The 144,179-nt window shown below is 44.0% G+C and overlaps 1 protein-coding gene across 2 annotated transcripts; it reads left to right on the top strand.

Moving 5' to 3' along the window:
* Positions 1-51,397: 51,397 nt before the first annotated feature.
* Positions 51,398-101,808, top strand: NGF (nerve growth factor). 2 transcript variants are annotated; one of them, XM_067030617.1, is made up of 3 exons: positions 51,398-51,773; positions 94,117-94,240; positions 100,912-101,808. In XM_067030617.1, exon 3 carries the CDS (start codon positions 100,924-100,926, stop codon positions 101,647-101,649), a length of 726 nt encoding a protein of 241 aa, XP_066886718.1. In that variant the 5' UTR covers positions 51,398-51,773; positions 94,117-94,240; positions 100,912-100,923; the 3' UTR covers positions 101,650-101,808. The 2 variants fall into 2 exon arrangements, with proteins under 2 accessions (XP_066886718.1, XP_058902514.1); XM_059046531.2 differs by lacking the exon at positions 51,398-51,773 and adding an exon at positions 51,895-51,934.
* The last annotated feature ends 42,371 nt before the right edge of the window (positions 101,809-144,179 follow it).

Genomic DNA, 144,179 nt, shown 5'->3' with positions numbered 1-144,179 from the left:
CCACAACAGTGAGAGGCCCGCATACCGCAAAAAAAAAAAAAAAAAAAAAAAAAAAAAAAAAAAAAATCTATTTAAAAGATAATAGATGATTTGAAGCAAAATTAATGCTCTATTGTATTGCTTATAACATATGAAGAAATAAAATAGATGACAACAGTAGCATAAAGGAAAGAGGTAGAAGGGAAGTATATGATGGCAAGATTTTTATAATATCAATGAAGAGATACAGTACTATCTAAAGGTAGACTGTGAAAAGTAAAAGATGTTTACTGTAAATGTTAGATCAACCACTAAAATAATGAAACAAAGAAGCATAGATAATAAGCCAATAGTGGAAGTAAACTTGAATCATTAAAAATACTTGATTAATTTTTTAAAAGAATTGGTAAGAAAAATAGAAAACAAATATCAAGGTGGTAGATTTAAACCCAATTAAGTAAGTAATTAAGTTACGTGTATGGTCCAAGCACTCCAATTAAAATGCAGAGATTGTCAGATTTGACTAAAAAAAACAAACCCCCCAAACAAACAAAAACAACAAAAAAACCCACAGCAGAATCCAGATATATGTTACCTACAGAATACTCATTTGGCATAAAAAGATGCTGACAGGAAAAAGTATACTATGCAAACAACAAACAAAAGAAAGTTGAAGTGGATTTAATACTATCAGAAATTTGATTCAGGAAAAGAAATAATACCAGGTATAAAGATGGACTTTAAAAAAAAATTTTCAGTACATTAAATTTACTCATAAAAACATTCTAAAAATGTACAATTTTTCCTTTTTAGCAAAGTATAATAACACATGAAAACCCCCAAAACAGAATACTTGACATTTACAATTCAAAATCAAATTAGCGGAATATTGAATATTTACAAAACAATATCTCTTAACAATATTTATAAAGTTACATGCAATTTTGTAGAATTGACTATAGTGATAATTGTATCAATTTATCAAGAAGACATACTGACTATAGTAATCATTTCACTATATACAGTTAACTTTTTTTTAAACATCTTTATTGTAGTATAATTGCTTTACAATGGTGTGCTAGTTCCTGCTTTATAACAAAGTGAATCAGTTATACATATACATATGTTCCCATATCTCTTCCCTCTTGCATCTCCCTCTCTCCCACCCTCCCTATCCCACCCCTCTAGTTGGTCACAAAGCATGAGCTGATCTCCCTGTGCTATGCAGCTGCTTCCCACTAGCTATCTATTTTACATTTGGTAGTGTATATATGTCCACGTCACTCTCTCACTTTGTCACAGCTTACCCTTCCCTCTCCCCATATCCTCAAGTCCATTCTCTAGTAGGTCTGTGTCTTTATTCCCATAAGTTTGAACTGTGCAGTCCTCTTACACACAGATTTTTTTCAATAAATATAGTACCTAGATTTTCATTTTATAGATTTTTAAATTAATTAGGTGTGGGGAAAAGTTTGTGTTCAATTAGAGATCACACTATTGTGGAATCCAAAGAACTAGGATTTGAGTCCTGATTCTATCCAAACTGTTTCATCTTCCTGCCCTTGGATGAGTCATTTATCAGTTCCTTTGTTTTTGAAGCAAGATATGCAATACTTGGATTTCTGACTGCCTTGGGTTGGTGCTCCCAACCCCCAAACTGTTCAAGGGTCACCTGTATATGTTTATCAAATCATCATGTTGTACACCTTGAACATATACAATTTTTATTTAAAAATTAATCTAGAAAAAAAGAAGACAAACAATACTAAATATATGCACACCTAATAACAAGGGTGTAAAAATAACGAAATAAAAACGAATAAAACTGAAAATAGAAATAGATTATAATCTATGAATACAGTTAGAAATCTTAATATTCCTCAGTAATTGATAGAATAAGTAGACACACCAGTTTAATTGATGTTTATAGAACACACCACCCAACTAGAGCAGAATAAACATTTTCAAGTGCACATAAAACATTCATCTAGATCATATTCTGGGCCATAACATAGGTCTCAATAAATTCAAGAGGATTGAAACCATGCAAAGTATATTCTTTGACCGTAGCAGAATCAAACCAGAATTAATAACAGAAAGTTAGCTGGGAAATCCCCAAGTATTGGGAAATTAAAACCACACAGTTAAAAATATACCATGGGTCAAAAAAGAAATCACAAGGGAAATTAGAAAATATTTTGAACTGAAATGAAAATGAAAATACAACATAACAAAATTTGTGGAATGCTGCTAAAACAATGCTTAGAGGGAAATTTATAGCATTAAATGATTATGAGTAAAAAGTTCTAAAATCAATTATCTAAACTTCCACCTGCAAGAAAAATAAAAGCAAATTAAACTTGAGGTAAACTGAAGAAAGAAATAATAAAAATGTGTGGAAACCAATAAAATTTAAGTTGGACAAAGAATTAGAGGAAAGGTTATGAAACCAATAGCTCGTTCTCTGAACACATCAAGAAAATTGATAAGCCTGACGTTTATTTAGGTTGACCAACTCATCCTTGGTTTGCCTGGGACTTTCCCAGTGTTAACGCTGAACATTCCACATTTCAGGATCCCATCAGCCTTGGGTACAACTGGCACAGCTGATCACTTTATTGTACCCAGACTGATCAGGAAGTAGAAAAAATACACAAATTAATATATCAAGAATGAGAGATATTTTGAGCTGTATAATTGTTGGGAGACTTACCTGGCCTTTTCAGAATGATCAGCAGCAGCCCTAGTCGCTACCCACTAGATGCCAGCAGTATCCTACATTTGTGACCAACAATGATGTCTCCGGTCATTCCTACATGTCCCCTGGGTAAGCCAAATGGCCCTCATTTGACACCCACTGGTCTGATACATATGGGTTAACTGATTAGCAACAGCAGTATCAAGGTAATTCAATGGGAAAAAAATACACTATTGAATAAATGGTGCTAGACAATCATATACTTATAGAAAGAAATGAACCTTCCACTGTATAAAAACTTGACTTTAAATGGGTCATCTACCTAAACATAAGAGCTAAAACTGTAAATCCATCTGTAAGAAAACATAGGAGAAAATCTTTGTGACCCTGGGTGAGCCAAAGCTTTTTTGGACAAAGCACAGACAATGCAAAAATAATAATAAATTGAGCATCAAAAAAAAAAAAGTCTGCTCTTCAAAGAAAGTGCTAAGAAAATGAAAAACGAGCTACAGCCTGAGAGAAAATATCTGCAAAACATAAGTCTAATAAATAACTTATTTGGAATATATAAAGAATTCTTAAAACCCAATAAAAGAAAAACAACCCAGTGAAATTTGGAAAAAAGATGTCAATAATCACCTTACCAAAGTAGATAGGTAAATGGCAAATGAAAGCCCATATAAAGATTCTCAACAACATTAGTCATCAGGGAAATTCAAATTAAAACCAAAATGAAGTACAGCTATATAGATACACATCAAAATGGCTAATTCTTTTAGACAAAATAAACTAAAAATATCTGACAATACCAAGTGTTAACAGGTTTGTAGAGTGGCTGGAACTCTCATAAAATGCTGGTAAGTATACAAAATGGTACAGCCTCTTTGGAAAACATTTGGCAGTTTCCTGTGAAGTTAAATACCACTTACCATACAACCCAGCACTTCCACTCCTAGGTATCTTTTCAAGAGAAATGAAAACATGTTCACACAAAGACTTATATGTAAGTATTTATGACAGCTTTATCATAACTGCCAGCAAATGGAAACAACCTAAATGTCCACCACTGGTGAGTAATGTCCACCACTGGGGAGTGAATAAACAGATTGTGGTAGATCCAAACAATGGAATACTACTTAGTAATAGAAAGAAACAAGCTACTGATACCTACAGTGGCACAGATGAATCTCAAAAGCATTTTGTTGAATATAAAAGTCTAACGCAGAAGACTACATCCGATGTAGTCATCCATATGAATGCTAGACTTACATGAATTCTAGATTTCTGTCATTATGGTGACAGAAATCAGGTCAGTGTTGCCAGGGGCTAAGGGTGGAGGCGAGAGTTGATTGCAAAGGGGTATGGGGTAACTTTGGGGGATGATGGAACCGTTGGGGATGATGTGATTGTATGCAGCTAGGTACAACTAGGCTCTACAAGGTGACTACAGGAATCAAGGTCCTTGTGCTTAGAGGGGCAGAACAGGTGGCAGCTGTGGCAGTGGCAGCAACAGCGGCTGTAACGACCCGTCACTAAGGGCTTGCACTGTGCCTGGAACAGTGATAAGCCCTTTAGATGCATTATCCCATTCAATCTTCAGAATAACCATTTGGGGTGAATACTATTACTTCCCATTTTTACACATGAGGGAACTGAGCCCCAGAGTGTTTAAGTGGCACGTCCAAAGTCACTCCACTGGTCAGCAGGTGTGGCTGATCCCCAAGTGTGAGCTCTAAATTATGGATTTATCTTGCCTAAAACAGCATGGAATGCTGTTTTAACGCTTAATGCTATGTGATTGAGTTGCACAATGATATAATACCAATAATTTTTATCCCAACATGACCTTTTGCGATATAAGCTTGTATGGTTATGACAAACAAATTGTTAGAGTATTTCAGCCTAAATTGAGATTTGAATTATTCCTCCCCTGGCCAACAAGGAAAAGACACTTCCGGTCTTCCTATGTGTTGCAGGCTGTATTCTCTGGAAGCAGCTGCTAAGACAGAAATTCAGGTGCAAATTCTGTGATACTTGTAAAAGGAAGGGAGAGAAAGCAGGATTGGGTGAAGGGACCAGTCAAACCACAGTGCCCAACAAAGTCCTGGCAAACCCAGTGGGGCGCCCTGGGGTGAGCGATGTCCAGCAGAGTGGCCCACATTGGACAAGAATGGTCATGCCTTTCTCTCCCCACCTCACTCAGTCACTGGCTGAGGATTGCCCCAGGGAGCATGTGACCTTGAGCAAGGCCACTCTCTTCAGCAGAAGCAGACCCAAGCTGCAGACCACTCAAGGTTTCCTGCTGACTGTATCCTGAGGCGGGGGAGCGGCCTTGGAGTGGGCACCTGGGCATGCGCCTCTTAGTCCGTGGCCTGGTGCTGCCCTCAGAATGCTTCCCCATGGCACCACAATGTCACTGAGTTAACCCAAGTCCTCCCCAAAGTTTCTCTTTTTAAAAGCATTTAACATTATTTCAATGGATATATGGATACTTGAAAAGAGTAAAGTCCAGGAAGTGTTGCCTTAACAAGCTTGATTGAATGATTTAAAACCAAAGCCTATCTAACGTAATATCAATGTTTTACTTGTAACTACGTGCTTCTTTTAGCAGTATCATTCATTTATTCATTTAAAGTGTATGGTACGCTTTTATGCACCAGGCACTCTCCTGACTATTGAAGACATGAAAACATAAACAATAGGGTAAGAGTAAATAAATAATGGAAAAGATGAGCTTCTTATCCTCCAGGAGCCTAAAATTTACCAGGTGAGGACAACGGGGAATCAAGTAACCATAGAACAGTGGGCTGCCTGCTTTATGGAGAGCCGGTAGAGAGGGGTTTTCAACATCCGAGCTCGGCCCTGAAGATGAACCATTGGAGTTGGATGGGCGGGTGGAAGGACATCCCTGGTGAAACCGGGAACATAAGCAGAGTCAGAAGTGTGAGTAGTCCAGTGAGGATTGTGTAGCATAGGATTGGCAGAAGAAGGGGAAGGGAGCCTCAAAGTCTGATTGGGACGGACTGTGAGCAGCCCTGAACACCATGCCAAGGAGGCCGGAGGCACCACATGAAAGCTCAGGACAGACCAAGGCAAATCCATCCTTACGACCGGATAACTTAGTGAATGTATCTTTCCAGATGGACAGGGTCCTTCCTTGTCTTTTCTTAGGGCCTTGTGTCCACACAGGTTTCAGGATTCTTGATTTGCTTTCTTTGCCAAGTCATCATATTCTTATTCTCCCATGACACTTCCAACGATAGCTTCTAAAAACATGCTCTCCCATCCCTTAGGCAAGCAAGTTGGGGAGATCAGGCCACGTCAGTAACAGCAAGACCTTGAGTTGATGTCAGTACCACAACGGAAACATCTTACCCTATGGACAGCAGATGAGTGCGCCCATACCATGGGCAATTCCTCCTCTTTTGACAAGTGCCAAAAAGAAGGGAAAGCATTATTGTTTTATGTCTTTGATTTCTCTTGCAGTTTCTGCTCCATCTATGTGGCTACTTTCAATAGGACTAGATACAGATACTTTATTTTGACATGATCCCTTAGAAATCAAAGAGAAATCTAACAGATTCACTTAACTCAATCAATTGCTAGAAAAATCCTCTGAATCACACAGCTGATTTACATATGGTAAGTGAAACAGGAATTAGCAAATATTTTCTGAACTTGTAAAATGTTTTTAAGACACTCTGATGAGTCAGTGTTTAATCCCTTCTCCCATAAATAGGACAAAAGATCTTTACCATGTTTTCTCTTAAGTAAATATATTTTAAAACTATGCCTCCACAGTGTTTTAATTTTCTTTTCAGCTGTCACTATGATGGACATAGCAGCTGGAATGAAGGATAACATATCACACCTCAACTTTGAATTTCCTGCCTTTTGTTTTCTTGAATCATAGCCTTGATGTTGTTTAAATAGTGCTGTGTATATTTAATTTCTTTTTTCTCTTCGCAAAAACCAAACAATTTTTAAAAATCACCCTATCTTTCATGGTGGGTTATAAAAATGTTCTTCAGCTGAAATTGAACTGGTCTCTTATTTAAACATATAAATATATATTTAGGCATCTTCATCCACTGTAATTTATTTTATTAACTGACTGCTTGGGCAGAAATGTATTTGTGCACATTTTATCCATGTCATGTGCTTTGCATTTAAAGATAACACCGCTGATAGTGACTGCTAATTGTGTGCACAAATGGTTGGGCAAAGGACATGTATCTTCCAAGGTACATGTACACAAAGTCTGTTCTTTGCTGTTTGCAGACTGTGTCATTTGTGACTCTCCCTCTTCATCTCAGATCCTCCCAAAAGAGACAAAGGTATATGGAGTTAGAAGATACTTAGATATTATTTAGCTCAACTACACAAATGAAGCAGGCACCCACCATTCTCTGGCCTCTGCTTATAACTTTCAGTGATAAGACATTCAGTTCTTCAGAAAGGTAGCCCATTTCATTGTCATTTATCTCTAAGTATTAAAAAATTATTCCTTTTATTGAGCCAAAGTTTCCCTTCCTCTAACTTCTACCTATTTATAGTGCCCTTTAGACCTACACAGAATATGTACAGGGAAGTCTTCAGGAGACAATTCTTACATCTCCTCTTTTGTCCTCTCCAAATGAAAATTTTTCATGTTTGTTCTCTACATCTACATCTCTATTCCTGTGAGAACCTAGATAGGGGGCAGGGGAGGGAGGTCCAAGAGGGAGGGAATATAGGTATACACATAGCTGATTCACTTCATTGTACAGCAGAAACTAACACAATATTGTAAAGCAATTATACTCCAATAAAAAACAAAAATAAAGAAAGGAAAAAAAAAAAAAAAAAAGAAAATTTCTCATTTCCTCCAGCAGTTCCTCACTATCTTGACAACTGCCTCTCAACCCACATCAATTTGTCAACTTTTCTCTTTTGATAAGTTCTTTTTTAATGAAGTATAGTTGATTTACTATATCATATTAGTACCTGAATGTATACAGCATAGTGATTCAATATTTTATAGATCAGGAAAACTAGACAGCTACATGTAAAACAATGAAATTAGACTATTTCCTCACACCATACACAAAAATAAACTCAAAATGAATTAAAGACCTAAACGTGAGACCTGAAACCATAAAACTCTTAGAAAAGAACATAGGCAGAACACTCTTTGACATAAATCATAGCAATATATTTTGCTGTCTCCTAAGGCAAAGGAAACAAAAGCAAAAGTAATCAAACAGGACCTGATTAAACTTAAAAGCTTTTGCACAGCAAAGGAAACCATCAACAAAACAAAAAGACAACCTACTAAATGGGAGAATATATTTGCAAATGATATGACCAGTAAGGGGTTAATATCCAACATATATAAATAGCTCACATAACTCAACATCAAAAAAACAAACAAACCAATTAAAAAATGAATAGAAGAATTGAACAGACATTTTTCCAAAGAAGACATATAAATGGCCAATAAATGGCACATGAGAAGATACTCAACATCACTAATTATTAGAGAAATGCTGATCAAGCCACAATGAGATATCACTTCACATCTGTCAGAATGGCTATCAATAAAAGTCTACAAATAACAAATGCAAGGATGTGGAGAAAAGTGAACACTTGTACACCGTTGGTGGGAATGTACATTGGTGCAGCCACTATGGAAAACAGTATGGAGGCTCCTCAAAAAACTAAAAATTGAACTTGCATATGATCCAGCAATTCCACTCCTGGGTATATATCTGAAAAAAATGAAAACACTGGGGACTTCCCTGGTGGCTCAGTGGTTAAGAATCGACCTTCCAATGCAGGGGACACAGGTTCGCGCTCTGGTCCAGGAAGATCCCATATACCATGGAGCAACTAAGCCCGTGCATCACAACTACTGAGCTCGTATGCCACAACTACTGAAGCTCGCATGCCTAGAGCCCGTGCTCCGCAACAAGAGAAACCACCACAATAAGAAGCCATGCACTACAATGAAGAGTAGCCCCTGCTCGCTGCAATGAAAAACCAACACAGCCAAAAATAAGTAAATAAAATTTTTAAAAAAAGAAAACACTAATTTGAAAAGATACATACATCCCAATGTTCATAGCAGCATTATTTATAATAGGCAAGATACAGAAGGAACCCAAGTGTCCATCAACAGATGAATGGATAAAGAAGATTTTATACATATATATAAAATATATATTATATATTCTTATATATTGTATTTTATACACACACACACACACACACACACACACACACATAATGGAATATTACTCAGCCATAAAAAATAATTAAATTCTGCCATTTGCAACAACATAGATGGACCTGGAGAATATTGGGTCTAGTGAATGAAATAAGTCAGACAGAGAAAGACAGATATTGTATGTATGTTATCACTTATACGTCTCTTGAGTAATTCTTAAAACTCCTCATGTGTCATGAGGAGTTATACAGATACAGAGGAACATACACGTTCCCCTTTCTTCTTCCTGCCTCTAATACGGCCTTACTAGTGACTTGCCAATTTTGGCAACCAAGTTGCATTCTTGCCTTATAACTAACGTGTACTTCAAAGTATTTTTTCTTTTCAGAAAAAGCTAAGTCATATCTATTTATCTATTTCATTTAGTATTTGTCCACTATTGGAACTAAAACATAGGACTTTACATTTAAATACCATCTTGTTTCTTTCTTCCTTTTCATTGTTTCAGAGTTTTTTGTTTTGTTTTGCTTTCTAAGGATTTTTATTTATTTATTTTTTAGCCGCACTGCATGGCTTGCGGGATCTTAGTTCCCTGGCCAGGGACCAAAGTCGTACCTGGGGTGCCCTACCCCTGGCCCCCACTACCCCGCAGTGGAAGCACAGAGTCCCAACCACTGGACTGCCAGGGAATTCCCATTCCGGAGGGTTTTTGTTTGTTTGTTTGTTTGCCATTTCTATCAATAAACATATTAGTTCTCTCTTCAAGCTTATTTTCAGCTGAAAATCTACCAAATATATCCATCATTTAAGCCATTGATTAAGACATTTCATAGGATGAGCCTCAATATGGGGCTCCTTGACAAGCCATTAAAAACTCCTTCCCACCCCCAAGTTTGTTTCGGTTCATTAATCAACAGCACCCACTTACTGATCCTTCAACCAGCTATCTCTGGCCTAATTTCTGTCTTGTTCAAAAAGATACAATGAAAAATTTTGTTAAATGCCTTACTCAAACTATGCTATGTTTAAACAGTACCTTCTTGACATACAATTTAATAACCCAATCAAGAGTGGATTAGATGCCCTTCTAAGGCTTCACTAGCAAACTATACTTATGCTTATAATAACAATTCACGCGTTGCATTGCAACCACTTATTTGTGTATTTTTTTGGTCCCAATTAGATTGTACGTTCTTTGCTGGCAAGGACTAACTCTTTTTATTCACCATTATATCCCTAATACTTACTGGTGGAGCCTGGAAGGTAATAGGTATTCGATAGGTACTGGTTAAATTAATGAATAAATGAAGAGTGGCATAATAGAATACAACAAAAGAATCTATTTGGAGGATATGTTGTTGGAGGTGTCTGTGGGTGAGTGGGGTAGATTTGCACGAAAGTAGGTTTTATGCACAGGTTTGGAATTTGGGAGAAAGTGTTGGCCTGACAATATAGATTTTAGAGTAACAGGGACAGCAAGGAAAATTAAAACCAAGACCATGAGTGAGGTTGCTTGGGAGAGAGAGTTGGATGAGAAGAAAAGGGAAGCAATATGGCATACTGATTAAGAACCTGGGTCTCTGAAGTCAAGCTGCCTGACTACTGGACTGAATGTCAATATTATGACATAGTATGAGTGTGTTTCGTGTTTGGAAATTGCAATCATTGTTGCTTTTGTTGTGGTCATCCATTTACAATGCTTGGTGTCAGTGTATTTATCTCTTGTAAAAATAAAATACAGTGTGTGTGTGTGTGTGTGTGTGTGTGTGTGTGTGTGTGTGTGTGAGAAAAAAAAAAGTCAAGCTGCCTGAATATAAGTTCTGCCACTTACTTGGGCAAGAAATAACCTCATGGGCTTCATTGTCCTCATCTGTAAGATAGGGATGCAATAATAGGTCTTAATTCATATTCTCAATAAGCGGTAAAAGAATTATCAGAGTGGTGGAAGAGGAACTAAGGAACAAACCAAAGAAGAAAGAGTTTCTAGAGGAAAGGGCTCATCAGCAATATCAGGAACAGGGTGACCTAGGTATTGGAAGAAGCTTCTTTCAAGTGGTAGCAGAAGAAGCCAGATTTTAGTGGCCGGAGGAAAGGCTGGGAGGTAAGCAAGTGGAAACAGCAAGTACTGGTATTTCTCACAAAGGTTGACTGTGGAGGGAAGGAGAGAGGACAGAGGCTAGACAGGGCAGGAAGTCAAGGAATTTTTTTTTACTTGTTTTGTAGAATAGGCTTGACTTGCACATGGTCACAGGCTGGGGAGAAGGCAGCCAGCTGAAAGAAAAAGAATCTGGAATTACAGAAGAGAAAGAGGATAACTAAGCAAGAATAGGACCCAAGCATAGACAGGAAGTAGGAGGGGGCTCAAAAGAAAAAAAGAAGGGCCTCTGCTCCTCCCCAGTCTGACCTATTCTTTTTTTTTTTTTGGCGGTACGCGGGCCTCTCACTGTTGTGGCCTCTCCTGTTGCGGAGCACAGGCTCCGGACGCTCAGGCTCAGCGACCATGGCTCACGGGCCCAGCTGCTCCACGACATGTGGGATCCTCCCGGACCGGGGCACGAACCCGCGTCCCCTGCGACGGCAGGCGGACTCTCAACCACTGCGCCACCAGGGAAGCCCTGACCTATTCTTGATGACAAGGGAAGTATGGAACCTACCTTTGCCCAGTAGATGGTTAATAAATGTTGAGACCATTTCCTAGAGTAGGAAGAAAGGAAGAAAATAGTGTGAACAGATGTTGGTAGATGAGGGGCAGCAAATGATGAGCTCCATATTTTCTGTGACATAGGCAATGATGACATCTTCTGAGAAGGTTAAGTAAGGAGCTTGAGGGGAGCAGTTGAGGGGGAATCCAGAGGGAGCAGACCAGGATCAATGTGAAGATAATTGGTGGAAGCAAGACAGGAGCTTATTATTCAAAATTCAACATGTATTCACTGAGCACCTACTATGTGCCAGGTGCTGTTCTAGGTGCTAAAGATAGAGCAGAGAACAAAACAGACATTTTCTCTGCCTTCCCAAAGCTTACATTTTCGTGGAAGAGCAACTTTGATAGGTTAAGTGTTATGAAAGAAGTTAGCAGGGTAATATGCTGAATATCAACTAGGAGGTGGAAGAGAACACTATTTGGATATAAAGTGGTCAGAAAACCATCACTTAAAAAGTAACATTTGAGTTAAATCCTGGAGCTGAGGAAAGGGCAGTGATGTTCTGATTAATTGGCTCTCAAAAAAAGAAAAAAGAAAAGAAAGCTCTGATTTGTAGTTTTGCTGATTTTCATAGTGTACATACATCACAGCCAGTTTCCAGATACCAACATGACATCACTGAATGCAGAGCTGGGAAGAAAGGCACATATTTGGCTCTGGCAAGCCTGTAGGAGCCCTTTCCAGTACACCACTAGAAGAATGTTGCAGATGAAAGAACATTTGAAAAGGAACTTCAGCAGGAAGGACTTCAGGATGACTGGGGACAGGAATCGGGGAGAGAGGCATGTGGAAAGCAGGAGAGGTTGGCAAATGCAAGATTTTCCATGTAATGAGTTGGATCTTATTCTAAATGGAATGGAACAAGATCTGATTTACATTTTAAAAGGATCATTCTCATTGTTATGTGGAGAATGAGTTAGAATAGGGACAAGAATAGAAGCAGGGAGCCAGTTAAGAGTTATTGAAGTTGTCCAAGCAAGAATTAGGATGAGAGCAGTGGAAATAAAAGAAGTGGATATATTTGGAAACATATTTTGGAGGCAGAGGGTAGGAGGACTTACTGGTAGATTAGATGTGACAGTTCAGAGAAGGGAACACTCAAAATGATTCCTAGGTTATCATCTTGACCAACTGGGAGGTTTCTGATGCCATTTATTTAGATGTGGAAGAAAGGAGGAAAATACAGATTTGATTTTGGGAAATTAGTTTGAGATACATAGTAGGTATCCAGGTGAAAATGTCAAGTAAGCATGTGGATATAGAAATCTGGAACTAAGGAGAAAGACTGGGGATAGAGATATAAATTTGCATGTCACCTGCATCAGGTGGTAGTTGAACGATGTGACTGGTTGGGATTATGTAGAAAGAGTGTTTTGACAAAGATTAACCCGTGAGGAACTTAAGCATTTAGTGGTCAGCTAGAAAGGAGAATTCAGCAAAGAAGATCAGACAAAGTGACCAAGAGATCACTGTGCTCTCAGAGAAGCCTGGAGGAGAAAGTATTTCAAGAAGGAGGAAGGAGTCAACTGTGTTGAATGCTGTTGAAAAGTCAAGTAAGATGAAGACAGAGAAGTGTCCACAGGATGAAGCAACATGGAGGTATGGGTGGCCTTGACTAGAGACATTTCAGGGCCTGATGCTGCAGAATGAATCAGGGCAACACCACTAACTCTGACATGGCAAAGCAGAAGACCAACTCTGCTCAGCCTGATCCATGCCAGAGTCAGTCTCTCCCCTGGACAAGTTGGTGCAGCTGTTTGGGGAAGAAAGCAGGAGGCTGACAGTCAGTCTCAGTATCACCCACTAAATAGCTGCACGATTCTAATAAGCCAAGTAACCTCTCTAGACCCTCATGTTCTCATCAGTAAAATTAGATGCTCTGAAATTCTATTTATTCATTTACTCATTCAGCAAATATGTATCAAGCAGCTCTTCTATGCCAGATCCTGAAAAAGAAAAAGACCATGTCCCTGCCCTTGAATAATTGTCTCTAATTTACTGACTTGCATTATAAACTTCTTATATCTGTATATGTGGCTTACCTCCCCAACAAGATGGTAGCATCCTTGAAGCTATATATTTCTCATCTTGGTGTCCTCCACAGGGCCTAATACAATGTCTGGCACATGCTGTGCACTTAATTTCAAGGCCATGAATAAGTTACACTATTAAAAATAACATTTATTATTTTCTGATTCGTGTACAAATCCTGACTCTGCCATTTATTATTTGGGCAAATTACTTAACCTGTTTCCTTAACTGTAAAATGAGATAATAATAGTATCTATATCATAATGTATGATAAAAATTAAAATGAGTGCCTGGAATGGAATAAGCTATTATCATTAATAATATGTGCTCATGGTAGAAAATTCAGAAAAATCAGGATTTATTAAAAAGTAAACTAAATTACTCATGGCTTCACAACTAGAGATAATTAATGCTAATATTTTGATGTATGTCCTCTCACTCTTCTCTTTGCATGATGCAAAGAATTATATGCTGAACTCAAGTGGTTCAAATAGCAGTTATGCATGATTGTGCTTTTATTGGAAATATCTTGTAGAACTCTTGATATTATGCCTTTTACCTTCCCTTCATGCAAAATAGAGTGAAATTATGTTCATTCTACTGTGTTTTCAAAAATGTATATATTAAAAGCTACCAGTTATTGAGTCTTTGAATCCTAAGCATTCTGTATACATTATCCTACTGAGGTATCACTACAGTACATTGTAGTAGGTATTATTCCCATTTTATTGAGGAGGAAAATGAGAGTCAGAGAACATGGTACTACTGTCGTTTATCAGTATTCACTTCTCCTCTCTTTCTGGGCACATGTGAGTAGTTATCTTCTGCCATGTTGATATTAGTTGTAGCCATATCAATTGTGGTCAATGAAGTGTGAGCAGAAGTGATGTGGGTTACTTCTGGATAGGAACATTTAATTCCTTTTTTAAAAGCTTTTTATTTGTTAAAAAAAATTTTTTTTTTTGGCATACCATGTGGCATGCAGGATCTTAGTTCCCTGACCAGGGATTGAACCCTGCAGTGGAAGCACAGAGTCTTAACTACTGGACTGCCAGGGAAGTCCCGGTACATTTAATTCCTCATGCTTAACTCTCCACCAATCTTTCCTCTGCCATGGTGATCACAGAAACCAGCATGGATGTGGAGAGTTAAAGCTGAGCCATTGTGAGGAGAACAGCTGTGCTGGAGGGTTGCCAGACCTGTGTCAGACTTTGCTTGAGCAAGAAATAAAGCTTTTTTGTTTGAAGCCACTGAAATTTTGAGATTGTTTGTTACCACAGCATAGCTTGACCAGTCCTGACTAAGGCAGAGTGCTTAAAAGACTCCCCAAGTTCGCAGAGCTTGTAAGTAGAGCAGCCAGGATTTGGACCCAGATCTGCATAAAGCCCGTGTTCAATAGTTTATCTGAGAAGGGTTAGGCAAAGATTTTGTGAGAGATGGAGAGTGAAACTACTGTAACACTTACTGTCATCAGCTTTCTTATTTCACCTTGAATATGGTAATGAAAGCATCATCTTTGAAGTTGTATGGCATTTCTCCAGATCTGTACATGTTGGGGAAAAAATAAGCAAAACAGGATAACCTTACCAGTTATGGTGGGATATGTGTTTTCAACATTGTGAGACAATAAGGAAAAGTCACATTAAAATTGTGAAGCAAAGAGAGTTGGTGGCAAAGTTTGAAAACAGGAAGCATCTAAATTAAATCGTGTTAATTAAAAACCTTTACACAGCAAGCAGTTTCAACAAGAAATCCTTCAGTGGAACTTCTGGGAGGCCAATCTAACCCTCTTGGGGGGGCAAAGGTGATAAAATTGATAAGTCAAGCAACTGGATAAAAGGTTTTAAAGACAGAAATTGCTGAGTACCCAGCCAGGTTGAATGGGTAAAAGAGGGTGAAACAGGCAGAACACAAAAACAGTCATAGTTTCAGACTACGCCAATTGTTAAAACAGTATAAAGCCCTATATGATATGAAGAACTATGACAGGAGCTCCCTAACTTGTGGAGAGAGTCCTGACTACCAGAATCTGATTGCTGGGGTATCATTTCCAAACACTGCAGCAGAAGCCATGTGGTTAGCTTTTGTCAATTTCATCCTCCATGGTGGAAGAAATTAAATTTGGATATAGCTCCTAATTTATTCGAAGAAATTAAAGACAGCATCTTCTTAGTGTCTCTAACCCATCAGCACAACCCGACCAAATCAGGCACTTTTAAAAGTCAGAACATTATTCAAAAGGAAAAGGCGGGCTTCCCTGGTGGCTCAGTGGCTAAAAATCTGCCTGCCAATGCAGGGGACACGGGTTTGAGCCCTGGTCGGGGAAGATCTCACATGCCGTGGAGCAACTAAGCCCAGTGTGCCATAATCACTGAGTCTGTGCTCTAGAGCCCGTGAGCCACAACTAGTGAGGTCACATGCCACAACTACTGAAGCTCACGCACCTAGAGCCTGTGCTCCGCAACAAGAGAAGCCACCACAATTAGAGGCCCGCGCACCACAATGAAGAGTAGCCCCTCTCGCAGCAACTAGAGAAAGCCCGTGAGCAGCAACAAAGACCCAACACAGCCAAAAATAAATAAATAAATTAATTTTTTTAAAAAAGGTAAAGGGATCTCTTCTTTGGGTCAGTATACAAAGAAGGAAATAGTTCCAACTGCCTATTTCTTTACTCTCTTAGCTCTGATTAGCTCTGATCCCAAGACAGGATGTTATCATGGTCCTTAGGGATGGGTGACAGATGAAGTGCTAATGGATCCCTTGGACTAACTTTCATATGCATGTGGGTCTTTGCCAAAGCTCTTGTCCAGGGATAGCCAAAGGAAAAGGACTGGGTCTTAGTGCATCATCTAAACAGAATGAATGTAGTATCAACTGCTGTAACCCAGGCTGTGACTAGGTTCTGGCAAATTCTAGTGCTCTTCATCAGCTCCACTGATGAGAAACAGGCCTACTTTTCATGAGGTTGTCTCCACCATGGCTATTACATCAGAATCAGGGGCTTCGTCAGCACTGGCTTGATTGCCTTATCAGATAAGACATTTATATTCAAGAATTAAAGCATTTGTGTGGTCAAGTTATGCAACACATTACAAGGCTGCTTGCAATTTCCTGGCATCCTAAACTAACATACTCAAATGCTAAACCTAAACATATTCAAAATAATGTTCACTCCACCTTTTCTCAATGGGAGATATTTCATAAGAAATTCCTCACAATGAAGATGCGTTTTTGTCATCCCCATGGAGTCTCCTTCTGTGCAAGTAAAAATATTTTACTCTCTCATTAGCCCTTCATATGGGTGTAAAGAGAGCTCTATGTATCAGAGTTATCTACAGTTCCCTAGCTTGGGGGCCAAAAGTACAGCTTTGGCTTCCAGGGACACAGAGCATGTCCCTAATTTGTAGCTTGGTGATGTTCAGTCCCCCCCCCCCGAGCAAAAAAATCAGAACTTGTCTGTAGTTGAAGTTCTAATACTTTCCAATCTCAGCACTTCTCTGCTTACTAAAGGAACATCTCAATTTCTGTGCTGGCAGGAATCATATAGAGAGTCCACACTCTTTCAACAAACATTTAGTAAACATCTACTATGGGCTTCCCTGGTGGTGCAATGGTTACGAATCCACCTGACAATGCAGGGGACACGGGTTCGATCCTTGGTCCAGGAGGATCCCACATGCTGCAGAGCAGCTAAGCCCCTGCACCACAACTACTGAAGCCTGCGCGCCTAGAGCCCGTGCTCCACAACAAGAGAAGCCACTGCAATGAGAAGCCCGCACACCGCAACGAAGAGTAGCCCCCAGTCGCTGCAACTAGAGAAAGCCTGTGCAGCAACGAAGACCCAAAGCAGCCAAAAATAAAATAAATTAAATAAAATTTTAAAAATCTACTACGTGCTGGCCTTGTGCTAGACAGTAGGGACCCAAACTCAAGTCATACCTCCTCCCAAATATGTAGTCTGAACTTGGAGTTGGACAGAACCTGGTTGGAATTTTGGCTCTGTTTTTACTAGCATTGTGACTTTGGGCTAGAAACTTAACCTCCTTAAGAGTCCATCATCTCATCTATAAGTGTGGACAATAAATGTATACATTTTACAGGGTCTTGTAAATACTGAATGATTGACATAGTGAATTAGAACAGTGCCTGGCTCATAAGACCTTCTATTATTATTCTCATCTTATGGGGAAACTGAGGATGAAAGAGTGAAGAAATTGGCTAGTAAGAGCCAGAGGTAGGGCTTCCCTGGTGGCGCAGTGGTTGAGAATCCGCCTGCCGATGCAGGAGACACGGGTTCGTGCCCTGGTCCGGGAAGATCCCACATGCCGCGGAGCAACTAAGCCCGTGAGCCATGGCCGCTGAGCCTGTGCGTCCGGAGCCTGTGCTCCGCAACGGGAGAGGCCACAACAGTGAGAGGCCCGTGTACCGAAAAAAAAAAAAAAAAAAAAAAAAAAAAAAAAAAAGAGCCAGAGGTAGAAGTTAAACTAGGTTTTCCTGAAACCATGCAATGTCCTGCTTTTTCCTGAGAAGCATCATCATCTTACAAGGCATAGATGTCTCTCTATTTTGCTGTCCACAATGGCTGTTTCATCTTAAGCCTAACTCATAACACATCACCATTGTAGGATGGCTCTTATAGAAGTCAGGGCTACATGCGTCCTTGTATCCACCCTCTTGGGAAAGAAGATTGACCTTAGATGTCTTTCACTTAAGAGCAAGAAAAAAATGTCTCCTGATATCACTTTGGTCAGAACTGGGTCACATGGCCATTGAGCCAGTCACTTGGAGATGTCCTTGGAGCTTTGGGGCCCTTGGGATTTTCAGGGCATTTCTTTCCTTCATGACTTACTCACTTAACTTACCTTATTATATTCTCAAAACCTTTAAGATTGGAGAGACTTAAACATGTTTAACTCTCGATGGTTTAAGCTGCGATGATGGATAATTGACTATAACAGAGAAAGATAGTAAAATTGATAGTATAATGTTCCCAAGAAAGCAGGAGGGGACAGGAGCCAAAGCAGAGCTGGAGGGGGGACTGGCCTTAGGTAGGGGGCACTCCTCCTCTATTATAACAGGAGACAAGGAGGGGCAGATAGATCCCAGGTTAGGCAGGTGACTGATCATTGTTCCCTTCAGCACCCTGAGTGGGGCCACAGTTTCAGCCTCATTTACTTCCACAGAGACAAGTTCTCTGCCATCCAGGATGCTGCCGAGCCCTGCCTGAAAACATTACCAAAAAGTGTGCCCTTACCCAGTGTGCCAGCATTCCTAGTTGGGCTTTTCCTGTCCGGGTTTGCCATTGGAGAGCATGCTTAAGAAGCGTATTTGGTTTCCTTTTTGGATAATGCCTTCTTCTCCAGTCACTGCCACCTCATGACAAGCTCTGGCTCTCCTTTGGGCCAGGTGTCCAAGAGGTTTAGGCACAGGCTTGCAGGGTAAGGTAAACAAAGAAAGCTAGGAATACACCCTCCATACTTACTAAAGTTCTTTTAAGGAAAGCTATCTCTCCCAAGATATGTATTAATTACAAAGGGAAAAACAATAACTTCGCAGTAGAAAAATGTGGTAGACGCCTCTTAACCCATTGATCAAGGTTGACAATCAATCACCAGAAATAAGATAAATTGAATTCATGTACTTCCTGATACAATGAACTCAAAAGGGTACATCATTTCTGTGATATTCATGCCAAAAATGCCTACCACAATCTAATCATGAGAAGATATCAGACCAACTCAAATCAAGAGACATTCTACAAAAAACTGACCAGGAGGGCTTCCCTGGTGGCACAGTGGTTGAGAGTCTGCCTGCCGATGCAGGGGACGCTGGTTCGTGCCCTGGTCTGGGAGGATCTCACATGCCGCGGAGCGGCTGGGCCTGTGAGCCATGGCCGCTGGGCCTGCGCGTCCGGAGCCTGTGCTCCGCAGTGGGAGAGGCCACAGCAGTGAGAGGCCCTGCGTACCGCAAAAACCAAAATAACAAAAAAACAAAACAAACAAAAAACTGACCAGTAGTCTTCAAAATAGTTGAGATTGTTCAAATGTCCTTCAACAGATTAATGCTTAAATAAACTGGGGTACATCGTACCATGGAAAACTCAGCAAGAAGAATGAACAAACAATTGATAAATGCAACAACTTGGATGGTTCTCAAGGGATTTTGCTGAGTGAAAAAGAAAAGCCATTTTGAGAGGTCACATACTATGAGTCTATTTATATGGCATTCTTGAAATGACAAAACTATAGAGATAGAGCACTGATTCATGGTTGCCAGGGTTTAGGGGGTGGGAGAGGAAGGGAGGTAACGGCGGCTCCCTCCTTGGGTACCACAAGGGATCCTTGTGATGGAACTGTCTTTTGGTGGTAGCCACACAAAACCACATGTGATAAAATTGCACAGAACTAAGCATACACACACACACACACACACACACACAGATATACACAAGTCCATATAAAAATGGTAAAATCTGAATAAAGTCCATGGATTGTACAATGTTGATTTCCTGGTGTGATTTTGTGCTCTAGTCATGCAAGATGCTAATATTGAGGGAAACCAGGTGAAGTGTACAGGGATCTCTCTGTATTACTTCTTACAACTGCACGTGAATCTACCATTATCTCAAAATAAGAAGTTTAAAAAGGTTGTAAAAGTCAAGGAAAGATGTAGGAGCAGTTCCAGATTCGAGGAACATAAGGAGTCACGATAACTAAATGCAATATGGGAGCCTGGATTGGATGCTGAGCCAGAAAAAGGACTAGAGTGGGATAAAGTCTGTAGTTTGGTTCATAGTACTGCATCAATGTTCATTTCTTAGTTTATATCAATGTATGATTATTATATAAGACAGTAACATTAGGGGAAGCCAGGTGAAAAAAACTCTACAGTATTTTTGCAACTTTTTCTATAAATTTAAAATAATTTCAAAATTTAAAAAACAACTTTAAAACTTTTGTAAGGAAAAGTTTCTTTTATCCTAACTAATCAGAAATCTGATAACTAACTGTCTTTTAAATATAAGTTGGAAACCTAGCAAATTAGAGTAAGCAAAATAATGGAAAAAGGGAAAACAAAAGGCACATGTATTTCCTTAATATTTTTCCCCATAGGTTTCTGTGAGTTTAAGACCATTTACAGCAGCTGTAATATAAAATCCTAGAGTCTAAATATCACATCGATGCTACTTTTCTATTATAGGAGCCTCTACAATCCACTATTAAATTTGCCTGATCTAATACTTGTTTCTTAGAGCAATTTTCTCCATTGATGATTGTCCTGTGAGCAAGCCATCTCCTGCTCCCCTCACCTGCCATTTATGGTGGAGACCAGAGCTGGCCTTAGGGCCACTCTGACTGGTTCCAAAGAACCCATCCAGGCTGTCTCTAACATACAGGAATGATCCGTGACTCAACACGTTTTTCAACACGATTGGTTGGAATGAGATAGATTTCCTCACACCCATGGTCTCAGTGCCATACTTTCAGGGTCGGGGAACTCAAAAAAGACAACAGCCCACTCAGAAGTGTGCACTCAGCAGGCTTATTCTCCGGGCTCAGCTTCTGCCATGTTCTTAGGTCGAGCCATCTAAAGAGCCAGGTTTTGCTATGTGTAGATTTTTTTTTGTCTTCCTCTAAATAAGTATTTTTCCAAGCATGGAATTCAGAGGAGAGGTCACTTTTTCTGCATGGGAATCTGTCTGGTTTCTTTTTATGGTCATTTCTATATCCAGAAGGTCCCAGGTCCAGTATGCCATGGGACATTCTAGTGAAGTTCCTCTGAGCATGCATCCGTGTGTTCACTTGTTGTCTTGTCACCTCAAGTCTCATGCAGAGGCCACTCCCTTCCAGTTCCTACAGTCCCTGGTTTTTCTGCTCAAGTGGAAAAAGTACACTCCTTTAGTTTCTTCTTTGAGTCCTTATCTATATAGCTCTGGTCCAAGCCTGGACTGGTCTGGTTTTCATCCATCTGACAGCAGAGGTTATAGCAGGATGGACAGAAGTTTGGACATAGCAGTCTGGGAAAACTTCTCCTATAAACCTGACTTGATACATCTGTCCTGCTGGCAACTAAAGGCCCATCAGGCGTCCAGCTGGCTCCTTGCCTCTTCCAAGAGGCTCAATCCAATGAGGAGTTCCCTAATATTCTTCACTCTGGCGGAAGCAAGTGTTCTGCCCAAGACAGCCCAGTGGGCTGGGCGTACCATGAGCCCTGGGATACCCTGAGCAGTGTCCTATCCCGACAGGAGCACAAAGAGAGTAAGACTGGAGGACCAGACTGTGCCAGCCTTTGCTGCTTTCACAACAACAGCCTCACAAAAGCACAAAAAATAAAGCCCCTACTTTCATCTGTCTGGTTCCGTTAGATGAATCAACAAAGCATAGCATAAAGCTAAGTTCCCGATGTTCAGGCCCCAAAGTCAAAGTTTATTATTATACAAGAGGTCCAGCCTAGAACTTCAGGTACTTCACTTTCAAGCCAAAGTTGTCTGGCACAAACAACTTTAAAGAAAATCTGCCGCTCCACCCAAACCTCACTGGTCTGAAACCCTCTCCCTCTAGATCATTAAGGAAACCCTCTGCACTGATACCTCAGGGTATGTGGCTGGCCTGGGCTTCAACCGTGGGGGGAAACGGGAAATACTTCAGGCTGGGGAAGGAACTGGGTGCTATTTCAGGCCTCCATCAAGGGTCTCTGTCACTTTGGCACTGCTGCTCAGCTGAGCAGGTTCCTCAGCTACCCACAGCGAGTGAGAAGGCTGAACTCACCCCACTGGCAGCCTGTGAGTGCTTCTTGGGGGTCGGCTGATGGCTGTCACATGGATGGACTTAGATCTCCCTCTAAGGGAAGTGTGCTCACAGCACACTTCAGCCACAGCCTCAGATGCATGGCAGCCAGGTGCCAGCCACTGCAGTTCTTGCCCAGCTTCTCACTGTACCTTCTGGACCCTCCAGAAGGTCCTGGAAGGAGGGGCTCCAGCGGCTACAGGCAATGTCAGCAGGGGCAATCATCTGTGGAACTCTGTGGCATTTTCTTTCTGTTTACTCTTTATGTTTTAGAGGAATTCTGTGGTCCAGACTTGGTTTCAGACTCTGTGCTCTCAGAGTCAGCTCAAGTACAAAGGGGAAAAAAAAGAGAAAGTAGTGGGAAAAATTAGATTCTTGATTTGTGTCCAGATGGTTCTGGACGAAAATAGACTCAGAGATTCTCACTGCAAACTTGCCTCTGGTATGAAGCTTCCCTCCCCTCTTCATTTAAGGTCTTCTTGGTAGAAGAGGGAATGGGGATGGGAAAATACTGGGAACGTTCATTTTTCTTTTTCCCAGCCATATATTAAAAGGCTGCACAGGTTCTAGTTGAGGACTTTTGTGGAACACCAGGAGTTGCCCTGCACTTGGGGGCCTGGGATGATGGGATTTTTCACCAACTTGGAAGAGCCCCTTGGAGGCTGGCCTGAAGGCAGAATGGGGCTGGTGTGCTCTGCAGGTGGCAACAGTGTGTGCTGGACGTGAGGAAGGGCCACACAGCCCTCCCCAGGCTCAGCGTTCAAGGAGCTCAAGTGAAAGGAGAAAGGCGGCACACAGGCCCTGGGCCCTGGGTCCCCCGCCTGCAGGGAGCAGCAAAGGTCTCACACCCGCCCTTCCCTTCAGGGAGATGCTCACGGGAGGGTGATGTACCTGCTGGAGGCTCAGCAGAAAGTAGAGGGCGTGCAGTCCTCTTTGAGGAGAGCATGTGAGGCTTGAGGCGTCCACCTGTCAGCAACAGGAGACCCGACAGATGTAACGGCTCATCTCAGGACCCATAGGGCATGAGCTTGGCAACAAAGCCAAAGGGACCCCAGGGCCCCACCCTGACCAGATAGAGGTCATGCCCTGTGGTTCTTTCATCCCCTAAATTATTCCCAACCATCCTTTGATGCTCACTGGGAGCCCAGAGTCCATAACCTGCCACACCGGGCATGTGGCCTAAGGTCCAGGACCTCCTCCATTGAGGCAGCCCAGTGGCAGTCAGTCAGATGCCAATGAAATGAGTACTGGAAGGTGGTAGGTACTTTTTTTTTTAATGTAATTTTTTACAGTTGGGTTTTCTTCCTAAGATTTTAACTGCCTTACAGGACAAGCAGAGTACCAGTGAGTCGGTCTTTGGTTCTGGGTACCAGGGATGGGCAAGAGAAGAGAGCCAAAGAGATGTCAGATTCAGGGACCAGGCAGATGCCAGAAGCAAGAAGCAGCAGATAGTCCAAAGAAAGCATCCATGTGAAGGTCAGTTGGCAAGGTGAGAGTCAGATCCCGGGCACTGCTGCTGCCAGGCCCCAAGGCAGACACTGTAGGAGAAGCACAACCCAGAACATCTCCTCAGCCACTGGGACTCAGATGCAGGGACCTCTTTATAGTTTGCCTGGGTCCACATCTGGTTTCAGCCCTGAGGTGTTTTTTTCAGAGCTTTAGGGTTTGAACTAAGATCTTTCAACTTTCGCAAACCCCTTCACCTGTATTTTAGGTATTTTCTCAGCTTCAAATCAGCATTTGGGGAAACTTTATTGTATAGACAATATGTTTGAACAAAGAATAATAATATTTTTCATTTTACTGTGCTTTATATTTAACAAATAATTTTCATATCTCTTCTCTCATGTGGGTTTCAGAATTACCTTGTGAAGCAGAAAGGAAACGACTGGACTCCACAGACCATTAGGTTCCTTGAAGGCAGGGACTATTTTATTCGTTATTGTAACCTAAGTACTTGCTACGCTGGCTGGTACAGGGTAGATACTTAACTAAATATTTCGTCTATAAATGGATGGATGGATGAGAGGGTAGATGGATGGATGGATGGAATTCGCCTTGACTTTCGAGCTGGATTCAATTCCCAATTCCATTTCCTAACTTGTGGCTTTGTCCAAGTCTCTAAACTTTATTTTCCTCACCTGTAAAATAGCAATAATGATATCATTTCTGCTACCACAGTGTCATAGTGATTGGGAATAGAGTCAGGGCTTGAACTAGGATCTCCTGATTCTTGGTCCATTGTTTGCTCCATTGCATTATGGTGGAGGGATGGAGGAAACTATTGCATGTTTATCTGTCAGGCTGTGTTTTAGGAACTTTAAAATCCTCATAGCAGCTCTATGGGGTAAGTACTATTATTATTCCCAATTTACAGATGAAGAAACTAAGACTTAGGGAAATTAAGTGACTTGAGGGTTCCACAGTGGAGTTGGGATTCGAACCTAGGTCTGTGTGACTTCAAAACCCAACTTTTCCACCACCTGCCATATTTTCTTTTTAGCTCACACCAAATCCATTGTTAGAGACCTCCCAGCTTCCTCATCCATCCTGCAAACAAGATTGACAATGGCTGCTAAAGACTCCAGTACTGCGGTGGAAGCAGTCATTTATGCATTTGCCACAGTTTTAACTATTGACCAATCTATACAAACAACCCTGCAAAGTTGGAATGTTTTGGTCCAAAACATGGTTGTTCACTACTACTTTCTAGATCATCAAACTGCTCTCTGGTTGCCCAGATTTTTTATTCCAGTCACTCTGAAAAACAGCAGGTAATGTAGCCTTTATGAGACTAGTTCTATGGAACCATTTATGGCCCAAAACAAACTCAAAGTATATGAAGATTTATTGTGGAAGTCACAGAGGAGGAAAATGAAAACAGAGCTTAGACTAAATCTTTTTATAGCCTTTAAATCAGAGTAATTGGTTGAGTTAACTTCCAGCCAGAAAGCAGGTATATGAAGCAACTTAGGATACAAATCTCTGATACAGAATGTTCCAATATGGGGCACACCTGTGCTTGACAGGAGGGGCAGGAAAGTGGGGTTGGAGGAGAAAGAAATAGCTTCAATCCTGGAGCAAATGGAAACTCTTAATGGGTGGGACTTGAATATGTTTATCTCTAAGATGTATTTCTTTATCAGTTAAGGCTCAGCTACAAGTGACTAAGAGCCCAGCCTAAATTAGTTAGTCTAAAGCAAAACGTTAATTTATAGGTCCACACAACTTACAAGTCTAGAGGCTGGTTGTTATAGACTTAATGTTTGTTTTCTCCCCAGATTCATATGTTGAAACCCTAGCCCTCATTGTAATGGTATTTGGAGGTAGGGCCTTTGGGGCTAATTAGGTTTAGATGAGATTATGAGGGTGGGGTCCTCATGATGAGAACAGTGCCTTTATAAGAGATCAGAGAGCTCTCTCTCTCTCTCTCTCTCTCTCTCTCTCTCTCTCTCTCTCTCTCTCTCTCTCTCTCTCTCTCTCTCTCTCTCTCTCTCTCTCTCTCTCTCTCTCTCTCTCTCTCTCTCTCTCTCTCTCTCTCTCTCTCTCTCTCTCTCTCTCTCTCTCTCTCTCTCTCTCTCTCTCTCTCTCTCTCTCTCTCTCTCTCTCTCTCTCTCTCTCTCTCTCTCTCTCTCTCTCTCTCTCTCTCTCTCTCTCTCTCTCTCTCTCTCCCATGTGAAGATACAGCAAGAGGCAGCCATATGCAAGCCAGGAGGAGAGCTCCCACCAGAACCTGACCATGCTGGCACCCTGACCTTGGACTTCTAACCTCCAGAACTGTGAGAAATAAAATTCTGTTGTTTAAGCCACCCAGTCTATGGTATTTTGTTATAGCAGCCTGAGCTGGCAAAGACACAGATCTAGCTTCAGGTATGGCTGGCTACAGGTGTTCAGAGCTGTCATTATTACCTTGTTTCTCTCTCCCAGTACCTCAGCTCTCCTTACTCTCTCAAGGCTCCATTCTCAGAAAAGCTCATGCCCCAGTGAAACTAAATTGGCTGCAGGTTCAAGTTGGAAGGGCAGCCTAGAGGGAGGCATCTCCTTCTATTCCAGAAATCCCAGCAAGATCCCATTACATCTCACTGGCTCTGATAGGGCCACACGCCTATTCCTGAACCGGTCTCTATGGCCAGAGGATGTGACATGCTGATTGCCTTTGGCTTTGGCCACATGCTTCACACTGATTTTGTGGGCTTAGCCCCACCCAAAGAACAGAGAATGAGGTGGGGGTGTGGGTGCTGAAGACACAAAGGGCACATGCCTAACAACAGGTTAATGGAGCCTGGGTGGGGGCCAGGTTAGACCTCTAAAACAGACCCCCAGGACCAAGAAAAGAGTGATCTAGCAAGGGAGCAGATAAGTGCCAGCAAATAAAAGGCTGCAACTTGTCTCAATAACCTTGTACACTGAGTTTACTATTAAGCTGTGAAATGTTTTATCCCAAATAATAAGTTAAAAGGTAGAGCTTGTTAGGATGAAAATTCATACCTTATGTGTTTTAAGCTCTGAAACTCAGTTTGTGGGGCTCTGCAAGAGGGTTAGTTTATCCTATAGAAATGTTATCTAACAATATCCTTACAGATGTGCATCACTTTTCACTGTTCATTTGTTCCTGAGAGTGTGGATTATATCTTCAAATGTCGGACACTTAAGGAGCATTGCAAAATGCATCTATGATGTGAAAAATCTCCCTTATTTTCTCTATACGTTTGGGTTGTGGCCTATTGGCTTTTTGTAAAGTGAGGCCTCGGTAGTATTCTTAAATGCACACACACACACACACACACACACACACACACACACACACACACACATACACGCATGCGCACACACCTCCAAAATCTGTAGACCATATAGGAGTATCTGCAGAAGAATCCTAAAAATTTTTACCAACAATCTTTTTCCATATGAGTCCATCCTTGTAGGACTAAATCTCTTTAAATTCACTTCCCCAAACTGTGTTCCACCCTGGACAACAAATTCCATAAACAAATGGCCCTGCAGTGATTTGACAGCAGAAAGACTCTAGGAGCCAAAGGTCTTGGAGCCAAAACACAAAATTCTGTTTCTATATGGTTTCCATTGGATCAAAAGTCAGGCCTCTGTGCATCTCCAGGCTACTAATTAGCATAACATTCCAGCTAAGTTAAACAGATCTCACTGGCAGCTTCCACCTCACTGGGGGGGCGACAAGGACAGATGCCAAAGTAGGCATATATTGTGCATGGATTGTTCTGATTTGCTGATTTGGAAATTTTATTTGAGCTGTTGATAAAAGCTGATAGTTAATTAGTACTAGAACTAAAGTTGTGCTTAATAGGAATTTTCTCTTGAACGGGCTGGGAAGTCAGAGGTTTACTTCATCCAGGGGCACACATGGCAATCTTTTAGAATGCTGTCTTCCAGCTGAAAACTCTAGGACTTATAAATATGACCATGATATAAACATCTGAAAGTAGGGCAACAAGGGCAAGGAGGACATATTTTCTGCCTTTATATAATAAGAGACTCTTTTTCCAGAGAAAAGGGTGGGGGAGGGGCAGATTGCAAAGGACTTACAAGTGCTTGTTGGTCCTATTTCACCCTCTCAGGAAGGAAGCAGAGAGCATCTTTTCTGGAAGGAGCAGGTAACTCTCTCCCTAGTGTGTTTCAAGGGGCACTTGAGCCTCACCCCCAGAAGCATCTCACCCAGGTACTCTCTGGATGCCAAAGCTCTTTCCACAGAAGTCACATTGCTCAGTTCTTCAAGTTCAAAGGCAACCATTCTGGGAAATGCTAGCTTAAATCTTCAAACATGCACCTTAGTGATGCCAGAGCCTTTTCTGAGAGGAGGTATCGATAATATCAGACTTTCATTATGGGAACAATCACACCAAATCCTCCAGCAACTATATGGACAAGCATACTATTATTAACACCATTTTACAGGTGAGGAAACTAACATTTAAAAACAAAATAAGGGGACTGAGAACAAGATGGCAGAGTAGAAGGATGTGGGCTCACTCCCTCTTGCAAGAGAACCAGAATCACAATTAACTGCTGAAGAATCATCACCAGGAAGACACTGGAACTCACCGGAAAAGATACCCCACATCCAAAGACAAAGGAGAAGCCACAGTGAGATGGTAGGAGGGGTGCAATCACAATAAAATCACATCCCATAACTGCTGGGTGGGTGACTCACAAACTGGAGAATACTTATGCCACAGAAGTCCACCCACTGGTGTGAAGGTTCGGAGCCCCACGTCAGGCTTCCCAACATGGGGATCCAGCAACGGGAGGAGGAATTCCTAGAGAATCAGACTTTGAAGGCTAGTGGGATTTCATTGCAGGACTTCAACAGGACTGGGGGAAACAGAGACTCCACTCCTGGAGGGTACACACAAAGTAGTGTGCACATCAGGACCCAGGGGAAAGAGGAGTGACCCCATAGGAGACTGAACCAGACCTACCTGCTAGTATTGAAGGGTCTCCTGTGGAGGCGAGGGGTGGCTGTGGCTCAACGCAAGGACAAGGACACTGGCAGCAGAAGTTCTGGGAAGTACTCCTTGGCGTGAGCCCTCCTGGAGTCCTCCATTAACCACACCAAAGAGCCAGGTAGGCTCCAGTGCTGGGTCGCCTCAGGCCAAACAACCAACAGGGAGGGAACCCAGCCCCACCCAATAGCAGACAAGTGGATTAAAGTTTTACTAAGCTCTGCCCACCAGAGCAACACCCAACTCTACCCACTACCAGTCCCTCCCATCAGGAAACTTGCACAAGCTTCTTAGATAGCCTCATCCACCAGAGGGCAGAGAGCAGAAGCAAGAAGAACTACAATCCTGCAGCCTGTGGAACAAAAAACACATTCACAGAAAGATAGACAAAATGAAAAGGCAGAGGACTATGTACCAGATGAAGGAACAAGATAAAACCCCAGAAAAACAACTAAATGAAGTGGAGATAGGCATCCTTCCAGAAAAAGAATTCAGATTAATGATAGTGCAGATGATCCAGGACCTCAGAAAAAGAATGGAGGCAAAGATCAAGAAGATGCAAGAAATGTTTAACAAAGACCTAGAAGAATTAAATAACAAACAGAGATGAACAATACAATACTGAAATGAAAAATACACTAGAAGGAATCAAGAGCAGAATAACTGACACAGAAGAACGGATAAGTGACCTGGAAGACAGAATGGTGGAATTCACTGCTGCAGAACAGAATAAAGAAAAAAGAATGAAAAGAAATGAAGACAGCCTAAGAGACCTCCGGGACAACATTAAATACACCAACATTCACATTATAGGGGTTCCAGAAGGAGAAGAGAGAAGGAAGGGACTTTTAGAAAATATTTGAAGAGATTATAGTAAAAAACTTCCTTAACATGGGAAAGGAAATAGCCACCCAAGTCCAGGAAGCACAGAGAGTGCCATACAGGATAAACCCTAGAAGAAACAAGCTGAGACGCATAGTAATCAAACTGACAAAAATTAAAGGCAAAGAAAAATTATTAAAAGCAGCAAGGGAAAAACAACAAGTAACATACAAGGGAACTCCCATAAGGTTAACAGCTGATTTCTCAGCAGAAACTCTACAAGCCAGAAGGGAGTGGCACAATATATTTAAAGTGATGAAAGGGAAGAATCTATAACCAAGATTACTCTATCCAGCAAGGATCTCATTCAGATTCGACAGAGAAATCAAAAGCTTTACAGACAAGTAAAAGATAAGCGAATTCAGCACCACCAAACCAGCTCTACAACAAATGCTAAAGGAACGTCTCTAAGTGGGAAATACAGGAGAAGAAAACAACCTACAAAAACAAACCCGAAACGATTAAGAAAATGGTAATAGGAACACACATATTGAAAATTACCTTAAATGTGAATGGATTAAATGCTCCAACCAAAAGACACAGGCTTGCTGAATGGATACAAAAACAAGACTCATATATATGCTGCCCACAAGAGACCCACTTCAGATATAGGGACACATACAGACTGAAAGTGAGGTTATAGAAAAAGATATTCCAGGCAAATGGAAATCAAAAGGAATCTGGAGTAGCAATAGTCATATCACATAAAATAGACTTTAAAATAAAGACTGTTATAAGAGACAAGGACGGTCACTAAGTAATGATCAAGGGGTCAATCCAAGAAGAAGATATAACAATTATAAATATATATGCACCCAACATAGGAGCACCTCAATACCTAAGGCAAATGCTAACAGCTATAAAAGAGGAAATCGACAGTAACACAATAATAGTGGGGGATTTTAACACCTCACTTACACCAATGGACAGATCATTCAGACAGAGAATTAATAAGGAAAAACAAGCTTTAAATGACACGATAGACCAGATAGAGTTTATTGATATTTATAGGACATTCCACCTGAAAACAGCAGATTACACTTTCTTCTCAAGTGTGCACGGAACATTCTCCAGGATAGATCACATCTTGGGTCAAAAATCAAGCCTCAGTAAATTTAAGAAAATTGAAATCATATCAAGCATGTTTGCTGACCACAATACTATGAGATTAGAAATAAATTACAGGGAAAAAACATAAAAAACACAAACACATGGAGGCTAAACAAGACATTACTAAATACCCAAGAGATCACTGAAGAAATCAAAGAGGAAATCAAAAAATACTTAGAGACAAATGACATCCATAAGCTATGGGGTGCCGCAAAAGCAGTTCTAAGAGGGAAGTTTATAGCTATATAAGGCTACCTCAAGAAACAAGAAAAATCTCAAATAAACAATCTAATTTTACACCTAAAGGAACTAGAGAAAGAAGAACAAACAAAACCCAAGTTTAGTAGGAGGAAATAAATCATAAAGATCAGAGCAGAAATAAATGAAATAGAAACAAAGAAAACAATAGCAAAGATCAATAAAACTAAAAGCTGGTTCCTTGAGAAGATAAACAAAACTGATAAACCATTAGCCAGACTCATCAAGAAAAAGAGGGAGAGGATTCAAATCAATAAAATTAGAAATGAAAAAGGAGAGGTTACAACAAACACCACAGAAACACAAAGCATCCTAAGAGACTACTACAAGCAACTCTATGCCAATAAAATGGACAGCCTGGAATAAATGGACAAATTCTTACAAAGGTATAAACTTCCAAGACTGAACCAGGAAGAAACAGAAAATATGAACAGACCAATCACAAGTAATGAAATTGAAACTGTGATTAAAAATCTTCCAACAAACAAAAGTCCAGGACCAGATGCCTTCATAGGTGAATTCTATCAAACATTTAGAGAAGAGCTAACATCCATCCTCTCAAACCTTTCCAAAAAATTTCAGAGAAAGGAACACTTCCAAACTTATTCTACAAGGCCACCATCACCCTGTACCAAAACCAGACACAGACACTAAAAAAAAGAAAATTACAGACCAATATCACTGATGAATATAGGTGCAAAAATCCTCAACAAAATACTGGCCAACAAAATCAAACAACACATTGAAAGGATCAAGTGGGATTTATCCCAGGGATGCAAGGATTCTTCAATATATGCAAATCAATGAATGTGAGATACCATATTAACAAATTGAAGAATAAAAACCATATGATCATCTCAATAGATGCAGAAAAAGCTTCTGTCAATGGTGAAAAACAGAAAGCATTTCCTCTAAGATCAGAAACAAGACAAGGATGTCCACCTCGCCACTATTATTCAATATAATTTTGGAAGCCCTAGCCATGGCAATCAGAGAAGAAAAAGCAATGAAAGGAATACAAATTGGAAAAGAAGAAGTAAAACTGTCACTATTTGCAGATGACAGGATACCATGCATAGAAAATCCTAAAGATGTCACCAGAAAACTACTAGAGCTAATCAATGAATCTGGTAAAGTTGCAGGATACAAAATAAATGCACAGAAATCTCTTGCATTCATATACACTAACAATGAAAGATCAGAAATAGAAATTAAGGAAACAATCCAATTCACCATTGTAGCCAAAAGAATAAAATACCTAGGAATAAACCTACCTAAGGAGGTAAAAGACCTGTACTCAAAAAACTATAAGATACTGATGAAAGAAATCAAAGATGATACCAACAGATGGAGAGATATACCATGTTCTAGGATTGGAAGAATCAATATTGTGAAAATGACTATACTGCCCAAAGCAATCTACAGATTCAATGCAATCCCTATCAAATTACCAACGGCAGTTTTTACAGAACCTGAACAAAAATTCTTAAAATTTGTATGGAAACACAAAAGGCCCCAAATAGCCAAAGCAATATTGAGGGAAATAAACGGAGCTGGAGGAATCAGACTCCCTGACTTCAGACTATACTACAAAGCTACAGTAATCAAGACAATATGGTAGTGGCACAAAAACAGAAATTTAGATCAACAGAACAGCATAAAAAGCCCAGAGATAAACCCCCACACATATGGTCAACTAATCAATGACAAATGAGGCAAGGATATATGATGGAGAAAAGACAGTCTCTTCAATAAGTGGTGCTGGGAAAACTGGACAGCTACATGTAAAAGAATGAAATTAGAACACTACCTAACACCATACACAAAAATAAACTCAAAATGGATTAAAGACCTAAATGTAAGACCGGACACTATAAAACTTTTAGAGGAAAGCATAGGAAGAACACTCTTTGACATAAATCACAGCAAGATCTTTTTTGACCCACGTCCTACAGTAATGGAAATAAAAAACAGAAATAAACAAATGGAACCTAATGAAACTTCAAAGCTTTTGCACAGCAAAGGAAACTATAAACAAGACGAAAAGACAACCCTCAGACTGTGAGAAAATATTTACAAACCAATCAACGGATGAAGGATTAATCCCCAAAATATATAAACAGTTCATGCAGCTCAATATTAAAAAAACAAACAATCCAATCCAAAAATGGGCAGAAGACCTAAATAGACATCTCTCCAAAGAAGACATACAGATGGCCAAAAGGCACATGAAAAGCTGCTCGACATCACTAATTATTAGAGAAATGCAAATCAAAACTACAATGAGGTATCACCTCACACCAGTTACAATGGGCTTCATCAGAAAATCTACAAACAACAAATGCTGGAGAGTGTGTGGAGAAAAGGGAACCCTCTCGCACTGTTTGTGGGAATGTAAACTGATACAGCCACTATGGAGAACAGTATGTAGGTCCCTTAAAAAACTAAAAATAGAATTACCATATGACCCAGCAATCCCTCTTCAGGGCATATAACCAGAGAAAACCATAATTCAAAAAGACACATGCACCCCAATGTTCATTGCAGCACTACTTACAATAGCCAGGTCATGGAAGCAACCTAAATGCCAATCGACAGATGGATGGATAAAGAAGATGTGGTACATATATACAGTGGAATATTACTCAGCTATAAAAAGGAACGAAACTGTGTCACTTGTAGAGACGTGTATGGACCTAGAGACTGTCACACAGAGTGAAGTTAAGTCAGAAAGAGAAAAACAAATATTGTATATTAGCGCATATATGTGGAATCTAGAAAAATAGTACAGATGAACCAGTTTGCAGGGCGGAAATAGAGACACAGATGTAGAGAACAAACATATGGACACCAAGTGGGGAAAGCGGCTGGGGAAGGGGTGGTGGTGTTGTGATGAATTGGGAGACTGGGATTGACATGTGTACACTAATGTGTATAAAATAGATAGCTAATGAGAACCTGCTGTATAAAAAATAATAAATTAAATAAAAATTTTAAAAGTAAGTAAATTTTAAAAAATAAATCAGGAACTTGCCTTGGTCCTTCAAGGTTTTGAGAAGCAAAGGGGTTGGGAAGCAAATAGAAAAGTATGAGGACAGGTAAGCTTTACCTGCTTCACAATTGTTGCCAGGGCCAAGTCCCCAGACAAGTCACAGCACAGCTCTCTCTGTTTTCCCAGTAAGAGAATGGGGGCCAGAAGAGGCATGGGGTAGGGTAAGGGGGGTACCCGGTAAGTAAAGTACAGCCATGTACCCATCTGAGCAAACATGTTCACCATCATTTTCCTGCCATTATTTTCCTGTAGCAGGTTCCAAGGTGGAAAAGAAAGGAACCATGAGACTCCCCCTCCTTATCTCCTGTCAACCATGGACATGCTCCCATCTGACTGACTTTTTACCCTTAGGGCCTGGAGGTTGAGAGTAGCAGCACACAGGAAAGAGACTCCCCACCAACTTCACACAGAATCAGATGTTGGCAAACAGAATTGAGTCCAGAATTAAGAATTATGGTACCTGATAATCCCCTTGGGTCTCCCCTCACCTCTACACTCCTCAAAGACCGTCGTATGTAATATATTTAAGAACACGAACCACCCTCACGTATCCTCACTGCCAGGAATTTTTTCTCTCAGTATCTACACTTTGCTTTGTAATCCTAAGCCAGTCTCACCACAGAAAGCTCTGGTGCACCCTAGATGGGACAGATCAGGAAATTGCTGATTTTGCCCTGAGTTCTCTCAGGCAGCTGATCCACCTGGAAAGGTCTGATATGTCGGACTGCAAAGCACTACAGCGTCCCAGGAATCCAGACGCTCCTTATTAAGACATTTCGAGTTTGTGCTGCTAAATTAATTTGTCCAATTGTAAGGGGAGAATGAGGCTCTGATAGCTCTGTTTGTAATTTCCCACACTTTGGGAGATTGAAATTCCCTGCCACAAACTGGAGAGGATCTGAACAGTTTGACTTCTACTCTGTGGGTTTCTGAATCTGGTGGGTCATTCATTGAACAACACTATATTGAGAGCACCGACTGTGTACCTGGCCCAGGGATAGCTGCTGGGCCTGCAGAGCTCCCCAAGGGGACACACCAGAGACAAAACACAACAGTGGCAAGTGGCCAATTTGCAGTAGGACAGGGATATCCTGCACCACGGGAGGAGAGTGCAGGGTTCAAGGCCACAGTCGCAGCTGACTGTCAATGAAGTGTTTACCACTATAGAGCAGCTCAGTTTTCTTCTGCATTCTGAGATCCATTTTTAGACTCCGATTCAAATAGCAGTAGGATACTTCCCCATAAATTGAATCCAGCCACCCATCACTCATCAATGCGTCAGGGGAGTCCTGAGCAGGGGTGGAGGCAGGTGTTTTGGGGACCCTGAGTCTGTGCACTCTGGCCTGGTGGCAGAAGCTGTCTCCTCTGCAGGCCTCCCCATGCCAAGGCCTGTGGACTTTGGGGCCAGAGTGCTGGCCAGGTGGCCCAATGCTCCATTTGTTCAAGTAGTCACTCACTCACTCACATAACAAATATTCATGCTGTGCCTCCTGTTAACCCGATGCTGCTCTGGGGCCCAGGCTGAAAAAGGACAAAAATCACTGCCCAATGGAGCCGACAGCCTAGGGCAGCAAATCAGACACCAAATAAAAATAACAAATGCTACTGCTGTGTGCCAGTCCCTGTTCTAAGTGCTTTCATATTTCATCTTCACCACCACCCTGTCTGGTAGGCACTATTGTTAACCACAATTTACAGACAAGGAAAGTGAGGCACAGAGAGGTCAAGTAACCTCCCCAAGGTCACCAGCTAGGAAGTGGAGGAGTCATAGACTTGAACCTAAGTGATACAGAGCCCATGCTTTCAATGATCACACTCTGTCAAAATAAATGTCAGTTATATGTTATATTAGGAGGTGATAAGTTCAGTAGGAAAAAAAACCAGGGAAGCAGGATAGGAATGCTGGGGTGTATGTGTGGCAGAGGGTGGTTTGTATTTTTAATTACAGTGGTCAGGAGAATCCTCAATATTAAGGGGCCACTTGAGCGAAGACTTGCAGGAAGTGAGGAAGTGTGTTATACAAACATCTGGTGGTGTGGAGAGCATTCCGAGGAGCAGATAGCAAGTGCAAAGGCCCTGGTGGGGGAATAAAGCCTCTGCACCCAATTTCAACATGGGAGGCTGGGGGCTTTCCATACCACCAAGCAATTCTCTGACACCAGCTCAGGGTCCTACAATTCAACTCAATTCTGACACCGTCTAGGCAAAGATAGCCACAGAATCCACAGGTTAAGGTTTCAGTTCTACAAAACTACCCCCCCCCCACTTCAGACACCAATCACAAATCCAGTTTGTCACCTATGCTTCCTCTGACCAACCACCTATAGACTGGAGATTCCAACGACCCCCTCTTTGGGTTGAATTAATTTGCTAGAGCAGTTCACAAAACTCTGAGAAACATTTTACCTATGGATTACTGGTTTATTATAAAAGCATATAACTCAGGAACAGCCAGTTAGAAGAGATGCACAGGGCAAGGTATAAAGAAAGGGCATCGAGCTTCCATGCCCTCTCCTAGGGCACCACTCTCCCCCATCTCCCCATGTTCACATCTGGAAGCTCTCTGAGCCCATTCTTTGGGGTTTCCATGGAGGCTTCATTATATAGACATGACATTAAGTCCCTGGCCATTGGAAATTGATTCCTATAGCTTCTCTCCCCTCTTTGGGACTGAAAGTCCCAACCCTCCAATCATGAGATGGATTCTCCTGGCAACCAGCTTCCATCCTTAGGTGTGATCCAAAAGTCATCTTATTAACAAAACAGGAGACACCTTTATGGCTTTCATCACAGGCCATTCTAACGGTTTGAGGGGTTCTGTGCCACAAATGGGTCAAGGATCAAATATACATTTCTTATTATAAGTCACAGTGTCACAGGGAGCCTGCCTGGAGTGTGAAGCAGCTGAAGTGGAAGGAGAGAGAAAGTAGAAGGAGCTGAGACAGAGGTAAAGGGGTTGGAAAGTCATACCACACAGGGCCCTAGAGGGCATGACGAGGACTTGGGATATTTTCTGAGTGAGATGGGAGTTGTGGCAGCCATTATGCTTTCTGCCAAATATTTCCTGTCTTTTCCCTCTGACCTCAGGATAGGATTGCTCTTCTATGTCCCTTTGAAGCTATGTGTAGCCATGTGCCTTGCTCAGTCAACAGAATGGGAACAGAGGTGATGTGGTCACTTTGAATGAGAAGTATGCCTGGGCTTCCCTGGTGGCGCAGTGGTTGAGAGTCCGCCTGCCGATGCAGGGGACACGGGTTCGTGCCCCAGGTTCCGGAAGATCCCACATGCCGGGCCCGTGAGCCATGGCCGCTGAGCCTGCGCGTCCGGAGCCTGTGCTCTGCAACGGGAGAGGCCACTACAGTGAGAGGCCTGCGTAACGCAAAAAACGCTTTATTAGGTTAAGCCACTTAGATTTTGGTGTTGTCTGTTACCTCAGCATAATCTGGCCCAAACTGACTAATATAGATTCCAAGAGGGGCTTTTGGGAAGAGGCGTTTTGGCAGGGTCATTCTGGCAGCAGCTGGTATTCAGAGACAAAGTTGGAGGCAGAGAAAGCAGTTAAGAGAGTATTGCTATCACCTAGGTGAGAGATGCAGTTGTTGGTCTATTGATCATCAGTAATATTGGAAATAATGCAAAGTGATCATATTCTAAATACATTAAACTGAACCACTAGGATTTGCTAATGAATTGGATATTGGGCAGGGCGTGGTGGGGAAGAAAGCAGTCGATGACGCCAAGGTGTATGGTGTTGGCAACTAGAAAGACAACAAAGCTCTCAATCCTCTAAACCACACCCTTCATGCAACACACACCCAACCCCCGCCCCCTCACCACGTTTCAAAAACAGAACTCTATTTTTCATTTGGCAGGCAAAATGCCTGAAATTTCACCATTTTAAAGAGCCATTCTTCTTGGATAAGCATTGCCCTTTCCAGGCAGCTTATTTCAAAATGAAAATACCCACTAGAGAGGTTCTTTTTTTTTTTTTGGCATACAGAGGAGTATGTTATTCTTTTTTTTTTTTTTTACATCTTTATTGGAGTATAATTGCTTTACAATGGTGCGTTAGTTTCTGCTTTACAACAAAGTGAATCAGTTATACATATACATATGTTCCCATATCTCTTCCCTCTTGCGTCTCCCTCCCTCCCACCCTCCCTATCCCACCCCTCTAGGTGGTCACAAACCACCTGTGCTATGCGGCTGCTTCCCACTAGCTATCCACCCTACGTTTGGTAGTGTATATATGTCCATGCCACTCTCTCACTTCGTCACAGCTTACCCTTCCCCCTCCCCATATCCTCAAGTCCATTCTCTAGTAGGTCTGTGTCTTTATTCCTGTCTTACCCCTAGGTTCTTCATGACTTTTTTTTTTCTTAGATTCCATACATATGTGTTAGCATACGGTATTTGTTTTTCTCTTTCTGACTTACTTCACTCTGTATGACAGACTCTATGTCTATCCACCTCACTACAGAAAACCATAATTCAAAAAGAGTCATGTACCAAAATGTTCATTGCAGCTCTATTTACAATATCCAGGACATGGAAGCAACCTAAGTGTCCATCAACGGATGAATGGATAAAGAAAACGTGGCACATATATACAATGGAATATTACTCAGAAATAAAAAGAAATGAAATTGAGTTATTTGTAGAGAGGTTCTTTAATGTGGATTATTTATTTTAGCAACTCAGAGACACCCTTGAAATCATCTAGTCCAAGCCTCTTATTTCATTTGAAGAAACTGAGGTCCAGAGAGATAAATGATCTTGCCCAAGGTCATGTAGAAAATTAGAATCGAGATGAGATCCAAAGAGAAGGACTCCTGACTCCTAGGGCATTGCTTTCCCCCCTCCCTCTTGTCCAGCCTGAGTAGGGGGCTCCCGGCTGTGCATGGGCCTTGGAAGGGATGCAGGGAGGAGAGGCGGGGAGCCATGTAAAAGAGGCAGTGCCTCCTTCACTATTCTGTGGGGATCAGTCCTAAGCGGGACTCAGGAGCATCTTCCTTCAAAGTTGCAAATCCTTCCATCACACTAACCTTGACTTCACTGGTCCTAAGCCAAAGACCAAACCTGAGAAGAAAAATTATTAAAAGGAACTGAAAAGAATACATCCTGTTCAACTTTGTGTGTGAGCGTCTGACACTTGGCAAGCATGGAGCACGTTCAAGTCCCTTCTTCCCTCTGTCTTGTTTGGTGTTTTCCTGCCCTGCCAGCTTTGTGCCACATTTCTTGCAAAGCATTCTTTGCACTGCTCTCCATGGGTCAGGCACAGCTAAAAACAGACAGCGCCAACACTCCTCTCCTCTTCATATCCTGGCACATTGCATCCTGGCACACTAACTAGAATCATTTGATGCTGCATTTTTATGTCAGGCTTTAAATTTGCAAAGTGCCTGACTATAATTTTTATTAGATTTTTATTATTTGTTGTACCTTTTAAGATAGCTATTTGAAACCGTTACCACTGAAATTCTTCTCTGACTTTTGCAAATCTTGGACAATGGCCATTTTTAGTGACTTTTGTCTTAGACTTACTCTGGTGTCTAGGGAAGCCAAACCACCTTTTTAGGTAGTTAGTGATCAGCAATTTCCTACGCGTGGCAGAGTGGTGGGAGGCAACAAGGAGGTATGGACCAGAATCTCCTAAGAAGAAAGTAAAGAATAACCTGAAGAGAAAAACATTGCAGAAGAGATTCACAGCTTTAGATGCCAATAGCAACTCTCAGAGCCATTGGCAGCTGAGGGACAGTTTGTAATGTTTATCAGACCCAGTATTGAAAAAACTGTGTAGAATAAACTGAAATCGTGTTAACTTTTCCTTCTGAAGTTTAAATGAATATCTGTATTATATAAAAGTGCTGAAAAGTACATGAAAGCCTATAAAAATAAGGCTAAGACATTGTTTCCAATGATTTTGCTTTCTTTGGAAAAGAAATATCCCCATAAAAAGGCATAATCTGTGCCTCATTCCTCTGTTGAGCGCTCTACAAATACTGCACTTGGTGTCCTGGGTAAACTTCCCTTTCTTCCAATGCAAACCAATTTTGTCTTTCCCGGCACGTGTGCAAGGATTTTGGAAAGATCGCTAAAGCCACACATGGAACGATGTGACTTCGTGTGCTGCTTCTGGACACACGGCCTGTTTCATATATTAACTGCATTCTAAATCCCACTAATGACAATGCTGTATGTGCTGTCTTCAGTTCCTACCCCATTTATACCTTTATTCCCCCCCAACAGACCCCAGCTGTTATTAAAGAACAGTATTTAAGTCCCATTACAACACAGATTTTTCAATAGCAAATGACCCCAAACAATGGCCCATTTCTTGGAATAATTTTACTGAATTCAATTTCTGCCAGGTACTGTGAATACTCAGATCTGCCAATGACGCAGAGATGAAAAACGCTGAATACCTGATCTCAGAGGGCTCAATATTTGAAATGACAAGATTCTAACAGAGCAAAAGAAGTGTGGTTGCCCCTTGAACTTTATTCCAATGGGACCTAATATAGAATTCCACGTGGGAAAAGAAAGATGGTTTTATCCTGTAGAGATTTTAGGGTTTTTTTTTTTCTTTTTTTTCATTTCTGTAGCTTTTTGGTCCAGGCCCTGATGGCTCCTAGGTTCTATCACGGGGATAAGAGTCCTTCAGCAACTGCCGTTCCTCTGTGACAATGTAGACTCATTTCCAAGGGGGCTAAGAAGGCCTCCTCATCACCTTAATCACACCAATCATGTCTGACAGTACGATATGGGCATTGACACTGCATGACTTAACGAGGATTTAGCTTCACCAAAGCACACATCAGATGCAGAGTTTAAACCAGCTCTTTGTTCCATCCTAAGACCTTGGTAGCAAAATAGCTCTTTATTTCATCTCAGTCTAGAGGGACAACTTCACACATCAGAGCTTTTCTTCTCGGGCCTCTTGTGCGAGCATTTTTCCCCTCACCACAAAATGCTTTCCTTTTTGAAAAAAATGAACTTGCTGCTCCAACCCGCTTGGTATCTGGCTCTAGGTCCAGAACTTGAGGGTAAATGTGAGGTTGAAATGTGTTTCTGGATTCTGTGGTTTCAAAGTGGCTACTCTTTCCAAACCGGGGGTGGGGGGGGGGGGCTCTGAAAAACTGTCAAGTTGACGAAGTCTGCGTCTCCCCCCCTCTCTCATCCCAGCTTCATCTGAGAAGAAGGAAATGTATCTGTGGAATCAAATAATGATTGCTTCACCGAGTACTCACTCTGTGCCAAGGAACATCCCAAAGTGCCTTCCCTCCATTGTCTTGTTTAAACCTCCCAGTGTTCCCATGTGCCCTCCTTCTCTTCCTCCTCTGAGGAATCTGATGCTCAGAGAGGTTAAGAAACTCGCCCAAGGTCACAGAGGTAGTAAGTGGCTGAGGCAGGCTGGACTCCGTCCTAGGATAAAGGAACTTTGAAGGCCACAGGCCCAACCCTTATGCCAATACAGTCTTCTATTAAACGTCAATCACATTTTTTATTTTATATAACACAAAGGCAAACTAACCAAAAAAGACAAAGAAGAAAATTTCTCAGAAAAATATCTAACCAAGATCTTCCCAGTCCTCCCCTGACATCTTATAAGCCCAGGACTGACTTCCTCCCTGGGGCTGGGACCTGAAGTCCTTGCTGGAGACATGCATTGCAGGCATACACCTGCTCTGTGGGGTCACAGAAGCCTGTCTGTCAGGACAATGCCTTCCCCTCATGTACTTTCTTCTTAATTAAAATAACATTTTGAAAGTAAAATTATCCAGTGTGTAGAATAAACAGTACAACAATAGCTGTGATTAATCTGTCAGAGATTGCATAATGTGATGCTAATAGGAAGAAATAAACTCCTGCTGAAGATCAAAGTCAGCTCTGCACATGGGGAACTTTTAAAATTAGAATGCCGATAAATGAATCTCCACCCTGGGAAAAAAAAAAAAGCTCTGCAGGTTTGTGGAATGAGGGAGGAAAGACAGCTTGAGGACATTCCACCGCCCAGAGGAGCAGGGAGCCTGGAGAAGAAGAGTTCCGGTCTGCATCCTGGCCCCTCGCTGTCCTGTAGCATCTGGCAGCCCCTCCTTCTCTAACCCTGTGGTGGTCACTCAAACCTCCCTTGGTCTCTTGCACGTACTGCTACGATCCATCCAGCTCAGCCCATGACAGGGCACGTGGGGTGTGCACGCGTGTGACACGTCTGCACGGGGAGTGTGTGCATGCGGGTGCAGTGGAGGGGGCGATGCACTCAAGTCTGTGTTGAGCACCTGCTAAACAGAGCCCCTCCTAGGCCTTAGAGGCGGGCCTCATTTTAGTTTACATGTGTGGATCTTGATAAGTGAAGGAACTGGAATTGTGAACCCAGATCTTTTGGGTTCTAAAGCCCAGGCTTTTTTTGCTTCTCTTGGGGAAAGGTATAAGCTAAGAAAGAAACTGGTTATGCGTGTTTCACTTACATCTACAGAAAGGCAAATGAAGAACTGAGAAGCATGTGTGTAAACATGCAGTTAAGTAATAATGAAAAATGGGGCATCTACTGTGTGCAGGCACTGTGGTAGGTGCTGGGGATGGCATGGCCCCTGCCACCGCCAAGAGAAGCTTGTTGAGGGAGAGAGAAGGGAGACCAACAGGCAGGCAGGCCTTTGTAATCCAGTGCAGACACTGCACAGGCACAATCAAAGGGAATGATGGGGCCACGGGGGAGGACCCTACCTCACACTTAGGGAGTCAGGCTGCCTCCAAAGTCATATCTGTGCTGAGGCCTCAGACACAAGGCAGGGTCAGCCTAGTGAAGGGGACAGAGAGCAGGGAAAATGTCCCAGGAAGAGGAAAGACCATGTGCAAAGGCCCAGATACCAGAGAAAGCATGATCCATGGATGTCAATACATCTGTCCATGAACAAATAAGAAATTATTTCAGTGCCCCACACCCTCCAGATCCCGTGTTCCTTCAAATGTCCCCTTCACCCAATTTACAAGTTAGCTCTGCCATGTCTTGAGCCAGTTCTGTTGCCCACTGAAATGCAGATACCCCTGAGAGAACCAATGGATTTCAGTCCCTTTCAGCTCAGGGCCAGTGACTATCCCAGGCCATTTCCTGAGAGCAGAATGGAAACCTAAGGGTGATCACTGGGCCCTCAGATGGAGGCAAGTTTTGCCAGGTTCACAGTCTGGCAGAAGTGAAATCCTGCTGGCACCAAGACCCTTGTCAAAAAGGTGCTACCTGGACTTCCCTCGTGGCGCAGTGGTCAAGAATCCACCTGCCAATGCAGGGGGCATGGGTTTGAGCCCTGGTCCGGGAAGATCCCACATGCCGCGGAGCAACTAAACCCGTGCGCCACAACTACTGAGCCTGTGCTCTAGAGCCAGGGAGCCACAACTACTGAGCCCGCATGCCACAACTACTGAAGCCCGCATGCCTAGAGCCTATGCTCCGCAACAAGAGAAGCCACTGCAATGCGAAGCCCGCGCACCGCAACAAAGAGTAGCCCCCGCTCGCCACAACTAGAGAAAGCCCGCGCACAGTAACGAAGACCCAAAGCAGCCAAAAATAAATAAATAAAGTAATTAATTATTTTTTTTTTAAAAAAGGTGCTACCTACAGGGGTGATGCGTGTCCCCTATCTGCTGCCTCTCAGCATCTCAGCAGGCACACCATACTGGAAACGAATCCCAGGAACTACCTGCTGCTCCCAAACTGCTGCTTACTTAACAGTAATACAGCCTGGGACTGAGTGGGGCTAAGGGAGCATGGCCAGGGTCATGGTGGGATTAAACTGTTAAGTGAGCCAGCACACCTGAATGGTCTACAGTCTTCTTAGCTTCTACCATGCTGACAAAACATGATTTTAAATACCTAAGTCTTGGTTCTTTAAGAATTTTTCCAAATATTAGTCAGTAAACTGCAATGCTGAGGGCATGGGTCTTGGAGCCCACAGACTAGGTTAGTTACTTGCTAGCTGTGTGACCTCTGTCTGGTATTCAAACTCTGAGTTTCAATTGATTCATTCAATAATATGCATTTGTTGAGGACCTACTATACTCCAGGTGTTATGGGTACTAGGAATTGACAGTTCCTGGGATTTTATAGTTTAGTGGGGATGGTAGACTCTTGCCTATTGTATGAATGTAACAAGGATGTGTATATCTACTCTCTTTTGCATTCCCAGTATTCAACCTCCCCCTATTCTTCCAGAGGCCTGTGGTTTTCATAGGACACTTTTGGGATTGTTCAGCTGGGATGCAAAGAGAAAGAAAGAGTCAATGTTCAGCTTTCCACATCCAGAATAGGATTTTGAGTTCATAGCAAGACAATGGCTTTGAAAGCCAAGCATTCTCAGAGTCAAAAAAGGGTGGGGGGTGATTTCTGAATTCCTTTAGCTCCCATTAAAATATCAAGAGCCAGACTTGGAGCTCTTGATCACAGAGTTTCACTATAGGCCTAAGGAGGGGAGAGCCCAGAGTGTAACCTAAGAGGAGGTCTGGCTCAGGAAAGGAGGAGGAAATAGCACTTCCCTTCAGCCCAGCAGAGGAGAATGGGCAGGGGAAAGACAGGCCAGGCCAGGTGATCATTGGCCAGGGTCCTCATTTTCCCCCACGCTTGGGCCTGCTCCTAAAGGTGGCGGTGAGTATTCTAGAAACAGGTAGGAAAGAACCAGAGAATATTGGAGCAAGTGGCCTATTTCCCTGGGCTCAGGCCTCTGGGAGATGCCCCAGAGTTGGTTTGGTGCCAGTATGGTAGAGGAATGAGAGTATGGCATTGAGGGAGGGAGTCCTCAGTAGAGACTTTGGGATAATGCCTCTGGCTCTGTTCAGCCTGCATGCAATGGGCAGAGACTGCTAGCCCTGACATCTTTCCTGACTTCCAGAATTTCATGTTGCACAGATGCCCCTCAATGTTCCACAGGTCCCCCCAAATCCTAAACTGAAGATCTCTGCTTCCCAGCCACCCACAGCCTCCATCATTGACACCATCTCCATAGTTGGCACAAACATTTACCTGGTCAGGCAAATAAGGAAGCCAGGGGACATCCAGGACATCCCTTTCTCTCCCTCATACCCTCATCCAACCATTCCCACGTCCTGACAAACTTACCCCTGCATTTATTGTGAACGTGTCTCCTCTCTATGCTTAGCTCCCAGTGGCCCGCTCAGGTGTCATCGTTGTTGTCCACTTGGATATGAACTTTATGTTTCAATCCAAGTAGAGCAGACTGGGAGGAGAGAAATGGAAGACTCTGGAGCATCAGGCTAAGAATGTGTAGCATAAGGTACTGGTGCCGTCAGTGCCTCAGATCTCACTATCGAGGTGCATGCTGATGGCCTTTTTCTGCAAGTACCTGGGGGCTTTCTCTGGCTGCAAGAGTGTGTTCAAATGAGTAAAGGAGGCAAACTACTAGTGGTGGGGGACTATTCGCCCCTCCCCCCAAATAGCCTTCAACCAATTTTGAATGGAAGTTGGAGGTTAAAAACCCCAGCTCCCTCCCTCCTCATGACAGATGACACTGAGGAATGACCATTTTGCCTGGGAATGACTACAGACCCCGGGGGGCCTCCCTGCACTTGGTCTTACCCTCCATAATCCACAACCTCCTTGACCTCACCTGTGACTCCCCTGGCTTCATCTCCTGCCACTTCGTGCCCCATAATTTTGAACCGACTGCAGCTTCCTGCACGCACCATGCTGTTTCACACTTGCACACCTTAGTTCAAGTTTTCCCTGTCTGAAATGATGTGCCTCCCAACATTCTTCCCTGGCTCTGACTCATGCCTCAAAGCTTAGCTCATTTACATACATTTAAGCATTTGCTCTGTGCAATACAGAATGCCTCAGAAGTACCTAGAAAGAGTACCCGGTCTTGATTTGGGGGATCAAGGAAAGCACTTCATTAGAAATGTCATCTAAGATTCTGAGAGATGAGTCTCAAAGGAAGTGAAATGGGCAAGATGGAGCTTGGGGAGTGATAGTTTTTGAAGCACTGAAAAAGGAATATGGGGTCCAGTGGTGCCAGCACAACTTATTAAATGAACTGAAAGAAAGTCACTAAGGCTGGAGTTGTAGAAAAGTAAAGGAAGTTGCAAGAGGGGAAGATGAAGAGGCACAAGGGGCCAGATGACACAGGGCTTTAAGGAATATGGAATTTATGCTACTGCAATGGACAACAATGAGGACTCTCTGAAGCTCCAAGTTGGTCAAATGCTCCATCCCCTGAGCTTCCATATCTTCCCTGGGATGCATCCTTATCAGTTAACATTTTGCTTCCCCACTGGATAGAAAGTTTCTATATGGCAGGAAACACTTCTTGATCTTTGTTTCCTTGTACCTAACACAGATCGTGCCCAGGACTGTAATAAATGCATTGAGTTGGACCACTGAGGTGACCTAGAGCCACCCAGCCCAGACTCCTCTATAGGAGCATTACAAAGAGGTCGTGAGGCTCCTGCCTGTGCCTCAGTATCACAGATCACTAATTATCAACATGGCACCACATGACGGGAAAGAGCAGCCGTGATGCTCTACAGACAGAATTTGATCTTTACGGGGCCCTGCCCCAGGGGCATCTCTGCAACGGCCCCAGTAGGAATGCCTGATGCCAGGGTTGGTGGGGGCTGCGGAATTAGGACCTGGGTGCAGACCCTGGAGCAGCAGCAGTGTTGCGGGGACTCCTGAGTAGCACTGAGGACTCACCCTAGTGGGACAGAAGGGGAGAGCCTCAGAGCTGTCTGAAGACAGCATCCACGAAGACGAGATCTGGGCTGTCCACGTGGTGGCCATAGGGTCACTGGAGGCCCTTGTGCAGACAGAGCTGGACCAGTCTGGGAAGCTGGAGGCTCACAGCTGTTTGCATCAGGAGAGGGGAGGAGAGACTCTGACCCACCAGGAGGCTCGCTAGACTCTGCACCTAAGGAGATCAGTGCCTGTTTCATCCGTCTCACCCTTCTTTCCAAGTCAAGCTCAACTAAATTGCAATTTTATTTTTACAGGACTGGTATATATTGTATATTAAATGACTATTTAAAGGTGGGTGAAGCTGCTTTCTAGAAATTCAGTTCCATGGGACTAGAGGCTGTTTCGTTCACTTGCTGAATCCCCAGCACCTAAAACAGGACTGGCCCATAGAAGGTGCTCAGAAATTACTTTAATATATTTAATTACATAATTATAAGTAATTATACTTATTATGGCTCAAAGAGGATAGATCTTTCTCCCAAGGTCGCACGACCTTCGAGGAGTTAAATCTTCCCAGTTCCAAGCTGGTAGCTTTCCTGGACTGCGGTGCCCCCGCTGGAGAAGAGCCGAACTGCTCTGAGCCCAGCTAGGTTGTTGGACTGGTTCCAAGGATGAGGTCCTCCAGGCTGCTGCAGGTTGAGTTCAGAACAAAGACTTTGGGTGGAGGTGCAGAGGGTGGAGGGGAAATGGCAACAGGGTCCTTGCTAGTGCTTGTGCATGGGGTCTAAAACAAGAACCCAGGCAGCACTTGGCACTTAGGGACACTCAAAATGTCAGTGACTGAGGGGCGTGTGTGAGAGGTCAGAGTTTAAGTAGGGGTGGAATCATAAAATGAGGAGGGAACACCTGGAAGAGGATGCATGGGAAAGAATGTAAGTCCAGGACTGAGCCATGGGAGGCATGTGCATTCTGAGGGCAGACGGAGAAATCAGGGAGGTAGGTGTTAAGCCAGGACGCAGTCACAGAAGCCTAGAAAGGAAAGTGATGATGCCGGAGGTCATCGGAGAGGAAGCCGAGGACTGGCAAAGTCTGCTGAACTTGGCTGAAAGGAGGAAGAGGCACGGGGTCTAACGGCAAGAGCACCGCAGGCTTGGGTCAAATCTCTGCTAAGTCGTTGACTTATGCTGAGCAAGAGACTTACCTCTTAGGTCCTCAGCTCCCTTATTTACAAACAGATGATACATACTGATCCGGCCAGAGGAGGCCTTGTCCAGGACCTGAAACTACGGATGCGCTCAATAAATGCTGCCATTATTATGTTGGTGGCGGTGTTATTATTGTAACTGGTGACCTTGAAGAAGAAAATATCAGTTCAGTAGAGGGAAGGGAAGGGGAAGAAGATGGGAACCAGACTGCAGGAAGTTAAGGGGAACCAAGGAGATGGTGGGTATCTCGCTGACTTTGCTGAGGAATTTGGTAATGAATGAAGTTGAGAAATCCACTGGATCATCAGCAGGAGGGCCAGTGGTTTCTTTAGGAGAGAAAAGGCAAGTGAGTGCTCATAAGCAAAAGGAAAGGGACCTGTAGAGATGGGGCAACTGAAGATATCAGAGAGGGAGAAAGAAGATATCAGAGAGAGGGCCCTTGAGTACGCAGGGATGGTCCCCCAGAAGAGAAGGGGGACCCCCCCCCGACTGCAGTGTTCTCTGCACCCGGCCTTCCTTCACTCCTTTACCAGCCTCCCCACTTAGGCCAGGGATGAGAGGTCTTTCCCTCAGCCGCTTTCAGAAAGTGTGGTATCAAGACTTGCCTAGAAGTCAAGAGGCCTGAATTCTGGTCCTGACCCTGGCCATTTGTACTTGGCTGCGCCCTTGTGCTTCCTGAACTGAGTCCTCCTGCATAAATGAGTGATCCTCTCTGTGATTTTGTAACCATGTCATCTCACTAAGCATTACAAAACATTTCCTCTTCTGAAGTTTTTCTCCACTCTGATTAGAAGAAAGGGGAAAAAAATTTTTTTTGAACTGAAGCTATCACTTCCTCCAGCAACTGGGACAATATTTCTGCGTCACACGTATTGCGAACAGATCTGGTGATTCCATCAGTACTGGCAGACCGCTGTTGAGCCTCCTGGTGTTTTAAATAGCATGTGCACTTTGTCCTGGCCTTCTGGAATGAAGTAAGGGAGAGGCAGGAGCTTTGTGCTAGGCTGAGAGTTGCTCTTGGTGAGGCACTCAATGGCTGCAGGCTTCTGAATCCTCAGAAATAACAACAATTACTGCGCATGCCAAAATCTGTCCTCCAAGGCAGCAAATGCATATCAGCTGCTGGTTATTTTGATACTCTGGATAAAAAGCTTTCGAGAAAATCTAGTACAGAAAACAGTCTTACGCTCTGCTTGTCTGCACCATTCCTTCGGCCTGCTGCCCTCTCAGCTGTTTTCATTCCTATAAATGTAGCTGGTCCAGGCTTTAAAGTCCTCGTCTCAATGACCCAGGAGGAAGACGTTTCTGTTTGGGCCCTTTGTGAATGTGGAAGACGCAAGAGAAAAGACACCTGGCTATGTGTCTCTGTGCCAAGGCCGGTCTGACCTGGAACCTGCTGGAAACCAATCCAGTGTGGATGGGTTGTCTGATAGCCACAAATGGCTCTGACCATTTTTGGATTCAACAAGCATTCACCGAACACCTACTGTGCACCAGGCCTCATGCTAGGACCGGGAGAGATGGTGATAAACGTTGCCAGGATCTAATAATCCAGCCGCCACGAAAACACAAGCTCTCTGATCAGGTACCATGGCCATGTTACAGGGCCTGGCACATAGTAGGTGCCCAATAATCAATCTCTGGAGTGTGTGTTTGTTATTTACGTGTTATAATTTACTCAAGATCCTAAAAGCTCAGGGACGGAAACGGAGCTATTCAGGGATGGAAAGTAGCACTTATTAAACCAACATGTGACATCAGAATGTGATCAACAATTTGGGGGGGGGTATCCAGGCTTATATCCTGCTTACATCACTTTTAAATTTCCCTCTTACATACTTCATGAAAAAGAACCACAAGTGCCCCCAATCCTTTTATCCTTCCGGGTGATATCACAAGGACACATATAAAAGCTCTGTATTCAACAACTAAATACTCTGTTATTCTAAAATTTTCAACTTCATCCCTAAATTCTTGGACAGCTATTATGTAAGGCTTAGGGCTGGTGCTTTCAAACAAGTTTATAAGTAACATGATTGATGAATGAATTTGTCCTATGGTCTGGAAATTCCTTTGTTTCACTGACGATGATACATTTCCTAATGGATCACTCTGACTCTGACGCTACTTCTATAGAAAGGGCCATTCACGGTGGCTCTGGTCACTTACACTCACCTCCGAAGTGTGTTCCTCTACCAGTTTGTATCTCAGCAACTCAAGCGGATGAGGCTTTGCTGGGAAATAACGAGGTCATATCAAACCTAAAGCTCCCTTCCAAGTCTGGGGCTTTCTCCTACCTCATCCTTCTCAGAGCATACATAAGTGGGTGAACTTAGGTATGGGAGCAAAGATGAAAACAGAAAGAAGCGGAAACCTCAGCCCAATCGGTGTCAAGTGTCTAAGCAGGGCCTCACCTTGCTCAAGTGTCCTCCACTGGGGGACAAGGGCCACCCTTGGACTTAGAGCAGGAACTCCTGTGCCTCACTAAATCCCGGCACCCGAGAGTCACCTTCACCTTAATTGTGCTGGCGTGGCTTCACCCATAAAGGGAGAGTCTGCCTCTCCCTCTCTCTGTCTCTCTCCCTACATGCCTTCTTCCCTTGTTGACTCAGGCACAGTGTAGGGGTTCAGCACGCAATTCGCTCAAGGAAGAAGTGAAGAAAAACATCGACAAGCTCAACACCAGAGGGGATGGTGGTATGAATTTTCAAAGACCCACGAATCCCCCAGAAATTACAATTAATGATTCATATTTGGTGGAAATCTGACTGAAAGTGTATTTCTGCCTTGCTAGTATGGGCCATGGGTCAGACAAGTTCCCCCATCAAGGTCTGTATCCATGGAACCCAAGAAATCTCAGAGGGCAATCTCAGAGGGCAATCTAGGAGATCCCACCTCACTGAAAGTACGGATGGTGGAGGAAAAGCAGGTAGGGCTTGGGGTAAAGCAGAAGGCTCTCTGCCTAGGTCACTTTAGAGTCACAGGACTCTTGCAAAATTGATGAAAGCAGCGGACCCTCTACCCAGAAAAAGTGTGCACATCACACACAGCCAGACAAATGTGCCTACAATTTCAGAAGGATGGGGGACCCCAGGAAGGAAACTTCCAGCCAGGGCCTTAAGTTAATGCTCTGATTCTAGGTGCTGATGCCTAAGTCCTCTGCCTCTCGTCCCTACCCCCAGGGTCCTCTAGCTGGTTCTGGTTCTTGGAGCCACAGTCCTCCCTCGTGTCAGAAAAGCCCCGGCACCTGTATCTCTAGGAGCTCCCCTGGGTGCTCTTTTCTCCCAGGGTGGCGGGAGGTGTCCCGGGAGAAGGGGGTCTCTGGGCTTTTCTCTCTTGGCTGCCAAGAGCGCGAGCACGGAGGGTGACGCCGAGCAGACACTCCCGTCCCCTGCTCCAGTCGCTGGCTGCAGGCAACGCTGGAGGGAAAGGCGGGGAGGCGCGGGGAGGGCCGGGCGATTCAGCCCACCCCCAGCCTGCTGGCCCGTTGGCAAGCGAGACCAGCACCCACTCCTGGTGCCCCAGAAAATCCCCTGGCCAGCCGGGCTTTGCGCGCAGCCCCTCCAACCCCCGTGCGTTTCCTTTCGATCTCTGGACGTTTGAACCCCTTCTTGCCTGGGTCGAGCCGGCCCTCCCGAGAAAGATCGATCTCTCGTCCCCAGGATCCCCTACTGGCGGGCACCTCCGCCTGGCCAGAGCAGGTGCGGGGCTGGGGCCGGGGAGGGTTGGAGTGGGGGAAAGGATTTGGAGTGGGTGACTCAGGAGTCCGGGAGGAGGGGCTAAGAATTCAAGAAGCCTGTGTTAGAGCAGCTCGGCGCTCCGGCACAGCAGAGAGCGCTGGGAACCGGAGGGGAGCGCAGCGGTGAGTCAGGCTGCCCCGAGCCCAGCCCAAGAGGGGCGCAGCGCGGGCACGGGCGCTGGCCGGCGTGGCTGGGCTCCTGGGGAGAGTATGCATGGATCCCGGTCTGGCGAGATCTCCGGGCAGCCCCCGAGGCTTCCGCGGGCTAAAGTGCGGCCATGAGAGGAGCGTCCCCAGTGGGTGCGGGAGCGCGGGAGCCTCGGCGGTCGGGCGAGTCGTGGGGAGCAGCGCTCTCTCAGGTCGTGGAGTTCCCGATCTCCCGATGGCCCGAAGTCCGGGAGGCAACCCTGGCGCCTGCAGTCGCCGCGCGGCGGTACCAGGGACTAGCTAGACGGGGACAGCGCGCAAGTGAGGGAGAGCGAAAGAGCGTGGCGAGAGAGATGCGCGGGCTGCGAGCGCGCTGGGGCCGCAGGAGTGGTGGTCTGCGCCGCGGAGGGCTAGTGCACGGCGCGCGCGGGCTGGGGTGTGCGCCGAGTCCCGCGCGAGCGCTACGCTGTCCCCAGGTAAGGGGACGAGAGGGGCAGGGGGCTCTGGACCTGGTGTAGGGAATGGAGCAAGGGTCTCCGGGATCCTCCGCGGGTCGCTGGAGGGCTGGGAGTCTCGAGTGAGGGCCCCAGGTGTTGACAGGGGAAGCCTGCTCGCCAAGGGACCTCCAGGGAAGTTCCTGCTACGTGGGTCTCACGCCTCACCTCCAGCTATCTGCCGCCAGGTGGGAGAAGCTGGCATGGAGGGGTGGGGCGGACAGAGCCTTGGATCCAAGAGGCAAAGACCCAGGGGAGGGAGAGGACTTGGGGTCAAGGAGCGGCATCTTTGAGCGATCAGAAACAAGCAGCTTCGTTCTGATTACAACTCTCCTTTCTCTTTCCAAGAAACCCCCAAAACCAAAACACCTCTGAGATTCTCATGGAAGGTGTATTCTGCTTGAACTTTCTCTTCTCTTGTGACTTGAGCGATTAAAAAAGAGCCTGCTTGCTAGGCTGGTTTTTACAAGTTGTTCCAGGTTGGAAGTTGTAACAGTTTGTAGGATAATTTATGGGTGTTTCATGCATTCAAATGTATTACTGCAAAGCCTTTGGGTGCTATGGGTATTAAGGAAAACTCAGTGCACGTTCCCAGCTGGAAACCAAAATAGGGCTCTCCTGGGTATCTCTGCCCCCTCTGTCTTCTGAGGCCAATGGAAGTCCTGGAGAAAAGGCACTTGATGAATTGTCTTGGCTCCATCCTCTGGGCGCACCCATTGCCAGCCAGCCCCCTCCTCTCCCGAAACATGCACAGCCAGCTGCATTCTTAAATTCAGAAATGGAAGTGGAGGGCCCACCAGTATCTCCTCTCCAGGGTCTTCAAACTCTGAAGCTGTCAGTTAAGTCTGCTGGAGGGGACTATTTCTCCCTCTCAGAGCATACAGAAAGGCAGCAGCCATTGGGCCCTGCCAGCCCTTCTTGTGCAGTGTTTACAATTTCCTATCGAATGTCTGAAACTTTCCCCTTCTGAAGAGCTACTGAAGAAAGACTACATTAGATGTGGAAGGGTCTCTTCTGTGGAAGAAGTTGTATGTCAGTCTGGGCAACCCAAATGTCAATCCACTGTGGGCCATGTTCCCAGAGGCAACTGAGGACTGGGGGTGAGGGGAGTAAGAGTGGTCTAGGGGCTGAGACTGGCCCTGCTGGTATTGATTCACAGAGGAAATGAACTCTCCTCATACTTGGGTCGTTGAAGGGGTTTGGGGTTAACATCACATGCTGTCAACTCCTCCCCCATATGCTTTTCCCAGTGTTTTTGTGAAGGTGGGAAAAAGGGCAGTCTTGAAGGGAAAAATGTTAGGAGGCACCAGGAATGGGAAACCAAGGTCTCTGGGGCCCAGGGACACATGTTTTGACACAACTGTAGGAGTACCTCAGAGGATTTTACAGCCAGCTGCTGGTGCCACACCATCCCTGGACAGCCATCTTACTCCAAAGCAGCCCACATCCACTAGAGAACTGGAAAACTGGGTCTACTCAGGGCAGCCTGGTGACTCTTTCCATAACCCTTAACCTTTGCCAAGGAGTGAGGTTCCCACCTTCTCCTATCACCCACCACATGTCTCCCCCACCCAGAGGGCCACAGAGGGAGCAAGGGATGAGGCTTCACACTCTCCTCTTCCATGGAGAAATCTGCATGGTGGCTAGGAAGGGGGCCCCAGCTGCCGACATCAGCAGGGAGGGTAGGGCATGGCAGGGCAAGGCTGGAGCCTGAGGGAAGTTTCTCATCATTACTAAGATTAAACTGATGAGAAAATCACACAACTTTACTTTTAAATGAGTGCTGAACACTACTGCTGCACGTTTGTGGAGTGCCTTATTTCAGTGGCAACTGCATTGGAGCCATAGGAAAACCAACTCTCTGCTCTCAGCAGGCAGTGGAAAGCTTGCTGAGGGCTCATATATAGTCTCTATATATCTCTGAGCAAACAACCCATGTCCCCAGAAGGCTTCTCTTTCTTTGACTGGCACCTCTGATCTTGCAAACCGTCAGCTAAACTGACACGTCCCAGGCTCAGCCGGTCCTGAGGAATCAACTCTGTGATGGACCAGTTTCACAGAACAGCATATGGTGGCCTCTAGTAAGTAAATGGAGATGAAAGACCCTTCCCCAACCCTTTACTAGGGATCTTGCTTCCTGGCAGTGGGGAGACCGTTCATATCGTAACTCCAAATAGCAGTAAAATCGGGGTGGCCCTGAGGCAGAAATGTAGCTGGAGAAGCTGAGGCTTTGAGGTCATTGACCTTTTGGTTGGTTGTGCACAAGGATGGAATTGTCACCATTTAAGCTGAGATGACAGACCTTGAGCCACAAAATTTGGCCAAGACGAGAATAATGAAAACATACAATAAAAAAAAAGCGTTGTAGATTTTTTCATTACTCTTCAATGGGTTACTTTCCATGTTTTGGAGGAGTTTCTATAGGTTATTGGCCTCAGTAGGAATCACATTGAAATGATCTCTTGATATTTTTCTCCTGTATTTTGGGGAAACTTCCTGTGGTAGTTTCCTGAATTGTAAGACAGGAGGGAAAGTAGCTTTGTGACCTTGAGCAGGTCACTAAACTTCCCAGCCTTCACTCTCCCAATCTGTAGGACAAGGGTAGTGGGTTAACAGTGTTTCTCAATGAGGCTATTGGCATTTGGGGATGATTCTTGGTTGAGGATGACCTATTTATGTAATGCAGGAAGTTTAGTATCCCTCCCTCACCTACTAAAATGACAGAAATGGTGGCAACCCCAAATCCCCTCCCCCCATATATGGCTAAATGCTTATTTAAAGGATAATACTGCTCCCGGTTGAGAACTCCCTTGGCAATTACCAATAAGGGCTTTTCTTTCAGACCCTATGTTCAGGTCATCTATTATTTAATCATTGAATTGGGGCTTCAGAGGTCCAGGAGCCAGCATATCAGGCTCCAGGAAGCCACTGGCAGGGCTGTGGTCCTGCTGGGCATCATCCTCTGCTTTTGTCAGTGGAGTGTGACTACAAATGACCCACATGAAAAGAAAACCAGAAAGAGTGGGGAGAGGGATGGGTGGTATTAGAGCATGGCAGCTTCCTTCTCTGCCATATGCTATTAAAAACACAGGCAGACTGCCTGCCCCAGGTGTCCACAGCACTGGGAGGAAATCCTTCTCTCCTTTACTAAATGGATCACACTCTGGCACCAGGAGGTCCCTGCTCTGAATGAGAGAACAAGGAAGCAGAACCTTCCCCAGCACTGACAGCACTTCATACAACATGGACACATGTTGATATCAAATTAATACAACAGTGCCCAAGCTGTGAGAATAAATGGGAATCAATAATGTGACATTTGACTGAAAAAGTAGGCTAGCAATGCTATGCTGGAGGGATGGTGCTTGTAGCACTGGGTTTATTCTCACTTATCCCTTCCTCTGCCCCAAGGTCTCACTGGAGGACAAAAAATAGGACCATTCGGTTATTCATACTGCAAACGGCTAAAACGAACAATGACTTTGGAGGATATAATTGCTTTGCTACTCACCCCCAAGCAGTAGAAGAGAGAAAACTACCAAAGCAGTAGAACTGGCAGAGTTTGAATTTGATTCCTAACGAGGCCCCCAAAAATGGACACTGGAGACTTAAGGAGATTCCCAAATGAGGTTGAGACCGGTCTGATGATGCAATCCGTCAAGTGGGACTAGCAACAATGCCTTTTGAATTGCCAGGTTTGGCCAGCCTCTTTCACACACGGAGCGTCTTTTTATTAGTGGTAGTATTAGTCAGTCAGACAGTCAGGGTTTCCCTGAAAATTCCCCACTGGGGTAAGCAGACGGAGATTTTTGGCATTGCCCGTGGGGGCCTCTGCAGGTGGAGAGCTCTGCCAGTGGAACGATCTAGCTCCGAAGTCAGTGGGAATGAACGGCACAAGCTTCCCACAGAAGCTATTCCACATCAAGGGCAGTTACAATCCACTACTACTGGAATCGTCTCCCAATAGCCACAAAGTATTTGTTGTTTGGTACAGATGGGCTGATTTTCCCATTTCCTTTGGTTGTTCCTTCGGTAGCCAGGGTTGGTGGAATATATCATCTGTCTGCAAGCGGCACACTGTTCCCAAGTGAGCCCAGGGAGGGCCATTTGCTGGAAGCCATGGGAGCTCAGCCGGGTTGGGGGAGGGAGGTCCTGTCTCTACCCCGCCCCGCCCCCCCCCCCCCATCACTGTGGATCTGATGTGTGGTTAAAGTGACTTGCGTTCCTCACTCGTCCAGTCTGGAGAAGTGCCATCCCATGTCTGGACCTGACCAGGCCTGGCTTGGAGGTCAATCACCTCATCCTTGTCAGTAACCATACGTTGAACTCCCACATTGTATGAGAGACGCCAAGAGAGGCAGGCTCCCTTTGGATTGTGGTTTCCAAGGAAGGAGCAGTCATGCTGGGCTCTAATGGCCTGAAGGCAGCTGGACTAGGCGAGCAGGGAGGAAGGAGATGAGCACCAGGAGACCCGAGATACAGGAGGGTGTCTCTTGTACCCAATGTTCCTCTTCCGTGAAACAGAGAGAAGAGTAGGACCTGCTCTGTTGGGCTGTTGTGCACATCAAGTGGGATGATACTGATGGGACACCAGCACAGGCCTGGCACACAGTTGAGCAGGCACTCAACAAACAACGAGTTCCCTTCCCTCATGTTCTCCCTCCGTGGTAGTGATCTGAGGGAGTCCTCCTTTTATGCTTTTCACTTCAGATTGGACAACATCATCTTTGCATTTTTTATGCCTCTGTATGTGTAAAGCCTTTGCTGCACTAGGAGAAGAAATCTTTCTGGAAGCACTGAACCTTCTCTAGGAATTTACCCACCTATATTTTGACCTTCTGTAATTAACATTCTCATTTTGATAGAATCTGAACCAAACATTTTACCTTCCTAACTACCTTGGCCTCATAATATCTGAGTAAAAGGAAACTCATGGATACTCTCCTGCAATTTTCTTTCAGAGGCAAACTTCTCCTCAGACTTGTATCTCAGAGATGTTATGTAATGCTCTCTAAATAAGGCATTTCTTGCGAATGGCCATTTGTACTGGCAGCTTTAGGAGTGTTTTAGTTCCTTACCCCGCATAACCAACTCCTCCAACAACTTGTTTCCTTAGGATTTTATGTATCTTATCAAGTTTACAAGAGAAGGAAGAGGAGGAGGTGAATTTCTCTATGGCAGCCAGGCGGGCATTTGTGCTCTCCCACCCCAAGGGTCAGTGGCTGGGCAGCTGTTGCTAAATAGTGTATAACCTGTGGTCAAAGGGGGAACAGTCCTCACCTCCGGGGAGGCAGGCTCACTGGGCATCAGGCCACTGGACTGATTTTCCTCCTGTCAATTAGCATCTTGATTAATATGCTAACCAGGGGCCTGGGCACTGTGGAGAATCATAATAAATATAAATCATGATCCTGCCCAAGGAGCTGGCTCTAGAGTGAACATTTAAATGGCTTCAGAGAGGCTCATCAGATAATGTAAATGAGGTAAGGCCATGAGCCGATGGGGACTGCAGTAAACTAGAGAGGTTATGCCCATCAGAAGGGGACAGGCCGTCTGTTGCTTTGCAGGTTTGTAGGTCCAATGTGGCCAGATCTTCCAACTTTTCCAAAAGAGTAAAAACTGAGTTTGAATGTATAGTGTCTTCACTTTTCAAAACACCTGTGCAGACCAAACAAGATCTGTCTGCAGCTTCTTTTGTCTTGTCATCTAGATGAACACACTTGGAGCAATTGAGACCAGTATCAAAATGGAAACTAGCTGAAGAAGTGCGAGCTGTGTGGCTCTCAGAGAGGCCTGAATGGCGCAGTGCTTTCTCGAGAGGCTTCCTGAGGAAGGGGATGTCCTGTGGGCGGGTAGGATTGTATAAAAGCAGCCCTGGCACAAAACAGAACTAGCTTCAGAGGCAAGCTCTGCCTCTTGTTGGCTCTATAACCACATTACTTAATCCCTCTAAGCTTCAGTTTCCTCATCTGTAAAAGGGACTCATAATACTGATCTCGGGGGACGGTTGCAAGGATGACAGGAGGGAGGGCTGGAAAGCCCTTACTTAGCCCAGAGCCTGGAACACTGGCAGTGCCCAGCAAGCCTGAGTCCTGTCTTAATGCTAGGTGGGTGGGGTTTAGCCAGTCCAGAGGGCATTAAAGGGCCAGAGGCACAAAGAAGGGCCCCTCACTAAGCTTTCTGAACAGTTGCTTTTTGAGGACTTGAGCCTCAACTGCTTTTCCTGCCCCAAGAGAAGGACAGAAGGTGTAGGCTATTTTTTCTCCCCTCCTGACCTCTTCCTTCTCCCCACTGCCTGAGACCATGTGCCCACTTGTTCTGTCAGAATCCCACCCTTTAAAAACCTGACCTGGGCCAACAGCAGAAAAACACAACTCGACTCCATAAGAAAGAAAAGTACTCCGGGAGGCTGTATAGACACGCACGGCAAATATTTAAGGAATTCTTAGGAATAAAAAAAAATTCATAAATCTGGATTTTTGCATGAGGCCATCACAGGAACATGTTTTCTCAATTAGCATACACATTGCTTGGAGTGAAGTCACTGAATCCGTGGCTCCTCAGGCTGACTTGTGCTGAAGCCACCTGATCTGGACCTCACTTTCCATGATCTAAATCTGATTCAGCCAACCCTGTCCCTGCCCCTAGCTGCCGAAACAAAATCACCCCCCAAATCCCAAACCAGGGTGGAGACGTACACACCACACTGCAAAGCAGTCTAATTTCAGATCCTGGGTGTACTCACCAAGAACTGAGAAAGACAACACTATTCTTGATGGTGGAGTGATAGAGTCTCAGCAACCCCTTGCATTGTTCTTTTCCTTGGGCATTTATTGTTAGATGGTGACTGCACTGCCCCGTCACAGCAGATGTGTCCTTTAGGTTCTGAAGGCAGAGAAAATAGTTTCTTCTGTGAAAGCATGCATCAACTGCTTAAAATATTACTAGTCGGTGCCTGAGATCAGCGATTATGTTTTCTGGATGGTTTCCTGGACTGACTCTTTTCCAAGTGAACGGCTTTGTCAGATATTTGTAATTTCTGAAATATTTGATTAATGATGTCCCCTCATCAGAGGGATGGTCCAGGGCGCATAATTAGCAGCCTGCCTCCAAAGCAAAGATGCTGCCCAGCATCCAACAAGATCAAGCAGGAAGTTGAAAAACATTTCAAATGTTACTCTGCCATAGAGTAAAGGAAAGGAAAACGGTTTTCAAACTACAGACCCATTAGGGGGATGCGAAATCAAGTAGTATAAGTCTCTCTCTCTTTTCTTTTTCTAAAGAAAGAAGTAGAGTAAATTTTTAAAAAATCAATATGTGTTGCATGGAGAAAGGGAAAGTATTCATGAAACTTTTATTTTAGTTGTATATACATTTACACAATATGTGTGCATACCGGATCATGATGGAAAACGTGTTTTTTTCACTGTGAGTCATGGTTTAAAAAGTTTAAAAGCTACTGGCACAGACAACAGCATTGTACAGCAAAGGGCATCACTCTGAAGCCAGGCAAACTCCGGGTTAAATCCCAGCTCTGTGATTCCTAGTTGTGTGATCTTGGGTAACTTAAGTACTCTAAGGATCAGTGTCCTCATCTGTAAGGTCAGACTGATTGCTTCCTCATAGGGCTGTTGTGTAGATTAACTGACAAAGATGTATAAAGTGCCTGGTACTGTGCCTGCCACCAAGGAGGCCTCAGTAAGCACGAGCCACTGGCATCATCTGTCTTCTCCTTCCCCCACCCCCTCCTCCTCCTCTTCCTTCTTTATTTTCTTCTTTGAGACTAATCAACCTCATCAGAACCATGACTTCCCTAGATGTTTTTATCCCTGAGGTTGGCTGTTTCTCTGGCCAACCCAGCGAAGAAACAACAGCAATCACATCTCATCTTTGTCCCTAACTTTCTCTACCGTCTTTCTCCTATTTCATGTTTGCATAGCCATCTTTCTGTGATTCTGTTCCCCAGACATGATCATGACAGTAATTGTCCAAGGGGCCCAAGACATCCTCCTCTCTGTCACTAAGAACCATCAGAGGAGTATCCCAGTTTTCCCTGGCCTTGTGACCAGGATGAATGCTTTGGTCCTAATGGGGTGGTACAGTGAGTCTGTATGGAGCTTCTGTTCCCACAAATCACATCCTGCCTTCTCAGTATATTTTTGTAAGGGCAACAGGGCTAAGATACCATTAAAATGTTGACATTGTCAAATTCTTAAGAAGTTCCTGCCCAGAGCAGAGAGCCTAACATTTTCTTGTGAGCGAGGCTCCAGGCAGCCCCAATGTGGAGGGTTTCAGTTTCTCTCCTGGTAGAAACAGCCTAGAGGCTCCTGGCGTGGGCCCTGGAGCTGATAGCTTCAGGTAAACCAAACCCTAATCCTGCCTCCAGTCCTCAACCTGGCCCTAATGTGTCACTGACCCCAGACCACCCCTTTCCAGCTGGAAGTGTGGAAGCGTGACCCACACCAGGGGCCACAAAGATGACATGCCCAGTTTTCCTGAGAGCCTGGCTAACGCAGCCCCTGAAGACAGATCAAGGATGACAAACTGCTGCCTCTTTGTTCAGACGGAAGCTTCACCTTTCTCCCTCCTCTGTTTCCCGTGCTCGCCTGGGGCTCATTCCAACTCTTTTCTTGTAAAATGCCCTCCCCCTGGGCCCCATTTTCACCACTCAGATTCAAAGAGGATAATTAGTGACATCTCCTCAAATGCTGAATTCCTATCCAGACCAAAGGTTTAACACTCCTTTCCAGGCAGTTAAGACATCTCTATTTGAGGTTGCAGGCCAGGAGGCCTAAGGGGAGAAGGCAGACGTGGATCTGGTGTAATTTTCATCTCTGTAAGAGTCTCCGTGCTTTTCCACCACTCACCCCACTATTCCCTGTAAAACTAATGTCACCAGGCCAGTTGCACATTTTAAATAACATTTATAGCAGAAGAGAGACATTTGTGACATCATACCCAGCCCCTTTCTCCTTAAGCAGGTGGGTTATATTGAGCCAAGCTCCGGGAGCTTGACTGGACCATAAGCGAAGGAGCTAAGAGGCTGTTTAAATCCATCACTGTTGCACCTGGGTTTTTTGTTTTGTTTTGTTCTGCTTTGAAGAAAAAGTGAATGCTGACTTAACATTTTCTGTGCCCAAAAGTGTGTGTGTGTGGGGGGGGGGAGCATATTTCCACCCTTTTTGAAACTTGCAATGACAAATGGAATCAATTGTCCCAGAACATGACATACCACCAAGAATATTTCTTATGCATGAGACAAATTACCTTTCTTTTCATCTGGGTTCAAGGGTATTGTGTCTGTCCTCTCACAGGGAAAGTGTGAACACTCAGAAGTGTTTTCACAGGGAAAGTGTGAACACTTAGAAGTGTTTTCATTTTCTTTTTCAGGAGGTCAGACACCAAAGCCTGCCTCCAGATTTCATGCCCATGTGTCAGCATCTCTGTATCTTGGAAATGAAAGAAAATATTTAGGGAGTGGGGCTCTTAAGTATTGTTTTGATTTTTTCTAAAAATGAGTGGGACATGTCAGAAAGGAGAAGGCTTAATAAAGCAACAAATATGTTTCAAAGATTATTTTTAAAGTACCTTTATGATTAAGGGGAGAAAAGGAATTTTAAGTTGGCACAGTGTACAGAATGTCCTCCTCTACTCATTTCCACTTCTTAAATGATTATGGACCTATTGCAGAATTCTGACTGGCAATACTTGTGCTTGGGAAAATTTCACAGACCTGTCTGAAGCTTATTTCTTTTACGGATTGGGAAAGTTGTTATGTAAGAAAGAAAAATGGTTAAGTCAGATATAGGTTATTTATTTCAACTCAGTAATACTGAGAGCTAGGAGACTGGGGATGTATTTCTGGCTCAGCTTCTTCCTATAGCTGTGTAACTTGGGCAAATCACAGAACCCCTCTGAGCCTCTGTTTCTTAATCAGTAAAACGAGAATAATCATATTGTCCCTGCGTTCCCAGATGGGGCTGCTGCCTTGAATACGGCTGCCAGCTGGGAAGATACCTTGACTGTAGGTATAAGAGGTAAAGATGTGAGAGCCCTGGACAAGGACCGTAAGACTCCCGGTACCAGTGCTGGCTCTGCCCTTAGTTGGGTGAGGGACCTTGACAGTCGCCTACCCTGCATGAGCCACCCCAGCTCCCACCTGCCCATCTCAAATGCAGCAGCAGATGTGAAAGCACTTCATGTAAGCCCAGGCAGAAACAAGCCGTTCCTGCCATGGTGGGAACGGAGGCCTGTGCCAAGCACTGAGTGGGCCCCTGCGAGACTCAGGCCAAGGGTACCATGGAAAAAGTGTGAACGTGGAATCAGACCTTCCAGGGCTCCAGGCCCAGGAGTGGGGTTGAAAAACACATGTGATCGAGGGCGAATTACTGCAGCTCTCTGATTTCCAGTTTCCTCAGCCGTGATATGGAACTAGTAGCACTTACTTCTTAGAGCAAAGATTAAACAAGGTGACCCCCGCCAAGTCTTTGCATTGTCCAAAACCCAGTTTTATAGTGGTCCTTGGCGTTGATCACAAATGAGCACCCAAGGGGCTCCCCGCTTAGGCAGTGACCTGGCTGAGGACAGTCCAAGGCGGATGAGGTTGCCAGGCCAGGATGCCTTGGGGATGCGAAGCTCTCCAAATGTCCCCTCTCTCTCACTGGCCCTCTTCTCTGTCTCCTTTGCTGGCTTTTCCTTCTTCTGACCTCGAAATATTGGAGTGCCTGGAGCTCAGTCCAGGGTCCTTTCTTTCCCCCAGGCATTAAAGATGAGCTACAACTTCTGGATGTCTATTTCCAATCTGGACTCTCCCCTGGGCTCCATGCTCTTCTGTTCTACTGTCATGGCCACTTGGAGATCTAATGGACATCTCAAGTTGAGAATTTTTGACCCTTGAACTACTTTACTCCAAGTCTTATTTTAGTCTTCCCCATTTTATACAATGACATCATTATTGCCAGTTGCTCAGACCCCAAATCTAGAAATCATCCTTGACTGGACCTTCGTCATCACCTTTTATATTCAATCCACCAGCAAGTCTTGCTGGTTTCCAAATCAGTTCTGAACCCAGTCCCTTCTCAGCATCCCACTACTGCCTCTTAGCCCCAACCACTGTCACCTCTCAGCCAGACGACACCCGGCCCTCCTCCTGGATTCCCTGCCTCCACTCTTGTTTCCCACAGCCTCTTAACCCAACAGCGGTCACAATGCCCTTTTAAAGATGTAAATCATGTCATGTTATTTCTTAGCTCTCAACCCTCCAATTACACAGAGAATAAAATCCATACCCTTCCCATGGCCTCATTTCAATGGTTCTTACCCCAGTGGACATTTGGCAACATCATACATTTTTGATTGTCACACGTGGATGGGGAGGGGAGTGGGGTGATACCAGCATCTAGTTGGTGGAGTCCGGCATGCAGCTAAACATCCTGCAGTACACAGGACAGCCCTCAACAACAAAGAATTATCTGGCTCAAAATGTCAGCAGGGTGAGGCGGAGAATGCCTTTATGTGATCTGGACCCTGACCCTCCTTCTTGTGTCCTGTATCACTCCTCCAATCGCCTGCTATGTGGAAGCCTCTCTGACATTCTTGCTATATGTTCAGCATATCACTCTTGCTACTGTCTTAGGCCTTTGTACTTGCTATTTCCTCTGTTGGGGACACTTCTACCCACAGGTCTTCTTCACATGGTTAGCTTTTGCTCATCGTTTAGGTCTGCTCGGATGACACCTCTTGAACACCGTAATTTAATGTCTATCCCCACTCGAACAAACCCTGCCATGGTATGTTCTGTTCCCTTACCCTACTTTCTTTATTTCACAGTACTTAGTTCTATTATTTGTTTTCTTGTGTATTATCCTTCTCCTCCACAGGAATGTAAGAATGGGGACAGGGACTTTGTTGTGTTCATCAAGGGCTGCATCACATATAGGAGCTCAAGAAGAATTTGGTAAATGAATAAATGGTTGGTAAATATGGCACAGACAGGGATTACTACAGAAGGTTAGGAAAGGAAACCATCAGTGGGATCCAGCATGTAGGGGAAGGTTTTCTGGAGGAGGTGTGACATGGGCTGCTTTGCAAGTTTGTGCAGCCCTCACCCCTTCAGCTAAGGTGGCCCCAAATGGAGCAGGGCCGTGGCCTCCTCTGAAGGCTGAATGTACCTGGGGGCACCTCTGGTAGATGAGAGCCAGCTGTGGACTTTAATATTCAATAGGGTGGAGAGCAGAGCTAGAGGGCTCAGGGGTCTAAGATGTGTGATTGAAGACAGGAGCCAGGAAAGAGAGGCGAGTGGGAGAAAAGCAGGAGCAGGAAGGAGAAATCTAGGCTCCAGTTGGTTCAGATCAGGAGCAGAGCTCAGTATGGAGGGAGGGAGGGGTCTGGGATGGAAGAGAAGCCATCTCCAGGGAAAATCTCTGGGTAGCTCATCCTGAAGGGCTGATAGTAGTTCCTGGGGAAGGAACTGGGGGTTCTTCTAAGTTTTCCAGGAGCCAAGTGAGACGACCGTGAGTTGGGCTTGGGCCACTAGAAAGGCCGGCAAAGGGTAAAATCAGACCTTTCACATAGCCAGGCAGAGACTGTGTCCTGAAAAGACATACTGACCCATATCTAGTTGGTATTACATGAGATAATTATGAAAATGTGGTTCCAGGATAGTCTTGATTTCAAACACTGTGAGCCATTGCCAAACATTGGTCCTGTGCTTCAGTTTACAAAAGCAATTCCCATAATGCCACATGTGACAATGTGTAGCCCACAGGCAGCACATGCCAGATGATGAGTGGGTGCCCGCCCCCCGCCCCAGGTCAGCCTCCCCCATGCCACCTCACAATAGGATGTAAATGTCCAGATCATGGATCCCCCCCATGGGAAGGGAATGCCTCATCCCAGGTACATAGCTCCACTCGTCCCAACATCTCCAAGTGACACGTATGGTCGGGGCCTGTGCCCTCACGGCCACCTCAGAACACTTACTCACAACTCTGGTTCATTTTGCTGCCTGGATACTTCTGAGGATATGACTATAGGGGATGAGCTGACCAACACCCTATTTTATTAGCCTGTTAATATAGGTTTAGAGTAATACACCTCAGATGTAGACAGCTTACTCCAAACTACCAAAAATATCATCATGACCATTTACAAGGTCTAAAGAATGATATAATGGTGGTGAAATTCAGATGCATTACATTACCCCAACGTCTAATTTAGCCCTGACTCAGTCCATAGAAATATGGATTTCCCCACAGACATAGTCTCATAGCTACCTGGGCCCCGGGTGCCTCATAGAGCTAAGGTGATGAGTCTGTCTGTTGCACATCCTTGAAAGCCATAAAACACCCCTGAGCTAACGATCTCTTTGCTGCTTCCTCAGAGAGCCGCTGACACTCACTTTGACTTTTTGGTCACAAAACCTGTCTGCCACTTGTCACTGGATCCCCCTTCCATCATTAGGTCTCCTTGGTATACAGAGATTTGATGCTCTCAAACTTCTGCTCCATCAAAGGCTGACCATTGACCCTTCGTGCACACTAAGAAATACATGGCTGACAAAGGCTCAGACAGATGCTTATCCCAGGGGCAAATGCTCTCAGCAGCCATCAAATTCCCTCGGTCAGAAGGCGGTGAACCACTCAGAGGCAAAAGAGCAAGCAAAAGGCTGGCCCTGCTCCTTCCTTCCTACTGATTGTGTGACTTTACATATATTATAAAAACTCCCTTTGATTCTCAGTTTCCTGAACTGTAAAACTGGAATAATAATAATACCTCCTTTATAAAGCAGTGGTTAAATGAGAGCATATATGTAACAGCACAGTACTTGGCACATAAAAAGCTGTAACGGCAGCTATTCGCTATTCGGTATTAAAATCTTGGAAAGTAAAATTTCAGACATCAGTCAATGACTCATGGAAATATTTTGGAGCTTAAGGTTTTTGTGAAGTGAGAGGGAAAGGGAATGGAGTTTAAAACACTGGGAGGAAATCCCTAGCTGAGGAAGGCAGAAGTTCAACGTCACGGTGTCCCTGCGATTACCGTTCATTTGTGGGGTAAGCCTCAGTTAAGCCATCTGTCAAATGGCAGTAATAATAAGGTTGCTATGATGGTTAAATATAATAATGCCTATGGATGGTTAACATAGCACCATGCACGTAAGCCTTGAAAAGTTTAGGGTTCTTGTTGTCATGGTTGTTATCACAACCTGTCTTCCCCATGCCAGGTCCTCTTGCAACTCTTCACTCAGGTCAAGCTTCCATGTAGAAAGTGCAACCTAGCTTCCTAAGCACTATTCCAGGATTTCGGCTGGAGCACCTCTCCCCCACCTGCAAGGGTCTGTCCCTGTCGCAGAGCATTTACAGCCAGCTAAGAATTACTCCCACAGATTTCTGAGATCCACTCCTTGCTGCCTCCATGTGGCTTTGTCACGTGGAAAGGCAATGTCATGCTATGCACAGACAGGGGACAGCTCCTTTCCTTTCTTACAAGGGGTTTGGTGGTGGTCTCACCTCGTTCTCACCTCTCATTCCTGGGATGGTCACAAAAGCAAGGAACCCATGGCCCTTGAAATGAATTTATGCAGCAATAGGTAAAAGGAAAAGGGGCCCAGCACTTAGCCTTTGCCATTGGTCTTGCCAGAAGGTGCTGGACTGGGACAGAAAAGCAATCCCAGAGAGAAGGGTCCTCTAGCTTCCTTGGACTCAAGGAGAAGTAAATTGTAGGTTGCCTGATTTGTGATCAAAGCTACCAAAATTTATAAGATGTTCTGAGGATGTTTCTGCCCATGTGTTCCTAAGTAAACCTATAAAAACGGAGGAATATTTTGGTTCCAACAAAACTGGTGATTAGGACTAACTCCTACTGCCAAGGTGAGGTCTGTCTTAAAGCTAACTATACAGCAGGTGTCACTGGCTTCTCACTGCACTGTTCTGGGCTTTAGCAGGATATAAGGACGTTTAAGACTTAGATCTGCCCACAAGGGACTTAGGAACTGACTGGCAGTTCTTACTTCATTTTAATTCCAGTGAAGCCTTTAGACTTTTGGGAAAAAGAATCACTGGGATGAATCTAATACCACAGGGCTGGCTGTCAGATGGATTCTTCTATGACCCGGTGGCCTTGGACATGAAAAGGAAATGAAAACATTTCATTACGAGATTTTCTTCCCCCCTTCCTCATGTTTCCGCCGTCTGCCCCGTCTACCCTCCACCCCACACATACACATGCACATACACACACACGCACACACACACACAGGCACTTACAACTACACGCACACATACACACATACATACACCCACACACCCCACGTGAAAAAGTGAAGACATTGTTGAAGCAGCTGCAAACATTCAAAAATTGCATTACCTTCCTGACTCAAATATCCATAGAATCTTAGCATTGAAAGGATCATGGGAAATCATTCAGTCTTTATATAGAGATATAGATATAAATTTTGAAAAAGAAGGAAAAAAAGCCAAAGAGTAGCAGGTGAAGTGCCTTGTCTAAAATCAGTCATCAACCAAGCCCAGCTCAGGTCTCAGGTCATTTCTTTTTTTCACTCTTTCATCAGCTATTTCACAAGCACCAATTTTGTGCCAGAAGCCGTGCCAGGCACCCTTGATACAAGGTGGACAAAAACTGTACAAAGTTCCTCCCTCACAGGGCTTACAGACTAGCTGGGAAGACGGTGGCAAGAATCACACAAAGGAATGGGCGGTTTCCACCCTGAGAAGTGCTCCATGTGAGAGATCCACATGCCATTGGAGAGGGGATCCTCGGGGGGCAGGGATGGTTCCTGGAGGAAGGCATGATTCATTTGAGAGCGGAACGGTAGGCAGGAGGAGAAGGAGAGATGCTCCCCAGATAAAGGGAAGTCTCCCTTCCTCACCCAGGAAGATAGTTCCGACCGGTGTGCTGGAGCGGGCTCGGACAGGCTCTCACCTGCTCCTACCGTGAGCTTCTCTTCCCAACTCCACACTCAGTGAGGTCACACTGGTAGCTTGAAATTAGCCACGGTGGGAGTATTTATACCCCAGAAAGCAGCAGATGCTACAAATCAAGGTCCCTCCCACTTTGGAGAACCTTCTTTACCAACACACCATGGGCTCCAACTATGTTCCACCTGCTTCCTGCTGTGGACAGCAGAGACCCTGACCTTTAAGCCAAACGCCTGTCCCCTTCCTGCAGAGACTCTTCCAAGAGCCTATTCCCAGAAAGGCACTGTCAACAAGTGACTGGGGCCTTGGGGCTGTTTATGTCACACCCTGGGCCATCTGGCTTCTAAGAAAGAGCCCTTTCTTGTGGTCTTTGTCACCCCCTTGCCATCTAATGATATTTATCAACCACCTCTATGAGACACTTGGTCAGGCAGATCTCCAGTCAGGCTTTGACCCCTCAGGAATTCAGGGCCTGGCTGAGGCTGCTAGGCTGACATCGTTCTTCCTTAATATAACTCAGGCTGCTCGAGGCACAAGAACCAGGGGCTGAAAGCCCAGCCGAGGGCAAGAGATCAGGAGATGGCACCACTACTGTTTTTCCCAGTCTGTTTCTAGGCACAGGAAACAACAGGTGAGCACAGGTCAGAGTTCACAATATATATGATTTGGTCAAGTTTTAAAAACAACTGATTCTACTATCCTTGCACCCTCACTGTCCTCCCAGTTTTCTAAAGGGATTTGCCAAAAGAAAGAGTCAGTTTTGAGTTCTTAACAAAGGCTGACAGGAAGCAAAGCAGGTGGACATCGCAGAGGTGGTGCTTTACAGTGGAAGTACCTTTGTTTCCAGGGCGTGTGTGCACCTGTGTGCGTGTGTGTGTGTGTGTGTGTGTTTCTGTGTGTCTGTGTGGTGTCTGCTGTGCACACAGAATATGGGCTCTGGATGATGGTGCAGGTGCAGATGAGGCAGGCAGCAGGGCTGTGAGATGGAGAATCTTGGAGGAAAAGACCAGCCATGGGGTCTGGTTGGGAAAAGAAGCTGGACGCTCTAGATGACTCCCTCTCATCAGCTCCCAGCTCCTGGATGGGAGCCCGTGATGCTCACACTTGGCTCACCTTGGGGAAGGCACCCGCTGTGCTATGGAAACTCAACCATTTACTAGCTTAACCTCTAATCAGATTTAAAAGCCGGGTGACAGCAGCCAGCAAGTCTCCCAGCCAGGATTTTCAGTTAGAGCCAGGCGTGAGCATGCAGGGAATCATTTCAGGGGGTCCTGTGAAGCTGCCCGACGTTATCTGCCCGCAGCGCACTCTGGACACCACCCCTTAGGTGGGCTGTGAGTCTCCAGATGGCTTCCCTTAAAAGCAAAACCCAAAGTGATCAGGGCGGCATTACTAACACCTACTCTTGAATTAGATCCTCAGATTATCAAACTGCACTTGCAGGGTGGCAGTGGATGCACTGAGGGACAGAGGCTGCCCAAAGGGGATGTGGGCGGGGGGGAGACCAGCAGGTGGGCCGCCAGGGTGGTAGGACATGGTGATGCCGCAGCGGCTGCTGTTTGTAGGTGCTCTGTGTTTAGAGCACAGAGGAGATGATGAAAGAGAGAGGGTGGCTGGAGGTCACAGAGGATGTGCCAAAGGAGGTTGGCACAGGTGAGCTGCCCACAGTAATGCAGACGAGAGGCGGGTGGATGTGAAGACAGCCCCCAGCTGCTGTGCAGAGAAGCTACATCCCCTCCCTGTTCCTCTGCTGACACTGCCTTGGAGTCCAAGGGTACCTACTGACCCTTCCGGCAATGCGCCGTAATTCCAGGGTCCTGGCCCAGATCCCGTGAGTCAGTGAGGCAGTCCAGAGGGCAGCCCTGTCCAGCCATCTGTAGAGGGACTGTGGGCGGTCCCCATTCTCCACGGCAGTTGTGCAGGTTGTGTACTGTATCAGGTATCCGGCCGAGGGGGTGAGTGGGAGCTCTGCTGATGGAAGGGCACCTTCCACTAATTCACACAAAGGCACCACAGGATCTGGCTGCAGCCTGCCCCTGGGAAGCCCCCGTGGGTCCTGGAAGAGAGGCCACGAGAGAGGATGGGAAGCCCAGAGAAGAGGGAAGTTGTGTACCGTGGGGCCAGGGGAGGGGCAGCCTCTGTGGGAGGGAAAGGTGAAGACTGATGCTGCCTGCTTACCATCTAGAGCAGCACAGTGTTATCTGTTTACTCCACCAAAAGCCACACGGTCTGAAGATCAAGGGGTGTTTTCTTTATTAACGTTGAAATAACTAACGAGTTTATGTTATCATGTGCGTTGTCTAAATATTGTTAAATAAAACATCTTATTGCCAATAATTACCCAAACATTTCAGTGACACGGGACTCCTGCCAGTGGCAGGGATGGGATTCCAGTTCGACAGTGAGAGCCAAGCGTTTATTTGGTTGCACATAGTCACTTGACTGGGGTCTCCTGACTGCGGCTCTGCTCAGTGGAAGCTCTTTATCAGTCCCAGGTGAAGAGAGCTCGGATAAAGTGCAAATTATTCTCTGTGGTCAGATCCCAAAGTATGTGGGTGACAAACACAGTGGCATTGTTTCCTTGAGTGAGTCTTGTTTTCTACTGTGGGAGGAATTCCAGACTTGAGAAGTCTGCATCCAGACTTCATAGATTTTTTTGTTTCTAATTGAGACAACACGACTAACGATAAAGAACAATACCAGCCTGGCTTCTAAGCTCCGAAAGACTCTGGGTCAAAACTTGACCTCCACAGGGATTGGACAGGCTCCAATAGCAACTGCTCTCTTCGGTTGTCAAGCCGGACCACAGGCTCCACAAGAGCAACTTTCTGTTGGCTTGTGGAGTGTGGAGACAGAGCAGATGTGTCTGCCTGCTAATGCACTGTGGGATGGAGTTGCTCTCTGGGTTTATTGAAATCAGATGCCCAGCCCTCAGAGCTGCCCTGCAAACACATGGTGGCTCCAGGCAAGCGCCATCACATTGGAAAATTACAAGAGCCATGACTCCACCTCCTCACCCCTGTGCAAGACTCCATTTTTACCAACTGGGCAAGAGAAAACCCTTCCCTACTCCATTACACACTCCGAGGGGCCAGGCCCATGTCAAAATAAAGTACTTCTAGATAGCTAAAGTGGTATGAAAATTTGAGTACCAAAGACAATGCTGCAGGATGTGACCAAAATGTTAACATTGGTTATCTCTGAGTAGTGGAAATAAAAAGCATGGTGGCATATCGGGAATTGTGCATACTTGTTCAAGAAAATTACACTTAATCCCCAAATAATATTCCACTTATTACAAACAAATCCTGAGGTTATGGGGAAATCTTTTCTCTTAATATGCAATATCATTTGAGAAGAATACATCTTAAAATGCTAGTTCGTTAATAAACTATTTCAGTTGCTCTAAGATTTAAAAGTTTAATCAAAATTGTATTGACTCTCTTTGAGATTTTCTAGGTTAAAATCATGTAATCGGAGTAAAACATTGTTAGAGTGAGTTTGTTTGTTGGTTGTTTGATTTTTGAGATTTACCTAAGCATATATATATACTCTGGTTTCCTCCTCTGTACGAAAAACAAACAACTCTACTCATAGAGCTATTATGAGCATTAAGTGAGATAATCTATTTAAAGTATTTACCACAATAGCTGGCACATGTAAGATATTTGATAAATTTTAGCTATCATTAGCCATATATATATATATATATGTAATTTGCTTTTAAAGATGACACCAAGATTTGCAAAAAAAAAAGGTAGGCAATGAGCAGATATCAACTGTTTTCTTTTTTGAATTTATCTGAGATGCATGAGTGTGAACCAAATATCCAGGGCCCAACTCAAATCTTCCAGCCTCCATCAGGTCTTAGATCTCGTCCCAGTTACTCCTATAAATAACGCATAATTTGGTGAGGCAGAAATTTAGGACTGAAAGAAGTCTTAGAGATAATTGGTCCAGACCATTTTACAGATGAGGAGATGGAGCCCAGATGTGTGATGACTTACCAGATGTCACTGAGTAACAAAGACCAGACCAGACCCTAGGCCCCTGACTGTTTCCTAACTGTTTGTGCATCTCCTTTCACTCTGACAGATGGCTTCTTGTTTTCTCTAGTGGTTGATGTGTAAGGATACTGACTCCCCACTGGTGCCCTATACTACTCACAATATCACCCAGCACGTAGCATAGCCCTGGATATATAGCAGGTATTTGATAAATGGTTTGCTCAATGCAACTCCACAGCAAGTTTGCAGCCTCTGATATGCCAGGTGTATGCTGGACAGTATAAAGGATAGGAAGCTCAATAAGACAGAGTGACTGCTTTTGAGAAGCTTCCAGAGACTGAGCAGGGAAGGCACAGAAGGGAATGAGGGGGGAGGGGGGTCTCAGAGCAGGAAGACTTGTTTAATTTCATCTACAGAAAAATGAAGGTCAGAAATTGAATCACGTAATAAACCTCAGTGAGTTAGTTCTCCGGGCTCCTTATCCCAGACAAACTCCAAATCTCAGTATTTCCAAAATTTACGTTTACAACTCTTGACCTCTCTCCTTTAACTCCAGATTTCCATATTAACTGCTTACTTGCACTCTTGTCCAATAGGGATCTCAAATTTACCATGTCCATACCAAACTCCTGCTTCTGCCCTTGAAATCTGCTCCTTCCCTGGTTTTCTCTATCACAGGAAATCACAGCTCCATCCTGCTGGATGCTAAAACCTTGGAGTCATTCTTGATTCTCCTCTTCCTTACTCCTCCATACCACAATCCGTTAGGGAATCCTGTTCACTCTATTCCTTCAGTAGAGTCCCCTCACAGTGTCTTCCCACTGCCATGCTAGCCCTGACCATCACCACCTCTCGCCGGATTATTACAGGGGCTGCCTCACTGATCTTCCTGCTTCTACTCCTGGTCCCCATTGTGCACGCTCAGCCAGAGTGCTCCTTTTAGAATATATCAAATCAGGTCACTTTCCTGCCCAAAGCCTTCTAATAATGGCTTCTTCTCTCCTTCAGAGTAAAGTCCGGGGCTTCCCTGGTGGCGCAGTGGTTGAGAGTCCACCTGCCGATGCAGGGGACACGGGTTCGTGCCCCGGTCCGGGAAGATCCCACATGCCGCGGAGCGGCTGGGCCCGTGAGCCATGGCCGCTGAGCCTGCGCGTCCGGAGCCTGTGCTCCGCAACGGGAGAGGCCACAACAGGGAGAGGCCCGCGTATCGCAAAAAAAAAAAAAAAAAAAAAAAAAAGAATAAAGTCCGAAGCCCTCACCAAGGTCCATAATGCCCTAAAAGAGCTGTCCCAGTTGCCTCTCAGATCTCATCTTCTGCCACCCTCCCCAGGGATCACTCTGCACCAGCCGCAGGGGAAAGTTTCCTCTCCAGCCGAATACGTTCCTGCCTCAGTACCTTTACACTGGCCATCCTCTCTGCCTAGAATGTTTCTCCCACATTTCTGCATAGCTCTCTGCCACACTTAATTCAAATCTTTGTAAACATCTCCTCGTCAGAAAGACCTTCCTGTCACAAACTAGCACATCCCCAAATTTGTACTTCCCAAACCCTTATGCTTTGTTTTTTTCTAGCAGTTATCACCAACTGACATTTTGTCGGTTATTTGTCCTTTATTTTCTGTCCATATCCATGAGAATTTAAAGTCCTTTAAAGCAGGCAACTTTTTCACCTTGTCCACTACTGTATCCCCATATCTAAAATAGGGCCTTGGCAGGTAGTAAGTTCTCTATGTATTTGCTAAACAAGTGAATGAACAATATGCTGTCATTCTGTGTTTCAGTTTAGCCGTTTGTGTACTTATCTCATTACTCCAACTAGACCAGTCCTATTCCCCTCTGTAATTCCTGCAATCCCTAGCATGGTGTACCTGCATGGAACAGGTGCTCATCACATGTGTGTTGAATTAAACTGAACAATTGCTAAGCACTAGCCACAAATTATGTGACTTAAATCCAGTTCATAGCATCTATGAGGGGCGCTGTGCCCAGAGGGTTTGTTAATTTTTCTGAGAGATGGTCCCAGTGTTTCTTTAGAACTTAGGCAATGGGCTTCCCTGGTGGCACAGTGGTTGAGAGTCCGCCTGCCGATGCAGGGGACACGGGTTCGTGCCCCGGTCCGGGAGGATCCCACATGCCGCGGAGCGGCTGGGCCCGTGAGCCATGGCCGCTGAGCCTGCGCGTCCGGAGCCTGTGCTCCGCAACGGGAGAGGCCACAACAGTGAGAGGCCCGCGTACCACAAAAAAAAAAAAAAAAAAAAAAAAAAAAAAAAAGAAGAAGAAGTTAGGCAGCAACTCTAGGGAGAAGGAGCAGCACAAATGGAGCTTTGTGTGCTGGAGAAAACAGAGGTGCAGTCACAGCGGAGCGAGTATCCCAAGCCAAGCTCTGGGAAAAGTAACAGAAGCAAATGTGACCAGAGGGCTGACTGGCCCAGAGCCACCAAGGTCAAGGGTCTGTCTTAGGGGGGAAGGGTATACCATACATCCTCCATAGGACCATGTAGGCAAACCTTGGTGAGTCAGACACACCAGGATATTTGCTCCTGTCTGATTCTGCTACACTTCTACAGGACTTGACCACTTTGTCCCTCAACTTGGGAATTGCATCCATTTGTGGTCTTACCCAGGGTCTTTCTGCAGTGTCATCCTCTGGACCCATGCCCCCAAGCCCTGATACAGATGAGGATGTACTATAATGAGACCCATTCCTAACAACCCGCTCCTTTGGAAGGAATCCAGGTACAAAATTCAAGGCTATACGTTGGGCTAGAACATGACACACTGTACTAGGAATCATCTTACAAATTTATCTTAGAAGCAAAGCTCCTTGCAGAAAGGGTTTTAACTCTGCCTTCAACTGTAACCTCAGGCTCAGATGTTTAAATAGAAATAATACACAAAATGTGTCACTGTCTGCTTGTATTTTCTCCCAATGGCAACAGAATATTACTCAACTCCCCAATTCACCATCGATTATTTTTAAACTGCTTTGTCTTTTAATAAAAACCCTTTGGTATCTGGAAGACTTGTTTCAAAAGTTGATTAGAAAAGGGAAAACAACTGTAAATTTGAAAGATATATTAAAGTTTTAAAAAAAGAAACAACATAATAGGCATTTTTGCTTTTACCTTTTTAGTGGATTGGTGCCCATAAGTGATCCTTATAATTGGAAACTATGTAAGGAAACCCACCAAAATCAAAGCAAGTGCAGATTTACAAAAAACAAACAGCAGCTGTCCCAGATCATCTAGGGCTCTGGGGCCAGCAGTCTGATGAGAATTTATCAAGCCCAGTTGAGCAGTTCAGGGCAAAAGACATTTAAAAAAATAAAAGTACAAGCCCACTGGGAATATTAAGAAAAGACTCATCCAAAATTTTAAAAAACGTCTATCCAAGGCTCAAGCCATTACATCAGGCCAAAGCAGGACACTCTAAACCAGAGAGGCAAAGAGGCCACTTATGAGAACTACACAAGGACAGCATAAAATGTATTCTGGTCTTTCCTTCACACAGTTTGGCTTAGAGGGACAGGACTTCTCTTTTCCTCTCTCTTGAAAATCCCCAAATCACAGTTTTATGGGCCCCACTATACTGTGTTCGAAGCACTGATCAATCCAAGAAACGATTTTCTTTGGATAATTTAAATTAACTAGTCTCAAAGTGAATTTCTTGGTGTATTGATTCAAATTTATGTCACCAAATCTTCAGTAAAAAATGTTTCCATGATCAAATAAGTTTGACCTCAGTTAAGTGAATCCTTCTAGAGATTCACAATGCATACTAGCATATGGAAAGCTCTGATTAAAGAAAGCTGTTTCTAACCCAACAATTCCCAAATGCATTTGACCATGGAACCCTTGTTTTATCAAATCTCTTTTGACATCCCAGGGGTGGGAAACACTGATTTAGACATTCCTGTGATCTCAAGGCCAAGATCAAGGTCCACTTCCTCTTGAGATCATTCATTCACTTATTAAATGGATATTAATTTGTTGGCTTCTACAGACCAGGCTCTGTCTAGACACCAAGACAGACACAAAGAAGAAAGTGTCAAGGTCCCTGCACTCTTGGTAGCTGTCAGTGTAATGGGAGAGGTAAACACGTGAACAAATATCAACAGTTCCATGTGATTGAGACTTCTCTGAACTCTTTCATTGCTAACAGTCCGTACAACACAATTTAGAACCCAAGTTATTCACTAAATATTTCCTGTGCTCTTGTCTCATCTCCTCCCCTATACTGTTTATTACTTGAGGGCTAAGCTCGTGCTTTATGCTTGTCTAGTATTCTCTCTGATACTAAGCATGGAATTGGACACATAGTAGGTCATCCAGGGAATACTACTTGATTGATTAAAGACTAAACTAGATGATCTCTGAGTCCTTTTTAGTTTTGCAGAGTTTCTAAGAGTCTTTCTCAAATATCGGTACAATCCTATGCCTGCAAAATTATGGTGAACCACAAAAGTATTGAATAATTCATTAGCTCTAGTTATCCAGGGGCTGTCTTGATGCCATAGAAGTAACAAAATTAATGGCCCTCCTGGAGCTGGCCCTCCAAATAGGCAATGCACAGCAAACCAAAGCAATTTACTCTGCTTATAGACATAGCTTAAGTGTTAAATCTTAGTGATTGACCTTGTTATCAGAGAACAGCCAAGTTTCTGATTTTACATGTGGGAATCCTGAGACTCAGAAGAATGTTTAGCTATTCATTGTAGAATGTAATACAGATTAGGGTTAGCCACAATTGGTAACACTAGGGGAGTTGTTAATTTCTTGCTGGCAATTTCACTGTAAACTCCCTTCATAAATTTCAGATTTGAACTTGGCATTGTCATCTAGATGCACATTTATTTGATTTACGTATGCTGAGTGGTTCCTCATCACATGATCAGTTAGCAGACAGCACCTCAGATGCTTTATATATTTGAGAATTGTTCAGAAGCACAGAAACTTAATTTCATAAGTGAATAAGAAAGTGAATGTAGTGGGGATAAGTTACATTGGGTTCTATTATGATACAGCAAGGTTTCTCAACCTCAACACTATTAACGTTTCAGCCCAGATGATTCTTTATTGTGGCAGGTGGTGGTCCCAAACACTATGGGATGTTTAGCAACATCCATGGCCTTTACCTGTGAGATGCCAGTAGCAATTCCCCACTCCACTATGAGACCAAAAATGTCTCCAGATGTTGCCAAATATCTCCTGGGGTGGGGTTGGGGGTCACAATCACCCTTGCTTGAGAACCACTGACTACAAAAGAACCCCTGGTGATTAAAGTCAGTTCCAGACTTTTTTTTTTTTTTTCATTTTGTAGATTATCTGTTAGTATGTGCCCAGAGCATGGAAATCAATGCTTACTGTGCTTTAGAACTAGATAATTCCTTTTTTCTAGCCTGTGTGGCCTGGGACAAGTTACCTAACCTCTCAGAGTCTCAGTTCTCTTGTCTGTCTGGGACGTGCAAGTGAGTCACACACTAATAAGCCTCTAGTGTTATTCCTGGAGAGGGGCAGGCATGTGTTAAATGTTAGTGCTACCCTCCTCCCAATCCTCCTACCCCTCTTCCCCCCAGCCCCCTTCCCCCAAGCCTGGGGTGAACACAACCAAATGATATGCCCCACAAATAGCTTGGTGGTTTGTTTACAATGTTTTCCTTCCATAGAACAGGTAATCAGGTGCTGCCATTATATTCAAACCTTATGTGAGCTTTGGGGGAACAGAACCGCCTAAGTCAACAATAGATGAAGGAGAATCCGAGTTCCCAACCATCTGCATACGTGTCCAAGAACTTCCAAGCATAGAGAGCGTGTCCACAGACATAGAAACCATTCATCAGTTTCTTATTCTGTGTTCACTGCAATAAAACTGTAGCTTGAGTACACAAAGAGGCTGCTCACAGACTGAGCATGTCTCCCACCTGCAGCCACCCAAAGTCGAAAAATAAACCTCGTGGCTTAGTCAGCAACACCGACTGCTCCACTGCAGAATGCAGAAGCCCAGGTTCGGTACCCTTGAGGGGAACACGAACACAGAAACAAATCTGGTATCACCTGAAACCTGAAGGGTTTACAGAAAGAACATATGGAAAGGTTTATGGATCTTATTTTCATTATAAAGGCATTATAATGACATTATGAACCATTTGGAAAATGGGGGTGAAGGGAAGGAGATATCCAAAGTTTTAACACTCAATACAACTGTTTTCATTTTAGATATTTACTTCCAGGCCTGGTTCCTGTGCATGTGTGGCTTCCCTTGGCTGCAATGATCTCATACATGGTCTTCCTTAACCCGTCCCCCCACCGCCATTCCACACTAGATTACAAGCATTTCTCCTTGTTCTTACTGCCTTCACAGTTTTCATATTTAATGACTACACAGAAGTTCTAGAAAAAGATTTTCTGCCAGGTAACTAATGAACTATCCCACTGTTGAAGAACCCTGGCTTCTGATTTTGCAATTATAAATAATTTAGGGAAAAAAAGTCATGAGTATAGCTTTTCCCTTCTTAGGATTATTTTTGTGGGATAAAATCTCAAAAGTGGGATTAATAGGTGAAATCTATGGACATTTCTACAGTTTTAAATATACAATTGTCAAATTGTTTTAAAATATGTTATTCTGATTGTAAAAGCTCTTTGTGGCTTGTTGCAAAATATTTAGAAAATACAGAAAAGTATAAAGAATAAAACGTGGGACTTCCCTGGCGGTCCAGTGGTTACAACACCATGCTTCCATTGCAGGGGGGCATGGGTTCGATCCCTGGTCTGGGAACTAAGATCCCCCATGCCACAAAAAAGAATAAAACACACTCACCCATAATCCTTTAACTTGACTACTGCTAACATTTGCTGTATTTCCCTTCAGTCTTTTCTCCCTGTGTCCATCTTTAATATCTGCATCTACCTAAAATTTATTTTATTTTAATATTATCCACCTTCTGTTAAAGACCATCTACCTGCCCTCCAGCAGGGCTGTGTTCTAAAGTCAATGTATAAGAGAGCAGTGAGGTGTAGCCAAATTTACCTTCAAAACCCCCTTAGGAAGTCTCCATGCTGAATTATAACAATGCCTCTCAATAAGTTTAACCAGCTGGTTTTTCCTCCAGTATGGGAACAGACTGCTCTTTCTTCAGTGGAGCACCGGATGTAGCTGGCTTGCAAAGAGGCCATATTGTTTAAAACAGACGAATCTTTGAGACCAAATCTGCCCAGGCTCACAGAAGGAGAGGTGGATGGGAACTGACGCTGATGGAAGAATTGTATCTCCAGCTCCTGTGCTGGTTTGGTGGAACTACAGAAAGTCTCACTCTCACTATTTACATTGTTATTCATTTTCTCTCTTTCTCTCCTTTCCTTCCTTCCTTCTTCCCTCCTTTTCTCCCTCCCTCCTTTTATTTGTTCTAATTGTGGATAATTTACATGAGCCTAATACTCTTACAATGAGAGGCTATTACATTTATTCAGCCTGAATGGAACATGGCTCGTGACAGGGAATTCTACCTCAGCAGGCAGCCGTTTCCCTTTGCTGGATATCGCTGGCCACCTAGTGTTGAGGTAGGACCCGCTCCTCTTCCATGTCTGTGCTTTCGTCCCAGTTGTGTCTCCTGGAACGATGGAGGGCAGCTCTTCTCCCCTCCCTGTGGAAGCTTTCCTGAATTTGTGACATCCCTACTTCATCCATTTTTTATTATGGGGTGGTTTCCAATGCCCCACCCTCCTGGTTTGCCTTTAACGTTTGCCTCACTGAGAAGAGAAGGATCGTGGGTCTTGGGCAGAGCCCGTGGTTTCCCTCAGCTCCTCCGCTGACTGGCTGAGCAGCAGTAACAGGGGAATGGCGGTGCCACAAACGGAGTGGTGGAAGCACACCTCCGAGACAGCCTCTCTGCAGCTCCAGCCCCGGCAGCTTGCATCCCAGATTTGTGGATGGCACCTGGTGAAGCAGCGATGTGAGCCCAACGTGAAATCCAAGTACCTCATCATTTATCTGTGTTTGGATTTGGTTAGGGGTTTTATTAATGGCAGGGTTTGATTAAACAAAGTTTACACTATAACCAAGCCCAGCTGGATCTATGCATCAGTGGGAAGCCCCAATTCCCCTGATGTTGTCCTTTTCACTCACAGTTTCTCTTCCAAGGCATTTTCTCTGACTCTGATAGTTGTGAGGTCGCTCAATCACATTTATTTTAAGGGCCGGTCTGGCACACCCAGCACGGCAGCTCTGTGATGAAGGACTTCTGTGTTGAAGTCGCTGTGTACCCTAGGATATGGCCTTACCCTAACCTATGGAACAAGATCTCTGTGTCGTTCTGCCAAGGCAATGCTACCATTGGGTTTGGGCTCAAATTTGGAATTTTTCCAGCAAAAATCATATTCTAATAGACTGTTAATTGAAACATCATCAGAATTATCTTGTACGGTCACCAGAAGACAGTTTGGTGAAATCTGGGTTCTTTGGGGGGGAGTTGCTAATTATAAATGGCTCTGATTACCTTTTGCTTGGGCTATTTCTCCAGGGAAATCTAGGAATCACACCTCACCAGCACAGGCTGAAGCGTGTGTCTGTTTGTGATTTGTGCGGGGATTTCTTCCCTCTCACTGGAGCTGAGGCCAAGGCCATCTTCAAAGTCTTCTCTCAATCTGTGTGTCTTTCTTCCATTTCCTTCTCCCTCTGGTTCCCCTCTCCTTGCTTTGCCCTTTGGGTCCCCCTCTTCACCTTCTTTCACTTTGCCCACTGCCCTCCATCATTTTCCTGCCCTCTCTCTCCTCTCTTTTACTGCCCTTGTACTTCCCCCCACTCTCCTCCTCTCTCAAGTGCTTCTGACTATAGTTCCATCTTTCTCATTCCCTGTCTTCAGTTTCCCTCTATGATGACATCAGATTTCTTAAGGGCAGGGCGAACCCCAGCTCACTGAGTTTGTCCCGGTGCCTGCAGGCATTGGGCTGGTCTGATTCCATCTGTTCAGAACTCATTCATTCATGCCACAAACACTCTTCAAGCTCCAAGCTGATGGGAAACGAGAAAGGCGTTTCTCCCTGTCCCTGACCTGGACCCAGCCCCAGGCTGGCCCCTAACTGAAATCTGCAGATCCTGCACCAGAGCCAGGGCTATCCTCAGTGCCAGCATTACTCAGATCCCCCATGGTGCCCAGTGCGGACGGGGCCAAGCCGCATCATTCATGGCCAATGTCGGCCCTTCTGGTGTGTCTGCCGAAGTGTCACTGTCGGCCTGTAGGTGACAGCTATTGCTCACTGGTGAAGAGCCTTCTTATGATTTGCACTCTTCCTGTTCACACTATTCTTGAGAAATTAGAAGACAGCAATCCTGTCTCTTTCAAAGAGAGTTTCTGAAGGCTGTAGGCTCGTGGGCTAAAGAAGCTGCCAGATTTTCACCCCAGAGCTTAAAATGAAAACCATTAATCTGCTGCACACAGAGCAGCATGATTCCTAATATTAAACCATTTACTCAGTTCAATGTAATTCAATGTGGCAAATCAGAAGGAAGTGCTTCTCTTCTGCCTAAGTGTCCTGTTTTTCAGAGCATGAGATTCTCAGTCTTCTTGGGAAAGACCATTTCATTTACTAACAGTGAAAACAACCATGTCTTCCTTAAAAAAAAAACAAAAACAAAAACAACACACACACACGCACACACAAACCACTGGTGGTAGTTCATTCAACCTCTTCTTTGCCTTTGATTCACTCCTATTATATATATATGAAGTACTCACTGCTGAGAGCCTGAAGCCTGGATGGACAGTTGAACACTGACTGAGTAATTCACACAGTTCTGGGAAATAAAATCAACAATCCACAAACTGAACGCACTTCTGGATGCTCATCTGCCAAGGACCCTTGACACTCGATCTCTCTTTATTTCTGTTCAGTGTTTACTGCTTTCCCCCATCCCTCAAACCAAAGTCATAGCTTGGTAATTTCTTGTTTTAGAAAGTGACAAACAGAGCAGGCAGAGAAAACACTGTATATTTTGGACTAAAAATGAAATCATTAGGGTAAGTTTCTATTCTTGGTGACTGGAATTTTACCCTGGTTCTGATTAAGCACAACAAAGATATTATATGTGATGTTTTCCTGTAAACGTATGAGATGGTTTTCTATTGCATGTCCATGAATGGAAATATTTATCAGACTCCACTCAGCCCCATCCGTCTCTGGCTTGGTCTTCACACCCAAAAAGCCAACCAACAGAGAATCACAACCCAGCCCAGAGTGAGTAGTGCCTGTCTTGCTGTGTTTTTTTGCTTTCCGGTTTTTCCACAGTCTCACAATTAAGAGTAAATCTTATCCAGAAAATGTATGAGAGTACGTAGAATAGACACATTCCCATGTCCATAAATTGCTCAGTAAGAAGCAACTGCACATTCTAAGCATCTATCTTCTGTACCTACATTACTGTCAGAATGGGGTGGGTCCATCCAGAATCTGTTCCTTGGTGGTTAGAGTATTTCAGCGAGGAGGGCATTTCAGTGTCTGTGGGCTCCCTCAAGGTTGTAAACAAGGAGAGTCTCATGACAGAGAAGTCAAGGTATTCTACAAATAGGAGATCACCATCCGATTTTTAAAAGCAGTTAGATAAATTCAAGAATAGAAACTATGCAGGATCCCACCTATACATTATCCATGTCACAGAAGCAGAAATTGGCCATCAATACAAAGCCCAGAGGACAAAGAGGTTGCTCCTTTGAACCGTCAGATTTGTAAGCAGTCTGGAGAACAGTGACGAGGAGTGACCACAGAGCAGGAGCCCTGTGCTCTTGTCCTTCACACATCCACTAAGCCCTTGCACTTCCCCACTTCACGTCGAATGGAAGTTTCCTTATCTGCAAACTGGGGATAATATTGATCTCAGAAGATTTTTTAATAAGTATTTAAAAAGATAATCTCTAGAAAGCCCTTAGTAGAGTATCTGGCACATAATACACAATAATTATTTATTATTAGTGGTAGTAATTGTATTCACTTTTAACCCATGGTTTATGCTAGTGAAGCACTTATCATATTTTAATGCATCATATTATATCACATTTAATTTTATACCTAAAATATAGGTAATTCCATCCTTATTGATGCCTCTCAGGCAGCCTAAGGGAGAGGCTTAAGGGGGCTCTTTGGGGGACTTCTATCCCACCCCCGCCCTTTTGCCCCACAAGCCTAAACTCAAACTTCCAGTGTCTGAACAAGTGGATGAGGAAGAAGCACGCCAGGGAGCTAACCTTCTCCTAGGACACTGGTGGCCCTTCTCTGGCTGGCACAGAGGGGCCAGTAGAGAGCCACACTCGGGCTGGCCTTTAACTCCCAGGGAACTCCCCTCTTTCAAGTGGGAGCCAATCACTGCAAGGAGTCCCGCTAGTCTGAGGAGTACCTCCTGGAAGCTGAGGGGAGGGTTCTGGGAGAGTTTTGCCTCATGCAGAGGCCTAAACACAAAGTCAGATTGTCTTCAGATTATGAACGATTAGAAAAGCTCAAAAGATGGTCAGTAACAGTGGTGCACTGATCCTCAAACACTGCACAGGCAAATGGAAGAACCAGCCTCATTTTGGAGGACGAGGTACCTAATTCCTTCTTTACACTTTTGAAGTATATGTGTGTTTCTACATAATGTCCTTGAATAGTCATAGACACTCCTCTTTTGAGATAATTTTATCAAATCTAAACTAGATAATGTCATCTACATTACTGGAAATACAAAGTTAACAACAATAACAAAACTCAGGAAAAAGAAAGAAAAAAATACAACTTCCAGAATGGGTGCTGGAAAATAGTAAGATGGAATACACAGACGGAAAGCAGGAATATGGATTTCTAGACCCAGCTCTGTTCACCACTCAGTTGAGTTATATGGAACGTAAACAATTCACTTAACTACTTGGAAGAGACTAAATGACCCCCAGTCCTGGCCCTCTTCTGGCTCAGCCTAAGAGGAGGCCTTGAGGAACACTGGTCAGACTTCCCTGCCTGACTCCAAAAAGTTATTTAATCCTTTAGTAGTGGTGGTGGTGGTGATGCTGGTGATGGTAGTAATGGTGATGGTGGTACTGAGAGTGGGGGTGTGGTAACGGTGATGGTAAAATGGTGGAAGTGGTGATTCTGGTGGTGTTGATGGGTGATGATAGGATGGAGGAGCTTGTGGTGGTCATGGTGATGCAGGAAGCCAAGGTGGTGGAAATGACAGCCATGGTGGTGGAGACAGTGGTGGTGGTGGTGATGGTTGAAGATAATGCTGCCATGCTCTATGGATCTGAATAAGAGACTTGTATAAATGCTGTGATAGATTCAAGGAGTAGGCAGAGGGCGGTGGGGCACTTAGGTACTAGGACTTCATGAGCACAAGTGCACAGAGCATCTGGTGCTGGTCTCTGCCTGTAAATACAACATGTGCATTTCGAGGTGCTTCCTCTCTTGGGGACAATGCAAGCAAAACAGAGATGCTTAGGCAGGCATATACTGTTCTACTGGCTGTAAATTGGGGGGGGGGTGTTGAAAGGTTTTGCTTGTTTTATGCTTTATTTTTAAATTTTTATTTATTTTTGGTTTTTATCCTTAAAAATGTTTCAGTCTGTATTTTGGGAATAGAGCAATCAGGTCTGCTGAAAGAAAGAAAAGTAGAAATAGTTAAAAAAAAAAAAAAGCTGGGGCTGCAAGTCCTGGACACAGACGGGTGGACACAATTCAGGCAAAGAGGAGAGCCCTTCATATACAAAGTGCACCAAATCCGGTTCAGGCGGGGCTTAAAAGTCACTGAGGCCGGGCACATTCACACAGGATGGGTAGGTGCCCTGGGACAGAAGGTGAGGGCCGGAGCCACGCCCAGAGGGAGCTGGGGCAGCCAGTCAAGCACCCGCCTTCCTGGGGACAAAGGGTAATACTCTAGACCAGGTATGGCGGGATGAGCCCCTGGAAGGCCTTGGAAGGGCAGCTCTGTTTCACAGACAGAGGCCTGGTGCCAGGAACTCGGCTGATTCACAAAGAAAGGAGTGAAATGCTAACAAATGGTTTTCATTATCATCGTGCAGCCTCCACCCTCATTCCCTATGTGTGTGCTCTGCTTTTTTCTTTCTTTGCTTCGTCTTTTCATGGCTTGTAACTAAACAATGAGGTGATTGCCATCCCAGTGGATTGCACAACATAACCAGTGGCTGGATTGGAGCACAGCTTTCTCCGAAGAAATTCTGAACAAGAAAAATAAGCAAGCTGGAAATAAGGAGTTTGTTTTGCCCAACACCTATGTGTTTTTTAGTGCTTGTAATGAATTCGGAATGAGGGGCTGCTGAGAGCTAAGATACTTGGTTCCTTAGCAGTGCACCTGTCAGCCCAGCAATGGGGCATTCTCCTCTTGAATAAAACACCACATCGCCGATGTGAAAGGGGGGCTTACCCCGTTATCCAGGAAAATAAATTGGGACCACTTGTTACTTACCAATATAGTATGAAATAATGATTTACTTTGAATAAACTGGTGCAGCTTTGGAAGAGTTTTCAATTCTGTTCAACAAACATTCATTAAGGGCCTAACCTCTGAGACTGCCCCATGGAGAGAAAAACACCCAAGACCTCAAAAAGTTAACGACCCAGCAGATACCTAAATCTGTCCCAAATCCCTGGATAACTGAGCATAAATTTGACCATGAAAATAACCTCCGTGTTTTATTCTCCTTGTGATCCACTTTCCCTGTTAGGCAGCAATCACCCTAAGCAAAGATGCTATTAACGGTACAGGGCCTGGCAAGTTTTAGTCATAGCTGGAGTAGTTTCCTACCCCTGACTACGACAAGGCTGAAGAAAATGGATCATTTCAAAAACAAATGTCTTAGTTCGTTACTCAGCATCTTTGTCAGCAAACGATTGCAGATAATCATCCTGCAGCTGCCGACTGACTGTGTTCCACACTCGCTCAGATGGGGCCACTGAGCATGTGCCTGGCCAGCCATTCCAAAATGACTGGAATATAGACAACAACTGTAACACAAACAGGATTTCTTCCTGCCAGAGACAGCCAGGCCAGGGCATGGGATGGACAGGAGGTATCGCCTTCTGTTCTGCACCAAGCCTGCCAGTAACCCACTGCCTGATTATAGCTGAATGTCTTTAACAGTATTAATAAGAATAGCTAACATTTATGTAGCACCAGCTAGGTGCCAGCCACTGGGCTAAATGCTTATTTTATTTAAGCCTCTCATCAACTCAAGGTAGAAGGTATCTGACCTTTGAGAGGAGACACTGAGGCACAGAGAGGTTAAGTCACTTGCTAAAGGTCACACAGCTGATAAGCGGTGGGGCTAAAATGCAACCAGCCCCAGGCCTCAGGGCCTTGTTTGATGTGACCATCAAGGGAAGTTCAGAGTCACTAGCGGCCCTTTCTTTACAGCTCTAACAGCCTATAATTCTGTAAAATAACAACTGAAATTCTAAAATAAATAGTTTTTATTTCTTTGAATCTTAAACATCTAAACTTACCTCTTGAGTGGCTGAGTGCCTGGTTTCTTTCTCTGTGTGTGTCGGGGGGCCAGTGGGTGATGGAGCAGGGAAAACTGTCTGTCTTCATCTTTGGAATTTCTAACTACCCACAGTGTTCTGGGTCCCTGGAGACGATGCACTCTATGGGTCCCTTGTTAGCTCTGGAGTAAATTTCCCCAGTGCAGGGTTTTGCTTTTGTTCGTGATGTCACGGTCAAATAAAGCCTAAAAGAAGAAACGCTAGAAGTTTGAGAATGTTCTGAAATATAATTGTATGAGAATCAAGTGACTTTAGGAGGACAGCAGGTTTTCATCTCCTCTGACCTTTCCTCCTGAGGTAATGAAGGAGCTAGATGAAACTCTTTAAAGTGAGCTTGAAAATGCCCATCAAATAGCCCCTCATTACAGTTAACCAGCCCGCTGACATTCCGACATTCCCCATCAGGCGTATATGATCTGTGTAGTAGGCGCCCACTTGGGGCTGGGATAGTTAAAGCCATACACAGGAAGTAGCTAAAACAGCCCAAAGCCCCCTGACAAACACACACAGGGAAATAAATTCTTCATTTCCAGCTCTTATCTAGGTAATCCTCCGGTTACCTAGGATTCACATGTGCTGCATGCCTGGGCAAAGCTGGGCCAAGTTATCTCTTTCATACTTTGAGTCATTTTCTGGGTGTGAAGTCAGCAGACAAGCCAGGAAATGTCAGCACGGAAGAGTGAGGGAGTTGTCACTCCAGGGGGGGTGTGGAGTAGGATGGCATCTGACGTGCCCTTGGGACTCAGTGTCCCCAGGATGCGTTTGGTGTTGGCTACCTGTGATCCATGTTTCCTTTGATGCAGGGTTGGTTGGGTTGCGGTGCTTTTTGCAGTAAAATTGAAGTCCAGCTACTCGAACAGAAATAGCCTCATCTCATGGACACTTTGAGTAAGGGTGGCTTTTTGCTGGGATCTTTACATTCAAGTCCCACAGCTTGTCCCTTATCCCTCTTTAATGGGAGGATGAACTGCCTGCCTTTTAAAAGCCCTAGAACACTGTGTGTCTGTTTGGCCAGGATTTTTCCCGGGTCTTTTTCAGGGCTATGGATCTTTAGCTTGTCTTAATTTCTGAAGTTACATCTGAATTGCATTATAGACTTATGTGTTGTAATATTGCTTGACCTGTTGCTTGGAAAACATACCATACACTGAGAGGAAAAGGCTAGCTCAAAAGAGCTGAGGACATTTAATCTTATAAAGCAAATGGAATAAAGAGCTTGGATCTGAGTTAGCATTCACTGGCAATGTTTTGTTTCCATTCATGTATTCTGTCCCAGGCGGTCATCTCGGCCTACAGTGGGCTGGGGGCCTCAGTAGGCACTGGTATTGTTGGATGTAAACTTTGATTCCAACCAACCTGAGAGTCCCCCTTTCCCTCAATACCTCTTAGTCCCGAGTATTGGAACAACAGCCAGGAAAGGCCCAATGCAGAACTGAAATGGATCTTTTTCTAGTGGTTTAAGGATCAGCCAGTTGGAACTGAGGAGATGTTTTCTTAGGGTTGCAAAAGAGTTTGAAACTATTAGATTGTTTTTGGCACTCAAATGTAGATTATAGGTATATCATTAGTATTACTAAGCTGATGGGCTACACTACAAGGACTGTTATTTACTAGCATGTTCTTGCAAATATGTACTGCCCTCAACTCTATAATGGAAGGTTGCTGTGTGTTTAGATGCCTTATCTTCTACCACATTCGTGTCACTGTAATTACCCACGTTACAAAAACCTCTCCGTGGCATTGGCATTGCACAGCTCATGCATCCACAGCTCACGAATCCAGTCGGGTAAATACCATGCAAATTGTGGCCCTCCACACACCCCAGAAGGCCACGCACGTTTGCAGCAAATGCTCTTTGATTCTGAAGCTCAAGGCCAACCCCATGATGATTTCTTCCTTGAGCTGCCTCTCTGGGAAGTGCTCGGAAGAGTTTGTAATTTATCTGAGAACCTCCAGAAGAGCCACAGGACCATTTCTCTTTTAGAGAAAAGTGGCAAGGCACTTTAGAATTGTCAGCATTGAAACTTTCAAAAAGAATAGCGGTTTTGCTGAACCTTAATGTCTTCCTAAGTCCTTATTGCCAGATGCTATTTTCCTATTGGATGTGCCAAAACCAATAAACAGTTAAAGCACATCAAATGATCTCAAAATGGCCAGAACTGAATTTCCCCCACCCCAGAAAAGCTCCTAGTCAGCAAAGCCCACAGTCACAGTCCATACTAGAAAACATCTGGCTAGGCTAAGAATTAGGAAAACAGACTTTCAATGTAAAAGATTTCAAATTTTCTTTTGTGTATAGGCTCAGAGAAAGAACTAACAGAGAGAGGGGAGAATTAAGGGGAACAGTTACAGCAGTGAAAACCACAGAGACAGCACCAGCAGTTATTATTACGCCCTCAGCAACATGTTCTTAATGCCCAGCCTTTCTAGTGAGTTTTCCCAGCCCACAGAACTCCAGCAGGTGGAATCTAGGAGGAAGGAGGATGCAGTTCACGCCAGCTGCTCTGGCATCTTTGATGTGGTGTAAACTGCTCTTGGGAATAGCCGTTGTGTCCCAGCACCTGCGAGGAATGAACGATCCAAGAAGTCTTTTTGGTTAAGCATCCCCCAGTTTTTGGTACTAAAACTGGCAGCAAATAATTATTGGACCTAATAATAAGTTAACCATAGCTCCAACACAAAAGAACATTTTAAGTGGCATGCCAGGAGTAAAAAGAAAACCTTCCAACTCACAAATGTCAATTATATCTAGACAATTGCCGGGGGTGGGGAGGTGGGAAGGGGAGACAGAGGCAATATCCCCCCGAGAGTCTGCAAGCTTTATTCTCACACCTTCTTCTGGCCTATGATGTGATCATACCTGCACTTTGTATTTTCTGAGATATATTAATTTCTTGATAATTTTTCTTAATTGCTAGTTCATCAAAGCCAGTGTCAAGTTTCCCATTCCTCCTGTGTAGCTGTGATTCGCAGCCCTGGCTTTTCCCTGGGGTCACCTTGGGAGCTTTACAAAACACAGTTTGTATTCTGAAATTGACCACAGGATCATTGAGACCATATGAAAGTGAAGGGGAGGCTGAGACAAGTGTCAACAGAGAGGGCCATACAAACACGTTTTAACCTCAGGGGGTCTTCAGAAGACACTTTAGCTCTAGCTGACTCAAGTCTGGTTGCTCAGGGGTTCTGGGGCGTGGTCTAGACATAATGTTGACGGTGATATGGAAAGTTATAGTCAAGCAGGCACCCCACAGCAGTAGGCTGACTCTGGGTTATCACTCTCTCTCAGCCCTGGATCCCTCACCCAAGGGAGAGGTTGCAATTGGAAGGGGACCAGAATGGGACCCTCCAAAACGGTGATCCTCAAATTTGGATGTGCATATAAATCACCTGCAGAGATTAAAACTCGGATTGCTGGGTTTCACTCAGCATTGCTAGGCCTATGGTAGAGCCTAAGAATCTGCATTTCTAACAAGTTCCAAAATATTGCCAGTACTATGGTAGACCTCACTTTGAGAAATACTGCTTTAAAGCCTGAGACCCAGGACAGGCCAGCATTGTCCTGGTCTGGAAGGGGTACACCAGATTTCATAGCATTCTTTCATGCCCTGTAAGAAGGAATAGAACACTGTCTGAGATGAGCTGGGGTTTATTTCCATGCTTTTATAAAAGTGTGAAAACTGTCTAAGTGATTACCGCCTGAGTTTAAGAATAGATATGCATTTGGGTTGTTTGTTCCTAATATCTTTGCATTAGAAATTGGTAATATTTAAATCAGATTTAATTTCAGAGCCCCAACCTTCACTAGCATAAGACTAAAAACAATGACAACAATATCTATGAAAAATCACTTAGTGTTTCAGGATTCTGGACCGGAAATTGCTTTCTCCAGTAGTAAACTACCTGTACCTACACTGAACAAGAGAAGGCCAAAGACACAGGATCTCAAGTATAGCAATCAGGCATGTAGATGTGACTGGCAGGAGACCCTGGCATGCAAATGTGGCTTGGCCCAGAGGTTGCAGATATATGGCCAGGGAACCCTTTGTGGTCAGCCTAGAGCTGATCCTCCAAGAAGGCAAGTCTGCCTAGGAGTTGTGGAATGTTTGATTTAGATAGACCTTCTCTCTCCTTCTAACCAGCTGGATTGGAGGCCATCCTGGCTTACAGTGGAATATATAGAATATTTTCAAAGAGTCACTCTTACTTCCCTGATTGTCCCAAAGATTAAAGTGTAGGCCTTCTGTGTCACATAGGAAGGTACAGTCAGCAGATAGGTCACAGCAGTGAGCTCTGCAAGCTCATAGTACCTGCTGCTGTATAAAGCCCATCACATACCTTTCTCACACCCCCCCCCCCAAGACTCCCTCTGAAGCCATGTTGGACTTCTGGGGCTCTGTGATGCCTTTCCCTTTTTCCCTGATGCTCTCCTATTCATCCTTAAGAACCCTGCTCAAATGTTCCTTCCTCTATGAACATATGTCTCTGGCTAATCTGGCCAAATAAAACAAACTCCTCCCTCCGCTATGTTTTCTATATCATGTCAGATATCTATCATACTTAACATATTGTGCTTTAAACGCTGTTCATGTGTTTGCTTTCCTTACCTCTAGCTTACTTGCTCTTGGAAGTTGAGCTATGTCTCATTCTTCTTTGCTTCCCTAGCACCTAGCACAGTGGCTGGTGCAACGCCTCCAAGTTTAGTGTTTAATTAATGAAATAAATAAATTCCAGTGTTTGGACAGGCAGGAAAGCATTCCTTAAGCACTCAGTAAGGATGCAGGCTGGAAACACTAATGCCCATAGAATCACAGGCGATCAGAGCTGGAGGAGACCTTAGCTATCCTCCCTGCTGGTTCCTCATTCTATGGAGAAGCCTCAGAGATGCTTAAAGATACTTGGCAACTTATACACAAATGAGAGAAAAATGGGCCAGGACACAGCTCTGTAGATTCCAATCTGGTGATCAGTCGGGTTTGGCCAAACACCCAGCTGAAGGGTTTGTGGACCAGATCCTCTTCCCATGAGTGATGTAACAAGACCCTAGAGTACTCACCTCCTGCTGTGGGGAACCTGCTATCCTCCCTCTCCTGTGCTCAATCCAATGCTGAGGGAGCCTGAAAATGGTCTTTGCTCCGGAATCTAACTTTTTTTAGGGTGTGTGAGTAAGTGTTCATCTCTAGGCCTGAACCCCAGTTGAGTACATGAAGGTTTTTCTGGTATATCTAGAGGAAAAATGATATTCTGAGTAAAGGGGGTCAGAAAGAGGAATAGTAACATCTCAGTCCTTAATTTCATGACTTCTAACAGCAGGAAAACCACCCAAGGCCCTTTCTACTTCCTTGTCCTCCAGCTCCTCTGTGTGATCAGGGACTTGGGGGCCATGGTGGCTTCACTGACATTTGCTTCCATAGCACAAGATGAGAGGGGGTGTTGCAGGAAGATAGGGGGTGGGGGTAGCCCCACACTAGGAAGAGGCATGATGGGAAAAAAGGGGTTTGGGAGTTGAAAAGACAGTCTAGATAGCAAGGATAAAGATGTCATTCTACAACATTTTTGGTGGGAGAGCTACCCCACCCTATGACAAGTTCTGCAATAGACATAACCATTAATTCACAAAAAATGTCAAGTAACCCTCCAGCTTAAAGCCTTCCACTCCCTTTCCACTGCCCATAGGGTAAAACCATAGTTTCTCCCTACATCCTTCTACCTCTCCAACTCATTTCTTTGGTCTCTTCCCTACATGTTCAGCATCTTTGACTTGTTTCTACCCCAGAGCCTTTGCACTTGCTGTTCCTTCTGCCTGGAATGCTCTCTCCCCCATTCTTTCTCATCCTTCAGATATCAACTTGAAGGCCACTTCCTCAGAGAACTCTCCACCGAGCACCCTGACTACAATGGCCCCTCACTACACCCTGCTATCACCCTCTATCCTCATACCCTGCAGGGCATGTAAAGAATCCGAAGATGTTTATTTACACAAGACTGTAAACTCCAGAAGAGCAGAGATCTTGTTGATCTTATTCACTGCTGGGTCCCTAGCACCTAGGATAGTACTTGGCACATAGTAGAAATACGTGCTTAGGAAATGTTGTTGAATGAATGAATGAAACACCTACATATACGAAGTTTATAGAAGTAAAAGAATAGACACCTACCGTTGCTTCTAGGAACTACAGCCTCAAATTGAATAGAAGTTTTTTCCTCATTGCATCAGCTCCCTAGCTCCTGATTCGTAAAATGTGATTTTCCTAAAATTTGAACTCTGAGATTGGCATCCTAGTTCTGTAACAGCTCTCTGTTACCTATCAAGTGGTCACGTTGCCTTCTTTGCCACCATGACTTGTTCTAGATTCTCATCAAAACACCAACATGTTCTCAATTGTCAAGACTTTTTATTCTGAGTAATTTACCTTAGTTATGCTGGTCCAGAGTTGGGTCTACTGTATCTGTGGGTATAATGTACAGAATAATTCCATTTCAATCCTGGATTAGGGGCGTGCTAGAGCTGGACTCTGATGTGGGACTAGAAGCACCGACGCTGCGTGTAAGATCAGCCATAGACTGTGTCCAGGCAGAAACCAAGAGCTCTGGCACAAGAGTGAGAGGCAGGTGCCGCCGCAGGTCTGTGCAAGTTCAGGCCCCTGGCAAATTTTGTAGCTGAGCTCTGTCTCCTCCTTTGGTCCTGATACTGGCAAAGTCCCAACACTCAAGAAAACGGGGTTTGGGACTTCCCTGGTTGCGCAGTGGTTAAGAATCCGCCTGCCAATGCAGAGGACATGGAATCGAGCCCTGGCCCGGGAAGATCCCACATGCCGCGGAGCAACTAAGCCCGTGTGCCACGACTACTGAGCCTGCGCTCTAGAGCCCGTGAGCCACAACTACTGAGCCCACATGCCACAACTACTGAGCCCGTGTGCCTAGAGCCCGTGCTCCGCAACAAGAGAAGCCACCGCAGTAAGAAGCCTGAGCACTGCCACAAAGAGTAGCCCCCACTCACCACAGCTAGAGAAAGCCTGCGCGCAGCAACAAAGACCCAACGCAGCCAAAATAAATAAATTAATTAATTAATTTAAAAAATAAGAAAGAAAGGAAACAGGGTTTATTGTGTTGGCACCTCCCTCCCCTCCTACTTGGGACACAGCTACCTGTCTACTAGAGAATGTGGTGAAGAGCCGATCTAATGCCAGCTCTCTCCTCCCACAGAGTCCTGGCCCGGGGTCGTGCAGTCCAAGGGGCTGGATGGCATGCTGGACCCAAGCTCAGCTCAGCGTCTGGGCCCAATAACAGCTTTTCCGAGGGAGCAGCTTTCTGTCCTGGCCACACCGAGGTAAGCACCCGAGAGGCATCTGTCTCACCAAGGTTCCTAGCTCTAGAGCTGCCAGGACAACTGGAAATGAGCCCCAGGCTGAGGACGGGGCATCGGTGCCAGCTGTCAATCAGCAGGGACCCAGGTGGCTCCTAGCGACCCAGCACATGTGGCCCTCCTAGCTCATCTGGAGAGGACGTTGCCCATGCTCTCAGGCTGGCCCCATGACTTCCAAGGACACGATAAGAGTCTGAGCCATGCACCTCTAAAGGAACAGAACACAGGTTCTCAAATAGACAGTGCCGGTCAGACCCTCCACACAGTTCCTGGTCTGTCTGAGCAGGTGATCTTATGAGATTGAAGGTCCCTGATCACTCTTCATGCCCTTGGCTGTGGAGTGGCGGGTGGGGAGAGTTCCAGGTCTGAAGACAGGGGTGAGTTCCACTTCCACCAGGCTTCTGCCTGTGGTCAAGTTATTTACTATTACTGTGTCTCTGTTTCCTCTTCCGTAAAACGGGAAGAGTAAGACCCACCTGCTAGGTTTGCTGTGATGGGTAATGAGACAATTAAATTGATCATGATGTAATTATGATCTCTCCTCATTCATTTTAAGATGTGTCTCTAAGAATTCAGACCAGTAGATTCTGTCTCCATTCCATCCTGGAGTAGACAATAAATCCACAGGTGCCTGCACCTGCTAGTGCTTTCTGGCTGCATATTTCTATCGTGGGCATTTTAAGTGCTTTTGGATCCAGTCTGCATGATGTCCAGAAATCTGATAAACAAGATATAAAACAATTAAATGTCCAACTATTCCCTGGAATCTGGATTTATGGCTTCAGGACGGTAAAACTCACAACCTGTTGACAGAATTTTCATTTTGATGTTGGAGGTTGAGTAAACACAGCCCAGGGCCCATCAATTACAGTCCGTGTGCAGCCTCAGGCCTCTCGCCTCTAGAGCAGCTGAGGCTGAGCAATTGCAAGTGCCCACATGAGAGCCTGCCACTCACTAGCTGCATAACCCCAGGTCGCTGAGCCTCTGCAAGGCCCATTTCTCTCCTCCCTAAAGTTCAAGGATTGGACTCGATGAGTGGTTCTGAAAATGTGGTCCCCAGACTAGCAGCATCAGTATCACCTGGGAACTTGTGGGAAATGCAGATTTTCGGGCCCCACCCCAGACCTACTGAATCAGAAACTCTGCGGGTGGGCTTGGCAGTCTGTGGTTTTACAAGCCCTCCAGGTGACTCTAATGCACTGAACCTCTGGCCTTGATCAACTCTGACGTCCCTTCCAGTTCATGCTTCCCCTTAATAAATTCAGCCTGGGAGATGCTTGCAGAGAAGCTGGATTTTATTCTGTCAGTGCCTTTCCCTGCTGCAGCCTCAGGGATTTCTCCCTGAAAAGCTCACTCCACGCAGGCCCCAACACCCGACTGAGTCCCAGTCTGAAGACAGCAGCCAGTTTACATTGCAAGTGGAGGCCAAGTGTAAAACAAGAAATGATTCCTGACCCGCACTCGTAATGTGGTGAGTGAGATGGAGGAGGAGATGGAGGCTGGATATCCTCAGCCAGGAGGATTTCCTCTCTTGCTAACGCTTAGTGACCCTGGTTCACTGATCTAATCTCTAGCCTGGGAATCACTAACAGCTCTCTCTCGACACTCCTCCTGCGAAGGCAGGAATTCTCTCTCTCCCTCTACAATGCACCTCCGAAGGCACGGTCGCCGGGCCCCCCAGCGCCATCAGCTGTCCTGGCCACAGAGGTGGACCAGTTGCTTAGCTCTGCCCAGCAGCTTCATCACCTATTCAGGTGAGGCCAGAACCTGTGTGAAATCATTCACCTGGTGCAGGAAATTTCTCTTATTACTGGAGTGTGTGAACGACTGGCAAGCCACAGAATGTACCTTTGGCCTGGGAGAGGGTGAAGAAAGCTGGGAGGACCTTGAGTAGATGGATAAAAGGCCCCTGACGGGTCCCTCAACTTTTAGTCATTCATCTTCCATTCTGGTGGGAGCAGAACAAACACAGAACATTCACACATTAAACAGAACATGTTCCATCATGTGAGCCCCTAACTGCATCCTCCCCAGCTAAGCATTCCGCTCACAGGTCTCTGCTTAGTGAAACCCCAGCGAGGACTGTCATCTCTTCAGGAGAAAGGCTTCAAAGGTTGTTTTTAAAAATAAATAAATAAAACTCCTCCCTGGTTCACGTCAAGGAGAGAATGTTGTTTTGTAGACTGTGCTTTGTTCTTTCAATTACTACAGTAGAAAACACTAATTTTTTTTCTTTCTTATCCACTCATGATTTTTTAAACGAAAGACTTTTTTTTTTAAGGTTATAGGGGCATTCTGTTATGAGTAATTAAAAATAAAAACCTTTAAGACCCAAATGAGAGATATATTTGCAACTTTTTAAAATCTCAATGAAACGATCTCTCCAGGATGTAAATCTCCACTGTGATCAAATGCCATCAGGTACCACAGGTTACCTGGACAGTGCAATGAGGAGTTGCGCATTCGACTTTAAGAACTCTGTGTAGTCAGTTGAGTAGAACCAGCAGAGTTCTAGGCAGAGCAGAACATTTTATAATTGCTTAAACCCAAAGAGTGTCAGAGTTGGAAGATACCTTAAACATCACCACTCAGATGGAGAAATTAAGGGACACAGAAGGAGGAGACTTGTTCACACACTCACTGACTCTTAAGAGGTGGTGCTCCCTGCGAGGGCTAGGTCATGTGCACACGACAAAGATGGACAGGATGCGTCTCTGCCTCCAGGGACCTTACCCTCTAGGTGGGAGGATAAGAGGAGAATATGTTGCCCTAAAAGAGCATTAAGGAAATTCTTTTAGAGATGGAGAAGGGAGAGAACTGGTCTCTTTGGAAATAGGAAAAGCTCCCCAGTGGAGGCAGCTATTAAGGTGGGTGTTAAAGCCAACAGGAAGGACTCTGACCAGCCCAGGTGGAGAGCAAAAAGACACACAGGGAGGGACACAGGGAAGAATGCCTGGCACAAAAGAGTTTGAACCGAGGGCAACGGGGTGGGGGTGGGGGAGCACAGAGCCGGCACTGCCTCTGAGGAATTCTGTTTGCCTGGAATGCAAAATATGTGAAGGGAGTAGAAGGAGAGCAGGGTCTGTCTGCCAGGCTGAGCAACCTAGTGGCATACTAGACAACCACTCACCACTGGATCCTTTGAGCAGGGTGATGTGATCAGACCAGTCCTTTAAGAAGTTAAATGGGACGGCCAGGGATGGTAGGCATTGGAAGAAGACAGATGAGGGTGCAGGACATCAGCTGGGAGACTGTTCCATGACCTGAACCGGGAACATAGAGGTGAGAATTGAAAGTATAGTTTCAAGAGATACTACTAAAAAAAAAAAAAAAAAAAAAAAAGAGTGGATATATCTATATGTATAACTGATTCACTTTGCTGTACACCTGAAACTAACACAACATTGTAAACCAACTATACTCGAATAAAAAAAATTTTTAATACAAAAAAAAAAAGAGAGAGATGCTACTGAAGCAGACAAAAAGGGCTGGATGGAGGTCAAAGAGGAAAGAGCAGAGTCCAGTCATGAGCTGAGGCTTGGAGCTGGTGAATGAAGGAATGGTGGCTCCAGTAACAGAAAAAGGAAATGCAGAGAAACATGTTTAGGAGGATGGGGAGAGATGCTCACAAGAGATAGTAGATGTGGAACTAATTCATAAATCATCAAGTGGCCCCCAATGGGGCAGCTTCTGTTGAGTACAGAGGAGAAAGGGGAGAATGATGATCTTCGTGAGGAGTAGGAGAACAAAGGTTGTGTTTCGGAGGCCTTGCATTTAAAGTGTCAGCATCCATGGGGAGTTGCCCGTCAGGAAGCTGAGGATTCCGAACCGGCTTTCAAAAGAGGAGCCGGACCAGAGAGCCTGGCATGGGCATCAACTGCACGGAAACTCCAGTCGACTCCTTAGAAGAGGATGAGCTCACCAAAGAGGGGACTCCAGAATGAGGTGGGAACCTCTGGTAATTGGAAATAGGGAGCAGTATGTCCCTTATTACCATCAAAACCCTACATTTTAATCTTTTTTTCATTTCCCTATCCAAAGTCTAAGTGTTACTAACATGGATATAAAGGGATGAATTTCCACTTCATTTCTTCTCCCTTCATCTACCTGATGAGAGATAACGTGTACTGAGAGGCAGAAAGAAATGAAACAAGAAAAGGAGCAAAAGCAAAGGGCTTGAACTGGCTGCCAATTGACTAATCAGCTGGACGCTTATCTGCAAGACCATTAGCTAGCACAACCAACGATGGTCGAAAAGTCAGATGTGTCACTGCTTCCTCTGCATGGCTGGCTGCAGAATTGGAGCAAACACAAAGATTTTTCCAAGTAACCAGAGAGAAAAGAATTTGGTGGTTTTATTCTTGGTATCTCACTAAAGATCTGTCTATTTCCAGCTGAATAGAAGCACATTACAGAGAAGAATGCATCACTTTAAAACAGATTAGGAATACAGCATGTGGTCACAGGCACTAAATCCAAAAGAAACCAGGCATCAATGGTGGAAAGAAGGCAGATGGTGAGCTGCTCTGGCCATACCCATTCACTCTCTCATTCATTTTCCTTATAGAGTTTGAGGACCTACTACATGCCAGGCACTGCACATGGCCCTAGTAAATTCAAATTGCACCGCTTCCAAAGTGCTCTCGGGGAGACAGACATGTAAACGATTATCCACAGCATGCAGAGAGGCTGCAGGGTTATGCACAAACCACCATGGGAGACAAGGGGTGGCGTGACTAGTGCGCAGGTGAATGAGACAGGCTCTGCCCTCCAGGACCTTGCGGCCAGTGGGGAGGCAGGCTCAAATGTTAGTCTTGAGAAGAAGCCTGACAGAGGTAAACCCATGTGCTAGGAAAAGATGTGTATGGAGTGTGCTTTGAGGGTCAATTAGCAGCAATATAACTGAAGAAAAAAAGTCCTTGACCGCAGGACATTGGAATGACTCAGAATTAAATAGGGGTGTGAGCAACTATTTAATCCTAACAACAACCCTGTGAAATAGTGTTTATTGCCTGCTTTTTAGCAATGAGGAAATGAGGGCTCAGGAGGATGAAGTGACTTTCCTCTGCTAACAAGTATCAAGGCTAGGAATCCAAACAAGGTTTCCTAACCCCAGATCCAGTGCAGAGTTCTTTCCACTACACTGATTCAGTAGGAGAGAACACACACAGACACAGACACACAGACACACAGACACACACACACACACACACACACTTCTGAAGTTGAGAACAGGAAGAGACGGCTTTCCGCTGGGGTGATCTGAGCAGACCTCAAGGAGGCAGTGGTACCCATGCCAGCCTGGAAGAGTGGGCAGGAAGCAGAATGCCCTGTGGGGAGAGAGATGGAGAGGGATCAAATTGGAAGTTTAACACCCTCTCTAGGGGATGCCTCTAACCCTACCAGGAAGATCTGGGGAAGCTTTCCACGGGCGACAGCTGGTACACACGTACAGGTGTGTATAGGAGCTCACCGAAAGTGAGCTCAAGAACAGAGCTAGTCTCAAAGCTAGTTGGCCTGGGGGTGGCTGCTGGCGGGGAAGCAGTACAGGGCAGTGCAGAGCCCCATCTGGCAGATTCTTAAGAGGGGCTGGCAGTGCCTTGTGGGGACAGATGACTTATGCCATTTGGTCTACTCTCACTTAAGATCAAATAATTTTTTAAAAGACACACTTAAGAATGAAGGAGAAAGTGGGGGAGGAAGGAAGGATGGAAGGGTAGACTGGCTTAGTAAGGGGTCATGTTTGGATTCTATTTCTGGTCCAGTTTTTGTTTGCAGATGTAGGCCTGTTAGTTAATTTCTGTGGATCACATTCCTTGTATATGAAAGAGAGATGATAAATCCTAACTTAACTCACAGACTAATAAGAAACTAGAAGCGAATGCATTTGCAAAGCTGAAAAACATCACTCACACCAAGAGAAACCATTATCAGTATCACGTTTATAGAGGCGAATAGATGGCTGGTGGCTGAATAGACGGACTGGCTGAGATGGTTCCAGAGCTATGTTCACTTTTTTTGCCAAACATGGTGCTTCGTGGGTTTTCAGTCACCAGATCTCAGAGCTGACCCGGTGCTACTGTCTGAAGAGGGTGTGTTCAGTGCTGAGGCTTCAAGACAAGTCCCCAGCAGCCTTGCCCACTGCCTTCCCAGGGGAGTCAAAGCCATTGGGCAGGAGACAGCACTGGGAGAGGTGTCAGACTCACCCCCCCCAGCCATCCTGTTGCACACAGGTGCACACATACCGCCTGCCCATGGCTACCTCGCTGGCAGGCAGAGAACTCAAAGAATTCTGTAACCAGCACTGCCGAGTTCATACCACAGCACAGGGCAGAATTTCAGGGGCTCCGTCCCTTCCTGGGAAAGCGCACCCTGTAGATGGGGTGCCCAGACACCCAGGTTGTCGGAGTCAGCCCTGTTTAAGCCTGTCATCCCAGTGTAACTGTCGTAGCACCGCCCTTCACTCTCAGAAGCGTCTCAGTTTGAATGGTCAATTCCAGGGTCTCCTTGCTTTTAGCCACCAGGAGAAACCTCCTCGTCATCCTCTTGGGAGGTCAACTCTGAGGGACCCAGAAACTGCCCTTGCCCCACACCCAGTGCTCTGTGGAATAATCCTCATTTCTGTTTCATTCCAGGTGCACAGCGTAATGTCCATGTTGTTCTACACTCTGATCACAGCTCTTTGGATCGGTGTCCAGGCAGAAGCGCACACCCAGAGCAATGTCCCAGCAGGACACGCCATCCCCCAAGCCCACTGGACTAACCTTCAGCACTCCCTTGACACAGCCCTCCGCAGAGCCCACAGCGGCCCGGCAGCCGCGATAGCCGCCAGGGTGGCAGGGCAGACCCGCAAGATCACCGTGGACCCCAAACTTTTTAAAAAGCGGCGCCTGCGTTCACCCCGCGTGCTGTTTAGCACCCAGCCCCCACCTGTGGCCGCAGACGCTCAGGATCTGGACTTGGAGGCCAGCGGGGCCGCCCCCTTCAACAGGACTCACAGAAGCAAGCGGTCGTCGTCCCACCCTGTCTTCCACCGGGGGGAGTTCTCGGTGTGCGACAGCATCAGCGTGTGGGTGGGGGACAAGGCCACCGCCACGGACATCAAGGGCAAGGAGGTGATGGTGTTGGGAGAGGTGAACATCAACAACAGTGTATTCAAACAGTACTTTTTTGAGACCAAGTGCCGGGACCCCAATCCCGTCGACAGCGGATGCCGGGGCATCGACTCGAAGCACTGGAACTCATATTGTACCACGACCCACACCTTCGTCAAGGCGCTGACCATGGATGGCAAGCAGGCTGCCTGGAGGTTCATCCGGATCGACACGGCCTGCGTGTGTGTGCTCAGCAGGAAAGCTGGGAGGAGAGCCTGACCGGCCGACAGCCCTCAGCCTCTCCCAGCTCCCCCTCCACACTCTCCAGCGCCCCTCCCTACCTCAACCTGTAAATTATTTTAAATTATAAGGACTGCATGGTAATTTATAGTTTATACAGTTTTAAAGAACCATTATTTATTAAATTTTTGGAAGCAGCCCGTGTGCCGGCCCTCCAGTCATTTTGCCCAGGGTGACCATCTGCAAGCCTTGGGATGGAGAAAGCCTTGCAGGGAGAAAGGTACACAGCACCCCCTGGCTTTCCCTCAGACCCACCTGTAACCCTCACTCTCCCATCGCCCCCCAACCAGCCTTGCCACACTTCAGGGAAGGCTAACCGGGTTCAGATTAAATTAGCCTAAGCCCCGTGTAATTAGGAAGGGAAGTCTGCTAGATTGCAACTTTGTTCTGCATTCCAGAGCCAAAGCTACCTAATCCTTGGATTACCTACCCCACAGCCCAGATTCCCGAGCCTTGATTGCTTCATTTGGAGAAATCTGTGGAGCCTCATCAGAAGGCAGATCCCCGCCACCGGGCACAGGGCTGCCTCTGACCTCAGAGGGGCCCAGGCTGGGTCCTGCAGGGACTCACCAGTTAGATAGGAGGAGACTTGCACCAAAGACCCGTAAGCCTGGCTCATTTTTTTTAGGGGGAGATCTGCTGTTTGCTGAAAAGCTCCCTGGAAGAGTTGTAACGAAATAATCTCAGGAGGCCTGTCATGGTAGATCTGATTTCATGTTAAGATTGCCTTAGTTCTAATGGCTGGCCCTCAATTTATCCCCCAGTGGCTTCCTGCAGAAAGACTCCATTACCCAAGAAAACATGAAGGCCTCCAACACTCTTGTCACCCATTCATGGCCCCACAGCAACTTCCAATGGCCCCAACGTCAGCCTAGAATCAGAGGAACCAGAGGCCGGCCTGAAAATAACTTTTCAATTCCTAATTGGGTGACTTCCACAAGTGACCAAAGGTGGATGGGGTCATGGGAACTGCAGAGAAGATGGTGTGGGGAGAAAAGACAAAGATGAGTGAGAACCAACACAAATAACCGGGAAAGGGGTGGAGGAGAGGTGGGCCAAGCCAGAAGGGAACACGACTCTCTGCCCCTCCCTGACAGAGGACACTAAACAAGAGAGACAGACAGCGGAGCAAAGGGGTGTGAGGACAGGGAGCAGAGCAGAAAGAGGGGGAAGGTGTGTCATCTTTACCAGCATCAGGATCCCCAGGCTTCCAAGAAATTCAGCACCCTGGGTAGTTTCCTTTTGTTGTTTTGTTTTGTTTTTCTTGAAGCTGGGGGATGTGTTCATTATCACTGACTATCTGGAGTGTCTTAGAGATAGCTGGAGATGACAGGGACTCCAGGGTACAGCCTGGCGCAGGGCTCTACCCATTCTCCAGCTGCCACCTTCCCGGGCAACTTTTATTTGTCTGTATTTTTTTTGTTTTTGTATTTTCCACAAAGGCAAAAAACTTTCCCCCTTAGAGCACTTAGCTTGAAATGGACATTTTGCTTTCCTACCCTTCCCCTTCCCCCCAGGGTAAAATGCCTATCTAGTTTGTGTAAGAACAGGCCCAAGTTGTCCCTCTGACAAAAAAAGCAAATGGCGGTATTCATTCATCTGTAACTCTCCCTGTCCCATGGCCCGCCGCCCCAAAATCCAATCCAAATAGGGCAAACTAGAAACATAGACAGCTTTGGCATGAGAGACATTTGATTAAGGTGAAAGCATGACGAAATGGGCCCCATTTCTCCTATCAAAGCTACTGCAATTGGAATAAAGATTTATGTACAAGAAACACCAACCAGAACATTCTGTGCTAAGAGACTTGCTCAGATAAAGGCTGCAGGGACGGAGCCCTCCCACTGACCTGTGTCTGTGGCTTTTTCCTGGACTCCAGTGCCAGTGGCCTTGGCCTTCCTGGCCCCTCTGACAGACAGTTCCTGGGGGCCCTTCCTCCGAGGGCTGGACAGGCCTGCTGGGTCCTAGATATGGGGAGACAGGGCTGTTGAGGGAGGCATTCAGGAAGCTTCTGCAAGGAAGGGAGGCTATGTTTGTGAACTGCTACAATGTCGTGGAGAGTCTGGAGAACCACCACCAGCCCTGCAGAACACCGGGGTAACATGGACCCCACCGCCTGCCTAGAGGGAAGGCAGCCTCTAGCCGCTGAGGAAACACTGAGGCTGAGGGTGGGATAAGAGGAGGTCCCCCCCCCACAAGCCCCCCCACTCCCCACCAACAACACAGCCTGCCCCAAAGGCAACATTTGCTCCAGGCCAAGCTCCGGAGTCCCAGCGTGGGAGCCAAAGTTTTCACACAATGCGAGGGAATATCAATTTGGCTGAAAAGAGTCGGAACGATCCAAAAAACAATCTGGAGCTGGTGGCTTCTCTAGCTTGTACTGTGCCCCCAACACAGCGGGGAGCTCTGGCTTCCAGACCCACCCAGGCTGCCCCCCCCAGAGGCCAGCCAGGTCACCAGGGCCCCAGACACTTGAACATATTGAAAAAACAGCTCAAAACTGCCCGCTATATTCTGCTGAAGAGCAGCAGCTGCAAATCCAGCAAACATTTCCTTCACTTGCCTCACTGAGGTCTTCTTACCCGGGGTCCCCAAAAGCCTAGCTCCCTCTCCCCTCCAGCACGCCCACCCAAGAGAGGAGTGCAGACCCTGGCTCATACACAGCCTGACACAGCCCAGCCCTCCTAGCAAGGCCCGTGCTAGCCTCAGCTTGAGGCAAGACTCCTCGTTCTGGGAGACAAGAGCAATATGGTGTCTGATTCTAGTGTATATTTCAAGTCTGGCTCTGTGACTTCCCCCTCTCTCAACCACAGCACCGGCCTGCCCTAGATCTGCATTCCATCCTAACAGGAAACCTACCAGGGGGATACAGCTGTTCAGCAAAAACCAAAGGGCTATTTTCATTCCCATGAAACATAGGAATGCTCCTCCTAAGTCTCACCACTTTCCCCTCAGCATAATCTGCATTAGGGGCAGAGGGTCCACCCAGACCTGGAGCGCAGAGGACAGGGAAGGGCCGGGTGTTCTCACCCCCTTGGAGAAAGGGGATGGTGAGGCTGGGCAGCAGACCTGAGTGGAAGCGTGGCTATCAAGAGCACAGGGGTCCACGCAGCAGTGACCCCAGTCTTCCTTTCACAGGCCTGGCTGGAGCAGGGGGAGCCCCCAGGGCCCTGGCACTGAGGAAGCAGCCCAGTGTGATGGTCGGAACACTGGGCTTGGCGTCAGCTAGCTTTTAGGCTCAGCTCCCCCATTCCTATCTGTGCAACTTTGGCAAGCTCCTCTTTGACCTCAGTTCCTGCAGCTGTGAAATGAAAATAATCATTCCTAGATCCCAGAGTTGAGAGCATGAAGCAAAACCAACTGTTTGAAAGTAAACAGTCATGTTGTATACAAAGGTAAGGCAAAGTAATTTACTCTGAACTTAATAATTTCTCTGTTAATTGTAGGAGAGTGACAATTATACTAGTACTCACTAAATATATGTTTGTTGGCAGATATATAGATTGGGTAAAGGAAATCTTCTGACTAGTGGACATCATGGAATACAGGTGTGGCACAGCCAGGCCCCAAAGGGTAAGAGCAAGAACAGCAGCTCTTCAGCCCAGATTCTGCTTGAATCTGGGCTCGGGAAGCCCACCTAGGTTCTAGAGGTTCTAGTGTAATGGTTAAGAGCATGGGCTTTGGAATCAGACAAACAAAGTACTTCTGCTTAGGCTGTGTGATCTTAGGCAAGTTGCTTTGCTTCTCTGAGTTTCAATTTTTCACCTGTCAAATGGGGATAATAATAGTAATATATATGTGTGTAGATATATATATATTTACACACCTAAGAAGTATATAATAAATTTTCGTGTTGAAAAGTAGAGGTGCCTGAGAAACCCTGAAAGTTTGTTAGAATGGAGTGGACAGCTTTCAACAAGCCAAGGAGGTTTCGTGAACAGACAGCTTTACAGATGTATCACAGGTTCCTTTTGTGACAAGCAATGCTGATAGCAACCACCAGCATTTACTAAGAGCTTGCTCTCCACAAGCATGGCACTAAGCAGTTCATGTGGATTAGCTGTGAGCAAGCCTCTGGGTTCAAAAACCAAGACCACCTTAAGGAGAGCACCGGAAGGCTGTGCTTTCTGTTTGCGCACATCACTGCCAGAGAACTGCTCCCTGGCTCTCTGGGATGTGTTTACTTCCCCAGCCCTTGGCAAGTTTATAAACCGTTGTCTTTTTTTTTTTTTTTTTTAACATCTTTATTGGAGTATAATCGCTTTACAATGGAGTGTTATTTTCTGCTTTATAACAAAGTGAATCAGTTATACATATATGTATGTTCCCATATCTCCTCCCTCTGCGTCTCCCTCCCTCCCACCCTCGCTATCCCACCCCTCTAGGTGGTCACAAACCGCCTAGCTGATCTCCCTGTGCTATGCAGCTGCTTCCCACTAGCTATCTATTTTACGTTTGGTAGTGTATATATGTCCATGCCATTGTCTTTGAGAGTTTCCACGTGTCAAGCACGTGGGCTCTGTTTTGCTCCAATTCACTTGCGTCTGCAACTGGAAAGCTCTGGCCTTCTCAAAGTTCACCTGGGTTTGTGGAGATGGCTCAGGAGCCCCAGGGCCAAGGTGAAGCTGGGCGGGCTCTCCCGCAGCAGCAGCCAGAGGAGAATCCCTCCAACCCAGGCCTGTTCCTTAAAATCAAGGAAGTGCTCCATCTGTGTCCCCTTAGCACCTGGCCCAACCTTGCCTGTGGCAGGCATTCAACCAGGGTAATTAAGATGGAAGTTAGCTCCCATCTGTTTCTCCACCACCACCCCACCCCATCTGTGCCCACCCTGTGTCAGCAGGAAATGGGTTAATGGTCTGAGTTGAAGGCAAGGTCTTTCCTGAAGCCACTGCCTGAGAGTCATCTGAGCAGCTTTCCAAGGATGGTGTCATAATGAAGAGCACAATCAGACCACCACAGTCAAACTCTGGCCTCACCACTAGCTGGGCTGGGTGATATCAGACAAGTTACCTTCACTCTCTGCACTTCAGTTTTCTTATATGGAAAATGCGGATGATGATGATAGCACCTACTTTGTTGAGTTGAAAGGCACTTAGTCCAGTATGTGGCACATAGTAAATTATTGTGTTTAAAACTTAGGTAAATACACATACAGCTATATATACATCGATGCCCACATATAGCCACAATATACAGATACATGCACAAAGAGAGCCCCTGAGAGCTATGCAGCAGCCAGAATGTGCACATTCCACACTCACATGCACCCACACACTGACTTAAAAACACATAGCAACAGACGAATCAGTGCAAATAAACCTTCTGAACGATGGCCACAGTGATAAGAAGCAATCAGGTGGAAAGAGTAAACTGGGGAAGACTTTCCAAAGGAAACAGCTTCTGAACTGTTCAGAAAAAGAAGTTGAGCGAAGTTAATGCACAGAAATCTCTGGCATTCTTATACACTAATGATGAAAAATCTGAAAGTGAAATTAAGAAAACACTCTCATTTACCATTGCAACAAAAAGAATAAAATATCTAGGAATAAACCTACCTAAGGAGACAAAAGATCTGTATGCAGAAAATTATAAGACACTGATGAAAGAAATTAAAGATGATACAAATAGATGGAGAGATATACCATGTTCTTGGATTGGAAGAATCAACATTGTGAAAATGACTCTACTACCCAAAGCAATCTACAGATTCAATGCAATCCCTATCAAACTACCACTGGCAATTTTTACAGAACTAGAACAAAAATTTTCACAATTTGTATGGAAACACAAAAGACCCCAAACAGCCAAAGCAGTCTTGAGAAAGAAAAATGGAGCTGGAGGAATCAGGCTCCCTAACTTCAGACTATACTACAAAGCTACAGTAATCAAGACAGTATGGTACTGGCATAAAAACAGAAATATAGATCAATGGAACAGGATAGAAAGCCCAGAGACAAACCCACACACATATGATCACCTTATCTTTGATAAAGGAGGCAAGGTTATACAGTGGAGAAAAGACAGCCTCTTTAATAAGTGCTGCTGGGAAAACTGGACAGGTACATGTAAAAGTATGAAATTAGAACACTCCCTAGCACCATACACAAAAATAAACTCAAAATGGGTTAAAGGGGCTTCCCTGGTGGCGCAGTGGTTGAGAGTCCGCTGATGCAGGAGATACGGGTTCGTGCCCTGGTTCAGAAAGATCCCACATGCCGCAGAGCGGCTAAGCTCGTGAGCCACGGCCGCTGAGCCTGCACATCCGGAGCCTGTGCTCTGCAACGGGAGAGGCCACAACAGTGAGAGGCATGCGTACCGCAAAAAAAAAAAAAAAAAAAAAAAAAAGAGGTTAAAGACCTAAATGTAAGGCCAGACACTATCAAACTCTTAGAGGAAAACATAGGCAGAACACGCTATGACATAAATCACAGCAAGATTCTTTGCGATCCACCTCCTAGAAAAATGGAAATAAAAACAAAAATAAACAAATGGGACCTAATGAAAATTAAAAGCTTTTGCACAGCAAAGGATACCATAAACAAGACCAAAAGACAACCCTCAGAATGGGAGAAAAGAGTTGCAAATGAAGCAACTGACAAAGGATTAATCTCCAAAATTTATAAGCAACTCATGCAGCTCAGTAACAAAAGAACAAACAACTCAATCCAAAAATGGGCAGAAGACCTATATAGATATTTCTCCAAAGAAGATATACAGATTGCCAACAAACACATGAAAGAATGCTCAACATCATTAATCATTAGAGAAATGCAAATCAAAACTACAATGAGATATCATCTCACACCCGTCAGAATGGCCATAATCAAAAAATCTAGAAACAATAAATGCTGGAGAGGGTGTGGAGAAAAGGGAACACTCTTGCAACGTTTGTGGGAATGTAAATTGATACAGCCACTATGGAGAACAGTATGTAGGTTCCTTAAAAAACTACAAATAGAAATATCACATGACCCAGCAATCCAATTACTGGGCATATACCCTGAGAAAACCATAATTCAAAAAGAGTCATGTACCACAATGTTCATTGCAGCTCTATTTACAATAGCTGGGACATGGAAGCAACCTAAGTGTCCACGAACAGATGAATGGATAAAGAAGATGTGGCACATGTATACAATGGAATATTACTCAGCCATAAAAAGAAACAAAACTGAGTTATTTGTAGTGAGGTGGATGGACCTGGAGTCTGTCATACAGAGTGAAGTAAGTCAGAAGGAGAAAAATAAATACTGTATGCTAACACATATATATGGAATCTAAGAAAAAAAAATGTCATGAAGAGCCTCGGGGTAGGACGGGAATAAAACACAGACCTAATAGAGCATGGCCTTGAGGATATGGGGAGGGGGAAGGGTAAGCTGTGACGAAGTGAGAGAGTGGCATGGACATATATACACTACCATACGTAGGGTGGATAGCTAGTGGGAAGCAGCCGCATGGCACAGGGAGATCAGCTAGGTGGTTTGTGACCACCTAGAGGGGTGGGATAGGGAGGGTGGGAGGGAGGGAGATGCAAGAGGGAAGAGATATGGGAACATATGTATAACTGATTCACTTTGTTGTAAAGCAGAAACTAACACACCATTGTAAAGCAATTATACTCCAATAAAGATGTTAAAAAGGGCTTCCCTGGTGGCGCAATGGTTGAGAGTCCGCCTGCTGATGCAGGGGACACGGGTTCGTGCCCCAGTCTGGGAAGATCCCGCATGCCGCGGAGCAGCTGGGCCCATGAGCCATGGCCGCTGAGCCCATGCGCATCCGGAGCCTGTGCCCCGCAACGGGAGAGGCCACAACAGTGAGAGGCCTGCCTAGCACACACACACACACACACACACACACACACACAAAAAAGATGTTTAAAAAAAAAAGGAAATTGAGCGAAATTATTGTTTGTGCTGATACTTCTTCCAGATCTACAAACAAGGTAAAACCCAAACATGAGGTTGCCCAGCTCTGGATGGGAGAGAAAGAAGAGCTGCCCCTATTCTCTCACCTCATTCTGAACTACAAACTGGCAACGGAACCAGCTTCTCCTGCACAGACCTTGGGAAAACTCAGAGAATAACAGTGTGAAATCCCGTGGGTGGACGTAAGGTCCCCACACAGTCTTTGTCAGACTGTCCACATGGTCTTTGTATTCAACCAGATGCCGAAGAGCTGGGCAAACAGCTTGTGAATATGGGGCTTCCTCCAGCATTATCAGCTGGGTTTCCATGACTCAAAATAAGTAGGAAAAAGAGAGGTCCCCAGAGTGGGCACCATGCACTGCTGGCTCCAGGTACGGACTTGGGTTGGAGGCCAGCTCGACGCCCTGGCTGACATTTGGTGCCATGGCTAAGTGCAGTCTCCATCTGGCCTGGCAGCCCCTTTCCCCTTCATCTCGCCCTCACCATTCCCTTCACTTTGACATAATGAAAGTGCAACTTGCACACTGTCTAGAGGTTGCATATGATAATTGGAAACATGTGTCCGAGCTGGCATCCCTTCAAAGGACTCTGGAACTCGGACTTGGGCCGTCTTCTGATTGCAATAGCAATCCCCCAAGCTGGCTCTCCAGCCTTCACATTCTTTCAACTGCACCTAGCGTTAACTCTTGCCAGGAGAAGACTGCTGCAAGTAGAGATCATTCCTGAGGTTCTGCAGAGGTTGGCAGTAACAATTCCCAGGTACACTGCAAGGCTCTGGACTTGGCATCTAGGCAGGAACTTTTCAGCAATAATAATAAGAATCAGCAGGCTTATTTTCCTTTTTGCAGAATTGGCACGTTGATGGGTCACCACCCAGGTGGGAGCCTGGGCCTTCTGGGGCATTGCCTGGACTCTCAAGGAATCCGATGCTGGTTCCTCTCTGATCCAGCAGAGTGATTTTTGCTACAGAAGATACCAAAATATCTTTATCTCACCAGGAAACTCTGGAGGGAAATGCAGTATCAGTGGCACCTCTCCACTATAATCACCCAAGCGGTGTGACTGACAGGAGAGACTGAGGAGACTTATTCAGCTGAGCAGAGACCAACTGCACATCAATGACATACAGGTGTCTTGATAGGCCCTGAGTAGACAGAGGGTAAGTGGGGCCCCCTGTCCTCCAGGACTCTATGTCTGAGTTGGAGGCTGGATAGAGGATTTTGGTCTTTCTTTCAGCTTTTAGTCTAGATGTATCTATAGCCACACACCCACAGCCCATAATAGCAGGCTCAAATACCCCCTGGTATTGGCAGCAATCACTCTGCCCCCTCACCTTGGCCTCTACTTGCTTATTTCTGACCTCCTCTCACTCCCATCTCATCCTTACTGAGTTCTAAACCCTTGGCTCCATGCCCCTGACCCTGATCCTGCCCTGGTTCTCCAGGGAAGTGCTTCTCAAATTTTAATGTTCACCTGAGTCACCTGGGGATCTAATTCAATATATAAAGGGTAGGAGGCTGAGATCCTGAATTTCTAACTAGTCCCCAGGTGATGCCCATGATGCTGCTCTGGGGACCACACTCTTGAGTATCAGGGTCATAGACCACACATGGTGTCCCCTTGGTCTAGACCTCAGTTCTCCCTTGGGAACTTTGACCAGACTCATCTCTTTGGTTCTTAGAGTTCAAATTGGCCTTGGGTACAACAGTCCTGGCTCTGCTCCAGCCACTGGGAATCCAACCTCTGCCTTACACTCCTGAGTTGCTGTCCCACAAGGTCAATGCTGCTGTCCTTCTTTGGTAGGGAGAAGTCAGAAACGGGCAGACCCGACTTATATCATGTTGGGAAGAATGTGATGGGGGCTACAACCAAGTCTCAAGGAGGTGGAAACTCATCCCAAAGAGAAGCCCGGGGCGGAGGCAGGGTCACAAGAGTCAGGCCTCCAAGCTGTATTTGGTGTTGAGACAGAAAGAGAGAAAGGCACCAGCCACACAGCACCAGGCTCATCCTACTCGTGAAAAAGTTAGTGACAAGCAAAGCACCACAGTGGAGGCCTGATGCAGAGTCTTTCCCTCTCAAAATAAATCTGAGCAAGCTTCCTCTCCTCTCTGACCCTCAGTTTCTTTGTTTTCATAACAGAGAGATGAAAGTCATTCTCATCAGCATCAGACATTGTGGACTGTCCTAAAACTTCCCAGAGGGGCTGTTTTTACTACACCCGGGACAATTTACATAACACTTGATATAACTCTCAGCAATGGCTGTAAAAATGAAAAATGTCACAGTTAAATGTGTAAAACAAGTAGCTCTCACCTGTCTCAGAGTTTGTCTCCCTTCAGCTTTAAGTAGTTGAATTTCATAGTCAAACCATGTCAGGAGTCACTTGAAGCATTTGAAAACCTCAAACCAGATCCCTTGGTGGCCATATGTGGAGTTTCCACCTCTAGCTCTCACCCTTAAAGGGCAATATACAGTTTATTCACAGTTTGTTATATTTGAAGAATGTCACTTAAAAATAACCAGTTCGATTCCTTCTCACTTTAGTCAGCTCCTTTCTGAATCTACAACAGTTGCTGCTGCCATTACAATCTCTCTTTTATCCATTAAGCAAAAATATCACAATTTTGAGTAAAATATCATGGACACACACAAAAAAATGAGGCTTTCAATTGCCCTAAGAGAAGCTTTGCTAGAAGCAACCGTGAAGAATTCAAGCTACTTAAAGTTTATCAGAGATCCTATTATTACATTTTACCCCTTTCTCTGACACAAAATAAGGTGGTTAGATTGTAGCGATAGCAATACTGGATGGTTTACTTCAAGTTATTCCATCTGCTAACCCCACACTAACCAATTCTTTTGCTTACTAATAAAATATCTTTCAAAAAATAAAGTCAGGCCCCTCTCAAGGATCTAGGCCATGATATTACACATCATTGCCATTGTGAATTTGATCTGCAGTGTAATATGTAGCTTATTAGACACAACTCCAAATCCCCCTTGTCTTTCTTCCAGGATGCAAGAAATTTCACATGCCACCACTTATATTTCCACTACCCTGGGTATTCTGACTATGTCAAATCTCCAATAGTCTGCATTAAATAAGAATTATAGGGACTGTGAATACAAAGAGACCACCTTAACTAGAGAGTCTTGTTTAATGAAGACTCTGGGCTTTGTTTGGCATAAACAATGTTTCAAAAATGAAGAAATGTTATAAAATGTTTATATTTCTGATTTCTCTTCAAAACTTAAGCTGCAGCAACACCAGTTCCTTGTTCCTACATGGCAACACTTGTCTGGAGCTGGACAATGACTGTCTCCTTTAGATGAAACATGTGGTTTCCAGGTACCACAGTCCCCACCAATCCCTGTTGCCTCACTCTGGCCTTCTCTCATTTTACATTAGCTGCCTAACTCCTGCAGGCATTTGGCTTCCCAGTCCCTGGTCTAGAGGATTACAGTAAACATTTTCCTATACAATATTTGAGGGCTCACAAGAACCCTGCAAGCCATCTAGTGCTTGATAAGATTGTCCCCATTTGAACGGCTGAGGAAATTGAGGCTCTGAGAGTGACTGAACAAAGTTGTGTAACTAGCAAGTGGTGGCCTTCTGGGGGCTATTTTGAGAAGTATTTAAAAATCATGTGTATTTTTTGTGTGTGAAGCAGTGACTTAAATAAATCAAGATATGTGTAATAAGAAAAAAAAAGAAAATAAAAAAAAATTTTTTTAAATAAAGTTTATCAGAACAGTTGGCCACTTATTTCCCCCTGAATTAATAGTTACTGGAAGCAGCAGAATCAAATGAATGTTGTATGCGTATACTATAAATTGTATATTTAAATAACTCAGTGAAGTTCATTGGTTGGCATCATTCAGTGTCAGAGATTTGCAGCTTTAGGTGGTAAATATAAATTTATCTGGAAAATATTTTGTTTCAGAGACTGAAGTTTGTTTGGTTACTGTTGTTGGTTTTTTGTTTGTTTGTTTTTAAACAACATGATTCTACACAGAACAAGAACCAGATGACGAAAATGCAGGCAAAATTCCCTCTAAATCAGTCTTATTCCAGCAGCCTCTGGATTCAGTACAAGCAAGGATTCCAGCTGGGAAAACTATCCATTTGGTGCTGATTTTCTTTTTGTGGATTTACCTTTCACTTGGGTCATTTTCCTTATTTTTCTCCACATGTTCCAGGAAGCCTTCCCCCTGTGCCTCCTATTAGACAAGACTCCTTAAATCACACAGGCATAAGATTCATGGCTGGGGAAAGTGATGATAGGACAGAGGTCTATGAGCAAGAGGGCCCAACATACATCAAAGGGTTTGGATGACTTGCGGTAACATAACTCAAAACGCTACTCATTGAGAGATTTATTCTACATAGACTTTAATCATGGCTTTATTGGGTTGTGGTTTGTGTGTATTTGGTGAGTTATAGAGGCTTTTAGGAGGAAAAAGCTTTTCAATTTTGTTATTCATTATAAAAGCCTTTGTCCTATGTAAAGCAATAAAGATGTGATGAAAATGGAATACCCAGATCCCAGTGGAATGAGAGGAGAGTGTCAGAAAAAAAAGGGCAATGTTTAAATCAGAATCCTAACTGTGCCACTAAATAAAGAGGGCTCTCAGTCTGGTGACATGTGCAGACCATCTGGACTACAGGGTGGATCTGAGTACTGTTTTCTTTGAACAAAGACACTGTGCACAGCTCAGGTAGCAAATAGTGATAGATCCTGGAGAATGCACTGAGCATCACTGCCCTTGACACGCCCACAAAAGCTACATGTTTATCTCTGCCCTACACTTCTGCCCCTTATTCACTGGAAAAAAAACAACCACGCTGTTCCATTAGTCCACATTGGTCCAGACTCCTAATCCACCTGGTTTCTTTTGTTTATTTTTTTAAGAATTTATATTTTGGTAGGGGAGAGGCAAGCATAGTAAGGTGTGTAGGGGACTGGTCTATGGAAGCAGAATTCCTGAGTTCAAATCCTGGTTTTCCCACTGACTGGCTGTATTAGCCGGTTCAGGCTGCCATAACAAAATACCATAGACTGGCTTTAACAACAGAAATGTATTTTCTCACAATTCTGGAGGCTGGGAAGTCCAAGATCAATGTGCCAGCCAAGGGCTCCCTTACTGGCTTGTAGATGACTGCCTTCTCACTGTGTCCTCACATGGTGGGAAAGACAGAAAGAGAGTGGGGTGAAGAAGAGCTCTCATAAGGACACTAATCCTGTTGGGTCAGGGCCCCACCCTAATGACCTCATTTAACTTTAATTGCTTCCTTGAAGGCCCCATTTCTGAATACAGTCACATTGTGGGTTAGGGCTTGAACATATAAATTTTAGGGCCCACCATTCAGTCCATAGCGTCAGGTTTGTGGCTTTGAGCAAGTTGTCTAAGCTGTTTCTCTGTCTGTAAAACAGACAATTATATAAAATTGATAATTTTATCTACCCCATACCTTTGCATTAAGCATTCAATATCACCTCTATAAAGTGCTTAGCATAGTGTCAGTTGTCAAGAGCTAGTTTCACTCACATAGAAGCAAATTCTAGGACTTCAGTCCATTAGGGTGACCAGGAAGGATCAGAGATTTGAGATTGTTAGGGAAGAATGGGGAACATGCAAACCAGTTCTGACCCTGACAAGGAGAGGCAGAAAAGGACACAAGAAAGCGAAGTCCTAAGACCAGAGGATGTGCAGTCCACTGCTGGATGGCCTAGATGCTAGAAAGTTTCTCCTCATATTAAACTAAAAATCTTTCCCCAACATTTCTACCCATTTACCCAAGTATTGTCCCTGGGAACTGTTCTCTGGAATAATACATGGACCTGGCCCATACCCTTTTCCATATGACAAATTTTTGAAAATAGCTATTAAGTCCCCCACCTAGGTCTTTTATTTCCCAGGCCAAACATTCCCGGGTCCTTCAATCATCCCTGTATGAAAGGGTTTCCAGCCCCCTTACTATCCTGGTCAACCCTCTCTGGACACACTCTAATTTGTCCATGTTCCTCTTCAAATGTGGTGTCCAGAAGGAAACACAATACTCCAGATGTGGACTGACCAGCACTACTTACAATGGGACTATTAACTCCTTTGATCCACATAGTACATATCTATCAATGGAGCCTAAAATTACAAAAGCTTTTTCAGCTCCCACATCACTCTAGATTTTCCTTTCAAGTTTATGGTAAATTACAACTGCTTGCTTTTTTTGTTTTGTCTTGTTGTTTTCTCACTATTATTAGACAAGGACTCCTCCATCTCCCATTTTACCAATGATTATTTAGCTTAAACACAGGCATGTGGCTTACTGAATGGTGAGACTTAAAGTTTTTGTGGGCAGGAACTATGTCTAACTCATCGTGGTATTTCAGAGCCTAGCACAGTGCCTGGATCACTGATGCATTAGCTATACCTTCTACCTGCTGCTTGCCACCATGATGAGACCCTAAGGAATAAAGACACCAAGAATGCACCAGGCAGGGCTTCCCTGGTGGCGCAGTGGTTGAGAGTCCGCCTGCCGATGCAGGGGACACGGGTTCGTGCCCCGGTCCGGGAGGATCCCACATGCCGCGGAGCCTGTGCTCCACAACGGGAGAGGCCACAACAGTGAGTGGCCCGCGTACCGCAAAAAAAAAAAAAAAAAAAAGAATGCACCAGGCAAAAGCTTGATCTTTACTCCTAATTATAGCTTTGGCCTCCAAATCCCTATAATGTCTCCCACACTGGCAACCTGAACAGGAGCACCTTTGACCTTAGCAGGACTTCTGTGAACTCAAACAAGCCCATCTGATGGCAAACACAGCAGGAAAGAAAAAGAAAAGGAAAGAGAAAAGAACACAAGAGCAAACTGGAAAGGGGTGAATATAAGAGCATTTGCTCAGTCCAGCTCCATTTATAATTGCATTATTCTTTCCACTAAGAGCCCCACCCCTTCTATTTTGAGCACCCTGTGAGAGGAGGGGGAAGCCTTGAGCTCCCCCTAGAGGTTAGAGCATGAGACTAATAAGAGACGCTCAATAACTTGAATGATCACTGATGTTGGGTTCTATATGAATCTTAATCTCATAATCCAACATACTGACAGATCCTCTCATCTATTAGGAAGGATAAGGCAAACCTGGAGCTTTTAAAGAAACATCAACAAATGTGACCTTAGTCCAGGAAAGTCATTGCAAACTCTCTTTGTCTGAGCACTAACTCCTTCACTTGGTTTATCTGCTTGCTCCTATCAGCTTTGGACCCCAGGCAGACTTCCATAGACTTGTGAGTCTTGTACTTGCTTAACTTGGATCTGAGCTTTCTTATTCATAATTTTTTTCATCCAAGTCAAGGGCTGTATAGGAACTGGGATAAACTGGTGAGAAAAAACAGACATGGGAAAAGAAAAATCACCTTTTGGTCTAGTGAAGGAGCAAGATATCCCACAAATAAAAGAAACTGCAACCATGATGAGTGTTACAAGTAGAAGTATATGGGACCATGAGCACCACAACAGAGGGGTTTGACCTAGTTGGGGAGGAGAAAATCATGTGTGAGGTAAGGGATGAGTGGGATCAACCCAGTGAGGATGAAAGTGAAGAAGTTTCCAGGCGGAGACAACAGCCTTATGCAAAAGGTCTGGTGGAGGAGAGCCCAGAAGGTCTTAGAAGTTGAAAAGAGGCCAGCATGACTAGAACAGAACACAGAAGAGAGCTGCTTGGCTTGTCACCAAGACCTGACTCCAGATTAAGTCCGATCTACAACCAGTTTTCTTTAAACTTGATTGTCAAATAACTCTTAATTCACCTTTTCCAACCTGTCTGCAAGGCTTTCATGAGCTACATTGTCAATGCCTTGAGGAAATCAAAATAAATTATGTGCGTATGATGACCCTAATTGGGTCTATCATGGATCTTAGCGATAGAACTTCAAGCATGAGTAGAGGGTTTTTGTTTGATTTTCTTGTTTAACATGGAGTTTTTGAACCTACTGAAAAGCATAAGGAAGCAAGAAGAAGGAGAAACTATGGGTGCTAGAGAAGATTTGATGTGGGTGAAAATCAAAGTCTTTCATGAGAAAACACTAGGTGCCTCTCTGATATCTTTCTCTGAATAGTTTTACCATTCCCTAAGGATCACATCATTCAGCAATGTTTTTCATTAGTTCAATGTTTTTCCTTGTTGGTAAGAAATCAGCTGGTGACCATGCAATTTTAAGCCCATTTTCCTTTCATTCCAGGACTATTTAACACTGGCTACAAATCTGTAACCAAGCAGTAACATCCTCTACTCTTATTGTTCTTTCATTTAATCATCATTCTTTCAACAAACACATATTAAGTTTTTACTATGTGCTAGACACTGAGGATAAAAATATGAATAAGATAAGAGTATTTGCCCTCTGAGAGCTCATAGTCAAGTGGGAAAACCAGGCATGATCCAATTAGTAAGTAATGGAATAGATATGAATATGATAAATGGTATCGTGAGGTGAGAGAAAGCTCTTAGCTCTGCCTACCAAGGCAAGGGGGAACTTTTACAGGAGGGACATTTGAGCTGAGGCTTGGAACACACAAAGACAAAAGGAAGTCCCAGGCAGAGAAAATGGCATTTGCAAAGGCAGGGAGGCAAAGGAAAGAATGGAATAGTGGGTAACCATAGGAAAGTGGTTTGGACAGAGTCCAAGATGTCCATAGGAGTCAGGAGAGAGATGAGGCTGGAAAAGTAGGTAGGAATCACTCATGATGAGTTTTGAACCTCGTTCTCCAGAATTTAGATGTTGTCCCAGAGGCAATGGTAAGCCTGTAAATCTCTGATTTTTACTTTAGAAAGATCACTCGGATAGTCACGTGGAAGATAATTTGTAATCATGAAGAGTCAAAGAGAATTTTAACACATCTGACACCAATGACTGGTTGGTCCATATACATTTGGTGATTTACATATGGTATTACCTTGATTTGTTTGAGAGAAAATCTAAACCTTAATGACAATCACAGGATCTCTGGAAAGACAGCTGGAGTTGCCTCCATTTTTCCCAAAGTGTGTTCTACAGGACACTAGTCCTATGGGGTGTTAGCAGGTGTTAAGTAGGGGGGAAAATGTCTGCCAATTATATCTAGGTTATTACCCATCCCTATGGGTAATAGGGTAGAGTAGCCCTATAGGTAAACCAAATGAGATAAAGCAAAGAAAGTGCTTCTGTGTTTCTTTAAGAAGACATCAAAGAAAATATATAGGTATAGGTAACTACAGACACAGATATAACCACTTGCTTTTCTTTTTGTGATGCTTTCCTTGGACTTCTGCTAAAATGGGCTGAAAATGGCACTCTCTGAGCACAAAGCTACTAAGAGTAGGAAGAAAGCGGTTTCAGCTTCAGCCAGGTAGCAGGGAGAAACTAATTTGTAATTCAAGAATTGTGCAGCTCTCTAACCCCTGGAAAAGGGGCCAGGTGAGGTAGGTGGTACCAGCCAGGCTGATCAAGGTAAGGAGGAGGTTCAAGGAGCCAGGCTAAGTCATAAGAAGAAGTGGCCAGGGGCAGAGAAGAGCAGAGATCCAGGACATGAGTATAAAACAATAATGACCACAGGAGAATGCTTGAGTATCAAGATAAAGAACCCAAGTCTGACATCAAGCCTGGGCCTGAAAAGAAGATCCAGTAGGAGATCAGGTCCCAAGTAAATGCAGAGATGGAGTAGGATGTTGGGATCAAGATGTGAATGAAACAGAAAGCTCTGGGCCTTTCTCCATGTACAGAGATGGGTAGCTCAGAGCATCTTCTTATGAGACGTGGTTGTGCGGTGCCAGAGCATGGGAGTCACCCTGCAGTGAAGCACGGCATCTGGGTAGGCAAGGTCATCCATACACAGATAAACTGGGTCCTCTCCCTGGACTAGAAGTTACTGGGTAGGAATCATCTGATCCTTCTTGTTACTCCAGCATCTCACACACAACTTGGCACAACGGTAGGTGCTCAGTTAAGATTTTCTGAACAAATGGCTGAATAGATTCTCTAAATTAAGCTTCCCTCACATTGCCAACTTTCCTGACCTCTAGGTCCCAAAGGAAGTTCTACCTGGATACAGAATGTCTTTGTAGAGTGATCCTCCTTGTTACAGCCCAGTGGAAAGGTGTGAAGATCTTATGCTCATTTAGATGTCAATTTCCAGTCTCAACAGGGAAATGATACCAATTGGCAAAGCCACCCTAGTGGAACACCAAAACTGACACATGTTACACTCTACTCTCCCTTTTCCTACTTCATTCCAACACTGGGCTGAACTATCAATACTAGGAAGCTGAGTGAGCAGGAAACACAGGCCCATAGGATGGCTTCCCAACAAGAGAACTTAAATAATGATAATATTAACTAAGGCTTATCAATCTGCAATTTTGTTAGACAAATTTAAACTATAGACATGTTATGTTGCATTAGAGTTATTTTTGTTTTCCCAGTTTCTACAACCATGAAAGAGTTTTGGCATGATTATCCTCTCACATAAAGGGAGGGGAGGGGTCTTAATGCCTTGAATGGCATATGGGTCCATACAGTGGGGGATCCATTTCAAGAAGAGGCATTTAATCAACAGGCAAAATGCCAGAGCCTAGGAAACCTCACAGTACCCTATTCCTACCAAGCAGAGGATGGCATTTCAGTGTACTTTCCATGGTGCCATCCTTCCCATGGTTCGCATACACAGGGAGGACAAACGGAGCTGCTACATGCAGTTTTGTATTTGCAGGAATGTGAAAAAGATAGAAACCAGGGTCCTTGGCAGTCAAGTTAAAACCAAATTGATTCTGTTGCACAACAATGTGAATGTGCTTAATGCCACTTAACTGTACACTTAAAATGGTTAAATGGTAATTTTTATGTTATATTTTACCATAATAGCTTTTTTTAATGAGCAAATAGAATAAAGGTTGTGGGAGGAAGGATGAAAGCAAGTTGTTCTTTATAACCTGCACAGAGGGAGGGGAGCAATGGCACAGTTGATCCAAAAACATTTTTACTTGATTTTGGATTGCAATTTAGGAGCCCATGTGTGACTGATAACCTTGCTAGGTATGTTCACCTTAACCATCAATACCACCCAACACAAGAGAAGAGAGTGCTGCAGGGCACTGAGTACTCTGAAACGAGGACCACGGGCCATCAATGGCCACATGCAATCTGCAGAGCCTATGGACAGGAACTGGGCCACCACTGAGTGGAAAGGCTGGGCTATCGCTGCACTGCCCACGAGGCTGACTGATGCTCAGCTGAGCTGACCCATTCATTCTCCTCCCCTGACCCACACGTGTGGGCAGGGTCTGGTCAGAGCTGTTCTGGAACACGGTGACAGGCAGAGCCTTCAATGTGCTCACACCCAAGGTTTTATCCACAGAAACTCTATTAGTTCCATATCATGGAGGCTGTCCAAGGAACCCTCAGCTCAGGGACACTCCCTGTCCTGCTCAAAGGCAGTGACAAAAGTGACAGCACTTAATGTCTGAAGAGGAATTCACAGGAATAGACTTGCAAAATAGTCCAGCTTCAGATGTTGGTGACACTTACTGCCTGATGTCCTCAGTCTAACACTGGTGATAGGACAATCTCAGGTCTGGCTGGGAAGAGGGCTTTTCAGGCTCTCTCTCTTCCCTAACGGGTCTCCCTTCCAACTTAACAAACACTAATCAGACAGCAATTATGTAAGAGTCTGGGACCACTGGGAGGAATGAGACAAGATCCTGTTGTCACAGCACTGCCAGCACTCAGCCCTTAGACCTCAGGCTCTGGCTCTCCTAGGAGGGGTCTAGAGCCCAGTGGGTACTGGCTCCAAACCAATCCATCAACACATATTCGTGCCACTGTCTTATTCATCCTGGGTTCCTACCAGCACAGGTATCCTCCTCTCATCCCTTTGCATCCTTGGAAACCTCACTGCTTGTCTTCTTTCCTTGTGGCCTAAGCTGCAGTCTGACACTTCCTGAGGCACCACCCTCCCTATACCACCCTCTCCAGGGCTTCTCATTCTGCCACACCCCATGTAAACTTGTTGAAGTGGGAGTGGAGAGGGGGGCGCCCATCGCTGCTCCCATCTCCTGTAACAATCTCTCCCCCTTTAGGGCTTTGCCACAGTGCTCACTCCTCCTCATGACCGCCAACTATAGAAAGAATACAAGCAACCTTAAGATATAGCTCAGAATCCCTGTTCATCCTGCCAGTTTTATCTTTTGATTTCCTCAGATCTGTTCTCTCTCTCCCTACCCTGTTGTAGACCCTCAACATCTCTTGCCTGAAATATTGTAATAGCTTCCTCACTGATGTATCTGTGTCTGGTCTTGTTGCCCCCATACCTTCCCCCCAGGCCTATACTATTTCAAACACAAATGTTACTGTAATACTTCCCAAGTGGTTGTGACCTCATAGATGTAACTAACTCTTATTGAGGGCTTTCATGGTGCCAGACCTTGGGTTAAGTGTTTTACATGTTATTATTTTGTCCCCATTTAACAGAAGAGGTATCCACAGTTGAGAGAGACTAAATCAAGATCACACAGTCAATAAGTGTCTTAGATGGAATTCAAAGATCTAACTGTCCAACTCCAGATCCTAAGCACCTAACCATTTGCCACTGAAGAAGACATCATTAGCACTCATGAGCATTCCCAGTTCTCTGCTCCCTCCAGGCACAAGGGAGGATTACACTGCTCACGCCCTTAAAAGTTAAGAGTGGTCACCTTACCTGTTTTAGTCAGTGAGAAGTGAAGGGAAGTGATGAGGGTCGTGTTCTGGTGGAAGCACTTAAGCACCAGTGTGGAATTATCCGTACTCTCCTCCCGTGCTGCAGTGAAAACTCCAAACCTTTCGGTCGAGATGGTGAAATCATACGATGGCAGAGCCCTTGTCAGCCTAGGTCCTGAGTGCCCAGGTTGAGCTGAGTCCCCCATCAACCTACAGGGTTGAAGCATGAAAAAGAAATAAACCTTTGTTTTATGAATGTTTCAGCCGCTGAGATTTGGTGATACTACAGAAACACACACATACACTCACACACACACACACACAGCTTAGCTTGTCTTGATAAATACAAATATACTGCCATGCCTCAGTTACATAACCAGGCTCTTGCCTTCTTGCAAAAGCCTTCTTATATTCCAGTTTTGTTCACTGCATTTATTAGCTATGGAAACTCAAACAAATCACCTACCTCTCTGAGTCTCAGTTTCTTAATTTATGAGAGTGTTGAAGTAGAGCTTAAGTTACATTTTATTCAACAAACCCTTACAGAGAGTAAGTGCCAGGCACTGTGCTGGGTGCTAGTTGATATGGAAAGCCTTTTCTACATCTGGGTCTGGTTCTGTCCTGACCAGCTGTCTAGGGCCATCGTCCAGAGCTCACTGCTGGGAGCAAACCTGGGGTCAAGCCCTGGCTCTGCCACTTACTAGAGTGCCCGTGATTACACAGAGTGAGACTGAGGGTGAGTTATTACTCAATCTCTCTGTGTCCATGTCATCATTTAGTAAAGCAGGAACATTTATTCCTACCTACCAGGTCTGTGGGGAGGGGCAAATAAAGTGTGTGTATATAACTCCAAGGATGAATCCACTGGTGATAGAAATATATCTGGGACTAGTCATGGTGTCACCTCTTACTTGCTGTGTGACCTTGAGCATGTTACTTAGACATTTTATGCCTCAACTCCTCCATCTAGAAAGAGAGAATAATAATGGCACCTCTGCCTCCATTGGGCTTTAGTGAGAAATATTGAATTCTTGACACATAGTAACACTCAACAAATGTTCATTATTCCAAAGAAAGATGCTTTACACATACCAGGCTGTTTATATTTTTTTTATGTGTGTGTAATATATAGTCTCAACATTTACAATTATTTATTGAATGTCTATTTCTCCCACCTTGAAGATAGGGACTGGGTCTTATTCCTCTTCACATCTCCAGTGCCTGGAGAGCAGACTGGTTGAATAATTGTTTGGGGGAGGAACTGAATGAATTTACCACATTTTTCTATTATTTTCTTTCTATCTTCCTGAAGAAAACTCAATCTCTTGGCCTTAAAAGGTCACAGGCTCTTCTGGGGAGTGTCTAGTTGTCAAAGAAGCCGCTTCTCACAAATGTTCAATCTGACCCGACAAATGGAGAGAAGGGCATGGGGCCGGGTGGGAAGGCGTGTGTAAGCTCACCAAATTGCCTCAGTCTCTGGGTCATGTTTTTCTGCAGTCTGAGAGGTTTTGTTTTTTATTTAAAGAAACAAAACAGTTTCCAAGGAAAACTCATTTTGTTATGGTTCAAAACCATTTCATTTGTGATATTATTTCCTCTGCTGAGCTTTCAACTTTCTAAATCCCTCTGAGGCTGGAATAGCTCCAGGGCTGTGAGTGCTCTTGAGGCGGGGGTGGGGGAACGGAGGACAGGGAACGAATCCCTCCTCTGCAGAGCCCACCACTGGCTGCAGAGCCTGGAGATGCAGCTCAGAGAAATAAATCACTGTCCTCCAGGTTTCCATTCAGATCCATTTACCAGCATCCTTGCAAGTGGACCCTTCCATGGCTTTTTAATCATGGAACTTTCCCTGGAGAAAGCGTAGGGTCTGTGGCCAGACACAGCACAGTTGAGGTCATCAGGGCTGGTGAGGTGAGTGTCTCTGGATGGTTTTGTGGCCAACAGTTGGGGTTGCTTTATCACATCTGAGGGAAACATCAGTGGAATCCTACATAGTGATTATTTGTCCTCACAATTCATGATCACAGAGCACTCCTAATTTTCCTCCAACCCCTCTAATGTGTTGTGCAACTTGAGAGTGGCCAAAGAAAAGATCTTCCTTCATGTGGTGGCTCTGCCATAGTAACATGTTTAAAGCTGTTTTGCGAGTGACCTGGAGGCTTTTGGGGCTTTTCTTGAACAGGGAGGAAAATTCAGCCTGGGTCATGGAATTCACTGATGTAAATTCTCCCAAGTAAGAGCCATCCCTCTCTCCTCTGCCCCAACAAGGTGAGGAGCAGGGCTCATGGGCCAACATTTCCCTTACAGCTTGAGAGGTGGTTCAGACCAAGGACAGGATGCTACACTGAGATCAATTTTGGATCAATATAAGGCTGAACTTTTTGCATAATTTAAAAAAACAAAACAAAACAAAAACTGCCTTGAATGGTGTGAGTCTACTGTCACTGGAATTGTTTAAACAGACTAAACACCAGGCAGAAAAGTTATAGAAGAGATTCAAACAAATGAATGTTAACATTAGGTGACCTTAGTCATCCCTTTCAATCCCAAGGTGCTGTGATTGGATTAAAACGTGTCCATTTAACAAACAGTAAGAGCCTGGTATGTGTGCTATGCTCCTTGAGGTCCCAAGAGACATGTAGGAACCAGTGAAGACTCAGTCCTTGTGCTTAGCCTTACTCAGGAAACAAGACACCTGTGTCAGTTAGGATCACCTAGTTACATTAATTCTAGAAACTTAAATCAAGCAGTGCTTAAATTCTTATATATGGTACAGTCTTTCATAAGTCATGGAGGTGGGACTCTGCTCCACATCATCTTCAGGGATCCAGGCTGACAGAGGGTTGACTCTGTGGACTGTCACAGGTCACTGCAACAGTAGGAGAAGAAGAGAGTCATGCACTGACTCTTCAGCTTCTGCCTGCATGTAACACTTGTCAGTTCTGCTCTGGATTGGCTAAGGCAAGTCACATGGTGTGACTAACAAGAGGTAGGTTAAGTACAATCTTACTGGGCCCATGAGGAGGAGAACCAGAAATACTGATGAGCAGGACTAATGTCTATCATATCACAAAAGCAAGCAACAACTGGACAACAACATAAGACAGTATGTAATCAAGACTAAATGAAGAACGTGCTAGATGAATGATTAATTAATGAATGAATGAGAAATCCATGTCAGTTGGATAATAAGGGAAGATTCTGTGGCAGAAGTAGGACATGAACACAACATTAAAAGTGAAGAAGTAAGTATGGGGTAAAGAGAGGAAAAGAGCACCTCCAGAAGAGATGAGAACAGCAGAGAAAATTGGGAAGGGAAGAAAAATTGTCTAAAGCAGCCCTGGAGAATAGTGGAAGATGAAGTTCATGGAGGATTTTGACTGTGGGCTGAGTTTGGAACTAATTTTGATAAGATAATCAATGGGGAATCACTGAAGTTCAGTTTAAGTATATATGACATACTTTTGGAGCACCTACTACTGTAATATTGCAGGAGGCATAAATACTAGTAAAATATTTCCTGTCTTCTAGGAGCTGACAAAACCTTAGGAAATAAAAGTTACCCTGTAATACAGGCAGAACCTGTGGTTTCATAGCAGAAACAGAAAGACAAAGTGTAAAGATGGGAAACACACTGTAAATGTAGGCGGAGGTGGCAAGGGAAGGAAGGGAGACAGGTGGCCTGATGTCCTCAGGTGATTAGGAGAATAGCCACACCCTGCAATGCATCTGTGCTTCCCCAGCCACATCAGGCCCAGTGCAAGAATGAACTGGTATTTCCCACCAAATTCTTCTCAGTTATTTCATGACGTCACCAAAGGGAGTTTACCTGTTCTCTCAAACACAGTCTATCTCAGGCAGGGCCATCAGCTCATTTCTTGCATTAGCTGTTTACAGTGAATGAATTTCAGGGGTTGGCTGACCTGGCATAATAATAAATAAAAACAACAACAACATCCAACATTTACAGAAGACCAACAAAATGGATCAGTCAGGCACGTTATTGCCTTTACTCCTTACAATACCAGATGAGAAACCTGAGGTTCAAATATTATGCATCTTCTCCAAGATCACCCAGCTGGTAAATGTCAGAGCCAAGATTCAAATCCAGATCTTTCATACTCCATAGTATTGCCTTGAGACTAAGGACTACCTCGTATAGACCTTTATAGACCTCATCAGCACAATGCCTGGCACAGAAAAGAAATCAATGTTTATTGAAAGGGTTAAAGGAATACAAAATCAGACAGTTGAAGTCAGATTCCTGTAGTGGCAAATATATTTTCTTTTTAGGAACAAGGAATGCATGTTAATGAATCAGGAGAAGGGAGGTAGCGAGAAGGGCTCTAAGAAATGTTGGTAGGCAATGGAGGCCAGAAAGAAGAGGTGGGATTGCTGGGATCAGTAGTAAGCAGCACCTTGTATTTTTACAGCCTTTACCATTTCTAAATTGCATCCATTAAATTCCTTCAATCTACTTTACAAATGAGACAACTAAGACTCAAAGGGTCTCAGATAAGGATTATTCACCCCAAAGTCCTCTTTTCACTTTGATAATCAATTCCCATTGTGCAGACAGACAGCTGGGAGCAAATAAAATAAGGTGGCAGGTATAGTTCATTAACTTAAAGAAAAAAGTCGTGGGGGAAGGAACCAGATAATTTGGGCTCCCTGTTAAAGACTAGATGAGATGCTAGTGCATACTCAGCAGTCAGGGGGACAGTGTCCTCTAGAATACAGACCAGCAGGCTCTAAGAGAACGACGTGTGTCCAGCCTGAAACCAGGGACTATGGTCCCAACACTTTCTGAAGAAATGAAAGTCATGAGGGGAAAAATCCTGACAGAGGAGGGACAATGGCTGCATAATGCTGCAATCTTTAACAAAATGTAATTGTTATCCATCCAAACCCTACCTCCTTTCTGCAACCCCCGTCCTTTAAGCAAGGGACACAGCAGGGAAGACTTCAGGGATAAGAGGGTGAGCCTTATGTCCTATTTCCCCCCCTTTACATAATTTTCCCTATGTCAAAAGCATTGTCATTAGTGAGGTTCATGAGGACTGGGCAAATAATGGTATATCCCTTCACATGGGTAATTATTACTAGAAAAAGAAGAGACATTCTTCATAAACAGTGTTTATCACTTCCTATCATTTTTCCCCCTCTTTTTGGTCCTTGTACCAGAAGTTGAAAAAGTAGACACTTTTAAGTTTCCATTTGGAACACCTGACAAGCAAAGCAGTCCTGGAGAATTCCTTTTGTCCTGTGGCTGGAAAACGGGGTGCCTTGGTTAATTCTTTACATCTAGCATATTGGAATTTGTGTTCACAAATCTGTCTCCTCAACAGTAATAAGAGCGCTCTTGTAATCAGGTAGTACACACTTAGCAGATGTTAAGTCAAAGAAGATAGAGATTCAAAAATGAATCTTGAATGACAATATGTAACAACCCATCTGACGAGCATAAATTAACCAGGGTTACCAAATGCAGCTGTCTTAACTATTCTTACTTTCCATTCCTGCTCAAAGCCAAGTGGAAGATACACACGTTCTGCTGCCCGCAAGTTCATACCAGTTCCTCCATGATACTCCCTTCTAATTTGCCTCCTGAAGAACAGAGGCCAAGTAGAGCAATTGCATTAGCTATGGCACTTTGAGATTTATGCAACAGACATTGGAACCACCCCTCTGTAACTGTGTTTCCTAAGAAGATACCATAATATGAGTCGTTCTACCAAAAAACAAAATTGCATTGCACTGGCGTGTGCTCTAGTGAACATGTCTCGCCTCCATCCTGGTCATGGCCAGAACTGCTCATCTGTTAATTGCTTTACAATTACCACCAACCATTACAATTTACTACCAAGAGGTGGGTAAAACTATTTCCCAATTTGGATTTTAAGCTTCCTGAAGACCTGGGCCCCATTTTTCAGTTTAGCTACATTATCACTCAGGACCAGGGACACAGAAGCCTTAGTAAATCCACCCAGAAATGAGAGAAGGCAGGAGAAAATCCTCCATGGTGGATACAAAGGGTTTCTGGGGGCCATTCCTTCTTTGCTGTAGAATCGGTCCTCTGTGGCCCCAAATTTTAATATCACAGAAGTTCTGATCATCTTCACGAAGAACTTATGTTCAGGACATGGAGCTACAACTGCTCTTTTTTTTTTTTTTTTTTTTAAAGAAGATGTTGTTGGTAGGAGTTTATTAATTAGTTTATTTATTTTTGCTGTGATGAGTCTTTGTTTCTGTGTGAGGGCTTTCTCTAGTTGTGGCAAGCGGGGGCCACTCTTCATCGCGCTGCACGGGCCTCTCACTATCACGGCCTCTCTTGTTGCAGAGCACAGGCTCCAGACGCACAGGCTCAGTAGTTGTGGCTCACGGGCTTAGTTGCTCCGCGGCATGTGGGATCCTCCGAGGCCAGGGCTCGAACCTGTGTCCCTTGCATTAGCAGGCAGATTCTCAACCACTGCGCCACCAGGGAAGCCCTACAACTGTTCTTTATACAAACATGGAATGTTTTAAAATATTCAATTCAGATGGATTGCCACACTACTTAAAAACAGCTCTTCACTTTAAAAAGCAGCTTCGGACAGCCTGTTTAGATTTCCAAAACATGTGTGCCTATAACACTTGGAAACACACTCCAGAGCATAGAAGCCTCTCCAAGAGGTCTGCTGACAAGCTACTCAGAAAACAACCGAAGGAGAAGAATAAAACGCTCTCCAAACAAGTGCTCCCTTTCTACAACATGCACACTTGCCTCTCTTCTATTTTATTTCTTTCGAAAATGGTTTTATCTCCAAGGCATCCTCCCTGCTGTGAAAAGAGACGGGCTCCCGGCCAGCGGGCTGGGGATGTGAAGGTAGGCAGTGGCCTCTTTCACGGCCGTCTTTGCAGGAACCCACAGGCCAGCTCCCACATGTCCCCATGCATTTCCCTCCAGACAGAAACTCATAAAATGTTTTCCTTCATAGAAAATTCTCCCCAACCCACCAGAACCTATTCCCAGAATGGCCAATCTCAGAGTCGGCAGGGACCTTAGAGGCCACCTAGCAGGACATTCCTCCCTGTGCAGGAATTTCCTCCCTCACTAGGCCCTCTAGGTCAGGGGGTCAGGGTGAGGGAGCCCTCTCCCCTCTGCGGCGGGGGGAGTCTTCCAATGACAGGCGCTTGCCAACTCAAGGGGCAGTCCAGGCCTCTTATTTATTAGTTCTCCACCATATCCCACCACAAACTGCTTCCCTGTAACTCAAACCATCAGAACTGTGAAGCCTTAAAGGATAAATCAAATCCCTCTTTTCCATGGCAGACATTCAAATATGTTAAGATGGTTGTCAGGCCTCCTCCTAGTCTTCCTTTCTTTGGGCTAAATAGTCCCGATTTCCTGAAACTGGCCTGTACCCAATGGGATTGGGGAGCTCTTCCCCATTCAAGCAGCCCCACTGGACATGTTCCTTCTTGAAGATGTCTTGCAGTCAGGCAGGGAGCTCTCAGATAGGAATAAAATCCTCCGGATGTGGTCTGCAGAGTATGAATGGCACTGGAACCATTACCTTTATTATCCTTTGCTCTTTAAAAAAATGAGACAATCGTAGCATTCTATGGTTTAATCTGTGTGTGTGTGTGTGTGTGTGTGTGTGTGTGTGTGTGTGTTTGCATTAACTGGCTTTTAAGTCACTTTCACCTCATCCTGGACTTTATTGATTTTTTTGAAGTATAGACCTGATCTTGACCTTTACCTCTGAAGTTTTTATCTTCACAGTTTAAAGACTTCATTTAGCCTATTGAAATCTTCTTGAATCTTGACTTTGTCATCTAACATATCATCTGTTTCTCCCAGCTCTAGGAGGAAAAGTGGCTTTTGTATGTTAATCAGAGCCCCAGATTAAAAAATAAAAAAGCATGTAGAGCCCAGGACAGAATATACAACAGTTAACCACACTTATTGAGTGTTTACCATGTGCCAGGCTCTGTTCTAAACACTTCTCATGAGTTAACACATATCATTTTGATATCAATCTAATAAGTATGATTAGTATCCCCACTTTACTGATGACAAACTGAGGCACAGAGAGGTTAAGTAACTTGCCCAAGGTCACTCAGCTAATAAATGGCAGAGGCAGGATTTGAGGCCAGGTACTGTGGTTTCAGAGCCTATCCTCTTATCCACTGCTCTGTATTGCCCCGGCTAGAAGACATTAAGAGACTTCGCTCCATTTTGGCATCATTAGTCCAACAATCAATGTGCTTTGGGAATAACTGGGTTAACAACTAATACTCAAACATTTGTGCTCTCATTTAACCTCTTCCCACCCTTTCTTTTCATACAAATATTATAAGGAACTCTGTCAAATGCTTTCTGAAATCAAAAGGCACTGCGTCTACAGCATTCCCTTGATCTGCAAGTTCTATAAACCCATCAAAAATGATTTAGTTTGGGATGACTTGTTCTTAAAGAATCTATGTCTGCTCTTGTGCTTGCCTGCTCTCCCTCTGGCCCTTTAAGCCAGTCTGGCTCCCCCTACACCACTTACCCCCAGCTGTTCCTGGTTCTCACAGAAGGCTCTTCTAGCCTAGTCCAGTCCAGTCTTGCTCCAAAACCTCTCCACTGTCTAGTCTAATTCCATCTTTCATCCTTTCTTCTAACTTAGTGTATCTTCAGGTATGTTTAATGGAATACTCCTTCTGCCAGATAATAGTTTTTTGGTTTTTGTTTTTGAGTGGTTCTTGAGTTTAAAAAAATTAAACTAATTCATTTACTGTGGAGCTCTTAATATGCTAATGCGCATTGTGAAACTCTAGTTAGAGTGATATGCTATGTAGAATTTCAGATTAGTTGCCCATGGAATCTGTGCTGCACACATAAAGAACAAAAAAGGATATTGGGACATATTATATAATAGGGTATATTTGGGCACCAATAACTGTTTCGTTGTCTAAATGCTTACACATCACCTGTTTGTTAATGCATTCTGCAATTCTGCCAAGGACACAGAGAAATCTAACCAGTTGGTCAGTGCCAGAATCTATCTTTTTCTATTTTTTAAAAGATATTTATATGTCTCTGTTTTAGTGTGATTCTATATGCATTCTGGGATGAATGTTCTCTGGGCTTGGAAATTTGAACTGAAAGTAACTACTTCTTCTAACCTAAATTGGGTCTCAATTTCCCCTTAACTGTATCTATACTTACCTTTGTAGATTGATCATTTTTTCTTGCTCCTATCCCACCTTCGAGCCTTACTCAAATGCCACATTCTTAAGGAAACAAAGCCTTTGCTGACCACCTTATTTTATTTGTTTTGTTTTTGTAGTACGCGGGCCTCTGGCCTCTCCCGTTGCGGAGCACTGGCTCCGGACGCGCAGGCTCAGCGGCCATGGCTCACGGGCCCAGCCGCTCCGCGGCATGTGCGATCCTCCCGGACCGGGGCACGAACTGACCACCTTATTTTAAATTCCAACACCCTCCCAATACTCTCTTCTCCCCCTTTCCTGCATTACCTTTCTCAATAGATCTCAATGCCTTCAAATGTAGTATATAATTTACTTACTTGCTTCGTTTTATGGCCAGGTCTCTACAAGGAGATACTGCTGTATCTCCAGCACCCGTAATAATACCTAGCACAGAGGATATTCCCAATACATATCTGTTGAATGAATAGAATAGGCAGAAGTAGCAATCGCTCAAAAAACATATATTAGGTGCTTTCCATTTGGCAGGCACTGTGTTAGTGACATTCAACTTAAGTACTTTACATGAAACCTCAGTGAAGGACTCTCATTACACTCTCACTGCTTTCTTTGCTTTTCCTTTCACAGCACTTACCCCATTTTGTAATTATATATGTATTTGTATAATTATTTAATTTTGTCTTCCTTATTAATCCATAAGGACAAATACCTAGTCTACTTTGTCACTTTTCCCGCCAGTGCCTGGCCCAGAGTAGGAACTTAATAATGAATGAATGAATGAATGAATGCTCATTTCTTCTCTGAGGTTTTGGCCTCAAACCCCAGTGTGGAACCCCAGGGCATCAGATTGAACCATGTGATTTTTTTTTGCCAGGGCTAAAGGCAACCTGGAGCCTTGGGCTTTTTTTTTTTTTTTTTGGCTACACCACGCAGCATGTGGGATCTTAGTCCCCAGACCAGGAGTCAAACCTGCGCCCTATGCAGTGGAAGGTGTGGAGTCTTAACCACTGGACTGCCAGTGAAGTCCTGAGCCTTGGGCCTTTTTACCTTTATGCAAACTGAATCATAACATTTGTACTCTTTCATGACTTTTTAACTCAACATGAAATTTATTTCGTGCATATAGTTGTGGTTCATTCATTTTTACTTTGGTATAGTATTTCATTACATGAATGTAGAATGTATTCATCCATTCTAGTGTTGATGAACTTTGCATTGTTTCCAGTTTTTGCTGTGGCAAATAAGGTTACAATCATAATCTCATTCATGGTCCCTGGGGCACCTGTGCAAGTTCTCTAGGAAATACTATATATTGGTGTGAAATTCCTACATCCCAGGATATTCACATCTTTATACCAAGGAATGCCAAAGAGTTTTCCAAGGAAGTTGCATCAATTTATACTCCTACTAGCAGTGTCTGAATGTTACCATTGTTCCACATCCTCAACAGTACTTAGTACTGTAAGATTTGTTAATTTTATAAATCTGGGCAATATGAATGGCTGCCTAATTGTCATATTCCTTATGAAGTTGAGCATCTTTGCACATACGTTAACTAGTGTTGTTTCTTTAATGTGAAATGCTTCTTCATGTCTTTTGTCCATTTTTTCTAATGTTTTGTTTACCATTTTTTATTAATTCATAGGTATTTGTGATATAAACTAGATACTAATTCTTTATTGGTTGATAAGTTGCAACTATTTTCTAACAATTTATGGCTTATTTTTTTACCTTCTTTTGAAAGAAAAAGTTCTTAGTTATAATGCAGTCAAATTGATCAATCTAATTTTTATAAAGTTTGCCCCTTTGAATCTCTTTTAAGAAATCCTTTGCTACTCCCAAAGTCAAAAGACATTTTTCTATATTTTTCCCTAAAAATTGTACAGTTTCTCCCTGAAGTCCTGCATTTGTGTATATAAGATCCAATTATTTTTCCACATAGATAACAGTTGTTTCAATGATATCTCTTAAATGGTTCATCTTTTCCCAATTGATCTTCAATGCCAGCTTTTCATATCATTTTTTGTTTTTGAATCAGAAACATATGAGTTTGCCTCTGGGCTCTCTATTCTGTTCCATTCGGGCTATTTTCCTATCCCTTTACCCAAATCACTCTGTCTTAATAGCTTGTCTCATAGCTTGAAATAAGACTTGGTCTGGTAGAACAAGTCCTTCTACCTTGCCATTTTTCTCCAGGAATGTAATTGCTATTTATGACCTTTAGTTCATCCACATTAATTTCAGAAATAGCTATTCAAATTCCTCAAAACCCCTGTTTATAATTTTATTACAACTACATTGAATCTGTGGACTGATTTTTAGGAAAATTAACAACTTTATAACGTTGAGTCTTCTTGTCTGTGACCATGATATGTCTCATGTCAAATAAATATGGACATTTATTTAGGTCTTTCTCAATGTATTTCAATAAATTTTTACACATCTCTACGTAAAGATCTTGTATATCTTTTATTAAATCTCTTCCTAGGGGCTGAACATTTTTTGGTGTATGTGGGAAGGGTAATATTATGAATTCCTTTTTGTGGGGAAGAAGGAGAAACTCCTTCCCTGCTCTGAGGATTTCCTTCCATGAGGAGGGAACTTCACCTGTGAAATAATCCTGGCCTGTCTCCATCCCTCACTCACGCTGGCCCTGAGAGAGAAGAAGCAACATAATCTGATTAATGGTTTGGAAGGATAAACTTAGCTTTTTTTGCCCAGCCCCTTCTTCACTTCCTCTTGTGAGCTGCTCTACCTATGAGAACATGTGGTCTTGATTACCCTAAGGCATACATAAAGCTTAACAGAAATAACTTGTTCCCTATAGAAGAGGCCTTTGGAGTTCCTGTGCTATAAGTGACTCATTGGATAAGGCTGTCTAATTCTGAAATTCAGGATTATGAATCTCTCCATATACACAGATATAAGCCATATTTTCCACAATCGATGTTTTTGACAACAGTGTTTCAGCATTTATGTGCCTACTCTTTTTGCCTGGTTCAGAACTCAGCTTGCAAAGAAGGGTACTATTAATTGGTCTCCCTTAAACTTCAATATGAATGCATTTTCTAACTGGACATTGCCATTGTATAGACACACAACAGACATTTACATATTTGGCAAACTTCATAAATTTTTACTAATTTTAATAATTTTCCTGCAGATTATATATTTTAGTTTTCTATATTGAGAACATTGTCACCTGAGAATAGTTTCACATATTCCTTTCCATAAGTTTCTTTATAATTCTTGTCTTATTTACTGGCTAGGCCCTCTGGCAAAATATTGAATAGAAGTGATGACACAGGAAACTTTAGAGGGCTTACCTATAAAATTGTCTGAATGTGGTGTTTTCTTTTTAGGAAAATCCCTTGAAACTTAATTCCTTATATCATTTCTATGAACATTCATATTTTCTATTTTTTCTTGGATCAGTTTTGGTAAGTTTTCACAATGTTGAATCCAGGACTTCTTCCCACTCACATAAGTTTTCAAATTTTATTAGCATAGACTCTACTACAAAGCTACAGTAATCAAGACAGTATGGTACTGGCACAAAAACAGAAATATAGATCAATGGAACAGGATAGAAAGCCCAGAGATAAACCCATGCACATATGGTCACCTTATTTTTGATAAAGGAGACAAGAATATACAATGGAGAAAAGACAGCCTCTTCAATAAGTGGTGCTGGGAAAACTGGACAGCTACACATAAAAGAATGAAATTAGAACACTCCCTAACACTATACACAAAAATAAACTCAAAATGGATTAAAGACCTAAATGTAAGGCCAGACACTATAAAACTCTTAGAGGAAAATATAGGCAGAACACTCTGACATAAATCACAGCAAGATCCTTTTGACCAACCTCCTAGAGAAGTGGAAATAAAAACAAAAGTAAACAAATGGGACCTAATGAAACTTAAAAGCTTTTGCACAGCAAAGGAAACCATAAACAAGATGAAAAAACAACCCTCAGAATGGGAGAAAATATTTGCAAATGAAGCAACTGACAAAGGATTAATCCACAAAATTTATAAGCAGCTCATGCAGCTCAATATCAAAAACCAACAACCCAATCCAAAAATGGGCAGAAGACCTAGACATTTCTCCAAAGAAGACACACAGTTTGCCAACAAACACATGAAAGAATGCTCAATATCACTAATCATAAGATAAATGCAAATCAAAACTACAATGAGGTATCACCTCACACCAGTCAGAATGGCCATCATCAAAAAAAATCTACAAACAGTACATACTGGAGAGGGTGTGGAGAAAAGGGAACCCTCTTGCATTGTTGGTGGGAATGTAAATTGATATAGCCACTATGGAGAACAGTATGGAGGCTCCTTAACAAACTAAAAATGGAACTACCACACAACCCAGCAATCCCACTACTGGGCATATACCCTGAGAAAACCATAATTCAAAAAGAGTCATGTACCACAATGTTCATTGCAGCTCTATTTACAATAGCCGGGATATGGAAGCAACCTAAGTGTCCATCAACAGATGAATGGATAAAGAAGATGTGGCACATATGTACAATGGAATATTACTCAGCCATAAAAAGAAACGAAATTGAGTTATTTGTAGTGAGGTGAATGGACCTAGACTCTGTCATACAGAGTGAAGTAAGTCAGAAAGAGAAAAACAAATACTGTATGCTAACGCATATATTTGGAATATAAAAAAAAAAGTTCTGAAGAACCTAGAGGCAGGATAGGAACAAATACGCAGATGTAGCGAATGGACTTAAGGACCCAGGGAGGGGGAAGGGTAAGCTGAGATGAAGTGAGAGAGTGACATGGACTCATATATACTACCAAATGTAAAATAGATAGCTAGTGGGAAGCAGCTGCATAGCACAGGGAGATCAGCTCGGTGCTTTGTGACCACCTAGAGGGGTGGCATAGGGAGGGTACGAGGGAGACCCAAGAGGGAGGAGATATGGGGATATATGTATATGTATAGCTGATTCACTTTGTTATAAAGCAGAAACTAACACACCATTGTAAAGCAATTATACTCCAATAAAGATGTAAAAAATTTTATTAGCATAAAGTTTTTCATTATATTCTCTTACCTTTTATGTTATTATATACATACATCATCTCTCCTTTTCTCTTGATCAATCTTGTCGGAGATTTTTAAATTTTATAATTCTTTCCAGTGACTAAGCTTAGGCTTTATTGGTTTACTATCTTAGTTTCTAACTGCATTAATTTTCAGTTCCAATCTTCACTATATATGTGTGTGTGTGTGTGTGTGTGTGTGTGTGTGTGTGTGTGTGTATAAATTGTTTTTCCCCTCAAGGATACAAAGGGTAATAGAATTACAACATCCCATTACTACTCATTTGCTTTATCTCATATTTCATACATGCCTCAGGATAATAATATTACTACTACTACCACCAATTATGATTTAAAAATATATTTGCATATGCTATCATTATTCTAACTGAATTTTTATGGTCATCCTAAGTATCGACTGTCAAAGGCTATAGCCGGGGCTTCCCTGGTGGCGCAGTGGTTGAGAATCCGCCTGCCGATGCAGGAGACACGGGTTCGTGCCCTGGTCCGGGAAGATCCCACATGCCGCGGAGCAACTGAGCCCGTGAGCCATGGCCGCTGGGCCTGCGCGTCCGGAGCCTGTGCTCCGCAACGGGAGAGGCCACAACAGTGAGAGGCCCGCATACCGCAAAAAAAAAAAAAAAAAAAAAAAAAAAAAAGGCTATAGCCATTACATATGATGTACCACCCAGATCCTCCTTCAAGGAAGGACTTGCTGCCCAGCTGCAGGGAGTTGGATTGTAGACAGCCTACAGCTGGATTTACCTCAGCTGCAGAGAGCTGCCTTCCTGAAATTATGCTCTTCCTAATGCAGGCTTGACCATGTGATTAAGCGAGGTAGGGTACAAAGGTCTCGTCTCTTTGGCCTAATGGCAGACACTCTGATGGTCAATACTAGCTCCAGAGTTTCCTACCAAGTTGAGCAAGGCTCTGTTGGGCTTGCATGATAGACTTCTTCCTCTGCCCAATTCTGCTTTCTCCCCCTTCCTTTCACAGGTGTTGATTCCTAACAAACACCTTGTACCCCAATCTCTATCTCAATGTCTACTTATGCTTCTGAAGACCACAACCTACAACAGTTAGTATCAGAAGTGATCAGAGAAAACAGACAATCAGATGGTATTTTGAAGCCGAATCACTCACTGCTTGTCTGGCAATGAAGATCCCATCACTGATGGTAGGTTTTATACCAACAGTCCCTGGCAGAGGTGATAATCTATTTGTTAAAATTTTCAGTTGTGATGAATTGGGAAAATGTACTGAGGAAAGGGAATGTGCTAGCAGGCTAATAATGTATCCGTTGTTTGAGATGTATGGAGAAAATAGTAGTTATAAGATTACAGGATTAGATAGCTGTTGCTAAGCAGCATGAATTATCTATAGAAGACAAGGAACAGGGTAACGACAATTGAGAGTCAGTTGTAAAAGCCAGAGGGGCTCTTTGGATGCTTACAAAGAAGCTCTCATCTCTTCCTATCACTTAATAGTCAGAGTTGCTGAATTTCAAAGATAGTTAAAGGCACAACCAGGTAGGCCTGTTATGATAAAATTAGGGCCTTGTTTAGGAAAATCTGGGGCTTGAAACATGGGATAGGGACATCTGAGTCACTGGGCCTAAAGATTTTGACTATTAAGACTCTTCTGAAGCTTCTCACTGTCGTGGCCTCTCCCGTTGCGGAGCACAGGCTCTGGACGCGCAGGCTCAGCGGCCATGGCTCACGGGCCCAGCCGCTCTGCGACATGTGGGATCTTCCTAGACTGGGGCACGAACCCGTGTCCCCTGCATCAGCAGGCAGACTCTCAACCACTATGCCACCAGGGAAGCCCCCACTCCTTCTTATTAAAAGTCAGCATGGTCCCCTTACCTTCCTCCTCCCCCTCTTGTTGGAAGAGGGTACAGAGCTCTTATCTGTGCAAAATAACATGCGTCTCTCTCAGTAGCCATCCCATCTCCTCTTCTAGCCATTCACTATTCCTAGAACTAGGGTCGAGCTGCAGCAAAACCCAGCAGGGTGTGTGCTAGGCCTAGTAAGGGAAGAAGTGGAGCTTCAAAACCTAGCCAGCATATTCCAGAAGAAGCTTGCTTGGGACTGGATTCTAAGTGTGACTGATCAAGAGTCTAGAATATAAAATTGTATAGGAAATGATTCATTGACTTGGGAGCATTCTACTGAGACATTGGACTTAATATACTGACAAGGACCTCAGAAAATGGTCCACACTCCTTACTAGAAGGGCTTCTAGAAGCATTGAAAAAGCAATAGCTCACACGAAGCAGAGTTGAAATGCTAGACTTGCCATGACATATGGCAGATGAAGAAATTAAAAATCTCAAGAAATCAGGTGTGGTGGCATGGATATACTGTGTACAACTAGAAGACCTGTTAGATGATTATGTTCCATTGGAACATAATTTACACACTATTGACAAAGCCCATAGGGGATACACTGGTGAAATAGGCACCAGTATAGCCATAAAGCTCATTGGAGGTTCTCCTCTGTAGGTCAAGGCTGATAGAAAAAGAGGTTTTTATATAATTTAGCTTGCTGATGGCAACGGAGATGATAGGACCCTGATGTAATACAGGCCAGGTGGCAGCACTTCTGATAATGTCTCTCTAATCATTTAGATTTTTCTCTAGAAGGCTCTTCAGGAAGCATTCATGAGGACAATATTCTCTGAGTTCTTGTATGTGTGTTTATAACAGTTTTTGATATTTTTACTTGAAAGACAGTTTTGCTGGATATAAAATGCTTCCTTCATATTTTCTTTAATATAAAATTAAATGGTATCTAAAATGTTATTCTTTCAGCATAAAGCTTTGCTGTCAAAAAGTCTGATGATACCTCTAATTTTCTTTATAAATCATAGGCTTTTTTGTCTAGATGGCTAAAATGTTTTTCTTTAAAGTCCAATAATTGTATTTGTACATGTCTCAGTGTTGGTTATTCTGGGTCAATATTCTCAATTACACAGTTTACTCTTCTCATATCTACAATTTTTTTCAAAAAAGTTTTCTTGATTTACAGTTTTTATAATAGTATTTGTTTGTGTCCTTGCTTTGGGTTTCTTCTTAAGGGACTGCTATTATTCATATGTTTTATCTTCTTTGTCTAGTTGCAATATTTGTCACTTCATCTGAAATTCTTTTCCTTTCTATTTTTGAAGATTTTAATTTTTAGACAATTTCAAGCTTATAAAAAAGTTGTGTGTACTATGCAAATATTTTTTTTCCTGAGCAATTTGGAAATAAGTTGCCAGCCTGATGCTCCCAGCATGCCTAAATACATTAATTTGTATTTCCTTTTAAAAATAACATTCGTCTATATAACCACAGTACAACCATCAAAATCAGAAAATTAACATTTATACGTTAGCTCATTTTGAAATAGTAGATTGTAGTTTTGGTTTTATTTCACACTCTAGTGTGCATTCAGTGCCTACAGGTTTGTTATTCTGTTCTATATTCTATTTTTTCATACAATAACTTCCTGTGAGTTTTGACCTGGTTACTTTCTTGTTGCTCATTTTTATGGTATGGAATTAAACCTCAATGCATTTCTGTTGTTCAGTTTCAGAAGATGTGGTTCAGTGTAGATTTTCTAATTTCACAGAGCTTCCTCTTCTACTACTTTCCATGTTGTGTTAAAAAAAATATATGGTGGGCTTCCCTGGTGGCGCAGTGGTTGGGAGTCCGCCTGCCGATGCGGGGGACGCGGGTTCGTGCCCCGGTCCGGGGGGATCCCGCGTGCCGCGGAGCGGCTGGGCCCGTGAGCTGTGGCCGCTGCGCCTGCGCGTCCGGAGCCTGTGCTCCGCGGCAGGAGAGGCCACAGCAGTGAGAGGCCCGCGTACCACACACAAAAAAAAAATATATATATATATATATGGTTCATTACTCTAAGAGATTTCCTGGATCCACTTGTCTCTTCTACCCTTATCTGGGCCTTCTCTTTGCCTTTCTCCTGCTTTTTTTTTTTTTTTTTTTTTTTTTTTTTTTTTTTTTTTTTTTTTTTTTGTGGTACGCAGGCCTCTCACTCTTGTGGCCTCTCCCGTTGTGGAGCACAGGCTCTGGACGCGCAGGCTCAGCAGCCATGGCTCACGGGCCCAGCCGCTCCACAGCATGTGGGATCTTCCCGGACCGGGGCACGAACCCAGGTCCCCTGCATCGGCAGGTGAACTCTCAACCACTGCGCCACCAGGGAAGCCCAATTTTCCTCTGTATCTTTGATCCATGGGTCTTTTTTCCCCAAACAAATAATATTTGTTACTGATTTCTAATTTTGTGCTCAGATTATATTCTCTAGGATGCTGATCCTTTTAACTTTTTTAAGACTTGCTTTATGTGATCAAACTTTCAAATGTTTCATGTGTGTGTAAAATAAACACTCTGCAGTTCTTAGGTGTACTGTTGTTATTCAAATATTTCATATGGTTACTAATTTTTGTTGTTTGACTATCAATTACTGAAAAAATATGTATTAAAATCTCCCATTATGATAGTAATTAGACAAATGATAGATAGATGACAAAGATAGATGACAGAGAGACAGTTATATAGTTATGTATAGTAATTATATGTATACTAATCTAGTATTGTTTTACCTCCCTGGTAAACTGAACCATTTATAAATTATGACAATATCTTTACCTTGAGCAATGTTTTTTCCTTTAAATCTATATTATTTTACTTATCCCCTCTTTCCTTTTTTGGTATTTACCTGTTGTATCTTCCTTTACTCTCTTATTTTTAACCTTGCTGTGTCCTTAAATTTTGATGTATCTATTATAAACAGTATATAACTGGATTTTGCTTTTGTTTTTATTTCCTGAAACCTAACCTTTGACTTTTCACTGGGAAATTTAGTCCATTGATATTTATTGTAAATAATAAAATATTTTCATTCATCTAATTTAAAATCATTACAATTTTTATTCTTTTGTTGGTTACCCTAGAAATTTCAACATGCACAATATAGCTTTTAAAAAGTCTAAACTTAAGCAGTATTCCTTCCATCCTCCTGAACACAGAGCTTAGAACACTGTAATGCTAATCACAAACCCCTCCCCCCATTTACATGTGGTTTCCCCCATGGTTTTAGTTTTATCTTTTTTTAATCCTCAAGATTAGACATTATTATAACTGTTTTATTTAGTTGATGGTTATTTATATTTTCCCACATTTGTCATTTTCTTTGTTCACCATTTCTTCTTGCATCTCAGAGCTTGTTTTTCCATTTATTTTCTTTCTACCTTAAGTATACTCTTTAGAGTTCTTTTAATAAGAACGATTTAGTAGTAAACTCTCAGTTTTTGTGAAACTGTTTTTAGTCTCATTTTTGACAGATAATTTTGCTAGGGATGGAATTCTAGCTTTATAATTAGAAGATATATTTCCATTGTTTTCTCATTGTCATTGCTCCTGTTTAAAAGTCTACTTAAGTTTAACTAGCATTCTTTTGCAGACTATTGATCTATCTTTTGGCTGCCTTTATGATCTTCATTTTGTTATTCAACAGTTGACTACTATGTATCTAGGTGTGGATTTCTTTCTATTCATCCTACATGAACTTCCTGAATATAAGAATTGATATATTTTATCAGTGATGGACAATTCTCAGTCATTATCTCTTTGAATATTGCTCCTTACCATCACCCATTCTCTAATCTTTCCTTGTGGAACTCTGATTAGGATAATGGCATACATTCTCATGCCAACCTCCATAATTCCCAATACCTGCCCCCTCCTTTTTTTTTCTCTTGGCTCTCTGTGCATCATTCTGGGTAAGGTCTTCAGTTTATCCTTCAATTCACTAATTTTCTCTTTAGGTGATTCTAAACTGTTCTTTAAGTGATTCTAAACTGTTCTTTAACTTCTTTAATCCACACATTGAATTTCTAATCTGAACTTGAAATTCTATTTGGTTCCTTTTCAATTCTTTTCAGTCACTCTTTATAATCTTCTTCCCTTTTGTAACATTTTAAATGCCCTCTTTTTTCTTTAAGCTTATTAAAAATAGTTTACATTCTATTTTTGACAATGCCAATATATTCAAGCTTTGTCCTCTGTTTTGCAGTCATTGTGTCTTCTGATTCTACCACATGGTGGTTTCTGTGTGTGTGTGTGTGTGTGTGTGTGTGTGTATTTATAAGTTCATATTCCTTGGAATTTATCTATAGTAATTTCTGAGTTCTGAAATTTGAAAAATATTCCCATAGAGGCGATTTTCATTTGACTCTTTCAGGGACCTGGGTGGACAACTAATCTTAAGACCTCTTTAGAATAAGTATTTGGCTTGGAGGTTGGTTTTCCAATCTTAGAGTTGTTGTGAATTTTGGTCCCAGATACATGGGAAGGTAAGCTTGGGATAGGAATTTTTGCAGAAGATATTTGCCTTATTTTCCTCCCCTCAGAATCAAAGCCAAGACATTAAAGTATCCCCACTATTTACCTCTGTGGCATTGTGTGTTCCCCCTAATTTATCACTAAGGATGTTGTCCTTCAGTGATGTTGCTTTGCACAGGAGTCTCAGATCTGACTTGCCTCCTACCTTACATAGGCTCTGTATTCTGCCCAGTTAAAATCTAAGCTCTAGAAAACTAGGGATACACATATGCCTGTGTACAAATGCTGTCCAGAACTTTTTTGTCATTTCTAGGTTTTGAATATTTCTTTTACTCTCCCACCAACTCAGCAAAACATTTAAATAAATTATTCAGCAACTTTAGATGTTCTAAACTTGGAGAGTTTCTCCAATCTCTGACATCTCATGAGAAACAGAAGTCCTCTTTCTTGAATTTCCACAATTATGTTAAATTTTCTTTGTTCTATAGTATTTTTTAGAAAGTTTCCATGGACAATTTTTCTCTTCACCCATTCTCATACAAGGCAAGATCTACATATTCTGAATCTTTGCAAACAACAGGATGTATGAATTGTCTTTGGCTGTACTATAACTCCTAGGCTAATGGATGACTCCTCTCCTCAGGTTATAGCTTAAGGAGAGGTTGATATTCACAGTTCAAGTTGCTACAATTTTTAACAGACTTTCATCTAGTTCAGCTTCAGTGGCATCTTCACCTATAATCACGGTCCAAGGCTCTAATACTTTAAACAAACATGGTTCAAGAAAATCTATAGTTTCCAGCATGTACTCTTAGTCAACATAGTTTTTCCTCTCTGACTACACCTACTTTACTTATGAGAACATCTGTTTAAATGCAGTATTCCACCACAGGTTTCTCCAAGTCTCCCCTTTATTCTCTTCCTCAATTCCTGTCCAGTTTTGTCATTGTAGCTATTTTCTAGGGGTTCAGTAGCTTTTCCCAATACACTCAGTAACATTTTCATAACTGATAAGACTATGTCTGTCTGTCTATGAATAGTGAAATATGGTTGAATGTCGAGAACAGTTTTTAGGAAATCTCAAAGAGTACTACACCATGCCCTAAAGGAATATTTTCCTGTTTTCCAGTTTGTAAAAATCCTCAGCCTCTGATTGGTCAAGGGATTATGATGTGACTTTTTTTCACAGGTGTTCTGTTTCATGAAGTTAAGTGAAAACTTAACTTGATGA

Source organism: Kogia breviceps, chromosome 1, assembly GCF_026419965.1.
Source record: "Kogia breviceps isolate mKogBre1 chromosome 1, mKogBre1 haplotype 1, whole genome shotgun sequence".
Taxonomy (NCBI): Eukaryota; Metazoa; Chordata; class Mammalia; order Artiodactyla; family Physeteridae; genus Kogia; species Kogia breviceps.
This window is presented reverse-complemented; position numbering and strand designations above follow the sequence as displayed.

What these genes read in the sequence shown, in the direction of transcription:
- NGF (XM_067030617.1), top strand. Translation starts at nt 100,924, where the DNA reads ATGTCCATGTTGTTCTACACTCTGATCACAGCTCTTTGGATCGGTGTC.